Consider the following 111,361-nt stretch of genomic DNA (forward strand, 5'->3'; position numbering starts at 1 on the left):
ATGGCCAACCGCCAGGAGCAGCAGCTGATTGCGATAGGGAGTCGCATCGATCAGCTGGCGCAACAGCTCCAGCAGCCGTCGCCGGTGCAGCCGTCCTCCTCCGCATCCGCCCCGATGGCTGCTAGCCAGACGTCCTTCGCTCCTACGGTTCCGCTGGCTCGACCGGAGAGGTTCTCCGGTGCGTCGGGGGACTGTCGGGCGTTCATCACCCAGTGCGAGCTGCACTTCGAGCTGCAAGCGGCCGCCTATCCCACGGATCGCGCCAAGGTGGCGTTTATCGTTTCACATCTTACCGACAGAGCCGCCGCTTGGGCCACGGCGGAGTGGCAGCACGGGTCCGCCTCCTGCGCTTCGCTCCCGGCTTTCCTGGAGGCGTTCACCCAGGTGTTCCAACATACGAGGCCGGGTAGGGAGGCTGCCCGGGCATTGATGCGGCTGCGCCAGGGGAGGCGCCGAGTGGCGGATTACGCCATTGACTTCCGGACTCTCGCGGCCGAGAGCGCATGGAATCCCTCGGCGCTTATTGACGCTTTCCTGGAGGGCCTGTCGGGGGAGCTAAAGGACCAACTCGCTCCGCTGGATCTGCCCGCCACTTTAGAGGGACTCATCGCCCTGGCAATCCGGATCGATAACCGGCTGCAGGACCGTCGGCGGGAGCGCCGCTCCGATTCATCCTCTCCAGGGGGAGGCGGTGGCGATCCGGCTCCACATCTTTCTGACATTTTTTCTGTTCCCATAGAAAACCCCACACTTCCGTTGGAGGAGCCTATGTGTTTGGGCCGTGGTCTACTCTCTTCCTCCGAGCGGAAGCGGCGGATGACGGCTGGTGAGTGCCTTTACTGCGGCAAGCGGGGTCATTTCTGCAAGGACTGCCCAAAAGCCACCGCTCGTCATTAAGTGTGGGCACGTTGACGAGCGGAGGTTTGGCGCCCACCGGTTCTGATGCCAGAACCTGTTTGTTAGAAGGGCTTCTTCTGTTTCGGACTGGGGAGATTCCTATTCGGGCCTTGTTGGATTCTGGGTCTGAGCAGAACCTCCTGGACGCCGAGCTGGCAAAACAGGCCGGGTTCCTGACCGAGACGTTGCCCCGCTCCTTGCAGGTGGTCTCCCTGAATGGTGCTTCTGTTGCCACTATCACTCAGGTAACGAAGCCCGTTCACCTTATTATTTCCGGCAAGCACCATGAGTTCACTCGTTTCTTTATTTTTGACTCCCCCCATAACCCCGTTGTGTTGGGATTCCCCTGGTTATCTACTCACAATCCAGTAGTGGATTGGGCCACTAGTCGCGTTGTCGGTTGGAGTACTTACTGCCATAAGACCTGTTTGCGCTCTGCTCGACGCCCAGGGGCTGATCCCGCTGCCCCAGTTGGGCAGCCGCCCTCACCTGACCTCTCCGCTGTTCCGCCGGAGTACCATGACTTAGGGGGGGTGTTTTCTAAATGCCAGGCTCTCTCCTTGCCGCCACACAGGCCCTATGACTGCGCCATTGAACTGCGGGCCGGTGCCCCTCTGCCTAAGGGCCGACTGTTCAATCTATCGAGCCCTGAGAGGGAGACCATGGAACAGTACGTGGCGGAGTCGTTGAAGGCGGGTCTCATCAGACCCTCCTCTTCCCCCCTGGGAGTTGGGTTTTTCTTTGTGGGCAAGAAGGACCGTTCCTTGCGGCCATGTATTGACTATTGGGGGCTGAACGCTATTACGGTTAAAAATCATTATCCTCTTCCCCTGATGAACTCAGCGTTCGAATCCCTGCAGGAGGCTAGGATTTTTACCAAGTTGGACTTGCGGAACGCCTACCACCTGGTGCGTATCAGGCAGGGTGATGAGTGGAAGACCGCATTCAACACCCCGCTGGGTCATTACGAGTATTTGGTGATGCCTTTTGGTCTGTCTAACGCCCCGGCTGTGTTCCAGGGCATGATAAATGATGTGCTCCGCGATTTTCTTCATCATTTTGTCTTTGTTTATCTAGACGACATTCTTATTTTTTCACGGAACCCGGACGAACATCGGCGGCATGTTCGGCTGGTCCTCCAACGGTTGTTGGAGAATAAACTGTATGTCAAGGCCGAGAAGTGTGATTTCCACTCCTCTTGTGTTTCCTTTTTGGGGTTTGTCATTGCCGAGGGGGAGGTGCGACCTGATCCGGCCAAGGTGAGCGCAGTGGTGGAGTGGCCCGTTCCCACTAACCGGAAGCAGCTTCAACGTTTTTTGGGTTTTGCTAATTTCCTACGTAGATTCATTCGTAATTACAGTTCTGTCGCCTCACCTCTGACGGGTCTTACCTCCCTCTCCGTGCCTTTTCAGTGGACAGATGCTGCCGATGCTGCTTTTCAACGTTTGAAGTCCTTGTTTTCCACTGCACCGGTTTTGATCCAACCCGACCCCTCCGGTCAGTTCATAGTTGAAGTGGACGCCTCCGACACAGGGGTAGGGGCTGTGTTGTCCCAGCGCTCTGCTGCCGACGGTAAAATCCACCCCTGCGCCTTCTTTTCTCGGCGTCTTACCCCAACAGAGGCGAGGTATGACGTAGGGGACAAGGAGCTACTAGCTATTAAGCTGGCCCTGGAGGAATGGCGCCACTGGCTAGAGGGGGCGATTCAGCCGTTTGTGGTCTGGACGGATCACAAAAATCTTTCGTACATCCGGACCACAAAGCGGCTGAATCCTAGGCAGGCGCGGTGGTCCATGTTTTTCACCCGTTTTGATTTTCTGGTGTCATACCGCCCTGGTTCCAAGAACGTTAAGCCTGACGCCCTCTCTCGACAGCAGGAACCGGTTGTAGAGGACCGGGAGCCCACTACCGTGATCCCAGCTGACCGTGTTTTGGGTGCTGTCATCTGGCAACTAGAGAGGACTGTTAGGGAGGCTCACACCCGTGAGCCGGATCCTGGCGGAGGACCGCCCAATAGACTCTTTGTCCCCAGGTCTGTGCGGAGCCAGGTTCTCCATTGGGGCCATGCCACACGTCTTACCTGCCACCCTGGGGTCCGCAGAACCGTCGCTTTCCTTCGTCGCCGGTTTTGGTGGCCCAGTCTGGCACAAGACACACGTGAATATGTTGCTGCGTGTTTGGTCTGCGCCCAAAACAAGGTCAGCAACCAACCGCCGGCTGGCCTCCTGCATCCCCTGCCTGTCCCAAGTCGTCCATCGTCCCATATCGCCCTGGATTTCGTGACCGGTCTGCCCTCCTCGGCAGGCAGGACCGTGGTCATGACGGTGGTGGATCGGTTTTCCAAAGCAGCCCATTTCATAGCCCTAAAGAAGCTGCCCTCTGCCGTGGAGACCGCCGCACTGGTCGTGGACCACGTGTTCAGGCTGCATGGCATCCCGATGGAGATGGTCTCAGATCGGGGTCCGCAGTTCGTGTCGCAGGTGTGGAAGGCTTTTTGCTCCGCGTTTGGCACCAAAGTCAGTCTCTCCTCAGGCTTCCACCCCCAAACTAACGGACAGGCCGAACGGACCAATCAGGATCTGGAGGTGGCCCTTCGATGCATCTGCTCACACCACCAGACCTCCTGGAGCTCGTTGCTGCCGTGGGTTGAGTATGCCCATAACTCGTTGACTTCATCAGGCATGTCCCCGTTTGAATGTTCTCTGGGCTACCAACCCCCGCTATTCCCCGAGCAGGAGAAGGAGGTGGCCGTTCCCTCAGTCCAACACCTCTTCCGCCGATGCAGACGCATTTGGAGGGAGGCCCGTGCTGCCCTTCAACGCTCATCAGCAAACAACAAGCGGCTGGCTGACCGGCATCGGTTGCGAGCTCCCACCTACGTGCCGGGTCAGTCTGTCCTTTTGTCCACAGCCAATATCAAGTTGAGGACTGAGTCAAGGAAGCTGTCGCCTCGGTTCATCGGTCCGTTCGAGGTGGTGAAGGTGGTCAATCCTGTGGCGGTCCAGCTGCGTTTGCCACGGACGATGCGTGTCCACCCAGTTTTCCATGTGTCCCAGATCAAGCCCCTCTCCACGAGTAGCCTCCATCAGACCACTCCCCCGCCTCCCCCTCCTCGTGTCATCGACGGACACCCGACCTGGACGATCAGTCGCCTGATGGACGTCCGGCGTCGGGGACGGGGTCTTCAGTACCTCGTGGATTGGCGGGGTTACGGTCCTCAGGAGAGGTCCTGGGAGCCTGCCTCCTACGTCCTGGACCGGGACATGAAGCGGGATTTCCACCGCCGGCAGCCTGACAAGCCTGGTGGTGCGCCCAGGGGCGCTCCTTGAGGATGGGGTACTGTCAGGTTCTGGGCCAGGGCAGTTGTTGGGTTTTATTTTGACACTTCCGGTTTGTTTGTTTTTCCTCTGCTCGTTTGTTCTTTCTTTACCTTATTGGTCTCACCTGTTGCTGAATCACCTGGAGGGTATTTAGCCTGCACTGATCCTGTCCCTGTCACGGGATCGTTTTGGATTGTTGTTACGATCTTGAGTAATAAACCTACGATTTGACTACGAGTCCCTGCGTCTGCGCCTGTGTCCTCAACTACGAGTTTCCTGACACTTATATGGTACACTTCTTTAGTATAGGACTTTTGTACCATGCTTGAAGGCCGAAAGCACTTTACAGTCACACAGCCATTCACACACTGATGGCAGATCTGCTGCAAAACGCTGGTGCCAACTTGTGACCACCAGGACCTGTGTACGGATCAGTGTCTTGCCCAACGACACTTCCAAGCATGGGCGGATAGGGCGAAAATCCAGCATGTACCCTTTGGGTGTGGTTAACAAAAAAACTCTCTTGTCAGGGAATTCAAAAATGTGCTTTTGCTGATTCTACTAAAGGGCCAATAAAATGCAAAATCAACTGTTACACAGGGGCTGCATGGTGGTGCAGTGGTTAGCGCTCTTGCCTAGCCAAGAAGGCCTCTGGTTCAAGTCCCAGCTGGGGGACATGAAAAACACTTGAAAAAAGGGGACCTTTCTGTGTGGAGTTTGCATGTTCTCCCCGTGCATGCGTGGGTACTCCCCGGGGTCTCCAGCTTCCTCCCTCCATCCAAAAACATGCTTCATAGGTTGATTGGCAACTCTAACTTGTCTATAGGTGTGAGTGTGAGAATGAATGAGTGTGTGATTGTGGACATTCTACCCTGCGACAGACCTGGCGACCCTGCCTTCACCCACAAGTGGCCGGGATAGGCTCCGGCAGCCCCGTGACCCCAAAAGGGATCAAACGGAACAGAAAATGAATGAACGAATGAACTTTTACACAATGTTCCTTCCTCACTTTAAACAATCCCAAAGCGGTATTTTGATCATTTCACGCATTTCTGAGTATCCCCCTGAAAACCTGCTCTTTACGCACCAGCCTCTCCCAATCCATGAAAACTATCAGTTCCTCACATTGTGATGTCACGATGCCACTTCGAACAGTCCCTTCCAGGAAGAGGCTGCAAGAACCGCCCCCCAGTCTAACACACACACACTTAGGCTGTGTCCGAACTCCCTCTCTACTCCCTAACTACTAAGAAACGATATTGTCTGAAGGAGGACCGCAGAAGGCGGAAAAATGCTGGTACGAAGTCCAGAGAAGCTGTGTTCAATCCTCAGGAGTGCACAGCCGTCACAGAGCCCTCTCCTCTGCCGCTAACACAAAGCTACAAGCCTGGCTGCACTGCTCCTAGTCATGTCTGTGTCTCTTAGCAGTCTGAGACATGGAGGTAACACTGACGTCATCACCCCGCCTCCCTCCGGCGGATGTGAAAATGAAAATGCAATTCCCTCTTTGCATTTTCATTTTAATTATGGCAGAAAATAAGCTGTTTTTAAGTAGAAAATGAAAAGCATTTTGGAGAACTGATTTTTTATTTTATTTTTGAGTCATTTGATGCAGTTACTCTGTAAAATTGAAAAAGCATTTCTGTGAATCCATTTTAATTTTCAAATGAGATATTTCTAATTGAATTTTGCTACACATTAACCAGAGAACTTTTTGAAAATGAAATGTCAAATACAATTTTCTTTATTATTTTAATGAAGTGACAGTATAATCGGTGAAGAAAAAAAAGAAAAAGCAGTTTGGCGGATTATTTTTTTTTATTTTGATTCAACAAACGCAGTTTCTTTTTGAAAATGAAAAGCATTAGAGAATTGATTTTTAATTTTACTTTTGAGTCATTTGATGCAGTTACATTCTGAAAATTAAAAAGCATTTCTGGTAATCCATTTTAATTGTCAAATTAGACATTTTTAACTGAATATTGCTACACATATACGAAAACCCTTTTTGAAAATGAAGTGTAAAATACTATTTTCTTTATTATTTTAATTAAGTGACAGAATAAGCAGTGTTGAAGAAGAAAAAGCTGTTTGGTGGATTGCTCTTTTTTTTTATTTTGAGTCAACACATACTTTTTAAATAGTGAAAATGAAAAAGCATTTCTAATGTTGACTTTTATTTTTAATTATGATACAGAAATGCTTCCATAACTTGGAGACCAAGTGAGTCGGTTTTTTCATGCACTTTTTATTTGCGGTGTATCATATTTTGAAGGCATGTTTAAACATCATCCCGACCAGGGAGTATTACGGGCAGAGAGGACATTGCTGCTTCTTTTTGCCTACGGGTCCTTTCATCTGGCTGTTTTGTTGTTTCAACTTTGGTTATTTCTTCCTGTTGTGTTTACTTCTTTTTTGCACCATGAGTGTTGGAAGGGGAGAGGATGGAGAGGTCTGTGCGATGTACACTGCCATGCAAGTCCAAATAAAAGTTCTCTTTGGCTTGATTGTAGTGTGACTACAGTAAAATTTGTCTGTCTTTAATTACCGGTCCGTGATAAGTTACCTGGCAGCAAACCGGTCTGTGGCGCAAGATAGGTCGGGGACCCCTGAACAAACGGGAGAATTACAACAATTCCATCAAAATGTCCTGTTGGCTTTTTTCCCCCACAAAGCACGTGTCCCAGATGGCCTATTAGCGGCCACTAGAGGTCGCTGTTGTTGAAGGAAGAAAGCCGCGTGACGTCGCTTTTATTTTGAAAGTGAAATCAGGAAGTCCGCGTTTCATTGTTCGGGTCCGGGTCCGTTGACGGTGGTCCTGGTGCCGCTCAGCCTCCTCCACCCGTCGCCATGGTGCAGATGATGGAGTCTCAGTGCGAGTATTTCATGTACTTCCCGGCGGTGCCCATCACGGACCTGTCGGACCCGGCCCGGTACCGCTCGCTGCCGCGCCGCAGCCACCTCTACCTGGGGGAGACCGTCCGCTTCCTGCTGGTACTGCGCTGCAGGGACGCTGGGGGGACACCGACCGAGCAGGGCCCCGGTAAGAGGAGGGGGGGGGGGCGACCCCCACGTGTTTGTTTTTGTCGTTATGGACCGCGTAACGGTTTTGGAGTAACGGTTGACACTTCCAACGCGGTGGGACTCGGTCGGTTCCCGAACCGAGCCGCCATTTGTCCCGCTTATTAAAGATGCCGCAGGCCTTCAGAGCTGCGGCTCTGAAAGCTGATCAGCCTGATCGATCCTGGATGTTTATTCCACACAAGCGGATCAGTGTGGGAAACGGCTCCAAGTCTGCGTGCATCATCATCATCATCATCATCATCATGACGACGCTCTTCTGTGTGTTGGATGATCATTTCTATGTTTAAAAAAAAAAAGAGGCTATTCTTAAAACCACAAGGTCAGAGGATGGTCAGAAAAACACAACCTTTATGAAGAAAAACAGCAGCACAAAAGCTGACATTAAGAGATAAAAGTCAGGAAAATGGAGGCCCATAGATAAACCAACGAGGAGTCCCAGTGGATTTTGTTCAAACCTCACAGAACCTCAAATCTAACACAGGATTGTGGAGGATGACCCTCAACACCTCCTACATGTGTCAGTAGTTGTACATTTAAAGTTTCACTCCAATCCTCTTTTTTCAAAGGGTTCCTAGTGGTCTGTTAATTATTTGGCTGTTTTTAGCCTGAATCAATAATTTGTGTCGTTTTCTAGGACGTAGTTTCTGCAGAGCGGCAGGATTTAATTAGAAACTCACCTTTGGGGAGTTGTGGGCGGTACTGTTGATGTGGAACAACCCCACCCCCACTTCCCCTCCCCAGTACTGAAAGCTCTGAGTTCTGCTAGCTTACAGCCCCTCAAAACCCCCAAATTAGGGGTGCAACAAAAATGGTGAGCAATATCCCAGCTATTCAGATGTACAGTTCTGATCCAGATTCCAGCTCAGACGAGGAAAACATCAGAATGGAGCAGAGTAGGGAGCTTGTGACCCATATATTGACTGTAAAAGACAACTGGACTGAGTTGCTCTATTCCAAACAGGAAGTGACCGCTGGCTCCAAGAAGCCAAAATCCCATAGACTTCTATAGAGAAATAAACAGCTGTTACTCAGTCGTTCTATTAGTCAGAATAACCATTCTTGCCTAGTTTTCCTTTTTTTTTTGTACATGTTCCTGATAATCCTCATTTTTAATTTTTTTTCTGTAGTTAAATTATTCAAGTTAAAGATTGACCAAACAGATGCCTCAACAAAACAATTTGGTCGTGTGTCGAACGTTCATAACGTTTGATTGACAGATTTCATGTAGCCCACTTTTCAAATGGTAGGGATGTGGACTTCCAACTACCTCACACCGGAATGGAGAGTGGTTCCCATAGAAACAATGACCCAGAACTACTCGGACCAGTCACTGCTTACTGACATCATCTGGCTCCAACATGGCGACATTCATATTCATTCGTTCATTTTCGTAACCGTTTTTCCCTTTCGGGGTCGCGGGGCTGCTGGAGACTATCCCGGCCACTTGTAGGTGAAGGCAGGGGACAACCTGGACAGGCTGCCAGTCTGTCGCAGGGTAGAAAACACACATCCATTCACTCTCACACCTAGGGACAATTTAGAGTTGCCAATTAACCTATGAAGTATGTTTTTGGACGGTGGGAGGAAGCCAGAGACCCCGGAGAAAACCCACGCATACACGGGGAGAACATGCAAACTCCACACAGAAAGGTCCCCCATTGATGTTCTGTTTCAGATCCCCCAGCCGGGACTTGAACCAGAGGCCTTCTTGCTGTGAGACAAGAGCGCTAACCACTGCGCCACTGTGCAGCCCCGCGACATTCATACCAGGGAAAAAATAGCGACTGCATTGACTTCATTTGGATGGAGTTGGCAGTCCTTTTCTCTGGGTGATGTCCAGCTTCTTTTCTGCATCACAACACTACACTTTTTCAAACAGCATGTTTTTGGAATTGGAATAAAGAAATACTCAGAAAACTTAATTGTCTTTATATAATGCTACAACATGTTAAAAACAGCATTTTCATTAGAGTGGGTCTTGAACCTGGACTGAGCCCCTGTCATTTGCCTTCCAGCAGGGGGCAGTGTTGGCCTCACAGAAGGGTTTGGGACAGAATCGGCCAGCAGCCGTGCGTGGCGGGAGCTGGCTGGCTCTTTGTGTGCCGTGGCCAGCGTGAGTCCAGGAGAGAGCAGCCGGCATCGAGGCAACCACCATCAGCACCATGACTACGGCGACGAAGGCAACGAGGATGGCGAGGACGACTATATTGCGGCGGCGGAAGCAGCCATCGCGGCTCTCGGCAGCAGGGTGGACTCCCGCTGCTGCAGCTTCAGGGACTGCAAGCCGCTGCTCATCCACAACTCCTCTGGGACGGCACTGAGGGAGTTCCGCAGGGCGCCTGTTCAGGTACATGACTCCAGATGAGGCTTCTGTTTCTCACCTCCAACCAAAGTCTGTGTTCTGAACCTGACCTGGGTGGAAATCTGAAGGTTGAGGCATTGCTGAGCCAGTCTGCCCCACAGACATGCTAACATTTAGGACTACAGCTAGCTGTTGCTCTGTTCTCAGGGTTAAATACACATCAAGGATGAAAATGTTCTTTGAGAAAGGTCGCTCCTGTGACCCTTTAGCTTATTTGCTGCCCACACAGGGACTAATGTACGTGGACCCGTACGGGGGACTTAGCCAGGTTTCTAGGTTGTCCGGGTCCGTGGAAGGTCATAGAGAGGAGGGAGGTCAGGTTTGTCTTGCAGTTCCCTTCAGGCTCATGCGGCCAGCTTAAGGGATGTCATGAAAATGGAACGTACCATTGTCGGCGCGTGGTAATTGTATCATAAAGTATTTGTAAGGGTATTGTAAGTTACAAGCACTTATGACGGACAGGTGATGCTGACATACCCTGTCCTTAAACCACACTCTAACCATTAGGGAGGTGCGTGTACCGGCGGCACGCAAAAGGTGTCCACGAGCCGTAAGCTGTACCTGTAAGGTGTCCACACAAACGACTCTCTGCTTGTCTAATTTGTTCACTTCCAACAGTCCGGCTGAACAAAAGGAGCAGTCACAGTCCATGTGACCAGCACTAACGGGCTCCTTGAGCAATGTGTAGAGTTTGGGAGGTTGAAAAAATAAAAGCATGCCTGCGTCTCACCCACTTCATCCTTACTTGCCTTTGTGTTAGAAGTGTTCACTATGACCTATCACCTGCAGCAGGAAGTAATGTGCATGAACATGAGCCTTCCGGGCTCATATTTCCTGCTCACCTGCATGTCCTCTACAGGTTTGCCCATTTTTTGCCTGCAGACAGTCCGGGCAGTTGTGCTTGCAGCACTTTCCCCCTTAACTTTATTGTTTGTTTTACATTTTAATGACCGCAGAGCTGCTGAAAAAAAAAGCACAGATCCTCGTTTATGAAGCTGCCCTTTGGTAACCAAAGACGCTTTCCTGCTTCTAACATTTCTGTCATACAACATATTTTTCATTTCAAATTCCTTTTTTTCCTTTAGCAAACATGTCATGAGTCATGTTTATATTCCATTCAGCAGACACTCCAGGTGACGGACAAGTTTCTCACATTTAATGGGAGAATTCATTATTAATGTGAGGTCAAGTATTAAGCATAAGGACGCCTGGGAATGGGACCTACGGGTTATTAGCCCCGCCCAACTCTATTCTGTTGACCTTTGTTAGGCAAATGTAGCTTCTGCTGTGTACTTCAGCTTTTACAGTGCTCAGCATAAATGAGTACCCCGCACTACATTTGTCATAAAAACCTTTAACCTTAAACCTTTGGTTAATTCTAATTAACAGGCATTCAACCACAAGTGAGTCCAGCGCTAGGCCTGCACTATAAATCGCAAATTTATCGTTATTGCGATTTATTGTTCAGCTATGCAATATACATGTAGCAAAAGATGGCGAAAATGGCAATAAAAGGTGACCTTAAATGTTCTAAAACAATCTTATGGAAGCTTGAAGTATTTAACGAATCAAATAAACCCCTTTATGCATTTGACCAATCGGATGGAGCCCTTTTATTAATTAATTATTTTATTTTGGAGCTTTTTTTATGTTAGATGTTTGCCTCCCATGTGAACAAGGACATTGGAGTGTAATTTAAGTTATATTGGCTCTTATTCAAATTAAACAGCTGCAAATGATGTTTTTTGGTTGTTTGGTCATTTGTTCATATAACCCAAGTTATATCGTCACCACGAGTTCTCCTCATATCGTGCAGCCTTAGGTGAGACTAATGATTATTTAACAGGTGTCTGGCACATGGTTACTATAAAAGGGCATTTCTTAACAAAGAAAACTCCTTCCCATTTCATGCTGTCAGCAATGGCTCCCCATGGAAAAGAAATGTCACAAAATCTGAGAAAGGAAATCATTTCTTTGCACCAAAATGAGGGCTACAAGAAGATCCACAAAGCTTTACATATCAGTCAAAATACTATTGCAAAAGTGATCCAAAAATGTAAGAAAGATGGAAGTGCAACCATCTTACAGAGACGTCCACAGAAGCTTACATCTCGACAGGAGCGTCTTCTGATGAGAAGGGTTGAAGAAAATCCCCATGGAAGTTCACTGCAGTTAGCTAAAGCAGTAAAAGGCCAAACTGAACTGACCGTTTCCCGTGACGCCACACGGGGCTCACTGTAAAGGAACGGCATGCATGGTTATCGTCCACGAAGGAAGCCTCCCCTAAAGCCTGTGCACAAAAAACACGCCTAGAATTTGCTAGGGCCCATGTTGACGAAGAGGAGGACTACTGGGACTCAATACTCTGAAATGATGAGGCAAAGATCACCGTTTTTCATCACCCTAACGCTTTTAAAACTGTATGTGAGGATTTCAAAGACAAATGCATGGGGGCTACAGTGAAACACGGTGGAGGCAGTGTCCTGATGTGGGCTGCATGAGTGCTGCTGGTGTGTGGGGGGGGTTGCATGTCATTGATGGTACCATGAACTCAACAATGCACGGCTCTACAACGAAGGAGAAGTTTTTATTTTTGTTGTTTTATTTTATCATACTGTATTTATCCCACAAAGGGAATTCTTTTCTCCGCATTTGACCCATCCCCCTGGGGGAGCGGTGAGCTGCAGCCAAACCGCGTACGGGAGGCAGTAGTGTTAAGGGTCTTGCCCAAGGGCCCTCACTGGGTGGTGTTAATTGCTCGCTATTGATATGGTAATTGCCCAGTAATTGCACAGCCCAAGATGCTGCTATCACTTCATTCACTTGGTAGTGAAGCACAACGATGATCCAAAACACACGTCTAAAGCTAATGTTGCATTTCTAAAGAAGAACAGGCTGAAGGTGACTGAACGGCCAAGTATGTCCCCTGATCTGAACCCAATCCAACACCTGTGGGGAATTCTGAAGAACAAGTTGAGCATCACTCTCCATCCAGGCTCTAAAAGAGGTTCTGCTTGAAGAAAGGAAAAAGATAGATGTTGCAGTATGTCACCAACGTGTTCATTCCATACCTAGAAGACTTGGTGCTGTCCTTAAAAACCATGGAGCTCATACCAAATACTAGATGTAGTAGTTTTTGTTGCAGGGTGTATTCATTTTTGCTTCAACCAATTTAAGTAAAACTGAAGATTTTGTGATCTAAGTTAGATCATTAAACTTAATTTCATGTTATGGGGTGTTTAAAAAAACGTAACCTCGTGGAAAGTTTGGAACTTTTTCTTTTGTTCATTGAGCGACTGATTAAATGAGTGCTTTTTAAAGAGGGTGTACTCATTTATGCTGAGCACTGTAAATGTGCATTTCCAGGCATTTGTTTTGTTTATTTCGCCCTATCATTTGTTTCCCTATCAGCATTTTTCTTTTGGAAGTTTTCAGGACTCATTCTGCAATCTGCAACGTCTCTGCTGACTCAGCAAAGATGCTCTCTGCGTCTTTGAGGTTAACGCCAGCTCTTTCTTCTTGTCAGTCTCCTCTGGACGAGCCGGTGGTTCTGACGGATGAAGTGATCTTCCCGCTCACCGTGTCTCTGGACAAACTCCCCGTCAGCACGCTGAAAGTCAAGGTCAGGGCGGCGCTCTTCTCTGGTGACCTGCAGATGGTTCCGGTCAGCAGGTTTCGGTCTCTGGGCAGAGCGTGGGCTTTCAGGGCCTCTCTGTCCGTGTTCATATTCTGAAGCTGCACAGCAAAGAACCCAGGCAGTTCAGTCAAATCAACTGCAGAATGTGCCAAACCAATCTGTTAATCTGACCCTGCCACCGTTTTCTTTAGATTCTGATCCGACTCTCACAGCGGCCTCAGCAACGTACGCATCAGCAGCCACTTCCAGTGAAACATCTACGTAAACGCGCTGATTAAATGTGTGATTTCCGTGTTTAAAACTTGCGGTTACGCGCCGCCACACAGGTTTTTAAGTTTGTTTTCGGGATCTACCTACAAAGCGCGCATTGAAAGTTAAACCAGTTGAACTTTGACCAATCAGAGACCTGGATTTGTTTGTGACCTTTTAAATTCACTGATGTACAAACTGTTTGATCATGAAGGAGAAATGAATATTTGCGGTTTGTGCGCAGCTAGAATCCTATGACACAGAGTCTTTCATATATCGGAATAGAGCTATGAAAAGAAAAAGCCTGGAACAATTTCTTGAACATGTGACACTTGCCCCAGTGTGTACACAGCATGTACACACTGTTGACATTCTTTCTACCTTAACTCTTCCACCCTTTACCTAATGAATGTAATTCCATTGGTCTCTGAAACGGAGCAAAGCAGCCTTGCGCTGATATGCAACACTTTACATACGTGATCTACTTAAATCCGTCGTCCTGTTGCAGAGAAAAGCAGCTTTGCGTCGTATCTATTGGAATTACATTAACGTTTGTTTGACGGATTATCAAACGTGTCCCTGAACTAAAAACATTCATTTAGATCAGTTTGGGAAACGTTTGCATTTTGTGTCTGTAGGAGGAAAAACATTTCAGAGCATCGGGCTCCACAAACATCTGGGGGGGTTCAGCTGGCCACCGCCGCGGCGTCTGCACTCAGCTGTTGTGTCGTTCTGCAGGTGATGGTCACCGTGTGGAAGAAGGAGGCAGAGAAGGCGGAGGTGCAGGAGCTGGGATACCTGAGCGTCCTGCAGCAGCGAGAGCCCACACACACCTTCAGACATGACCTGAACACCTTTAAAGCTCAGGGTAGGAGCATCACCACCATGCATTCTGCTTTGCACTGCATCCAGTTCATAGATATAAAAATAAACATCGCATATAGAGTCTCCATCATCATCATCATTAAAGCAGGAATCTGTTGTCTTCATAGCATTACAGACCCAAACATATATTAGACTAACTTGTACGGCTGCGTAGCTCTGATACTGCTCACCATTTTTGTTGAACTGCCAGTGTGAGGTTGGGGGTGTGAGAGGCTGTAAGCTAGCGGGAGAGAATGTAAATAGATGAAAGATGAGTAGTGGGGCAGGCTTACTCCGTACCAACGGTCCTGCCCACAACTCAGAGATAAAAACTTCTGCCGCTCTGCAGAAAACGACAGATGTTTTTGATTTTGGGTAAAAACGGCATAATCATAAATAAAAAACCACTGGAAACACTTTTAGAATCCATCAAAAGATGATCAGACAGTGACTTTAAAATCTATGGTGATCCTTTTAAAATTCAGGACTTCATGAATTTGTCGCTCAAATGTTGTTTGTGTGGTTTTTGTGTTTGTTAAAACTTCACCAAGAATATTTATTTAAAATTATCCCATGGTCTGGGTGAATACTCAATTCTGATTGGCTGCTGGGTGTGGATTCAAAAAAGTAATAATCAACAGGGATAATGCACACCTAAAAAAGTAGTTCCGGTCACATAGCTCAAATGTTCTGTATCACTGCTCTGGCTTCTTTAAAACAAACATTAGCTTCATCAAGGAGCTGAACTTTCTCTCTGAACTTATGCTTTATTTGGCACATCATGACCATCAGCATTTCTATTACTTTCCTTTGCTGCTGAAGTTGAAGTCCGTCTCAGCTCACTTGGCTAAGCGGCGCGTTGTCACGGTAACGCCACACCTACGTAACAAATAGTCCTTTTTTTGTCCAAAAAGCGATCCAAACTGAAAAAAATAACAAGAATAAAGTACTAAAAACTGATTTTATATTTATTGATTTTGCAAGTGACCATGGTGTAAGCGGGTTAATGACCTTCAAAGTGTGCATCAATATTAACACACTTCGTGTCAGACTGTTCAGGGTTCCCCGGCCTACATTAATTTCTGATAATGAACACTTCCACGGCAGTATCCCTTACTTGTGAGTCTAAATATTAGCTCTTTTAATCCACTAATATCAGATAAGATGACCCAAAAGCGACTAAACGCAGCTCTGTAGCTCACTCTGTATTAAAGTCAACATGTTTTCTGTTCCGTATTTTAGTCTGTTTCAACCACTAGCCAAAGAGAACCTTCTCATAGCTTCAGCTCTCCACTGTTTTATTCTGCTTTCATTGTGTTCATTTCATCACAGCGAGATGAATTCTAGGAGGATCTATTGCACTAGTAAAGACTTGAATCATTTTAAACACAGCCTGTTTAGTCTTACTTGTACTTTCTGACAATTCCTCACATTTTGGTATCTGTCTTGGATACATCATGACATCACATACCCTCATCACTTTGATTTTGCTTTTACTTCTGATTCTGCCTGGAAATGTTCCTCTGAGATGAAAGAAGCTCGCTTTTACCACTTCTCTCCTCTGCAGTGAGCACCACGCTGACTGTGCTGCCGCCTCCCACTGTCCGCTGCAAGCAGATGACAGTTTCAGGGAAACACCTCCTCGTCCTCAAAGGTCAGTCTGGTCCTAAATTCTTCCTCCTCCAGTTCCTCCGTCCATCATAGGACCACAGCGGGACCAACAGTTTACCACTGAAGCATGTTTTTGGAGGAAGAACATGCAAACTCCACACAGAAAGAACCCAACGAGGATTTAAACCAGCCCCTCTTAAACAAGAGTGCATACCGCTACACCACCGTTCGTAAATGTATAAAAAATAAAGTGCATACTCTATGTATGGAACGGGCTTTCACATTGACTGTTAGGTGACTCCTAGAAGACCTCTTCTTCAGAGCTGAGGCTCCATCTGAACATGTAGAATGGTCCTCCTTCCAGCAGAGGGCGCACACACATCTGTTGTCTTTCTGCTTCGCAGTACTGAATGAGTCGTCTCAGGAGGAGGTAAACATCCGAGATGCTCGCATTTTACCCAACCTCAACGCCTCCTATCTTCCCATGATGCCTGACGGCTCCGTGCTTCTGGTGGACAACGTGTGGTACGTATTGGACCGACACTGTCGACGGTGATTGGTTCCCTGTGTGTGACATCATTCCGTTCTTTAAATCTTGACGCTCATGTTTGTATCGTTTTCTTTTTGGACATTAAACGTCGTTGTTGCTTTCTGTTGTGTAACATTTTTTACATTGTGTTGCTCTTTGGTCACATTGTGAGCTCTGCCTCTCATTTTTGTATCATCTGCAGTTTGATGTAGGATCTTTTAGTAAATTGCTTTTGTGTGTTTTGGACTGGTTTGTTGTGTTTTTGTTGTCATGTTGTTGTCCTGGGTCCTCAGCAGTCTGGTTGCTCATAAATCACCAACCCTTGACTTTCCACAGCCTTTCAAACGTGTGTCCTGCTGCTGTTTTCAGAACACTGGGATGGTTTGTTGAGCTGCAGGTCTGTGGCCTTTTGCTTTACCCAGCAACATTTATGCTGCTGAAACGTCCTCTGAGCCTCATTTCATGTCTTACAAAATTACCCTTCTTTCAAAAATGATGAACCAAAAAAGGATTGAGGTAATTTAAACCTACCCAGATTAGTTCCTCCTTCATCATCCTCAGTCAGTGTCCCAACAGTATCTCCATTATTTTGATCCCGAGGGAGAAAACAGAAAACGTGATGATAAACTCTGGAGTTTCATTTGGAACTGAATGACACATTTGTATGTTTCATTTTGAACAGATTTTTCATTCTTTTAGCAGCATCAATATCTTAGTGATCCCTGACAAAGATCATCTGCTGTTTGCGGATGCTGCCATAAATGAAGAAACAAGGAGGAACATTTAGAGGAAGGACTTCAGTGTTATTATGAACGGGGAACACAAAGCGTTTACTCCGCCTCCTTCAACAGTCAATCAAACAGACACGCCCCTAATAATCCACATCTTTGAGTACCAATAAAATCAGAACGGTCAATGCTTTGCAGCTTCACCAGCAACGAAAATTAAACAAGAAACAAAAAAATGAAGAGAAAAAAAACTATTCTTTAGCCTCTGGACACTTTTGTTTGGAACAAAACCACATTACTGTAAGGTGATGAGGTGACATCCCTGATTTCCATACCTGTACATTTAGACTAAACATGATGTGGCATTTAGCAGTAAGACACAAAACACGGGGATGTAAAAGAAACACATACAGTTACAGCAGTATCAGTTCAAAACCACAGATCAGCAAGATTATGTTGGTTAAAAGCTCTAAAATCAACCAGGAAGTAAAGAACTAGTTTCTGGTAAGCTTCTCAGTTCCTCTTCCTGTTTGGTTTCTACTCTTTACCTTTTGATGTACACTGAATGCAACAAATAGACGTCCAATCACATGCTTGCTTCTACCGAGTCAGGTCCATTCCAGTTGGCTTAAGGTGAACCACAGGGAGGGATGTGTGTACATTAAACATGTGATGACCCTTTTTTGTTCCACAGCACTGCAAACAAAGCTGAATAAATTAATGTGACCCATTTTTTGAAACCACAGAGTATAACGGTCTAAAATACCCAAAATTGGCCGTTTTTTATGTTCAAAGCTGCTACGTTCTTAAGACTTTTTGATTTTGTTGCTTAAAATAAAAAGATTGTAAGAAAAACACAAGACTTTCTCTGCTAAAACCATTTTCATGAACGCCAGATGAAAATGTATATATTTAGATTGTCTCCCTTTAAGTAAAAGAAGTGGACTGTTTTGTATCGCCACATCGTTGGTTGAATCTTGTATGAATGGATTTGGTGACCATGTATGAGGAACCGTATGGACTCATGTCAGAGAGAAAGATACACAACCCGAGGGAAAACACAAAATTCTAATTGTGAGCATTAAATTAAACCTCTCAGGGAATGAAAAAAAAACTTAAAGACAAGTAATGCATAAAAAACGTTGGTTTGCTTCAGAGCTGTTCACATTTTTAGCCAAACCCAGCTTTACGATATTTCTGAATGTTTTTCCACTCATTAATGCAAAATGATCAAAACCAAACACCCCCGAAATGCTTTGGTCTTTTGTGTCTGCGTCAATGAAACTGGGATTCTGAAATCCAATGCAGAAACCACCTGAGAAAATGGGCGGGGCAACAGCAGGTATGTAAAAAGGTGCCGTCATTGTGACACAATTGTTGTCTTGTCTTTAGATTGATTTTGTCGTGGAAATAATAGTTTTCAAGTTTTTTTTCTTTTTCAACAGTAAAATGTTAAATTTGAAACTTTTTATGCAATAAAAGAAATAAAAGCAGGAAAACGACATTCCCTGTGAAAATGCATGTGAATGCTGAAGACATAGTGGAGTATCTGTCATGTAACTTTAAGAATAAACAAAAACCAAAAAACTGGAAAGACAATTAAAGAACAATCTTTTATAAGTGAAATGTAGCAACTATGTAAACAATACTACAAAAAAACGTTAAAAAAACTGGAATGTCCTGCTGGAATTGAATGTTTTGACGCGCCCAAAGCCATGAGAGAGATGAAAGAAAACAGAAAAACCCAAAAGAACCAGAACCAACATTCTGATGAACGTGAAGTTTTTTTTTTACAGTTGTTTTTACATGTTTCTGAAATCTCTGATGTCGAGAGAAAAACCATGGGTCACAAGTATGATGATGCTTTTGAGTTATTTGTTAGCTTGCTGCATCAGCTACAGCTACAACAAGACAGACGTTCATGATTAACCACAAACATGGTTGTTGATGTTTCTCCCCACAGCCACCAATCAGGTGAGGTTGGCATGGCGTCTTTCTGCCACATGGACAGCCGGGCCTGCCGTCTTCCCAGCATGCTCAGTGCTTTGGAAGAGCATGACTTCCTGTTCCAGCTCCATCTGAATGATACACTTCAAGAGGAGTCGAACGAGGTTTGATGTTTTTGGATATTTTCATCCAACAAATTACTTTGCTTTACATAATAACCAACCATCTGTTCCTGCAGGTGTCAGGTTTTGCAATTATTTCCTTTTTTATCATGAAATCCAGGCATTGAGGGCCGGTGTCCTGCTGGTTTTTCCAGAAATCCTGCCTTATTTGCTGCTGATTACCTGGATCAGGTGTGTTTAGCCAATAAGGAGCCTCAATGGCAGGTTGGTTGGAAAACATGTAGGACACCGGCCATCGAGGCCTGGATTTAGGGACCTGCAATTGTTCATGTTTGTGGCCTAGGAAAAGTGCAAACTCTGTACAGAAAGATCACTTCTGTTATTTGAACCGGGTTATCTTGGTGTGAGGTGAGAGTGATAACCATTGTACCGCCATGCTGTTTTATTGAATCTTCATCCTCTGGAAAATATCGTCAGAATCTTTCAAACTGCCTTTTAAACGGGATTTCATGGAAGATCATTTAAATGTGAAGAATCTATTTTTCCTAAACTTTTCAAATGTTAACGGAAACCAGAAACTTTAAAACTTGAACACCATCTTCAGCCGAACAGTAACACTCCAGAACTGTAACAAACCTTTTTCAGACAGACGGACCTGCTCTGCTCTTGTTCACTGTGGCTGTGTTGGTTTCAGGGGCTGGAGGTTCCTCTGGTGGCTGTGCTGCAGTGGTCCACTCCCAAGATGCCTTTCACTAACTGCATCTACACGCACTACAGGTGAAAACTGCAGAACAAGTAGTCCCAAAGGTTACTTGTAAGAAGAAAGCAAACGCTGCAAACAGCGTTGCAGCACCAGCCTCAGCTGCAAGTTTCTCAGTTTCCTGCTGAAATGTTTAAAAAAGGTAACAAAGCTCCTCCCACCTCCCGTAGGCTGCCCAGCATCCGTTTGGACCAGCCGCGCTTCGTCATGACCGCCAGCTGTCCGAGCATGGTCAGAGTGAAGGAGCACTTCCGGGTCCGATATGTTCTCCTGAACAACCTGCAGGACTTCCTGGCCGTGCGGCTCGTCTGGACTCCGGAGGGTCGGTCTGCTTTCCCTCTAAAAGCTTTGCTCTGTACCGCTCTGCTCTTTAGAAACTTCAGATGCTTTGAGGGTTTGATGTTCAGTCTGAGAATTCTGAAAGGAAAAGTGAACTGAGAAAAGCCCAGAAATAAAAGTTCAGTAACCCTTGTGCTATTCTAGGCACTTTAATGTTGGGAGTTGGGTCATCTAGACCCACTAGACAGTGCACTGAACCTTTTTTCTTCAATGATTAGTGATCTTCACTGATGTCCATGGATTACATGAAATCTTTCCACCTTCATCCACCTTTGTCATGGTAGGCAGAACACGTCAATGTAAGGGTGTGGTCATAGGATAGCACAAGGGTTAAGGCAGCCGCAGAACGAGAAGAAAGTCCATTTTGATGCTCTGCAGCAGACTTCTGAAGTTCCACTTTGACTGCTGAGCACCCGCTCCATCCTCCCTGTGATGTTGTTTTTGCGCTCAGGGCGGGGTCAGGGGGAGGACACGGCGCTGGCGGCAGTGGTGTGCCACTCGCCGCTCAGTAACTTGGGTCACTGCCGTAAAGGAAGCACTCTGTCCTTCAGCGTGGCCTTCCAGATCCTCCGGCCCGGACTCTACGAGGTGCGTGGGCTCCGGTGGTACTGCTCCTCCCCTTCAGGAACGCCTCCTGACCTCTTCTGCTCTCTTTCAGCTGAGTCAGCACATGAAGTTGAAGCTGCAGTTCACCGCTTCCGTGTCTAACCCGCCACCCGATGCTCGGCCCCTGTCACGTAAGAATTGTACCTCAACATGTATCCAGCAGGGGGGAGGGGCCTATTTGAAACTGCATTAGCTCAGAATCCTCCAGGAGTTACATAACTGCAATGCTGTGACTTGATTGGTCAATCAACACGAATTGACCATGAAAAGAGGTTTGAGAGAAATGTTGTATTTTCTTTTCTAAATATAAAACACTTTAATTGTTCATTTTAGCATCTGTATATCAAGTCTTTCTGTAGTTGACAGGGTTGAACCTGCGATAGTGCAGCAGCTTCCTGTCTGTTCCATGTTTGAACTTTCTAAAACATTCATGAGATCATGGATAAAATAAAATCTCACTCATGTCCTCTCCTCTCGTCTCAGGTAAAAACAGTCCGTCCAGCCCGGCGGTTCGAGACCTTTTGGACCGACACCAGGCCAGCTTGGGTCGATCTCAGTCCTTCTCCCACCAGCAGCCGTCCCGTTCGCACATCATGAGGTGACGCGGAATGCCGTGCAGCGTCGCATCTATTGACCTTATTGACACGTTTAACATGCCTGTTTGTGTGTACGCACATGTGTGTTTGTGTGCACATGCATGCACCTGTGTGTGTAAATACATGCATGTGTGTGTGCGTGTTTGCACGGCAGGACGGGCAGTGCCATGGAGCGGCGGGCCATAACCCCTCCCGTCGGGTCTCCGGTGGGCCGGCCGCTGTACCTCCCGCCGCAGGACAAAAGCCTTCTGTCGTTGGACAAGATCGCCAAGAGGGAATGTAAAGTTCTAGTGGTCGACCCGGTCAGCTAGAAGATGAGGGAAGAGTTCAGACGGAGGAGCTGCAAGATTCAGCAAACGGAGCAGGAAAACTGCTGCTGCACACCAGGAGTGGGACATTTACAGGGTTATCTTGTTTAGAAAGTACTTGACGCGCCGTATTTTAGCTGTGAATTCCAGTATTTTCCCAACAGTTTGCTGCTGATTCTGATGGGAATTCTGTTTTTATTTGGAATGCTGAGCTTCATTCACAGAATTTGTTTCCAAGCCTTAAAACAGCAAAGAACAATGTTCATAGGATGAACTCAGGCCGGGCAGAACGTTCCCTCCTGATCAGCAGGAAGTAGTTCTTTATTTATTCTGAAGTGTTACCTTGTTTGTGTTATTTAAAGGAGAGCTGTTACACTGCATCTGTGTGACTTCAGTGTTTTTGTTTACACTCAGTATGTCATCGTTTTTACATTTCAGCGGAGGACTCCGAAAAGATGACCAGCCGGAAATAAAAGAAACAATCCCCGCTCACATCATCCTTGGTTTTTCTTCTGCATGTCATCATAGCTTGATAGAAACTGCTGGGTCAATTTGACCCGTGTGGATAAAATGTCTTCAGGTCTCTGGGTCTAATTCATTTTTGCTTCTTTAAAGCTCTTCAGACCTGAACCGGTTCTAAAATCCACCCGAACGTTTTTTTTTTTTAAACGTTTGTCATCGTTCAAAAAACCTTATTTTTCCCCATTCTGAAAAGGAGGCGAAAAATACTTGTTTTCCTGATCTAAGACCAGGAGGTCATTGGGTCAAACTGGTGACTGTATCAGAGAAGTCGGTGTGACGTCACACATAGGAAACGCTTCACTTCCAGCTCCAACCAGATGAGGTCAGTTAGGTCGCCATTAGTTTGCGATACAGACGCTGCCATATTGGAGCCAGGTGACCAATCAGCAGTGATCGGTTTGTATCAGTCTGAGTCATCTTGCTGGAAGTCCACACGCCTACTGCTTGAAAGTGGGCTCCACGAAATCTGTCAACCAAACCTTTCAAACATTTGATGGGAGACCGCCTACTTTCACTGAGGCATCTGATTGGTCAGTTTATGACTTGATTAACTTAAAATACAGAAAAAAAATGTTAAAATCCTATTATATAAAATATTTTTATTTTTAGCACAAAGAGTCTGAAATCTGAGTGTAATTGCTCCTGAAACTATGACATGTTCAACTCTGTCTATAATGAATTGAATGTAACATTACAGAGCAAAATGAACAAGATTTGACAAGATGGTGTCAAACCTTTAAAGATAAAGCTGCTCAAAGTGACAGATCATTAACCAGAACTTCAGTGTTTAAACTCACATTAGAGGAAATAAAATTGAACTGAATTTATGATTAAAAAAATAATGTGACGCCAATTTGATATTGAAAACAAACAAAAAAATGTAAAGGAAGGAACATTTACCTAACTACCCAAGGTGTCTGCCTTTAAAGACCCACTACGATGAAAATTGTGTTATTGGTGTTTTTAAAATGTTCTCATGGCATTTCTTCTGATGATTGAGGACATATAAAAAGAAAATGAAGCATTTCTGAATATTTGTTTATTCAAATCCTTGTGAATCAGGAGCAGATGAAAAAAAAGCTGTTTAAAAAGGTCTTTTTTACGATATTCCAAGCTGGAAAGTTCTGATATTGACATTGATTGATTTTTGTTGCAGTGGTAATATTAGTTTGGGGGTGTGAGGGGCTGTAAGCTAGTGGGAGAGAGTGTAAACAGAGAACAGAAAAGAAGGAATGGTGGGTTGCTCCAGGCCAATGGTCCTGCCAACAACTCGGAGGTTAATTTCTGATGAACTCCTGCCACTCTGCAGAGTATGTCCCAGAAAACAACACAGGTATTTCTGATATAGGCTAAAAACTGCTTAATCAACCCTAAAAGACCACTGGAAACACGCTTACAACAGATAAAAAAATAGTCGGCGTGGGACTTGGAACCAATTTTAATGGTGACTGTTGTTTAGATGTTCAGAAACGGGCTCCTCATCATAAAATAAGTAAATTAAAAGGAGTAAAAAAAAATTGTAGTATCTCAGATGTATTCACATGTTGTTTGTTCAATTTTAAAGATTTTTTACAAAAAGGTTCGTGTTGACAGCTAAAAACCTCATTGTTGATGGCTTAAGATTTAAATGGCGACACTGTTCTCGATGAGGGACGGACTCAGGTATGGATACGGCAGCACTTGCTGACTGTTGCGCTCTTTGATGGCGTCAGAAATGGCTCTGAGTTCTGCCTGCACTTCCTCAGACAGCCTGCGTTGGATGCCCACCTTGAAGATGGCCTCCCTGTACTGACACAAGGGAACCTGGAGAGGGAGACAAACCCAAACGTTTAGACTTTGGGACTGCAAAAGTAAATCCCTGTCTACGTTCGTGTGCGAGTGAGTACCAGACCACAGAGTCATTCCGAAGAAGCAACTTGTCACTGTCTGCTCTGTAAATATGGTGTAGAGAAGCTGCAGGTTCTTAGAATATTATAAGATGATATGGAGAGGACTAGCAGAAATATCTCCTTTTCCACTTATTGCTTTGTTTCTGTCTTGGTTATGGCTCAGCTGTTGAAACTGTGATATATCCAGGTCGTTCTCTTGAGAGTGCTGTGTGTGAATTCAAACTAAACCCAATAAAGGGACTCGTTCATGCCGTCACAAAACTGTCCCAGTCTGAAGCATCGCATCAAAATCCTGTAAAATAATGGAAAAAAAGCTCATCTGGACTCTTGCACCGGAGCGGTGCTGTCCTTGTCCTTCTAAAATCATGTTGCTTTGTGTGCAGAGTGACCCAATGCAGCATAAAAGCCAACTGCTGACATTGTAAACATTTATCAATACTGGATGCCCCCCTCCACTCTGCTTTCCACTGTTCATTTCACACTGGCAGCATTTAGTGGGTTTTTTGGAGGGTAGGTAGGCAGAAGGTCAATACTCTGATGGCTCGCTCTGAGTGCTGATGGTAATAAATTCAGGTCAAACGGACTTTTCTTAACGAGCAGATTTCAATTCTCTGGTTAGCTTGTTATTCATGTTGGTCAGGGAAAAAAAAAAACGTCTGAAGCCCCTAACATCCATTTGGTCAGGAGGTTGCTGGAGCCTATCCCAGCTACTTTGGGGTGACGGTTTTGGATGGTTTGTCAGTTGATTGCATTGCCGCACACAAAAAACACAACTACTCATACTTGAAGGGCAATTTAGAATTGTCAATGAGCAGGTTTTGGACTGTGGGAGGAAATCGGACTTCCTGCAGAAAACCCACACACGTAGTGGGGGGGGGGCTTCACACAAACAGGACCCCGCTGGGATTTGAATCAGGACCTTGAGGCTGTGAGACAAGAGTGCTAACCTCTACACCACCGTGCAGCCCTATAAAGTGAAAGCGGCAAAGTGCCGTTGGCAGCCTGGTTTTTCTGTGGCAAGAGCTATGTGGGGGGGCTGGAATTGCCCCCCCCCCCCCCCCCCCCCAACAACACAACACCCCACCGCTACATACCAAATTTTGGACAGGATATTGTCGTCATATTATATACATTTGGTTTAAGAACAGAAGTGTTGTTTTGCACTTTGTTTTATACTTACATTTTATTGTTTTTGCTTTCTGCACTATGAAAAGGGGATTGTTTTATAATTTAGTTGTACAAGTGTGCAATGACAAATAAAGACTATTCTATTCTAATAATAAAAAAAATGTTATTGTTTCCCTGCAGAAAATGAGAGATATTTATTGTTTGGAGCCTCACAAAGTCGATGCTTGGCTGTGACAGCAGGTTCAGCACCATCAAGACACGACAGGTGATGTTAACATCTGGAAGGAAACTCAAGATGTCGTCCTCTGTGATGACACCTTTGGCCTGTGGGGGGGGGCGCAGCATGGAGGTGGGACAGTTTGGCACCCAGAGAGCAAAGTCCAGCTGCAGGAAACCAAAGAGAAGAAACCTGTAAGTAACCTCATATTACAGGAAGCAAAGGAGACTAAGTGGACTGCCAGTTACCAAGTATACTGTTGCTTAACACGTCTGTTGTTCCACCTATCAAACTAATAACACCTTAAATACTCGGCAGCTCCAGCCAGGATGAAAGTTTGAGCCCTTTACAACTCTTATGGATCACGGTGCAGATGGACTTTGTGTGGCTCTGTGGTGCAAATCTACATTTGTATCCGTCTGTCTTTGGGTGAGAAGATGTCCAGGGACTATTCCGTCTGAATACTGGGGGTTTCTGTTCATCCATAGATGAAAGGCTCTCATTCTTTTTATCCTGTAACCCTTGTGCTATCCTAGGCACTTTACCATTGGGAGTTGGGTTATCTTGACCCACGAGACAGTGCGCTGAATCTTTTTTCTTCAATGATTTGGGATCTTCACTGGTGTCCATGGATTACATGAAATCTTTCCACCTTTATCCACCTTTGTCATGGTAGGGAGAACACATCAATGTAAGGGTGGGGTCATCTAAGATAGCACAATGGTTAAGATACTTTTAAACCACAGGATGGTTTCAAAGGTTTACACATGGAGGATCAAAACCATCAAAGCCATATGATCTACAGGAACAAAGGTGTTATGTTTCTGTTTCTATAGATTGAAATAAAATACAGTTGAGAATGGAAGTATGAGAATATGTTTGGGTTTCTGTGAATAGTAGCCAACTTTACAGAAGACATGTAGCTATTAGTGTATGCCTTTCACAGTTATAAACCGACACCTAAAAACTAAGATAGCTGAATGGAACTAAATATGTCCATTCCAACCATATTGTTTTTTGCTTATCTAGAGTTGATGACCGTGTGGATTTTTGTCTCTTCACATGAAACCAAATTAGTCTATGGCGTCTTTTCTATCACATCACTTTGAGGGAAGATGCTCGCTTTTAGGTCATTTGTGATTCTGAGGACAGGCTGTTTGGAAAAGATTGCTTCATGGAGGTTGAATTTCATTTTTGTTTGGAAGTTTGTGTCCCTGGCATGATGTCACTGTTTGATGTGCTGAGTCAAAAATATCCATCCATCCATCCATCCATCCATCTTCAAAATCTGCTGTATCCCTGTCGGGGCCACAGGGTTACTGGAGCCGACCCAGCTAATGTTGGGAAAAGGTAGGGCACACCCTGAACAAGTCGCCAGTTTATTGCAGGGCCACACACACTCTCACATACACACCTAGGGACAATTTAATCTATGAAGCATGTTTTTGGAATGTGGGAGGAAACCAGAGTGCCCAAAGAAAACCCACAAATGCCGGGGGAGAACATGCAAACTCCACACAGAAAAGACCCAGCCAGTCTTGAAACTTAAAAGTCAAAGTCAAAAATGTCTGTTCTCTTTTTCCATCAACATTCACTGAAAATGTTTTTGTCTGTATGGTGTCAAATTGATGATTACGTCAAAAATTAAAGACATTGATGTAAGATAAACAGCTTACAGCAGTGTTTTTTTCAACCACTGTGGCACTTTGACTGCATGAGCTTTTATGTTCTGTACAGAAACTTTTCTTGTAGGAATAAATTTAAGGTTTTTGTGCACGTGAAGCTCTATGCGTGGGGGGACTCACCTGGGAGAAGTTGACACCAGCGTGCAGAGCTGAGCAGGAGAAGATGATCATGGTGACAAACTTGCACAGCTCAGCTTTGGAGCAGAAGGACTGAGGGAAACCTGAGATGTTGAAGAGAAGTCATGACCACACATTGGACTTACTATAGGTCTGTTTGTCTGCAAACACTTACTAACAGAAGATCTGAGAACATCATCTCATGACGTTTTCATAATCGTAACCATTCTTTCACAAACCACAGCTCATCTCCACAGAGTAGAGACCAATAAATGTCTACTCATTTGTGAGCATCGTAGAGTCAATGCTGTTTGACTTGTTTGTACGTTTGCTGGTAAAACGATCAGAGAAAGAAGCAGGAAATGAGTGAATAAGTATAAACAAACAAAAGTTTAAATTCTTTTATAGGCAAAGATAATAAAAGTAGCTTCTGTGTTTTAAAAGGAAGCTCAGACCGCACATGAAAGTCATCTTCAGAGAGGTAATGCTGAACTTCAGTTTGATCCAATGAAACAGAGCGAGGAAGAGTCATCATGTTTGCAGATGATTGGGTCATGTTTCATCATGTTTCAAGAAAATCTTTATCTCAGTGTAGATCAAAGAATTCAGGACGTTTACTTCAAATGATGTAAAACAGTCGGAACATTTCTGGGTCCTGAACTTTCCATGTTTAAGGAGGAAACTGTAAACTTGGCCTCTAAGGCAGAGCTGAGGATGACAAACCTGACCGATGAAGAATTTTTCATCAATATAGTGCTGTCTTGATCATACCTTTGTGTCTGAACATCGTCTATAGACTGCAAAGCAATTGTTTGTTAATGCACCTGAGTGTTGTGAGTATCCGTGTGTGTTGATCTCTGTGATCCACTGATTAAGCTCCAGGTCATTTTTCACGTCATCGTCTTTGCTGTAGTACACATCCAGCCAGCCGGCCACAAACCTGCACACGCAAACACACAAGTAACATTTACAAGTACACACACAAACCCAAAGACAAAACAAACAAAAACATAAGCAAAAAAAACCTGAACAATCCAAAAAAAAAACAACCAACAAAAGACAAAAATATACAAAAACATAATTAAACTAAAACAAGCACACACATAAATATAAACCAGCACACAAACAACCACAACTGTACACAAAACCTAGACAAAATACACAAAGACTTAGGCAAACATAAATAGGAACATTTAAAGAAATAGCAAAAAAAACAAGCAGCCACACAAAACGCAAACAGAAAAGAAAATCAACAGAAACTCACACACAAAAATATTAAAACACACACTAACACAGAAATATTACACAAAACGGTCAGAAAACACAAACTTCACACCTTCAGGAAAAAGGTAGCAGAGCCTCTGAGCTTACACCCCCAGACCTCTAAACAGCTGTTGTCATCCAGCTGTCAGCATCTGAACTCTGTCCTTTATCTAACCGAGTCTGTCCTCGTTAGATGGTTACTCATCCATAAACATACAAAGAATCGCCCTCAGACATCAGCTGTGACCTTGGTGCCTTTGTCTACCTGTGCAGGGCGTCCCACACTCTGAGTGCGTCCTCAGCGTAGTAGCTGTGGGGCAGTTTGTGCACGCCGCGGTCCAGCAGGTCATCAGGGACACAGAGGGAGCGGTAGCAGATCCTGGCTGAGGCCCGGCTGAGGAGGACCTTTATTGCCGGCAGACCGCACGCCACGGCCTGCAGGGAGCCAGAACCACAGCATGCAGACCTTCTCAGAGTTCACCTCTACCTTTTTAAAGGACTTTCAGCAAGAGAACTTGCTCCTACATGATCAAACACCCCCCCAGGAGCCAGCAGGCCTCCTCTGGCCTGCAGGTTTATCTTCAGGGACGTCCGCACATGTGGCATCAACAGCTGCACACAAAAACAGCCAGTCAGAAAGGAGACAAGGTAAAGCTCTTATTGAAAAAGATAAACCTGCTGCATGTGTGAAACTTTGTTTTCTTTTGACAAAAGCAAAGTGACATAGATTTAAAATATTTTGTAACATGATAAATGATTACAGGATCCAGATGAGGTTTTTTTTACATGGTCTCTACCATTTTATCTTTTCATGGTTTGAAGCAGAAACAATGGTTCTTTGCTTTATAAATCCTCTGAGGGAGGTTTCTGTCTCTACAAATCTCTGATTGATCAAAGATTAATTTTATTAAATATGAAAAAATTCTCCACAGGAGCACCGGTGGACCTGGTACCTGGTGCAGCGGGTGCGACTCTGCCAGTTGTCTCAGTGTGGCTATGCAGCACAGCTCAGACATCATGTGAGTCCGCAGGTAATGGGAGATCAGCTGGTGATACTGGAAGTCTGCGTTGTGGACCCACATCTTGGCCAACAACCAATCACAGGTGGAGTCAGAGGGCAGGAAGATGGGGTTCTGAGGATCTGGTTTCTGCTGCAGCTGAAGGACAGGAGCAGATAAGTTAACTGACAAAAAGTCCACAGACAGCTTTCCCACCTGGGTGAGAAGCTCACCTGGATGGCGATGGGGACCAGCTGTCCCTGCGGGTTCAGGTGGAGCAGGCACAGTGGGGCGGACAGGTACGTCTGCTTCCCGTTGATTACGTTGGCCGGGACTTTGTCCAAAACCTCGTAATCCAGCAGGTAAATGGTTCCTTTCTGTCAGGAAACATGAAGATTCCACTCTACTCTGCAAATGGGCAGATGTAGACCAACTTGGAGGATCGCTCACCTGCAGTTCCAGCTCAAGGGAGGAGTCTCCAGGCAGGAAGGGGCGGAGCATGTCAGAGGTGACAGCCAAGTTTGGAGGTAGGAGACGGGTCTGACGCACCAGCAGAGGGTTGCAGCCATTCAGACACTGGTAGCCAAAGTACCAGTCCTCCTTCCAGTGAGCTTTAACAAAACCTGAGAAATGCATCAAACCGTCTGTCATCAGCCTGCAAGAACATCTGAAAAACTCAGGCATGCGGTGGGATGGGGGCAGAAAATGATTCTGTTGCCCCTCATCACCTTACAAAAATCGCTGGTGTAAAATAAACATAGAAGAAATAGTAAATGAGTAAATGGAAGAACTCAGAGAACTTTTTCTCCGTACTAAAATGAATCCGCAGAGGCTGGGTTGGTCATTCACTATCATTGCCTCCTCCTACTGAGGGAGGGACTCGCTCTTTCTTTCTGACCTGTAGGGAGCATTCTACTTTTTTCTGTATGACAACCATGGCATCTAACTTGGAGGAGCTGATCTCCTTCCAGCTGCTTCATATTTGGCTGCAGATCGCTCCACAGAGAGCTGCAGGTCATGCTCTTATGAGGAGAACGTCCTCTGCAACAGCAGAGACGGGTTCTGATTCTGAATCCTCTGCATCATCAAAAATTCTGTCCATGAAAGTTATAAACAGAATCTGTGACAAAGACAAACTCTGGCCAGAATCAGGCAGGCCAGAACTACGGTCCCGCAAGAGTTGATGATGCTTCTGTGCCTGTGTGGTTTGCATCACTTTTATAAGACGTCTCTGATCTAACCCCAAAGTTTGTTCTAGCAGGACAGATTGGTCTTGGCATGTTGGGTTGCGGCTTCTGTCAGCGCTTTGGGTCTTACTGGCGATCTGGTTGTGCCTTCCACTGTGTGCAAAAACCATCTCCAGCTCAGAAAAGCTTTTCCACGGCTCCTCGCGGCGGGAGAGTCCTCTGAGGTAGTGCTGGTCCAGGACCGAGCTGAGGAGAAAAAACAGGGATGACTTTGGTTTGCAGGCTTCCCATCATGCTTGTGTGTCACTGTGATTTGTGGCCAAGTCCTCACTTCTGGCTGGTGAAATTGAGGTTCGGTCCCAGCTCAGACAGACTTTTCAGGTCGGCACAAGCAGGAGCTCCTTCAATGAACGTACGCCACCTGTAACACCCACAGGGCCACACACACAGGTCAGGGGTCACATATCTGCAGAGGGGTTTGCTTTGTGATGGACTTTAAACAAAAATGAACCCCTAGTTATATTGCTGATCCCATGGTTCTTTCAGTCCGTTTATACGGTAGTAGGTTTGGTAAAAAGTTTCAGGGGAAATAACAAATGAACCTGTAAGGTTACAGTTCACTTTAGTTTATTTAAAAATATTAACACTGAGGTTTTCTTAAAAATCCTCTCAAAGTACTTAGCAAAGAATTTAGGTTAAAGCTGGAAAAAGCACTGTTTCAAGATCCAGATAGGTTCAGATCTTTTAGGTAGAAAATGATCTGATCTAGTCTGAAGGGTCACAAGAAACGACTGAGTCTCATGAAGATCATTCCTTCACGATGGAAAATATTGTGCTGTAAAAAATGAAAACCCCACCACTTTACCAGCTGGTCATTTGGGTAGCTGTTGTCTAAAATCAGTTCTGACTAGGATTTTAACCATTGTGCTATCTCATGGGGTCCAGATGACCCGATCCTTACAGTGACGTGCTATCCCTACCATGACACAGATGGATAAAGGTGGGGAGGATTTCACGTGGTGGACACCAGGGAAGATGACAAACTATTGAAGAAAAAAGGTTCAGCGCACTGTCTTGTGGGGTCCAGATGACCCCACTCCCAATGTTAAAGCGCCTTGGATAGCACAAGGGTTTACAAAGCAGGAAGAATAAATCCTGCTGTCCTCTGATGGTCAAGAAGTGCCTGCAGCTTCTCACTAAACCACGTTTATCCATTCTTTTGAAGGATTACTGTAGTCTGGCCCTACGGGTAACGATAATTATCAATTAGAAACTGATTTGTTAAGACAAAGTTACATTAATAATTTATGCACAACTTTGCAGAAGGATACGAATATAACGCTTAGATTTAGGTTTGACATACGTTTTTGTCATACGATTTGTCTTTTTTCTGAATACGAAATTAGTCCTGGTAACAAACTGTCAAGAATACGTCACTGGGTCACAGACATATATATCGAGTCCCGAAACATCGATTCAACTGAGTGAGCGTGCTCATCGAGGCCTATTTATTAATCTCTTTAGAATTAAACTTTCTAGAAGGTGAACCCCTGGCAGGGAAATTATCTTGATCCCATTGCTTTGCTGAATAAAAAACTGATTATTACAGCGATGTCCTGTCCCATTTTTTGTTGTCAGGCAAGAACAGCTGATCGGATAAACAATGCACCGGACCCGGAAATGTTGGGGAAAAAGTGTCCCTAAAACTACGTCCATATATGACGAGTTGGGAGTGAGAATGTGTTGGTTGCAACGACAAGAGCTGCATCATTTAAAATGAAGGCCCCCATCACATTAGTTTTGAATCAAGTTCGGATCTGGGTCGGGTCTGCTTGACCCAGCGTCTGGGTCCAGATCCAGACCACTGTCCGCCAGTTAGTGACCCCTGATTTACACAATCAGCTGCTGCCGTCCGGCACTGACAAAATGCATCCAGAGATCGCTGTATTTGTTTTATTCAGTTTTCAACAGAGCTTTAGTAACTAGAACATTTACCCGGTATGGGAACAATAACATTCTAATACGTTCTATTTTATTTTAGTTTAATAAAAAAACTTAAACACACATGAAAATTCCTGTGACCATGTGAAGTGTTTTTGACAGTTAGTAATGGGAAATTTCATATTCAAGACAAAGAAAAGTCAAAACAAACATGTTAAAACCAAATGTTGTGTTTAGATATTGACAGATTCCTTACCCCATTTGCCGCCCTCTGAGTTACACACATCTAAGCTTTAAAGCTGACTTTAGCTTTAAAGAGCAGCTGAAACATCAAGTTCCACTTTTTTGGTTTACCTGATGAGCTCCTGATGACGTTGCAGTTGTTTGAGACGCTGCAGCTTCAGCTTCTCTTCTGTCTCGTCTGCCAGCAAACACACTGCAAGTAAAGCAGCAGCTGAACATCAGCGGGCGGCCGTCTGTGCATCAGAGGTCGACCTCTTCAAAGGCACAGAGAGCTGGTCCATCTGTTACTGTGAGCGCCTAATTCAGGGCTGCCCGATCCTAGTTCTAAAGATCTAACACTCTGCCTGTTTTCCAGTTCTCTCTTCACTGCTGACTCTGGAATCTCCTTATCCAGATTGACTGAACACACTTGATCCAGGTAATCAGCAGGGAGAAGTGTAGGGGGACCTGGGCCCCCCCCCACCTGGGGTTTAACCCATCTATCCCAGAGTGAACTCTAAATAAATGATCGGTCAAGTGTAATGACACTGAGACAAACAGACAACTACACACACACACTCCTATGGGGCCGCTTTAGAGTCCTTCCTGCTGTGAGGACACAGTTGACCACTGCACCCCTGTATAGCCCTGGTCCCAAAATTTAACAAGAATTCAATGTCTGCCCGCCCCCGTGGAGAAAAAGAGCCAATTGCAGTTTAAGCCAGGGGTCAAAGGTGTCATAGTTCTTGGGGTAACGGCAGATTGGTACAAATATTCTCCACCGAATTTGGTGATGAGCAGGTGTTGTGTTTCTATTACTGAAGCTGTCCACAGTCACAGGGCTTTAGACAGCTCTCTGAATGGAACAGATAGGATATCCCCGCATCATCCTCAAGGCCCAAGTCTCCTGCTGCTTTACAGATGTCCCACCCTACCTGCTGCCGATACCTGTTATATCAACAACGAGCTAAGAGGTCAGACTCAGTTAGAAAAGGAGCAGGACGGGAACCCGCAGTTTGTTTTTTGGAAAAGCAAAGGCAGGTTAGAGGAGTTAATGAGTTGACGTGTGTTGACCGTCAGCCTGCAGTCTTCCTCTCCTGTCAACTATGTGCTGATAACAGTGGAAGACTGTAGATCTTAGAGGTTAAAAAGCTTTTTGGTGAAGCGTCTTGAACAAAACAAGAGGCTTGTGTACTCTTGTCATCACCTGATGTTGATATTGAATGAAGCTGTTCCTGTGGAGACATTTAGGCAGGAGTAACTACTATTTATTGTAGCTACTTTCATACGCAGATGTTTAGGCTGTGTGGTCAAACATTGTTTGAAGATCAGATTGAAGCAGATTACAGGCTTGTTCAAACATGAGTTATGTCAGAATAATTGTAATAATTGTATCTGTGTTTTTTTTCAAAAACCATGTTGTGACATTCTCCTGATCATGGAAGACACATGTGAATGACAATTAAGCTTAAAGTTATGTTTCTGAGTATTTCTTTATTCAAATCGAATCAGGAGTAGACAAAAAAAATGCTGTTTGAAAAAAAGATCTAATTTGTGATGTAGAAAATACAATCATCAGGTCACAAGCTCCCGGCTCTGAGCTCTCTGCAAAGGGGAGTGGAAAGAGAGTGGGGTTGCTCCAAGCCAACAATCCCCCCCACAACTCAAAAATAAATTTAACTCCTGCCGCTCTGCTGAAACTATGTCGTAGAAAACGACACCGGTTGTTCGATTTCGATTAAAAAAAGGATAATCCTGATTAAAAGACCACTGAAAACAGATGAAAAGATGATCAGAGTGGGGGTCGTTCCTGAAAAAGGAGTTTCAACTTTTAAAAGGACTACATAAATAATCTGATTTGTGTAACAAAGTCCATGAAAGTTATGATGGGTAGGTTAAAATCAAAGATGCCAGTATTCTAACTTTTTTTTGTCACTCTTCATGGAATATGAGTATTTATCTTTTTTTTTTTTTTTTTTTTTTTCTTAACTTGTTCTGTCCAACAGCTGAGCAAACAGATTAGAGCTGAAGGCTTTTTGTGTTGGACAGGTTTTACTATCACAAAAAGAGGTTATATAGCTTCAAGAAACTAGAGTGTAGATTTGTATAAACCCCTTTTTGTCGTATTATTTTTTATTTATTTGTTACATTTAGTGTGTGTGGGGAGGGAGAGGGGAAGAATGTGAGGGGAGGGTGGAAGAGAGTAAAAGGAAGAAAGGTGAAAAGGTGGGGGATACAAGCACTGATTTGACTAAGTTATTAATTTAAGCTGTAACAATTATACCAGATCTGTTGGAAAGACGAATGTTACATCAAAGGTGAAAATCTGACACTAAGATGAGCGAAAAAAAATCTGTCCATCAATACACTGTAGGTAAGGAGGAGGGATGAAGCAGACAGGGAGTGTGGCAGTGTGCACGTGCACGTGGGGGTGGAGATACATGCATGCTGCCGACGTGAACCGTGTGTTCATAAAGGGAGCCAGAACCTACCCAGCCAGACCAGCCAGACCAGGAAAGGGGAGGAGAGCCCCCCAGGCCAGAAGCCCCCCCAGCATCCGGACCCAGGCAGCCCAGGAGGGGAGGAGGAGGGGGCCGCCCACCCCACCAGCCAGGCACAGAGAGGGCCCCCCTACAGGGGCCCCCCCAATGCCCAGAGGCACAAGCGAACCCAGTGTCCGGCCCCCAGGCCACAAGACAGGAGCGCTTAGCCGTACCAGGCGGCAGCCATGGGGGCCACCGGGCGCCGGACACCGAGACAAAGGCCAGGGACGAAGCCAGGGCCCCCGGAACCCATGAGCCAGCCACCACCCGACCGGCGCCCCGTCCCCGCAAGCCAGCCCAGGCACGCGACCTTAGCAACCCAGGGATCGCCACGCACCCACAGCCACAGCCACCCCCCTAAAACCCTACGCACTACAACCCCCCCCCCCCCCCCCCGCCATAATATCTGACCCCCCTCCCCAACCCTCTCAGTGCCCTCCCCTCTCTGTGATGGGGAGGGAAAGCCCCAGAGGGTCCCAGCGAGCCAGCCCCCAGGTCGGTCCTACCCATGCACTCACACACACATACTCACAATCATCTGGTTACCCTCCCTACCCCCGCCGCCACGCAGTAACCCCCCCCCCAGCCGGCCGACCCCCAGCGCCGCATGCCCGACCCCTCCCGCAGCCGACAGGATACCCATAAGCCCGGCCGCCCTGAGAGGACCAGGCGGGTGAAGACCGGCCGCCCCCCCCCGACCCCACCCATGTATGGAGGTGTGGGAGTGCTGTGTGTGTGCTGCAGGTAAAATAGGAGGTCACCAGTGTGGGGGGCTCCACCGCTTACAAGCCGCAAAGCCCCCCACTCCGGAGTCCCTCTGTGAGTGGTGTGTATTTGCTGTGTGTGTGCTGCTAGCATGCAGTGTGTGTGTCTACAGAGGAAGTTAAAATTGTGGGGGGGGCCAGCGAAAGGTGAGCACGGATGTTTCACCGTGCCCCCCTCCACCAGACCCTCTCCACAAGGCCCTAGCTGAATCAGAGTGTCTAATATGCAAGTAAAAAGCGGGGAGGAGGGCGGGTGCCAACGAGAACCCAGAGAGGGCCATCCCCAGTGAGCCCCGCCAGCATACCCCTCCCATCCAGATCCCGGGGCCCTATGTGCCTGTGTGCAATATTTGTTTGGGTGAGAGCGGGGAGGAGCGGGCGGATGGGCACAACCGGGGGAGAAGGCTCCCCCGAGCGACCGGCCCCCCAGCCGGCCGCGGTAGGCGCCCCCCCTCCCAGAGCGGCCAGGCAGCCAGAAACGGCAAGCCAGCGGCAGTTGGGGGCCAGAGCCTCGCGGCGCCGAGAGACAGCCAGCGAGGAAGGGTCCCGGTGCCAGAACGGGGGGGCAGGGGGTCCAGCCCCACCATTCATACCCTGGCCCCCCTAAGGACTAGCACACTGCCCCCCCAGGCCCCCCCCCCCAAAATAAATAAATAATAAAATAATAATAATAATATTAATAATAAAATAATTAATATAATAATAATGATAATAAAATAATTAATATAATGATAATAATAATAATAATAATAATAATAATAATAATAATAATAATAATAATAATAATAATAATAATGAAATAAACCCACCCAAGTGAACCCATTAACCCCTGCTGTGACTGCGGCGTCGACCCCCGGGGGGCCAGGCCACGCGCCAACCACCGGCCACGGGCGAAACACCGGCCACGGGCAGACGACCCCAGGCCCCAAAGCCCCAAGCCCCCCCCCAGCCCCCGCCACGGCGACCAGCCACCCAGCACGGCACCCGGCCGCCGTTCCCGGTCAGCCGCACTGCCTACCCTGCGCCCAGAAGGCACCCGCCCAGGAACCCCTGCCAAGTTGCCGGCAGAGTGTGCGCCCCCACCACCACCCCAACCAGGCAACCAGAGCCCCGAGCCGGGAGAACGACAGGCCCGGCAGAGCCCACCCCCCCAAACCCACCCCGGCCCACCCAACCAGCCAGGACCCGGCTCAACCTATCACCATCCCACCCCCACTAGGTGATGTGACTAACCAGCTGGAGCCAGGGAGAGTCTGAAGCCGACAGGTTTTTTGTGGAGGACATTATCTCTGAACTAATATGCTCTGACATGAGGTTTCTGTAGTGGTTGATGCTAAGATTATTTTTAGATTTCCAGTTTAGGAGGATAGTTTTCTTTGCGATACATACAGCGGTGAGAACCATATAAGCCTTGTTAGATTCCATGTTGATGTTATTCAGGTCACCTAATAAGCAGAATTTGGGGCAAGCAGGAATCTTATGATTAAACCAGATTGATAAATCCTCACAAACCTTACGCCAGAATGATTGGACAGGTGGACAGACCCACAGGGCATGCAAATAGTCGTCTATGTTGTTACCTATGCACTGTGTGCATATAGCAGACTGATTGAGACCCATTTTAAATAACCTCTGTCCGGTGTAGTGAGTTCTGTGGAGAATCTTGTATTGAATAAGTTGCAGATTAGGGCTTTTGGTCATATTAAAGGCATTCAAACAGATCAGTAGCCAAAATTGATCACTAAAATTCAATGATAGCTCAGACTCCCATTTTGTCATGGGTAAGTAAATGGTTTCAACTATGTCTGATAACATCTTATAAATTTTGGAGGTGAGTTTGGGATTTTTAAGGTCCATGAAATGTGTTACTGTAAGGGGAGGGTCTAGGTCTATTTGGGTCAGGCAGTATTTAGTGCTTATAGCTGATTTAAGCTGCTGATATTCTAGAAATTTGTTTATATTAATTCCATAGGTTGAGGATAACGTTGAGAGGGACATAAATTTTCTATTCTGAATTATATGCTGGAACTGCTGGATTCCTTTGTTCTTCCATGAAGCAAAATGAATCATGTTTTTGTTAATCAAAATGTCAGGGTTATTCCAAATGGGGGTAAGTTTACATGGAAATAATGTGAGGTTGTTTTTTTTAAGAAAATCCCACCAGGCTGTTAAGGATGAGCTGATGTTTAAACTTCTGAAGCATTTGTGTTGTTTAATTTTAGAACTGAAGAAAGGTAAATTAGAAATATCTAGGTTATCACAGAGATTTTGTTCAATGTCTAGCCAGGATTCATCCAGCACACCAGGATTCAGCCATTTTTGTACATAACACAATCTGTTCGCGGAGTAGTAGTCCTGGAAGTCTGGAAGGCCTAGTCCTCCTCTATCTTTAGGTTTTTTAATAGTTTTTAAACTAATCCGTGGGGGTTTACCTTCCCAGAGGTATTGGGAAATGAATGAGTCTAATGATTTGAACCAAGTAGTTGGAGGTTTGGAAGGAATCATTGAAAATAGGTAGTTAATTTTTGGGAGAATCATCATTTTTATGGCTGCAACTCTCCCGATTAGAGAAATGGGTAGAGTTTTCCATCTAGTGAGATCAGCCTCGGTTGTTTTAAGTAGTTGGGTGTGGTTTAGCTTGAGTAGATCAGAAAGCCTAGAGGAGATATTTATACCTAAGTACTTTATGTTGCCTGTTTGTATTTTAATAGATGACGGATTTAGATAATTGCAATTAATTGGTAGAATTGTGCTTTTAGACCAGTTTATGGAGTATTCTGAGACTGAGGAAAATCTATTAATTAGGGAGATGATTTGGCAGATGGAAGATTGTGAATTAGGAGTAAATAGTAAAACATCATCTGCATAAAGACTTATTTTGTGTTCTAAATTTTTGGTTTGAATGCCTTCAATGTCTCGACTTTGCCTAATAGCAGCAGCTAGAGGTTCAATAAATAGTGCAAATAAAGACGGAGATAGTGGACAGCCTTGTCTGGTTCCTCTTTGTAAATTAAAGCTTGGAGATGTTTGATCATTTGTTCTGATACGAGCATTAGGAGAGGCATATAGTATTTTAATCCAGTTAATAAATGATTTTCCAAAGCCAAATTTGTTCAGGGTGGCTATTAAAAATTTCCAGTTGACCCGATCAAATGCCTTTTCTGCGTCCAGTGACAAAATGGTTGCTTCTCGGTTGTTGATGGTTGTATAATCTATGAGGTTGATTAATCTGCGCATGTTGGTAGATGAATGTCTACCCTTTATAAAACCTGTTTGGTCAGGATGTATTAGAGAGGGAACTACCTTCTCCAGCCTTCCTGCCAAGGCTTTGCAGATTATTTTAAGATCTGCATTAATCAGCGATATGGGTCGATAGCTGGATGGTGATGTGGGATCTTTAACAGGTTTCAGAAGTAAGATTACATTAGCAGAATTCATATTTGGAGGTAGATAATTGTTGTCCTTAATTTCTATTGTCATTCTGAGAAAAATGGGAGCTAAGATTTGCCAAAACTCTTTATAAAATTCTGCTGGGAAGCCGTCTGGTCCTGGGGCTTTTTTACTAGGCATGTTGGTTAATGCTTTATGTAGCTCTTCTTTAGTAAAAGGGGACTCCAGGGCTGTGATTTGTTCCTCTGTTGGTCTAGGCAAATCTATGCTATTGAGAAAACTGTTGATGTCATTGTCAGAGGGATTAATTTGGGATGAGTAGAGAGATTGGTAAAAGTTTTTAAAAACTGAATTTATTGCAGCTGGATCATGTGTTGCATTTCCTGTTAGGTCTATGACTGATGAAATAGTTGTCTTCTCTTTGTTTATTTTGAGTTGATTTGCCAAATATTTCCCAGATTTATTACTGTGATCAAACCTCTCCAAGCGTAGTCTCTGTAATAAAAACTGTGTTCTTTGATTAGTTATTTCATTTAATTCGATTCTTACTTTCCTTATTTGTTGTAGAGTTTGTTCATCCGGAGAGTTGCTGTAGGTTTCCTCTAACAGTCTGATTTTTTGCTCTAAATCCACTAGTTTAGAGTTTTCTTTTCTTTTTTTGTGGGATGAGAAGGCGATTATTTTTCCTCTCATGACTGCTTTCCCGGCCTCCCATAAAAGGCACGAGGAAATACCTGGGTGGTCATTATTTTGAAGATATGAGGACCATTCTTTAGCAAAGAAATCTATAAAGTTAGGGTCTCTGAGCAACGATGTATTGAACCTCCAGCTCCTTAATGAAGGTGGTGATGTTTTGTTTTTAAGAGTCAGGGAAACTGGTGCGTGGTCGCTGATAGTAATGGGGTGGATCTGTGCTTCCGTAGCTATGCTCAACAAGGAGCTGTTAACCAAGAAATAATCTAGCCTGGAGTATGATTGATGAACTGTGGAGAAAAAGGTATAAGTTCTTTTCGTGGGGTGGAATAAACGCCAAACATCACAAAGACCAAAATCCTCCATGTACTGTTTAACAGTGTTTGTAGATTGCCAGATTCTAAGATTGAGTATGTATATGAGTATTTATCAACACTTAAAGGCCCGTTCACACCGGGACGAATTTTAACGCCTCGTGACTAAACAAAGGGGCACCAATGTGAGTGTGCACAGCGACGCGAAAAAACGCCACGCGTCAAAGCGTCAAAAAAAAAAAACGCCTCGGGTTCGTTTTTTTTTTTCGACGCGTCGCATCGAAATCTATTCGACCAATGAGAATGGCGCTTTTGCACACGTGTCTGGAGCTTCTGAAGTTACAGTAAAACACAACTTGGGGGCGCTCAAACACAAAACTGCCTTGCTGAGCACACATACCAGCGAAGAAGATAGACGCCAAGTAGCGTCTACACTGCCGCGAAGAAATAATGACGGACATTCTAAAATATCCTCAACCAAGCACCAGTTGCTTGAAATATTCATGTTTTCTTTGTGTGATTCTGACTAGCGCGTAAATACTTGCTCTCTTCTTCTGAGTGAAAAGCGACTTTAAGAAGCATAAAGTTGCGCAGCGCCACCTTGTGTACAGGAGTATTTCTGTTTACATTAAGCGCCATCTAATGTCAGGGAATGAAATTGCATGTTCGCTCGGTTCATCGTCAGCGAAAATCGCCTGGGTGTGAACACAAAAGACGTGGCGAAAAACGCTGGCAAATTACGCCTGGCGAATATTCGTCCCGGTGTGTACGGGCCTTAAGGCATAAGAAGTGCTTCTAACATAATCACTGCAGACGAGTGAGTGGCTGAAGGATAAACTTCAACTATGAGGCCGTAAAGAAAGTTTTCTCACAGTTTCCACTGCGCAGATCCACTTCTCCTTCTGCTGCCTGCAGCCACTTGTCACAGTGAAACACTTGAGCCTCTGCGTCCTTCTGACCTGAAGACCTCCTGCACACCTCCACCTTGCTGCAGTGCCAGTCCAGGTTGGGAAACCCAGTCAGAACCTCCAACCTGAGCCGAACCAGAAGCAGCTGACCCAGTGGACCATCGGCTCGAACATGGACCAGACATTTCTAAAGCCAGAAGAGGAAATGTTAAAACTCTATAGATATAGATAACTGCTATGGCTGACCTGTCTTTACGAAGAAAAAAAATTACTATAAATTTCTAAGCTCACAAACTCTGAAACAGCTTGGGGTCAAAAGTCAGAGAAAACATAAAAGTCAGTCATTTATGAAAATAATGGTTCAGTTCTTGAAGTTAAACTCACCGATCCAGACAGGAGATGATCATTTACCCTGATGGGTGGAGTCTCACCCTGTGAGCCAATCAGGCTGAGCCATAAGCGACTGAAGGTTCCACAGGTGGGACCAGGTGACGTGTAAACCGCCACTTCAAACTCCTGACAGGCAGTTGTTGAGTCAAGCATGATGGTGACAGATATTGGAAGGAGATGGACGGACGGACGGATGGATGGAGGGATGGACAGATGGATGGACGGATGGACCTGCTCTGCAACTCCAAAACCATAAAATAGGGCTGTAACAATTATTCCATAAATCGATTTTTATTTCTGCGACCCAACTAGATTGATGTGTTTGAGACAATTTTGTTGATCGATTTGATCTCTACCGTTATAAAAAAGTTTCAAAATGAAATAAATCGATCAATCAACTTTGGAAAATACCATTTGGACGGTAGATTTATTTTACTTTAAGGTAAAACAACCATGTGCTGTCACACACAGTGTGCTAGAATGTTCTAATAATGTTCCTTTTAGATTATTTGGATGTAGACAACATCGGGCTGAACTTTAGGAAACTAAAATGTGAATGGATTTGACATTTATTCTTGTTTGTTTGGACACATATTTAATTTACGACTGATTATCTGAAGAAATACAAGGAATGTGGAAAACTTCACCTGCACTGTTCAGTACCAGGTATTTCTCTCCGAGTCACACTTTTTGGCTGCAAACGTCCTGGATATATATTTAAGGTCAATGAATCGGATTGTTCAATATTGACTACGAATCGGATCAGCCAACACAAATTATGATATGAATAGAATCATTGTTAAAATGCATCGTTACACCCCCAATAAAAGAGTTGGGGTTGTAAGCATTTTATTTTAATTGGTGTACAGTATTTGTCATTTGTCGTTTAACTGTAAACAGCCACCTTTTCTCTATGAACTGCCATTAACTTAACTTATAGGAGTTAAGGCGGTTTGAGATCTTGAATGATGCTTAGGGCTGTCCTAATCAAGGCCCTGTTAATCAAGGGTTGGTATCTGCCGTCCAACCAGAAGCAAAAAGTCTGTGAGACGTTTAAGGACTATTGGCTGGGCTCAGAGAAATTCTGACAAAAATTCAGTGCTTCAGTAGTGGAAAGTTCTCTCCACATTCTGTCTACATTATCAAGGATGATCTGTTGACCTTGACTAAGGACATTATTAATGGGTGGAAGGAATATTCTGATCCTGGCAAATTGGGGTAGCGATCAGAATTTTCAGGAAGTGGGACCAGAGGGTGTACTCCAACTACAGGGTATCACACTACTCAATTTTCCTGATAAAGTCTGGGATGATGTAATAATAATAATAATGGATTTGATTTATCCGCGCTTTTTCTTGGTGCTTAAAGCGCTTGCAGTGTGTCCATTATTCAAGATGCAAGATTTGGTTTATTGTCATTCCACACATAGTATTTGCAGAGAAATACACAGGTGAGACGAGAAGTTGTTTCTCGCTAGCATGACAGTGCAAAGAAGCAAGCAATAAAAAAACAATCAAAGAATAAAAATGGCAGTAAAATAAGATAAATACAGATGAAATAGAATAAAATATAAATAAAAATAAAATAGTGTGACTAAAGTGACTTATGTGCGTTTAGCAGCAGTCCTGTTTATGGAGGGGGTAGAGTTTGGGGGGTTGGGGGTAATCCTTTGGGTCTTATTGCAGAGTGGAGTTTGTGAGAGCATGTATGCATGAGGAGGACAGTCTCACAGCTGTCTCACAACTTGTGGGAAGAAGCTTTTTAGAATAATTATTTAGCAGTTAATCCGCTTCTCCAATAGATTTTTGTCAGCAAACAACTTTTTTCTGATCTAGATCAGGATGTTTTTGGGCAACGGCTGCAATATTGTTGTCTTAAAGTTTGTCTCGTGTCAATCTTGTCATAATAAAATGACACATTTATCTAACTGTCTCTAATTGTCTTCAGACAAAGTTTGGAAGTTGCCGGTTCATCTGATTCCTTCCTGACACCAAAAATCTCTTTTTTGACCAAATTCTTTTGCTCAGATAGTCTGATTGTGACAAATGTAATTCTTGTGAATATGGTAATAACTGACTTTGCATTTTCCACCTTGTTGCACACAGTAATAATGAGTTTTAACTATCCAGGTGTGAAGATAGAGACTGGTCTCCCTCCCACTCAGTGTTATTGCATGACTCCAACCATAAAGACTTTTCTTTGTTCTGTTTGACAGACGCCGACGGCCTCCTTCCTGTTGTGTGGCTCAGTGTTTGTCTCTTTGAGTTTACCAATGATCTGCTCCGCCTATAAAAGCTTCTCATTTGTTTTTTCCATTTTGACTTGGAAATGATCAACAGTTAGGAAGGTCATCAACAAAGCAGCCCCCAAAAAAACAAGAAAACACAGCACTCTTTTATGTTAAAGGTCACTTCCTCATCTCACCTGCTGTACTCTTTTTTTGTCTACATCTGTTTCATGGACAACGGAACATTATATTTTTCTTGTTATAAATATTTATGCTATACATTAAAAAAAAAAGTAAAGGGCTTATAAGACTTTAAATAATCATTGCAATAATGATTTTTAGCCATAGTCTTTCAATTTAAAAGGCTGCACAAAATAAAGTAAAAAAAACAAAACTTGTTTTAAAATATTACTGTGATGGTTGGTCAACAAAAACAAACATGGTACACCAAACCCTGGCTAAATGTATGCAATGCGTCAGAAAAGGGGATTGGCTGAACTTACCAGCAGAGCGCCGCGTGCTGTTGTCCGCGTGGTGCCCAGGTGTGTTTACGTCCTCCACGTCAGATAATGACAGTTTTATACTTGGGGAAGATCCCCGCGGAGCGGAAATACGGGATGTCTTAGGAAGGAGGGCCTGCCATGTTAGTTAGTTAGTTAGTTAGTTAGTTAGTTAGTTAGTTAGTTAGTTAGTTAGTTAGTTAGTTAGTTAGTTAGTTAGTTAGTTAGTTAGTAAAAAAAAGTTAGTTAGTAGTTAGTTTTGTGTTTTTAGTAAAAAAATATATATAATCTGAAAAAAAAATTGTACTTTTTTCAATTGCATTCATAATTGTACTGCAAGGCGGGAGACATTTCGCTGTTGAAGTTATAGGTGGAAATACTTTGTTCGTTTGTGTCTATGTGATCATAAACGCCCTCCTCGCGAATCTTACATAGTTTCTCTGACCTGGACATGTTATTATCTCAAAAACATCATCGTTTAGATAAGCGTAGGTTCCATAGTGTAGCGGTTATCACGTCTGCTTTACACGCAGAAGGTCCTGGGTTCGAGCCCCAGTGGAACCAGTTACATTTTGCTCTCTCCATACGGAGGATATGCTGCTGCCACATCGGTCAGGGAATATATGTACATATTTATATATTTATCATTTTTTTGTCACAGCGGCAAAGCATGGATTCTATCAAAGTGTAAAATGGAGATGCCGGGGATTGAACCCGGGACCTCATACATGCGAAGCATGCGCTCTACCACTGAGCTACATCCCCTTGACTGTATAAGCGGTAACATTTCATCATATGGATCACACATCTGTAGTGGAATGGACTTTTTTTCATTTTTTGTGAATAATTGTTAATTTTTAACAAATTTTGTTTTGATACAAAATCTATTCATGCAAGAGATAGACCAGGGTGCTAATTTCACAAGCCTTATGCACGTGAAATGGTTAAGCTAACTTTTCCCATTCATTCTCTATGGTAGTTCTTAACACTACGGATGTAATATACTTTTTTTTTTTTACCACTAGCGTGATTGTGGGGGCGCTGTTTCCACATCGTTTTGGTAAGGATTTTACAGGAAGAGAAAACAACAACAATCTTGCGGCCAGATTAGATCCCGGGGGGATTCCAGAAAGCAGGTTATGTGAGTTACCACGGTAAATTTGAGGCTAAGGAAGCGGATAACCTCAGCTTTCGGTTCCAAAAACAGAGGTATGTTTAAGGGTATGCTCTGAACATAACCTGGTCTGGAGCAGGTTTAGAAGTTGGAGGTTAGTTTGTTTTCAGAGAGGTGAAGGAGCATGGCGTGTCCATTTGAAGATGATTTAGTGGATGAAGAAGCTCAGATAATATTTTGTCCAATATGAGAGGGTGATAAGACCATGTATGGATGTTGTAGAGATACACTGGCTCCGTGTGCAGACACGTGACAGCTACATTGAACTGGATGGGTTCACCTGCGTGAGAGCGGACATCTGCTCGATCCCCTCCCAACATCCCTGGTTAAATCCTGCCTTCCTTCTCTTCTTGCACTCATTTCTGCTATTATCCACTCCTCATTGACATCCGGAATTGTTCCCTCACTCCTCAAGACCGCTGCTGTTAAACCCATCCTTAAAAAACCAGGATCACACCCCAATTCCTTTCATAATCTCCGTCCTATTTCTAACCTCCCCTTCATCTCCAAAATTCTCGAAAAAATAGTCGCCTCCCAACTTCACCATCATCTCAAGCAAAATGATCTCTTTGAACCCTTTCAATCTGGTTTTCGTCCCCTTCATTGCACTGAAACGGCCCTAATAAAAATCACAAATGACCTTCTCCTAGCAGCTGATTCTGGACTCATCACCATCCTCATCCTTCTTGACTTGAGCACGGCATTTGATACCATATCCCACTCCATCCTCCTCCACAGACTTTCAGCTCTCGGTATCAAGTCCACCCCCCTTCGCTGGTTTCATTCAGATTTCACAAGCCGCACTCAGTTTATCCAACTGAATTCTTTTAAATCTCAACCCTCACTCATTTTCTCTGGTGTTCCTCAAGGTTCTGTTCTCGGTCCCTTCCTTTTCATTTCCTACCTACCCCTTGGGAATATGTTCCGTAAGTTCAGCATTGATTTTCACTGTTTTGTGGATGACACTCAGCTCTATCTGTAGAGTAAACCGAACTCTTCTCTTCCACCTGCCTCCCTATCCTCCTGCCTGTCTGAAATAAAAACCTGGTTCACCTCAAACTTCCTCAAACTTAACAGCGATAAAACCAAATTACTCCTCGTAGGTTCAAAATCCACCCTTTCCAAAGCTCCAAATTTTACACTTTCCATCGATTCCTCTCCAGTTTTCCCCTCCCCTCTGGTAAAGAGTCTTGGTGTCATCCTTGACAGTACATTATCATTTCAGTCTCACATCAATAACATTACTCGGTCTGCATACTTTCATCTTCGCAATATTAACCGTCTCTGCCCCTCTCTCACCGTCCACTCCGCCTCCATCTTAGTTCATAATCTGGTCACTTCTTGCATTGACCATTGCAATGCATTTTTCTTTGGTCTCCCCAAGAAAACTCTGAATTGTTGTTTTGTTTGTGGAGAGGGTTGAGCAGGTGAACACGCTTTATCTCCATCAGTGGCGTGTTTGATGGTGGTCAGGCTTCCACTACTGTTTGTGTGGATGAGGGGGGGCGGAGCCCTCAGAGTATTGGGATTCGGGTGTGTCTGGGGGTTTGGTGGGTGACGGTGATGCATGTCTGGCAGGAGGGGTTGATGACGTTGAAGCGTGTGGATCAGGGCAGGTGGGGGTCTCTGAAACGGAGAAGGCGGGGCTCCACGTCTGCAGATGTGAGCGTTAAAGCCAGCAGACTGGTGGTCTTTCAGAGGGGGGGGCGGCTGTGTGTGACGTCAGAGACAGTGAGGGATGCTGGTCTGACTGCAGTGAACGGTCTCAGGGCAGCTCTTTGCTGTCTGCTAGTCAGGACATGAAGCTGGATCCTGCTCACATGTTCCAACTTTTGCTGCAACAAACTAAATGTTTGAAGAAGCTGAACATTCCCTCATATTTCTCTGACTTGAAATCGTCGACCCCAGCAAACATTGTTGCAGCTCCAGAGGACAGGTACACTCTGCTGCTGTTCTCTTTTCATTGATAGGAAATGATATTATGAGGACGTTTGTGTTTTTCATTGTCACTGTCATGATGTGTGTTTCTGCCTCTAAGAATCTTCCACCATCTGCCAGGTGCTGCAGTTTGGACTGGATCCATTCCTCTTCCAACAAGGTCCATGAAGACATGGAGGACAGAGTCTGGTGTGGCTGAACTGGACTGACCTGCACAGAATCCTGACCTGAACCAAATAGAACACGTTTGGGGTGAATTAGAGAGGAGACTGAGAGCCAGGCCTTCTCCACCAACATCAGTGTGTGACCTCACCAATGACCTTTTGGAAGAATGGTCAGGAATTCCTAGAAACACTCGTCAACCTTGTGGACATCATTCCCACGAGAGTTGAAGCTGTAATAGCTGCAGAAGGTGGAGCCACATCGTATTGAACTCTAAGGGTTAAGGATGGGACGGCACTTCAGTTCATGTGAGTCAAGGCAGGTGAGCGAATACTTTTGGTACTATAGTGTACATGTGAGTACATCACAGAGATGGTCAGCAAAGTTCCTGAGCAGCTGGGGGCAGATGACATCTGATCCTGCAGCTTTCCTGCTCTTCCCTTCTCACCTGATGGGATTTATTGTTGCATGAATGTCTTTGTGGATGTTTTCTTTTCTAAAGTTTTGTCCTTGTTCTGAGGAGAACAAAGTGGCAGGGTCTTACTAAAAGAAATCTTCCTCTTTTACTTTGACATTCTTTGGTGATGGTATTGAATGGTTTGTCTGGAGGAAATAGATATTTCAACTATCTGATTGTCCAACTTATAAGCTAAGAACTATGTGGCTTTTCCATCTCCCTCATAATATGATTTTTTGAGACTTGTTTTTTTGTCTGAAAATGTTGCAGAAATAAAGCTGCTGAACATCATGATGCTGGAGCAGAAGATGTGGCCTGCAACGTCTGCACTGGAAAAAACGACACGCCCTGAAGTCCTGTCTGACCTGCCTTACTCTTTCCTGGGAGGAACACCTTCAGCCTCATTTGGATGTTGCTGCACTTAAGAAACATAAGCTGGTGGAACCTTCCAAGAACCCCCAGGAGAACATCTGCTCCAGTCATGACGAGGTGATGAAGATGTTCTGTCGCACTGATCAGAATCTGTTCTCTCTGATCTGTGGAAGAACATAACACCGTCTCCTCTGCAGCAGAAAGCCCTGAGAAGCAGGAAGAGGTGAAGTGAAGAACAAGATAAGATTCCAACAGCTAACTGAAGTGAGGCGAGTCAAAGGTCTTCAGGAAGAGCTGGAGCAGGAGATGACTGAGCTGATGAGGAGATGCTGTGAGGATCAGCAGAGACGGGATAGGAAAGCAATTATCTGTCACTGAAACCTGTGTTCTTTGTGATATTAATAAATCAAGTCAACGTGGTATTTTGTCATTTTCTCACTGAGTTAAGATGCTTGAATGCTTCCCATAACCTACAATAATAAATATGAAACACTCACAAAAGCTCATGTAGCTTACAAACTTATGTGGTAACAATTTACACTTTTTTTTAAGAATTCAAAAAACGTTCTGTGTGTGAACGTGTTAAAAACATAATGTAGGGCCAGAATTGAAGAAAACCATCAGTTTTTGAAGGATAACTAAATGAGTAGTCCATCCTCATTGAATTTGAACAAGTGGGTATTTATTTTTTAAGATGAGATAAAAAATACTTGTTACTTAAAAATAGTCATCCAAATTTTAGGGAAACAAATTTAACCAATAAAAAAAATCTATAATTATCGTTTTTAAATACACAGGTGGTTATTTCTTTAACTTGAAAATAGTAATCAGGATTTTAGGTGGGAAAACATAGATGCAGTTTTTTGAACTTAAGTTTTTTGTCCCCTTTAAAATGTAAATAAATGGTAAAATGGTTTCGCCCGTTTTCCAAGATATGGCCAATCAGGTCCAAACTTCTTGGTGAGGCTGTCTGTGATTGGTCCATAATCATTGAACTATCTGGAACTAGGTAGATTACTTTGTTCCCTTTTCACACAGAGCGAACGGATGGTTTTGTCAGACTTCTATGAGAAAGGTTTTTCCTCTGAATCCAAAGGAGCGACTGGTTTTCCCTTGAAGAAAGATTTCTACTGCCTGCTACTCGGACCAAAACAGGATTTAACTTTATCTCTGGTTTTCTTCCGTTTTTTGTCACTCTTCCCCCTTTTTTTTTCTTCTCGTCTTCTCTTCAGGACGTACGCCTTTTGCTCCGGTTCCAATTTTTTTAGGACGATAAGGTAAGCGTTTTATTAAAAGCTCAGACGTATTTGAAATGAAAATGCGTGTGCTTTATATTTTTTCTGATGTTGTGTAGCATTTGTGTAATTTTAGTAGTCGTTTGTTTCTTGTTGTTGGGGTTAGCTTAACATCAAAGGATGGCCGTTTTTTTTCTGAAGCTAGCTAGCGAACGTTAGCTAGTCCGTATGGAAGGACCTGAACATAGTAGTATCTGAGAGGAGAATGCTTGTACTTTTATATTTCTGCTGTTGTGAAAATTGAGTTTTGCTTTATTGCACATGGTATTGTCTCTTTGATTGTGTTGTTGCTCAGTGATTTTATATATATCTAACTGTTGTTCAATGCTTATTGTTATTGCTTTCATTCAGTTGGAGCTAAAAATTTCTTAATTGCATAAAAACGTACTTTCAGTCTAAAAAACAAAAGTTTATAAGTTGCACATGAAAAGTCGAAGGTAAAGCATTTATTTTATAAAATGTTTTTTTTTAAGACATTAAAAGAGTTCATTAAAATTTAAGACATTTTTAAATTGCATATTTAAAACACATTATTTTATTCTGTACTAGTGTTTTGGAATAGATTACCAGAAGTAAGAATAAAATAATTTTAGTTCACAAAAATAGACTTCTACGTTTTTAACAGAAGAAGGAATTTCTAATGAATTAATTTTAATTTTCAAAGGGTGTCTTATTTTTATGAACATGTTTGCTTTTCTCCAAAGTAAAAAAATAAAATACCTCTGGAAAAAATGCTATTCTCTAATATTTCAGCATATATTCTTGAAAGTGAAACATTAGTTCAGATAAAAATCTTAATTGTAATAAAATGTAACTAGCAGCTGCACAGTAAGAGGTCAGACGTTTTTCTTCTGCTGCAGACATTTTGAACACGCTGGTTGCTGCACTAAATCAGTTTTTCTGACATGAGAGAGGCCTGGCTGTTAATGCTCCTGGCTGATTTTTAATTTTCTTATCTTTTTTGCTTGGCTAGATTTTTCTTATTTCTGAGATGACTGTCCATGTGAGTTTTTGCATGTCCTGCTTCTGCTGCAGCAGTGGTCAGCAGCCCCTCCTGTGGCCTAACTGTCATCAGCATTAAGCAGTGTGCTGGAGATATTTTCACAACCTGTTGGATCTCTGGTGCCAACCACTTTTTGTGAACGGGTTTCTTAAAAATAAGCGTTGGTCTCCCTGTAGGGGCATGTGCAGAAGAATATAATGTGTGCTTTTAAGGTAATTTTTTCAAATAAAAAAATATTTTTTTTTCTATGACAACTTGAAGATCTGAAATTAAATGATAACTTGACAAATGAACCAAAACTAGTTTATCAAATAGTTATCCTTTTCCCTCCAAGCCAAGTAGCCTCAATGGAGGGTTAGAAAAGGCACATGTGGCTCTGTTCTGTGTCCTGATTGGCTGGAGACCTTGCAGCGTTCGAAATAAGCAGTTATCCTGTTGTCCGAGACAACTAGATTTCACGGAGGACAACCAAAAATGAACCTGATGGTTGTCCGTCTGACAACCTGGTCTTTTATTCAACATTTTGGTATTTTTCGACTATTTTTCATGTTTCTAGGGTTAGTTTTTGGCAACCTCTGAATTGAGACATGTGCAGCAAATTCTTTGTACTTACAAACGAAGTGCGTGCATGCTAGCGAATCCTTTCTGTTTCTACATGTGCACTTCAATAAAGATTATTCAAATAAATGTGTTGAAAACACGTTCAAAATTATTAGCCCATAAACAGAAGATTTAAAACAATAAAACAAAAAAATCTTCTTCCATGGGATTGACATTCTAATTTTTAGTTAGTCTTTGTATTTTATATTCTTTAAGCAACCATTATAGAAACAAAAGAACCAATTTATTTAAATCTGTGTAAAGATACTAGTTATAAAGATATTAATTTCAAATTATTGGCAATACTTTGTGTAACCTGATGCTTTAATATTTAGTAAAATGTTTGTTTTTAATATTTAAAGAGTTTTTTTTAATGTCCATCATAAAAGGCTTTTGATATTAGATGTATAGAAGAAATAAAGATGTAAGTACTGACATCTAGGTTTCATTGCTGTTGAATATTGGTATCGAAGGACAACCAAAATTTGGGGAGGACAACCAAATATTATTTGCCAGACAACCATTTTAATTTTTCCTTATTTCTATTGCTCTCTTGTCAATCAATCTCCTCTGTGCATTGTCTCCTCTACAGAAACACAGAGCTATTCAGATCTACAGAAATCATTGATCGCAATTAGGGCTGGACGATATGAGGAAAATTTGCGATATGCGATATTAGAGATTAATATTGCGATAACAATATCATTTGCGGTAAATAAAAAAATGGCAAAATAACCAAAAACATCATTCCCATTTCACTGTAACAGTTTAAAAATTATACTCTCAGATAATTGTTTTCTCATTCTCAGATCTAAGACTTAATTTCAGTGAAGTTTGGAGAATTTAAACAAGAGAAAAGTGTGAAAATATTGATGTCTGAAACATCTTCTTTTTCCTAGGGGGGGCCCTGGCAAAAAGTAATTGAGAAGCACTGATTTAGGGCCATCTCTTAAGGCCCGTACACACCGGGACGAATATTCGCCAGGCGTTATTCGCCAGCGTTTTTCGCCACGTTTTTTGTGTTCACACCCAGGCGATTTCCGCTGACGATGAGCCGAGCGAACATGAAATTTCGTTCCCTGACATTAGTTGGCGCTTAATGTAAAACCGAAATACTACTGTACACAAGGTGGTGCTGTGCAACTTTACGTTTCTTAAAGTCGCTTTTCACTCAGAAGAAGAGAGCAAGTATTTACGCGCTTGTCAGAATCATACAAAGAAAACATGAATATTTCAAGCACCAGTTGCTCCAACTGGTGCTTGGTTCGGGGATATTTGAGAATATCCGTCATTATTTCTTCGCGGCAGTGTAGATGCTACTTGGCGTCTATCTTCTTCGCTGGTATGTGCTCAGAAAGGCAGTTTTATGTTTGAGCGCCCCCAAGTTGTGTTTTACTGTAACTTCAGAAGCTCCAGACATGTGTGCAAAAGCGCCGTTCTCATTGGTCGTATAGTTTTTGACGCAGCGCGTCAAACCTAAAAAACGAACCTGAGGCGGTTTTTAAAAAGTGACGCTTTGACGGGTGGCGTTTTTTCGCGTCGGTGTGCACACTCACATTGGCGCCCTTTGTTTAGTCACAAGGCGTTAAACGTCGGCGAATATCGCGGGCGAAATTCGTCCCGGTGTGTACCGGCCTTTGGGCTATGAGCAGATCTCAAAACAGCCACATAAAAATTCGGTTAGCTGTCGTAAAACAATTGGGAAGAGGGGGTGGGGTTGCTGCCTGTTAATGTGCTCTACCGCTATCTTTGACCAGCTGTCCCCAACCGGGTCATTTGGTACCGGGCCGCACAGAAAGAATAAATATCTTGCATGGCTTCCGTTTTATTTATTATGGAATCTGAAAGATGTTTTATTTTTAAAAATTGACCAATTCTCTCTTACATATATGTCACTCTTGACGCAGGCCAAGGCGCTCTTCTCGGTCATGTGATAGATTACCACAAGCATCATTTCTATGGAGTATTTTAAACATTAATTGCAGATTGATTTAAAAAAAAATCTGTGTTATCTGTGAGATTTGTAGTTCGATGATAACTTTTGTAAAACTGATCGTGTGTATTAAATACAAACCATAAAACTTTATTGAAGGAAATTTATCAAACAAGACAAACAAAATTGGGTGAAACATGTTTCTTTGTTTTTTTAATTTCATGAACTACTTTCATCTATAAACGCCTCTACTCAAGGCGTTTTTAGATCCATTAAAAGTGAAGTTGTTGATCTAGTCGTATTTTTTAAACCATGTTCAATGAAAATATTAATAGACTGTTTCTGCCCGCAGGGCTCCAGACTAACTTTTTTCACTAGGAGCACTGTGGCCCCCAACTGAAAATTTTAGGGGCACAACCAGAAAATTTAGGGGCGCATACCTTAAATCAGCATTCTAACCAGATCTACTAATTCTCAATGTATTACGAATAAATACTTTAATAATAGATGCAGACATTACAATGTGCTGTTTCTAATTCAGTGTCACATTTTATTCTGCACTTTTGAAGATGAAACGAGGTAAACTGACGGCACCATTGCTGTCATGACAGTACAAATAAGTAAACAAAATACCATAAATTTAGAATAAAAAAAGCTTTTAGTAACAAGTGATTACCGTAGTAACCTTTCGGTCATTTCACAGTTTCAAACAATACTTAAATGTATGTAAATATTAGGGGATGGAAATTCATGTTGGCGACACCAAATAGGTGCAGCCAAGATGCACAATAATTTGAGATGACACAGATGGACGCAACGCTGCACAGATCACCCAGTGTGAGACATATTTTTGTTTTTACTCTAACATCACCTGTCAATCAAAACAAAAATATCACCAGAAAGGGGCGGAAGCAAGACCCCAACCTGAGTGATTGCAGCTGGAAATTTAGCACTGAACTGACTGAAAGCTGCCCTACAGACTACAAAACAATGTATTATGGGACATGTGTCCTGATGGGTTTATTGTAGTTCACTGATCAATTAAAATAATTTAAAATACCAACTGATTAAAAAAATTCTACATACATTACAAAACAGTAAAATAATTATAAAAGATATAATATCACAACATTAAACAGTGTCGCTCACACGTGTTTAATGTTAGAGCCCCGTTAGCTGTCACGCATGAACGTGTGGGACATTTATACTCCTCAGCTGACCATCTCCCGCGGGAGTGTTGTGCTGCCGTAACAGCCGTGCGTGATGAGAGCTGTGGTTTGCTTCGCGAGTTTGAGACCCCTGCTGTACACTCTGGCACTAGTACACTAGCCGCAGGTCAGAAGAACAAATCAACAGTTCGCTTACTCATAGCTCAGACGCACATCAGGTTGTGATGATATTTGTCACCGTTTCCTTCCCACCGATGTTTACGCACACTCGATTATCTCTGGGCCCCGCCCCTCCACATATTTTAGCCACTTGCAGTGACCTTCCCTATTCTTCTCACACGCATTGGCCGCCTCAGGCATCACTCAATGACACGCGAGTGTGCGCTCTCATGAGTATTTGCGCGAGTGTGTGTGTCTGTCTGTCTGCGTGCGTGTGCGCTCGCGTCTCATTGATGATTTTATTGCTCATTTCATTGATCATTGAGGTGCCCCTTCCACGTTTAATGTCTAAAAAATACGGAGGGTGGGGGAGGCAAATTTACTGGTAGCACATGTGCGACTGGATGTAAAATTCAGTCGTACACTCTCAAATTTTGGTCGCAAAATGCGACCAAATGGTCGCAGTCTGGAGCCCTGGCCCGGTTGCTAACCAGGGACCTTTTGCGTCCGCGCGGAGAAAGTAAAGTCCAACAGGGTGACTCGGACTGGAGATTGACTTGAGGACGTGTTCAGGCTGGCTGCCTATGTGTTTCCGTAGTGTAGTGGTTATCACGTTCGCCTAACACGCGAAAGGTCCCCGGTTCGAAACCGGGCGGAAACAACTGTTTTTTCTTTTTTAATGACAATAGAAATCACGACTGGATGAATAAACTTTTGATTAACTTAAAACGACCCTTTTGTTGATTGAAACAATCAAAGAAAAAAGACAAATATGAATACTCCAAGCTAAAACATGTTAGTCTTTTTTGTTTTACAATATTCATCTTAACCCTTGTGCTATTCTAGGCTATTTAACATTGGGAGTGGGGTCATCCAGACCCACAAGACGGTGCGCTGAACGTTTTTTATTTTTTCAATGATTTGTGATCTTCACTGGTTTCCAGTGATTACATGAAATCCTCTCCACCGTAATCCACCTTTGTCATGGTAGGGATAACACGTCAATGGTCATCTTGACCCTATAGGATAGCACAAGGGTTAAGGGAGAATTCAACCAAAACGTTATTGATCAAGGCCCTTTTTTCTTATGTTAATAAGAAAAGAAAAAAAGTTGTTTCCGCCCGGTTTCGAACCGGGGACCTTTCGCGTGTGAGGCGAACGTGATAACCACTACACTACGGAAACACATAGGCAGGTATCATAAAAACGTTAACTAGTCACTCCTCGTAGTAGTTCTTGATACAATGACTCCGATGGCCATATGGTGAAGCTTAACTCTTAACTTTTCCCATTCATTCTCTATGGTAGTTCTTAACACTACGGATGTAATACACTTATTGACCACTAGCGAATTCTGGGGGCGCTGTTTCCACATCGTGTTAATGGTAAGGATTTTACAGGAAGAAAAAACAACAATCTTGGGCCAGATTAGATCCAATCGTTATTAGAACTGAAGTTAAAGTCTCATGTAAGCAAAAATAAAATTAACAGGACAAAGTCTCTAATTTGAAGACATTTCTATTCCCGTCATTGTTGAACATGAGGACTGAAACTCCAGCAGTGAGGATAACAGCTGGGATGAGAGGAACGTCTTCAAACTAGAAACTCACTTTGTCCAGTTAAGTGTGTGTGTTTTCATAATGAAACTAATGATTCATTTATTGATTTTCATACCACACCTGTTCTATTGAGCATGTTTTCTTTCATGGTTTTGAGTGTTTTGCACAATTACTAACAAAGAACTGTCAATGATTTGGGCATTAGTGATGGATATTTCTGTTGATCTGAATCCAGACTATCCTGAGAGGTCCAGCTGTCCTGCTGCTACACATGCAGGTGAGTGTTGAGGATCCTTTGTCAGCTTTACTCTGCTGCAGCGTCCTGTCTGTTTCTGACTGTCTTTTTTCACCAGTTTCTTCTGCTCCAGTGAAGACTCCTCTGCCAGAACCACCAAAGTTGCTCGTTTTGGAACTGTCTCAAAGTAGAACGGTGCCTCTTTAAGAAGAGTGCAGGATAAAACCTACAGTCAGTGCAATAAGTCTTGACAAAAAAAAGCTAAGTACTGTATTCATTTGGACTTTGTGATAATATTGTTTATTTAACAACTCATGTCATTTTTGCAGCAGTCGTTGGAAGAACCTTAGCTCAGTCTGCAGCTCCTCCTCCTGCTCACTTTCAGCCAACGCCTGCTACTCCACCACTTCCATGCTATGACCAAGATGTTAGCAGCTGGAACTGCTCTCCACAGCAGAGGATCTGGATGAAAACACAGATGGAAGCCTTAGGACTGTGGCCTGGGTCTCCACCTGTGAGACCTGCAATGAATATGATCTCCTTGTGGCGTAACCCACCTCAGAACATCATTTACTGTAAAACTTTTGGAGACCCAGCAGCTGTGGCATAAACTCACTCAAGGAAGTGAAACTGTCACTGTACCTGTTGTGACTCTCCCTCCTGCTCCAGTGAACCCCCCCCCCAGCATTAAACCAGATGAAGCTCCTCTAACTAAGACTGATGTTGAAAAAATGATGGTGAAGGAGATTGTAAGTATGCAGTAACAACAGCAGAAACCTGGAAAAAGATGACACAACTGTCTTCCTTGTGGGCAGCCAAAGTCTCGTTACCTTGGGGATGAATCTTCTGTTCCTTTTTTTATCAGTCTGGGGATGTGAAATACTTCTACTGGTCCTAAAAGTACACCCGATCTATGCAACAGAACGCCTTACCGACCCCAGGATGTCATTTGCAGACTTTGCTGTCAGGCCATTTTTTGACAGAGTTAAAGGCTGCATTCATGGTCACACACACTGATTATGATAAGACTCCTGATGTTATCCTTCAATGTGAAAATATTTGTAATATAGTTTGTGAAATGTATTTTGTGAATACAGTTTTCTTACATATTTATTCTTGAATTGTTTAGTTTTGATAGAAAAAGCAAATATATTTACTACTTCCTCAATTCACTTTACACATTTAAAGTACTTGTATTAATGTTTTGCTTGGTTAAATCTGTCTGCCCTTTAATTGTAAATACATGGTTGAACTTTTTGATACATTTTGTGGTAAATACTGTTTTATTTATTTATTACATGTTAATATGTTAATGAAGCATGGTTGTAATTGAAATGAGCAACAGATAATGACTGTTATTTGGCACAAGCAAAGACAGGATAGAAGTGGAAAATTATAATCCTGAAATGTCATTTTCAGCTTAACATAAATAACATTTATTAAACCAGATCTTCTGACTGACTTCACTCTAACTGGGGTTCGAACTCGGGACCAAAGGATTTGTCTTCTTGGACAGCGCTACACAAGCTACAATCTGATTGGCTGTTCCATGTTACAGGTATTTGTCAGGCCCGAACCTTAACTTTTCCCATTTATTCTCTGTGGTAGTTCTTAACACTACTGATGTAATACACTTATTGACCACTAGCGAATTCTGGGGGCGCTGTTTCCACATCGTGTTAATGGTAAGGATTTTACAGGAAGAAAAAACAACAATCTTGGGCCAGATTAGATCCAATCGTTATTAGAACTGAAGTTAAAGTCTCATGTAAGCAAAAATAAAATTAACAGGACAAAGTCTCTAATTTGAAGACATTTCAAGTCCCGTCATTGTTGAACATGAGGACTGAAACTCCAGCAGTGAGGATAACAGCTGGGATGAGAGGAACGTCTTCAAACTAGAAACTCACTTTGTCCAGTTAAGTGTGTGTGTTTTCATAATGAAACTAATGATTCATTTATTGATTTTCATACCACACCTGTTCTATTGAGCATGTTTTCTTTCATGGTTTTGAGTGTTTTGCACAATTACTAACAAAGAACTGTCAATGATTTGGGCATTAGTGATGGATATTTCTGTTGATCTGAATCCAGACTATCCTGAGAGGTCCAGCTGTCCTGCTGCTACACATGCAGGTGAGTGTTGAGGATCCTTTGTCAGCTTTACTCTGCTGCAGCGTCCTGTCTGTTTCTGACTGTCTTTTTTCACCAGTTTCTTCTGCTCCAGTGAAGACTCCTCTGCCAGAACCACCAGAGCTGCTCGCTTTGGGACTGAACGATTTTTTACGAGTGTCAGGATCGGTCATGTCAAACCTGGGAATAATTGCCCTTGAATTGTCACTAGGATTAATCAAAAAAAAAAAATAACAAGTACATTAATGTATAACCTATAAGGTTTCTCAACATTAGGGATTACAGACTGAGGGAATTGAACAACATAGCAACATTACATATTGCTGTGCCAAAAATTAGTATTTGTAAATTTACAGTCAATGCCCTTGAACATGATTCATACAGTAAAAATAGTGACGCCTATTTTTATGTTTTTTTATTTGAGGTACCAGAACTTTCTTCCAAAACCATTTTATTCTCAACCTTAAATATTGCAGATTCACAGAAAGTTAACTGTCACAAAATGCAGCTACTGAGTTTCATCTAAGGTGTATATATATGCAGGATGCTGTGGACATTCGACGACAGTCTAACTTAAACCAGGCAGAGCAGGAAACTGTTGGAGTTGTTCCCTCTGTGGCTTGTCCTCTCTCTGACACAGACCTGTCTCCACTGTCCCTACTGTTCAACCCTTGTGGGACATGGGAAAATGATGGCCAAGACATTTACATGTCCGTACTGATCTATGCTTGTCATCACAGTAGGATGCAACAAAAACTAACAATATGAACAGATCTCATCTGCCTTACAAAATACTGCCCCCCCCTCCCCCAAGAAAATAAATGGCTAATAATCACCACTGGTATTTTATAAAACTTCACTTTTTAATGTTTGACCATTAAATATGTTTTGTACCAAAGACTGTTTGAGGGTTTTGCAAAGATCTTTGAAACACAGAATCAAGTCCATTAGATTCTGTGAAATTCTGCACCACGCTTTAGAGAAATTAAAACAACTGTTTTTAAAACTCCTCAAAAGACTTGAGGTGAGCTGATGGAAAAGTCACTGTTTTTGTGCAGGCACTGAGAAATGGGAATCAGACAGTGTGCCCGGGGCATGTTGTCAATGCAGTCGTGGTCAAAATGGACAACTATTTTAAAGACTTCTCTTTCAGTTAACAGATGTCTGTGAGCCTGCCCAGAAAGCCTTTGCATCACACCGGGTACGTCACAGTCTTTGGGGCCTGCATCTTGACAGAAACCAAAAACAGCAAAGTCAATTAACCGAAAAAACTGAGCAAAAAAATTAAGATTAAAATTGTTTCAATGACCTTTAAGAAGTTGTAGACATCCACGCCTTGTCGTAGCATGCTCAGTATTTCTGCCTTTTATGTTATGGCATCCGAAACAGTGGCCCTTATAGAAAACAACACAGACATACAGGATTAGTCAATTTTAAAACGACCACCTAATTTTAAAATAACTAATATTTCTATGGATGTTTATTTGTGGAATAATGTGGGCAATAAAATCATACTAAGCATGTTTTTGCTGGTCTGCTACAATTTTCTCTGCTCTGATTCTGTAATCCTTAAGGAAATGTTGAGAAACCTTATAGGTTATACATTAATGTACTTCTTAAAAAAATTAATTTGATTAATACTAGTGACAATTTAAACGCAATTATTCCCAGGTTTGACATGACCGAACCTGACACACTGTCGTAAAAAATCGACTTTGTTTAACCCTTGTGCTATCCTAGGCACTTCTGGGAGTTGGGTCATCTAGACCCACTAGACAGTGCTCTGAACCTTTTTTCTTCAGTGATTTGTGATCCTCACTGGTGTCCATGGATTACATGAAATCTTTCCACCTTTATCATGGTAGGAATAACACGTTAATGTAAGGATGGGGTCATATAAGACAGTGGTCCCCAACCTTTTTGTCACCGCGGACCGGTACAACGCAAGACACGTTTACCGCGGACCGGGGGGGGGGGGGGGGGGGTTTGAGGTGCAGCTCAAAGCACGTTTACCGCTGCCTGTTACAGGCCGATTTCCGGATTGTCCAGGTTTTCTAGCGGGTGCAGGTTGCTCTTCTGTCCCTTCATTGGACCGTTTCCCCTTGTTTTTTGCTCATTTTGGTTGTTTGGGTTTAATTTTAGTGGTGTGTATCACATGATGTTTGGTGTATCGCGACTTTGACGTGCGTTAAGTGTGACGGATGTAACAGAGAGAATCCGGTCACTTTTCAAAATAAAACGTTTTTTTTTTTCGAGAAAAACACTAAAATGGAAATTATTTTTTCTTTCTGTTCGTCCCGGTGCCAAAATTTCCCGCGGCCCGGTGCCAAGTGTCCCGCGGCCCGGTACCGGTCCGCGGCCCGGTGGTTGGGGACCACTGATCTAAGATAGCACAAGGGTTGATCCGTAAAGTCATGAAAAAGCTGGAAACACCGCTAGCATTGAGCTAGCTAGCATAGCTAGAACAGGAGAACATTGTTTACAATGAATGACAATAGTTTTTCATGCAACGTCTTACTTTCTAGCATTTTTGTTTCACTAGCAGCTACTAGTGGAGCTCATCTGACTGTGCTGGTGTCCTCCGGTTACATAAAGTATACGTTTAACTGTTTAACAATATAGTGAAAGATTTGAAAAACTCACCTTTGAAACTGGTATGTTGACATAAGAATTGGGATTAGTCGGTAGCCAATGAGCTACCTAATGTACTACAATACATCAGGCAATGAATTGACACCATAGTTTCGCGAGCGAAGCGTGTGTTTTGCATACTACACTGCATACCTCAAACGTCCGTACCAACGGGTGTTGCTCAGCTATTAATACCCTGTGTGGCTGTAGTATCTCTGTCAGCTGCGATGGCCGAGTGGTTAAGGCGTTGGACTTGAAATCCAATGGGGTCTCCCCGCGCAGGTTCGAACCCTGCTCGCAGCGTTCACAATCAATCTTTTGTGAAACTGCTTCTTTTCTAGCATTTCCTAGCCAGGTCATTACAAACCGAACACAAGATGGGCAAACCTCACACAATCAACGCACCTTGAACAACTCTACGTGGACTAGGTTAGCTTGGCCCACAGAATGCCCAACTCCTTTTACTGTTATAACAAGTTTCCATGTGCAAAATTACCCCCTACCACATTAGGGAGTTTATTAAATAAAGGCTAAACATGCACTTTTTTATATTTTATTTGGGACGTTTGGGAAGTTAGATCTAAATTGACTATTCACACTTAATTTTCTAAATAAATATATAGTACTTTTTGCCTGGCCACACGGACCCATAGGAAGTATCTGTGGCCGACAACATTTAGCCCTGGAGACACTTAAAATACAGGCGGGCAATGGAGCAATGTGCATCTTGGCTGCATGTATTACGAGCGGCCAGCGTGAATTTCTATCGGTTCTTGTGTTTTATCGCATGTAAATAAATGCAACCAACCACCTTTAGGATATGTATAATCGTGTTTTAAGAGTTTTTTTTCCTGGATACAGGAAAATAAAAGACAGACTGAACTAAGCTGCTGACTGTGACATCAGTTGTCTCTTGGAAATAAAGCTTAACTTGTGAAATGTACGTGTCATTTATTGATCAATGGTTTACTGTTATGTGTAACATTATATCACAATATAAAATATATAATGTATTACACCCAGGTTCCACCAAGATATTATGTAATAACTGTTGTGTATTTCAGCTCATTTCACACATAACTTAAGGAGTGCATTGTCTCTAAATGTGGAAAGTAAAACCCCTGACCCCATGCTAGACATCAAACCATGGTCCCACAGGCACAATGTGAAGGCATTGTGATGCTACAGTCATGTAGCATCACAAATATAGACAAAAAAACATTTCAACATTTCAAGTGGATGGAGCCGAGGGCGGTGTATTCTTCAGCGCAGATATATAGTCCCGTTTAGATTATCGGTCTTTACAACAAATAGAAAAGAAAATCCTATTGGAATAAAAGGCTGTAATTTAAAACAATTTACTTCCCCATACAAACTTTCCTTTACCTTGCTTCCTGTCTTTCTTCCTAATCACTCCAATAAAACTGTAATGTGTCACTTTATACAAAGACAGAAATAAAACAGGTGGGAAAAAAAAGTTTTATCGACATTGGAAGACACAAAATAACTAAACGTTACAAAAGTCCCAGGGAGAGCCACAAGCTAACATTTAGATTTTGTTTACATGTGTGTCAGTATAACCCAAAGTGTTTGTGTTCTTTCTCTAATGGTTGGCCAACTGGCCTTCTGCAGAAGCCTTGGTCAGACCAACTGTGTTCAAACCGCTTCAACTGGATCCGGATCAGCGGATTCAGACAGACGGACTCAAGAGTCAGGACTCATTGTCAGTGTGCGAAAGCGACAGTAGCCGTTGTAAATCCGGTTTCTTTTATCTTGGCTGTGCTAATGTGATGGAAATGTATTCACACACTGCATTCTCACAGACTCACACTCCTGCAGTCACTAAAGCACGATCCTTCCAATCGTGTTGAACAATCAGTGAACTTTTCATTTTCCACTGAATCTGACTGAGCTCATCCTTTGGATCAGGTTGTGTCTTGTTAACAGCAATGTTCCATCTAAAGTCACACATTAACCTGACCCTTCAGCTGGATTCAGGTGCAGCTTATACTTTAGCAGAAACTTAGTGAGAGATGCATGAAGATCAGCTAAGTACTGGTCATCTGGAAAGCCTTTTTTTTAAACACACTTTTACTTTGCGGACCCGTTTACGTGAGTCATGAAGGCCCAAACTAAAGTCCCACTCCAGTCATCTTCTGATCTGTTCTAACAACTTTCTCAGCGGACGTTTAATTTTTTTTGTGACATTTTTAGCCAAAATGTAAAAAAAAAAAAAAAAAAAAATCGTTTTCTAGGACATAGTTTCTGCAGAGCAACAATAGTTCATTAGAAATTCACCTCGGTTCTGGGCAGGGTTCTTGGCACAGAACAACCCCACCCCCATTTGCTGTCACCCATCTATTTACCGCTGGCTTACAGCCCCTCAATCTAACATCCAGCAGTACAGACGAGAGGACATCTTCATCACCTTCAAGCTGTGGAACACTCAGCAGCACCCAGAGGATGTGGAGCCCACCCTCCTGAAGACGCTAGAGGATCTCCAGCTGGAGTCTCTGGACCTCCACCTCATCCATTGGACTCACGCGCTCCTACAGGGAGACGCTCTGTTTCCTGAAAAGAAGGATGGAAGCTTAATTTCTGACCACATTGGAGAGAGTTTAGATCCAGATTCCAGCTCAGACGAGGAAAACAAAGACGTTCATGAATCCATTTGTCTGTAAGTGGAGGAATCAGAATGGAGCAGACCAGGGAGGTCGTGACCCCCCACCCCCTTTGTAGCTTCTACATCACTACTATAAGTTTTTTACAAATTGTATTTTTTTCTTCTCCTCCTGATTCACAAAGATTTCAATAAAGAAATTCTCAGAAAAGCTATCTTTAGGCATAATTTCCTTTTTGTATGTCCACCATCTAAAAATACCACATGAACACGGGTGTTCAAAGATCCTGATTCTGGCTTTATAAGAAGCAGATCCCAATGTGAACTCGGCAGCAGCGTCATTGAGGAAATTGCAGTTTAGCTCAGGGGTTTACATACCCTGGTAGAAATGACGATTTCTTAGTCATTTCTCAGAGAAAATGGATGTTAACACACAATCTTTGTTTGTGGTTGGGTGAAGCCATTTAGTGTCAAAAAACTCTCTCTATCCTTTTAAAATCCTAATGATAACAGAAACTTCTCAAATGACCCCGTTCAAAAGGTGACAAGCCGTGGCGACTTTGCTCTGAAAACATGCACACAAGCTGATCCAGCGGCTAAAGGAATCGGTGTGTGTGAACAAAGGTCTCGGAGTTTCAAAAGGACCAAACAGCAGAAGGTTTTTCCATCCAAGGAAGTGTGAGGCTGACATTTCCTCAACTATCAAAATGCCTGTTTGGTGTTCGGAGCCCTTCAAGTCTGTTAAACACAACTCCGGCGTCTGTGACTGAAGCTTCTGTTGCGTAACTCTCTTTCCATTCATCTCCATTCATTATGGATGCTTCCTCCTCCACTGTGCGCTTGAGTCTCTCGCCCTCTCTCTCTCCCTGCGTGCAGTGAAGTGAGGGGGGAGATGGAGAGAAGAGAGAAACATTAACGCCGGAGGAGATGGAGGGAGGAGACGGAGGGCTGGGAGTATTTATAGGTGGAGGATGAGGAGGTAGAGTGACTGCGAGGAAGAGCGGGAGGGAGGCAGAAGTACAAAGAGAAGGAGGATCCCCACACAAGGAGAAGAAAAGGAGACAAAGAAGAGGAGCACGTGAGGAGGAGGAGGAAAGCATGCTGAGGAGGAAGAGGAGCGTGTCGTTTGGGGGCTTCGGCTGGTGAGTGCATTTGTTTCCTGCTCCTCGTCTCCTCCTCACACTTTGGAGTTCGTTTCCATCCGGAGATGACCCCGAGTGACATCACAGTGACATCACAGCTGCAGACCCCCCCCCCCCCCCCCCCCCCCCCCCCCCCCTCTCGGTGTATCTAAGCTGGACCCACAAAGACCCTTTGGGAGGAAGGGTTTCGTTGATGAGCAGCTCATGAGTGAACAGGTTTCAGCTGCTGCAGTTAATGAACAACTTTCAGGAGCACAGACGGTTCCTCTGCAGGTTCTGCTTCTTCATCCCTTTGCATGCGTCACCTTCAGAACATCCTCCTCCAGTGGAACATCAGGGCGTATTCAGACTGGACACATTTGGTCCGCTTAGAGTGAACCAGAGTTGGTTTCCCTCTATAGTCCAGAACAAACTTTCAGTCTGAATCCACCCAAGCTGACTCTGGTCCGGGACCAGGAACCCCCTGTGACCCATCTTTGGAGTCGGTCTCAGTTCGTTTCCAATCAGACTGAGCTTCGGTTCGCTCTGAGATTCCTCAGTCTGAATAGACTTTGTGCTCGGAGCAGAACAACTGAACCAAACGGCCACCGTAGCCGGGCATTATGGGATGTCAACAGAGTAGGAGGGAAGCATGGGAAACATTTATCAGCTCCTCCTGCCTCTGCTTTACCACGGCAAAAAGTGGGCCTGATGTTGATGGAGGCGTTCAAAATTGGTCAGCGAAATATAAAGTTTGAATAAGTGAACTATCCCGACAAGAATGCAAAGTGCAGGACTTCCATCATTCTATCTCTTATTGTTTTGCCCCACCCTGATTATTCCTGATCAATGAGTGAAGAGATCTCTAGTCACATGGTTTTGTTTACAAGCTTTGGTTTGACAGAAATGTCCGCTTGACGGCAGTCTGAAAACAAGCGCAAGGTTCATGACTCGATCTGGACCGACAGTTTGAATTCACCCTTAGAAACCTGCAGAACCTCCTCCCCCCCTTCCCCTAAACCCCGTCATGCTTTCAGCCGTTTCCACCAATCTGCTCTGAAAAGCTTCAGCCGGAGGAACCACTTTGTTGCTTTGGATTTTGGATTGTAAAGCTCTTTTATGCTTGTTTTTTTTTCTTCTTTTTATTTGGCTTCTCCCCCGAGGAATCAACAAGTCATGCAATTTGTACTGGTGGTGGAGCTTGACCCCCCTGCATTTGCCCAAGCTTGAGACCTGGGCCCCCATGTTGTTGCATTATGTCACAGCAGTGCTCTCCTCTCCAACCAGACCAAACTCGGCTTGGCTCTTCAGATCAGGAGTAAATGGTAAATGGCGTATACTTATATAGTGCTTTTCTACCTACAAGGCCCAAAGCGCTTTACAGTCACAGACCCATTCACACACACATTCACACACTGGTGGCAGCTCCGCTGCCGAACACTGGCGCCCGCCTCCCACCAGAGGCAAGGTGGGGAGGAGTGTCCAGAGCAGCACGGCCAAACCCCAGCAGGCCCTTGATTTTTACTGAAGACCAACCATAAAAACACTGTCTGATCATTTTCAAAACTTCAGTGATCATTTACTGGTAAACTTGAAATACTCCAGCAGAAATCCAGCTCTTTTACTCACTACAGCTGTCGTTTACCACCTCCTGGTGTTTGTTTACACCAGCTAAACAAATGAAGTTTATGTTCCTTCATTTTTAAGCATTTTAAATAACGTGTCCTATATGTTTAAAACAGCATATTTAGCTTTAATCTAGTCTTATCCCTTATTGTAAAATCCTTGTTTACAATGATTCAGCGCAATCAGAGGATGTTCTATAACTGTTAAGCATTTACTGCATGACAGCTTTTACAGTTTAGCCGCCAAACCTCTTGTGGTGCTTCAAGACTCAGCCGGCTGAACTAAATGCACATTCTCAGGAAATGCTGTTCTCCTGAGCAGAAGAGGAAACAGTGACAAAGGAGTCCAGTTCTGAGGAGATGTGAGGCTAAGAGGGAAGAAGCTGAAGACGGCTGAAAGAGTGCGCTGAACCTCTCGGCTTTCTGAATTTCCAGGCTGTTAGAACTCTGTCCTCTAGACACTTCCTGTCTGCTTCCTCTCATGAATGCAGGTGATTCAGCAGAAAGAATCCGGATTTGTCTTTGGCGTTTTTAACCTTCAATCAGGGGAGGAACTTCCTCCTCCATCACAAACTTTTACACTGGTACCACCAGGAGGACTATTCTAACCGCACAGCAATAATTTCAGGACCCGCTCTGATGAAAATGGTGTTTTGAACATGTCCTTGTAGTATTTTTCTCACGATGGAGGATATTTATGAAGAAAAAAACTGCATACGCAGATGAAAAAAGGCGATTTGAAGGAGTTTGTAGTTGTGACGTACAAACTACAATCAGCGGGCTACAGTCTTCCTGCTCCTCTCCATTCTGATTCATCCACTGTCAGACAAATAGATCCATGAACGTCTTTGTTTTCCTTGTCTGAGCTGGAATCTGGATCTAAACTGTACGACTGGATGGGTCCAATATTGCTCACTAGTGTTGTTGCATCGGTAAAGTTAGCAAGTGGATGTAAGGGGCTGTAAGCTATCAGTAGAGTGTAGACAGATGGATGATGGGAATGGGAGGGAGGCTTGTTCTGAGCCAACAGTCCCGCTTACAAACTCAGAGGTGAATTTCTAATGAACTCCCGCCGCTCTGCAGAAGCTATGTTCTGGAAAACCACACTTTTTTGTTTTTATTTTACATTTTGGCAAAAAGTGTCAGAATCCTCATTAACCTTTGTGCTATCCTAGGCACTTTAACATTGGGAGTTGGGTCATCTAGACCCACTAGACAGTGCTCTGAACCTTTGTTCTTTAATGATTTGTGATCTTCACTGGTGTCCATGGATTACATGAAATCTTTCCACCTTTATCCACCTTTGTCATGGTAGGGAGAACACGTCAAAGTAAGGGTGGGGTCATCTAAGACAGCACAAGGGTTAAAGGACGACCAGGACCACTTTGAAAATAGATCAAAAGATGATCGGAGTGGAAGTTAAAGTGATGAATCATTTCTGTGGTTCTACTTTGTTTATTGATCCCAGGTTTTGGAGAGGTGGACCTGGTTCACGAGGTTCTGTCTGGATCCCTTTGATCACTACTTTCTGCTGGATGTCAAATGGAGAAACCTTGGGGGTTGGGGTGTAGGGCCTTCAGTCAGCCTGGCTTTTCTGGTCTACTGTATCCTCAAGTGACCTCCCTTTCTCCTCCCCTGAATGAACTCCTTCTTCCTCCCTGTTTCTTCCTTCCTTCTGCTCCCATTGTTGTTCCAGGCTCTTTCGATTATTTTGTCGTTTTGTCCTCACATCCCATTTTCACTGCCTGTTTCTCGCATTTTCTTACACTAAACCTGTAAATCCATATTGGCTGCCTGTTTCCTTCCTGTCTTCTGCTTCAGGTTGAATCCGAGTTTTTCTTGTCGTTGACATGAGCCTGGAGGAGAAAGAGCTTCAGCTCCTCCTCATCTCCTCCCTCGTGCTGCTTCCCGGCGTTTCCTCCACGCTCAGACAGAGTCGACTGATAGAGCTGCAGATTTAAAAATGCAGGAGCAACTCGGGTGTGTGTGGGGGGGGGGGGGCAGTTTGGATTAATCCCTCCACTTGTTAAATCTCAGTCCTCCTTTAGCTGCTCCTTTGAAAGGAAAACATAAATAAGATCTTCAGTCAGCTGATGTGAAGCTCCATTTTCCATTGGATCCGGGGGGCCGTGCTGCTGAAGCAATGACTTATTAACCCCCACCCCACCACATCTTATTAGCAGTTTCCATTCACGGGCCGTGCACTGACCCAGAGGGCACGGCGAGATGGCGGCTGGAGCGGCACTTTCTGCCACGGAAGCAGTTTCAGTCCCATCTTAAAGTGATCCATTTCCAGAACGGCTCCAGCCTCTTCAGAGCTGGACCTCAGAAGCCCCCAACCTGACATCGTCCACAACGATAAAGCACAGAAAATATTTCTGATCAGAGTGATCAACAACGATGTCATCTTTCCTCTGTAAACAGAAACTTTTATTGCACACTAACTAAAATAACCCATAAAGTTACACTCCGATCATCTTATGATCTATTTTCAAAGTGTTCCCAGTGGTGTTTTTTTTATTGTAATTATGCTGTTTTTAGCCCAAATCTAAAAACCTGTGTCGTTTTCCAGGACATGGTTTCTGCAGAGCAGCAGGAGTTCATTAGAAATTCACCTCTAAATTGTGGGCAGGACTATTGTAGCGAAGCAATCCTGTCCCCCTCTTCCTGTCCCCGTTGCTGAGAGCTCTCTGTTTATCAGCTTTCCTACTAGCTTACAGCCTCTCACACCCCCGACCTAACGTTAGCATCGCAACAAAAATGGCGAGCAATATTCGAGCCATCCAGCCGTACAGTTCTGATCCAGATTCCCGCTCAGACGAGGAAAAAAAAGAGGAACGCGGATCTATTTGTCTGCAGGTGGTTGCATCAGAATGGAGCGGAGCTTGTGGCTTGACATTGTAGCTTCTACATCAACTCCTACAAGCTTCTACCACCTGCATTTTTTCATCTGGTCCTAAGTCACAACAATTTTAATATAAAAAAATGCGCAGAAATGCTATTTAAATCTGACATTTCTTTTTTAAATGTCCTTCATTATCAGAAAAATTCAACAGGAACGTGTTAAACACACCAGAGACACCATTTTCATTAGAGAGTCTGCATGTGAACACAAATTCTTCTTGCAGGATTGTGATAGTCTTGGTTGTTATTGACTCACTTATTGATAATAATAATGGACTGGATATTTCTGTGATTTTCCAGACGTGTGCATTATTCACTCTCCACTCATACTTGGTGATGGTAAGCTGGTGATGTAGCCACAGCTGCCCCCATGGTTTAAAAAAAAAAAAAAAGACTCAAATATAACAAAATCATGTTTTCAACGGTGAGATAAGCCTGACAGCCTGTTTACAGCTGATTAAATCTAGGTGGTGTTTTGACACTGCTAAAGTCTGAGATGATGTCATTACAACTGTCAGAAAACATCAGAATTCAAACTTCATGTGCTCCATGGGTGCATTCAAAACCACAACTATCAGCAAAATCTCTGTTAATGTAGTCTGCATGATGGTCCAATGAGATCAACCGATCTTTGGATATGCTGTCAAAACCCCATCATCGGATCACACCGAGGATTCTTGGGTGTGATCTCCAACAGACCATGAAGATGGAGGAAAACTGTCAAACAACATTAAAAAGAAAAAAGTCAGGACAGAACAGAGAGCTGGACTCAGATGCAGAGTTTAAGAGGTTTTAATCCCTGAAAGACACTATAGCTGTAGTACATGAATCACCCAAACTAACTGGCACAGGACAAAGGGAGACTCAGACTATTTAAGGCATGAGGAAGGGAAACGCAGGTGGAAACAATCAGCGAAGATTAAACAGTCACACCTGTAGAGAACAGACAAGGGCAGGAAGTAACAAGGCCTGAAACGAGAGGAGAGTTAGTGTTTCAAATCAGAACAGGAAGTGCAACATGAGACAACAAGGGTGACAGACATGGACCAAAAGTGCACAACTCAGGATATGAGATGAGACTGACGAGACTTGACAAGAAGAGTTTTCTGGAAGGATTGGACCGACGGTGTTGCTGCTGACAGACGTTTAGTTGCGGCTGCTGCAGGTGGATCTGCTGTAAAGACACACAAACCTGTGAGAGCTGAGAGCCTTTCTGCTGAAGCTGAAAACATGACGCTGTGTTTTCAGGCCGGCGGCCATTTCTGCTGTCATGTGATCTCTTTGAGTGTGTTATTTATGACCTGGGGGGTTGGATTTTCTCAGCGTCATCGTCCATCAGGGCTTTTATGGTGAATGTCGATGTTTCCTCCTTTCCTCTCTTCTCTTCTGCTGCATGTTTTCCCCTCGCTGCATTTTCTCTTTAGCATCAGACCGACCTGTTTACAAATGCGTCCCTGGATCTAAATGTCATCATTTGCTTCAAGTTGAATTTTCATCTATTGATGCGTTAAAAAACAGTCTGTTTCCTCCTCATTAAAACAATATGATGCTTGATCCAAAACCCACTACTCACAAAAAATTATGGATATTATTAAAAACTCAGTGGATGTCGTGATATTAGTGTTAGTTTTGCTTCACAGATTTAGAAGTTGTATTGGCAACTGTATAGGGTTAACAGACACACCTCACTTAGCCCTTGTGCTGTGTTGTGGGGTCCAGATGACCCCACTCCCAACATTAACGTGCCTCCGGACCCCACAAGATAGCACAAGGGTCAGTATTTTCCACATAGTGGTCTGTTTCTAATGCCCCCCCCCAAATGGGCAGGTGTTGGAACTGCATAATTGTTCCTGCTGGTCTGGTCTTCTGTTCTCTCCTGAGCGCATGAAAACAACCAAACCTGATGGGGGGGGGGGTCTAAAGAACCGTGGGACCTCTGTGGGGTGGGGGCCCTCAGCGTCTGAGGGTTTGTGGAAAGCAGTCATGCCAGTTTGGACGTTTGTAGGATTTGTTGTTCGTCACTCCTAACGATCCCTGTCTTTCCTGAGTTTGGGTTTATTCAGATCATTCTGTTTATTTTGATCATACTTTGCTTTTGTGTTCATCGATTGTGAGGATGTCCAGGTAAAAGACAGTGAGTCAGCTGCTTTGTGTGGCTTTCTGAGGTTTCTGTCTTCCTGCAGAAGCGAGCATGAGCGCTTTGGTGCTGCAGCTCTTGAATAAAAAGGTGTTTTATTACCCTCCCTCAGTCACACCTACTGTGTCGCCCGGGTTAATGGAGAATGCAGCTGTAAATCTGCAGTGATGTTCTTGCATTTATCAACGCCGCGCCCTCTCTCTGTCTCTGCAGGATTGATAAGTCTACGGTCAGCCTTCTCAGAGCTCGGTGAGTAACCAACATCAGACTCCAACACGCTGATAAACGAGAGCTGCTTTTGTCCTTGAGGGGGCGATAAAGGCAAACATTTTCTCTTTTGACTCATGTTTTTTGCATGGATAGGACTTTGACAGTTTCCTTTATTGAACCGCAGTTAGAAGGCAGGCACACTTTGCATCCGATTTCAGCTCTCTGGCCTCATTTTCAACTGTAAGCCCTTTGACAAAAATTTACATTTAAAAGGAATAAACGAAAAATAGAAGTTACTGTAGGGCTTTGTACAGTTGTGCAGGAAATTATGTTCTTGGGAAAGTACATTTGCAATTGATGGCACTAAATGGTAATATTGCAAAGTTTTAAACATATCCATGTTTGATCAGAATGATGAAATACTGTAGGAAGTTTTTGTTCCTTCACCATTTTAGACCTGATCACTTTTCTTTTAAGGAAATATATGGGTTCTGCTCCTTTGTTCTAAATATGCTTCTGAGGTGATGAAGGGGGGGGGGGGGGGTTCATCATTTATCTTGAAAGAAGAAATTGAAAAGTTCATTGAATTTGCTAATCTGTAATTGCCTCAAACCAGACTTGACTGGATCCAAGACAAGGACAATGGATGCATGGATGGATGGATGGATGGCATCAGTAGAAGCATATCTTGCAGTGCAGCTCATCCACCTGCCATTATGGTCCTTTTTATCTACTTGAAGGCGGTGCATCTCATGATGTGGGTGTGGCTAACATTTTAACACTTATTTGATGGGCGTGGTCATATTTGCATATTTTCCAAACAGTTAAATTTAACATTTAGACTTAGATCAAATATTAAGACTTAACATTTATGTGTATTTTATGTGTTCGGCGTTTATATATAACATTTATGTTTGCTTTCATACGTCTGCATGCCTTCAAATCACTCATTTTTCTTGTGGTAAATTCTGACAAAAAGATAATAAAAATGTTGCAAAAGTTGTCTAAACCTGACTGTCTTTCTATTTGGTGATCTTTTTCACATGCTGCTCTAAAGGTATGTAAAGAAAAAAAATTAAATATCACTAATAATTGGGATGTTTGAATAAGAATAAATGAAAAACATTATTTAGCTGTTCATTGATATGAAATATCAAAAGAAAATTCTTTAGGAAGCATGGTGCGCAGCCTCACCTGAGGACTTTTCTAGTTTCCTTAGTTCTTTTCCTCTTCTGTCCTCCAAAGTGTTGACATTCAGTGAAGGAAACTCTCCTGTTAGAGTACCAGGGTTCATGGGTTTGGTGGAGTCTTGATCCACAGCAGCGCTGGGATCCATGCTGGTGTCTCTGGGGAAGGTCACAGCCGTCTTCAGCTCAGGCCCTTCCAGCGTTTTTCCTCTGATTCACACTCTGTCATCCATCCGTCAGAAAAGGCCCAGCTTGACGTGAGCTGCTCTGCTGCCCAAACACTGTTTTACTTTTGAACAGAAATCTCTGATCTGTTGTTTCTTGGTCGTGGGGCTGCATGGAGGGGCCGCTGCGGGCCCCTGCGTTTGGGAAGGTGGTGGCTTCAGGTCACGGGGAGAAGGAATGGAGGAAGATGAAATGTCAGGCCAGCTCAGGAGCAGCTGATCTTCATGCAGGTTTGTCCCTTTACCACCTGCTCAGCATCAGGGGTTGTATAAGGGGGGGGGGGGTCATCAGAAGGGGGCTATGAGTGCGGCCCACCACCTCCTCTGGGGGGGGGGACAGAATTTACAGAATCACATCTGTGGAAACGGATGCATGCCTGTTTCCAGCGACTGAAGGCCGGCTGGCAGTGAGACAAGGATGAACGCATTTATTGAGATGCGCTGTTGGGGTTCTGGGTTCGGTCCTCCTCACAGTGAACTCTTGGACCGGATCAACTGCAGGTGCAATCTGGTCCTTCTCCCTCCTGTCCTGCGTCAGCCTCCCGTTTTTCCCTCCATCTGCCGCGCTCTCTGAGCGATTACGGCGCTTTAATCCTGATGGTCTCTGACGCTGCAGCAGGGAGGGGCATGGGTGGGGGGTGGAGGCAGCAGCTCAGTCAGATTTCAGTGAGATGCTCAGAAAGCGGGAGCAGCGTGGAGATGCCACACGAGCAGTGGTGAGTGTCTTCATCCCACTTCTGTGGTGTTTTTCATCGTTTGATGTCTCAGACGATGCGTTTGGGTGACATCTAATCTCAGATATGATGCATTTAGGGGATCAGTGAAAGCAGGAAACATTCAATGATGTGATGCTGAGATTTCAGTCCTCACAGTTTGGATATCTGTTAGCTCTGGACTGTAAAGTTTGATGCTTGAGAGTCCTTTTGCAGGCAGGATTCTAAAAAATGGACGCATTTCTGCACAGAACTGCTCAGATCCTGTTAGAAGGACAGGCGATCAGCTGAATCAGATTTTCTCTCTATCTAATGAGACCAGTGTGTGCTTGTGAGTGTGCACGTGGGTTCAGCGTGTTTGGGTCATTGTGGTAGGAAATGCAGCATGAACTCACTGTGCATTGTGAACTCATGAAGGGGGACGTGTGCATGGTGAGCATGTGCACAATAGGTCTGTGCACGGAGAATGTGTGCATGGTGAGTGCGTGCACGGGAAGATGAATCTGTGCAGGACGAGCTTGAGCACGGGGAACGTGTGCGCTGTAGGTCTGTATAAATGTATGTGAGCGGGGGGGGAGCATGAGCGAGAAAAGTTTGTGCATTGTGTTAGCAATAGGTCTGTGCACGGTGAGCACGTGTGCACGCTGCATGTGTTTGTGGTGAGAATGTTCACGGTAAGTCTGTGTATGATGGACATGAGCACAGTGAGCGTGTGCATGTTAAATGTGTGTGGGGAGAGTGTGCACAGTGAGCGCGTGCATGTTAAATGTATGTGTGGGGAGAGTGTGCACAGTGAGCGTGTGCATGTTAAATGTGTGTGTGTAGCGAGAGTGTGCACAGTGAGCATGTGCATGTTAAATGTGTGTGTGGGGAGAGTGTGCACAGTGAGCGTGTGCATGTTAAATGTGTGTGTGGAGAGCGCATGCACAGTGAGCGTGTGCATGTTAAATGTGTGTGTAGCGAGAGTGTGCACAGTGAGCGTGTGCATGTTAAATGTGTGTGTTTGTGGCGTGCACAGTGAGCGTGTGCATGTTAAATGTGTGTGTGGTGAGCGCGTGCACAGTGAGCGTGTGCATGCTAAATGTGTGTGTGGTGAGCGCGTGCACAGTGAGCGTGTGCATGTTAAATGTGTGTGTGGAGAGCGCGTGCACAGTGAGCGTGTGCATGTTAAATGTGTGTGTAGCGAGAGTGTGCACAGTGAGGGTGTGCATGTTAAATGTATGTGTGGCGAGCGCGTGCACAGTGAGCGTGTGCATGCTAAATGTGTGTGTGTGGCGTGCACAGTGAGCGTGTGCATGTTAAATGTGTGTGTGGCGAGCGCATAAGTGGCTAAAGGGCAGAAGAGAAGCTGCCGGTGGCTCCTTCGCTTGTGTTCATGCTGTTGTTGTCTTGGATCTTCCTGTCTCACAACGATGTTTACAGCAGTGACTCATTCTCCACTCAACAAATACAATGCCCCCCACCCCAGAATGGCATGGATGACTGCATGTGTGTGGAGGATGATCGGGGGGGTTATTTCACAGAACTCATGAGCCTGGAGCTGTCAGCGGGAAACCAGCCTGAGCAGAAGTTGCCACAGGGGTCCCGGCAGCGCCCCTGCAGGTAGACGGTTTTATTACAGCTACAACTGAATTCAGGGACTAAAGCTCTCAAAGCCGCATGACAATTGGACATTTTTATCCTCCAAACGAGCTCCCTCCTCGTGAGATGCTGCTGCAGCCTCCAGATTGGCTGCACGGGGGAACAAATGACAGAGCAGCAAGACGATGTTCCACTGAGTCAAACTGGCCCGTTATCTTATTAGAGACCAATAACGGGGAACCAGACAACCTGAAGGAATCTCTGTGTGTCGGGACACGTCTGTATTCTTCTGGTCCTATAAGAGGACTCGGTTTCACTCACAGACATGATCACATCAGTGAGATCGCTGAATGATCCAGGAAACATCCAAAACCCTCTGTGGGTCCGGGCCATGCAGAAGGGACTATCTGCCCCGGCCGGGTCCCCCCTTTTTATCTACCCTCACTGCTTCAAGCCCTTTTCCTCCCCCCTTTGCCTCTGCCTCAGAGCTGCACAGGACAAATGCATGAAAAACTCGGTTTTTTGTTTCAAAATGGCAGCTTTTCTGTTGGTTTTATCTCCTAGCAACCATTTTCTTTTTTGGTCCCCTGGGGCGGGGGGGGTTGAACAGATGGATGCAGTAATTTGTCATTTTTAGAAGAATTGGCAAAAGCACACTTTCTGGATTTCCTTGGCAATAAAGGGTACTTTAAACCACGCCCACATTCCTAATACGTTCATATCGTATGTTATATTATTTCATTCAGCTTGAGCCAAAGATTCACGTATGACATTTTCACAATCTTCCAATAAAAAATGTACGAGCAACAAGGAAACCCCACTTTTGCGAGCTCGCCACGCCAACGCCATTTTCCCCAACTACCTTCCTACTGATACTCCATGAGGCAGCAGGTGATAGATCGATTACGAGGAGTCTACATTTATTGAATGTACTAAAGAGGACATTTTGGGAAAATTCAAGATGATCACTCTTTCTGAGGTCAAAGGTCAACAGAACTGCAGTTCTGGTTGTGGGCTTAAGCTGGCAGCCTGTGTGTGACATTTAGTGACGATCGCTTGAAGAGAAGTTTTCCTTTTTCTATATTGTATCCATAAGAGATTTTGGCTCCATATAGGTTTTTTTGACGGTTCTCCCCGCTGTGATGTCATCCTTTATTTTATTTATTATTTTGGAGGGAGTGTCCTTCTTTTTCAACAGGTACTAGGTGTGTTCACATTTCTGGAGTTTCTGAGTTTTTGAGTGAGGTTGGGTGGGGCGAACGCACAAATGCAAAGAGAGTGCCGTGGATATTTGACTGTAACTCAGCAACAGCACCCACTACCACCAGAAGAACACAACAGCGCCCCCACATGGCCACCAACCTCAAACTTTTAAAGATATATTTTATATTTAGAGGCTAAAACCAACAATTTTATTGAAGATCAGAAGTCTAAAACCCAAAGTGGGTTCAGAATTGGTGTCATTGTTTCTCACCACAAACTTGTGGTCGTTTTCTTCAGTGTCGGGGTACAGCGCCACCTTGAGGAGCCTTCGGAGCAACAACACTGAGCACAGAGGCGTGTTTAGAACATTTTTAGTTGGTGCCTGAAATCCTGATTTTGGTAAATGTTCATGAATTTTGTTTTGTGTAATTATCTTGGAATGATGGCACTGCAGTGTGAGAGAAAAGTCTTTCTGACACTCAAAGCGGTGGAAGGATGAGGCCTGCACCGGTTCTCCATGTCTCTGACAGCTGTTCCAGCTCACCCCCCCCCCGCCTTCGTCATGTCAGGTAATTTCAAAGGAAGGTGCAGCAGCACGTCAGGCCACCACGCTGCAGCGGAGCAGCTGCTCGGAAGCTGGTTGAAGGAAACCAGAGAGAATTTGAATGAGATTTGGTTTCTGCTTTTACTGTTTCTGGCCTTCTGTCAAACTCACAGAAAAGTGACTTCATTTCCTCCGAGCTGCCATGACATGTTTGAGGTTTATTCTGGTGTCGTGTAGCGCCGGCGCCGCTCCACCGCAGGCAGCTGTCGGTTCACATCCGTGCTGCTGTCACTCCGACATTTAAAACCCCAAAGATTTGACATTATTTCATCTTTTTCTTGCCTTTTGCCTTCCTCCCATGATGACCTGAGGGACGGTTTGTGTCTTCATGGGGCTGGACCACATAAAGCCTGAAATCTGAAAGCTCCAGATTGTTCAGATAAAATTGGATTTATTTAACCTCCTGACGACCAGAGGAAAAAAAGTCCAGTCAAAAATGTTTTTTTTATCCACTAAAACGTACAATTCCCACATAAGCCCGAAATGTCTGTAGACACCAATTGATGTCATTCAGTAGTATAAGTTTGTTTGGAGATGTTCAGCTTTAGAAAAGTCCTACAGGGGACAGATTTGCTGGTACTGCCACAAAACAGAAATTCATTTTTCTGCTGCAGAAATTTTTGTTTTTTTTATAAGTTAAAAGACTGAAAAAGTTTGAAAAGAAAGCCTGAAAATGCATAGAAGGGCAAAACATGAATAAAGCTGAACCATGGAAGTGGATGTAAAAGCTTTAAAAGGCTTTAAAAAGCCATCAGTGGTCCAGTTGCCGGGCAGAATCTGTGTGAAGGCATCAGCCATGCGCTCCTCAGCATTTCATGAGTAAAAATGAAAACATTATTAATTAGGCAAACAGGTTTTGATCAGACCTTTTTAACAGCAGTGCTCATCTGTTGAATTGATCAGTTCCTTCTTCGAAACAGCCTTGAAGAGGACGATCGATTTGGACTGTGAATTCCTAAAAACAGCCTCATCTTTTGCAAACAGCGGTGGGAACAGGAATCTGCTGAACGATTGGCTGCAACAGCATGAAGGAGATTAAAGGAGCAGAAGATCCAGAGGAGGATATGTTGGAGTGAATGTTCTCAGCGTGAGTCGGGCCCTCAGAGAGTTTGCTTCCATCTGTCTTTGTTCTCGTTTCCTCAAGCTTCTACCTGTAAAGCACCCCCCCCCCCCCCCCCCGCTCAGTCCTAAGGGTTACACTTTAATGAAGTCTTTTGAACTTCTCTCTCAGCCCTGCAGGCCCTGTGGCTGTGGAAACATTACAAGACATTTTCATGACTTCACTATCAAAGGTCAGGGACCACGCCACCTCTGAGCTGCAGGCACAAGCCTCTGTGTTTCTGCAGATTCAGCTACTACGGTGGCCGAGAGGTGCAGAACACGTTCACATTTAAGACACAACAACAACAAATCCCAGTACAAATGCTGAAACACTACAGCCAATCATGAAACACAACACCAAAACCTTAAAACAAATTTTCCTGAAACACAAAAGCAAATCCAGGTGCAAATGAACGAATACCGAATCCCAAACAGCAATACCGTTACAAATGACCAAATCCAGAAACAAGACAACGAAAGTGGAGACACGGCTTCTAACAGAAAGGGACGTAGTGTAAAACCAATCGTGTTTGATTTTTTAAAAGTTATTTATTACTGTTTTCTTTATGTGGACATTTTAAATACATGAAACAGTCCAAAAGCATTTTTTCAATTGTGTTACTACAATAAAAATTACAACAATGTTTAGGTTCTTGTGTCACATCGAGTAGCATTCCTTTTCCTTTAGCAGCTGCTCGCTCATTCAAGTCTCAAGTCAAGTCTTCTGCTGTCGTGTTTTGCCGACCAGCTGCTTACCTTAACTTTACTTTGCTGTTGTGTTTCGTGATTTGCTGTTGTGTTTGTATTTTGTATTTGTTCATTTGTACTGGGATTTGTTGTTGTTGTATCGTACATGTAAAGGTGTCTTGCACCTCTCGGACCCCGTAAGCCACACCTGATGTTCCCACCAGTCAGGGTTTTTAAACTGTTCCTCCCAACTCGGAGCATTTGGTTGTGTGCTGTGAAAAAGCTTCAATAGCCTAAACTGAAAACCAAAGAAGTTCCTACTTTTTCTTTGGAAATGGTTTTAAAGTTGGAGTTTTGCCAAACAGAAACTTGTTTTAAGGAAGAACATGTGTCCAGCCCCTCCGATTTTTCTGTTTCAGTGTTTCTGGAGTCAGCCTGGAAAATTACAATTAATCCCTTTTTGTGAGGACAACCTTCTTTAAAAAGTTGAGAAAAATCATTGTAAAGATAACAGACATGCATATTAATGAGATTTAGAATCATGATTCAAAGGCTCCTACTTCTAAGCATTACATTTTTTCATTAAACCTTTATTTAAACAGGCATGAACAAATTAAAAACAGGTTCTCATCACAACTTTGGCTTAAAGAAATTTGAAAACAAAAGCAGATTTGTTAGCTTTTAAGGATAACGTTTAACTTATCCAGGTATGGATCACTGTATTAGTCTAAATGACTCAGGTTTAAGTGTTACTTTACTTTGTTACTTTAGTTACAAACAGTACAAATCCAAAATAAACCATGCAAACTAAAGCCCAGATGAGCAGAACCAAGCAGCTAACCAGCATCCATCTGGTTAAAATGAATAGGATTGTTTAAGTTGAACAGCTTCATCTAAAGTCTCGTATTTTAAGGCTGCTTGGTTGCATCTCTAACTCTGCAGACAATCCTCGTCAAACATCAACACTGATCAGGAAAAAGAGCAAGAAAAGATGCAGATTTGATCCATAAGAAGCTCCACAGGACAACTTCCTTTTTGAACGTTGAACTCTCCTCCACAATCAGGTGGAAAAGAAAGAAATGTGTGTCTTTGTGATGACAGACTGGAGGCCAGTTACATAGTGGGAATAGCCTGCAGGTGGGTCAGTGTGGTGTGAATCCGATGATGTGACAGTCAGCTGTCAGGGAGGATAACAAGCCAGCTGAGAGTCAGGTTTCCAAGCAAAACTCTATTTAAGTGCAGACACAAAACAACATGAATGTGTGTGTGAGTCCTTTCTAACAATGAAACAGAACATTCTCCTTCATGAGTCACTATAATCCTAATGGAATCAATTTGATTTCTATCTTCATAAAAAATACAGAATACGTCTAACTGAACCACAAACACCATAGAAATTCACTTAGACTGATAAATTAATGTTGATGTTTACATTGCTCTGCTTGACTTATGTGTCCCAGAAGACCAGATGCTGTAGTTTTTTTTTTTTTGGAGCAGTTGGAGAACTATGGGGTGAAAAAATGAAGCAAATGCTTACAGACAAAGTTATTCACACTTTGGATAAAAAAAGAAACACTGCCGAGCTGCCTTGATTTTGGCCTCAAACCGTTTCCACGCGCTTCCACGGTGGGCATTGCTTTCTTCTGTGGTTGCTCCTGTAGCCAAGCATATCAAGGATCACTGCTGCAGTTCATTGGTTTCTGTGATTGTTGTGGTAGGCTTTGCCGTCAATGCTTCATTCACAGCTTCCAGTAGATTTTCAGCCGGTACATCACTTAACCGTTGTAGCTGGTGTCTGGGTTCCCTGGTGTTCATTCTAGACATGATCTTGTCTTTCAGGTCAGTTGCTTCCTCGCTCAGCGTATCTGTAGTTGTTGGGACTGTGGACCCAAGCTCAGGGTGGGAGAGCCTCCTCTCTGACCTGCTCTGCTGGCTCTCCCGTGTTGCAATTGTGTTGCACCGCTTCAATCTCAAGTTGTGATAGGAGTTATCGTTTGTTGATGTTAGAACATTGAGCTACAAGTTGCTTGGCATTTAGCCTTGATTGTGGGTTTCGAAGCATGTAACCTTTCTAGTAGCATTCCAGCAGAACCTTGTTCTCACATCTAGTCCATTTCCGTCGTGTTCCAGTGGCCCACTTTCCATCAGGGTGCTCTGACGTGGTGAAGATGATCAGCATCAGAATGGGGAATACATGTGATTGAAGTGACTTTAACTGCTTGTTCTCTGATGAGTAACGTTGCCAAAAAATCATGATTCGTTATTGCAGTACCTGTCAACACTAGAGCAAAAAGTTTCTGTACGAAAAATAAGTTAAATATAAAGTCAATTATGAGGCCGTTATCCCGCTTATACCATGGTCACTTACAAAAGAAATAAAAATTCAATCTGTTTTTAGTACTTTATTCTTGTCATTTTTTCGGTTTAGATTGCTTTTTCACAAAAAGCGGACTACTTGTTACGCTAACGTGACAACGCCCCGCCTAGCCGACAGAGCCGACCTCGACGGCAGCAGCAAAAGAAAGCGAAATATTTGCTGATCGTCCCGATGGGTTGAATTAAGCATCAGTTCAGTGAGAAAGTTCACCTCTTACTGCTTGTTTTTGTCCAGATGATGAAGCTAAAGTTTCTTGATGGTTCAGGCTGGTTCAGGCTGGTTCAGGCTGGTTCAAGCTGGTTCAGGCTGGTTCAGGCTGGTTCAGGCTGTTTCAGGATGTTTCAGGCTGGTTCAGGCTGGTTCAGGCTGGTTCAGGCTGGTTCAGGCTGGTTCAGGCTGGTTCAGGATGTTCCAGGATGCGGTTCAGGCTGGTTCAGGTTCGTTCAGGCTGGTTCAGGCTGGTTCAGGTTGGTTCAGGCTGGTTCAGGATGTTCCAGGATGTTCCAGGATGCGGTTCAGGCTGGTTCAGGTTCGTTCAGGCTGGTTCAGGTTGGTTCAAGCTGGTTCAGGATGTTTCAGGATGTTTCAGGCTGGTTCAGGATGTTTCAGGATGCGGTTCAGGCTGATTCAAGCTGGTTCAGGCTGGTTCAGGCTGGTTCAGGCTGGTTCAGGATGTTCCAGGATGCGGTTCAGGCTGGTTCAGGTTCGTTCAGGCTGGTTCAGGCTGGTTCAGGTTGGTTCAGGCTGGTTCAGGATGTTTCAGGATGTTTCAGGATGTGGTTCAGGCTGGCTCAGGCTGGTTCAGGTTGGTTCAGGCAGGTTCAGGCTGGTTCAGGCTGGTTCAGGATGTTCCAGGATGCGGTTCAGGCTGATTCAAGCTGGTTCAGGCTGGTTCAGGCTGGTTCAGGCTGGTTCAGGATGTTCCAGGATGCGGTTCAGGCTGATTCAAGCTGGTTCAGGCTGGTTCAGGCTGGTTCAGGATGTTTCAGGATGGTTCAGGCTGGTTCAGGATGTTCCAGGATGCGGTTCAGGCTGATTCAAGCTGGTTCAGGCTGGTTCAGGCTGGTTCAGGCTGGTTCAGGATGTTTCAGGATGGTTCAGGATGGTTCAGGCTGGTTCAGGCTGGTTCAGGCTGGTTCAGGCTGGTTCAGGATGTTCCAGGATGCGGTTCAGGCTGATTCAAGCTGGTTCAGGCTGGTTCAGGCTGGTTCAGGCTGGTTCAGGATGTTTCAGGATGGTTCAGGCTGGTTCAGGATGTTCCAGGATGCGGTTCAGGCTGATTCAAGCTGGTTCAGGCTGGTTCAGGCTGGTTCAGGCTGGTTCAGGATGTTTCAGGATGGTTCAGGATGGTTCAGGCTGGTTCAGGCTGGTTCAGGCTGATTCAAGCTGGTTCAGGCTGGTTCACGATATTTCGCTTTGGTTCTTTGTTTACAACGGAACTCGCTATTTCTTCTTCCACGGCCGTTTCCGGTATTTTAGAGAGGTCTGCCAGTCAGAATGATTTATTCCGACCAAAAGTGTGGCATGTGTAACGGTTTGCCATAAACTGATAACGTTTTTCTGGGCCCACGTGCACAGTTCAATTCTAATCCGATCTTTGATCCAATCAAACACATTTTGCACACGGAACCGCAGCTATTGTTTCTCCTCTCAACATGTCCAAACCATCTTCATCTGCTTCTCTGCATTTCTTTCTTCCTTTTTTTTTTTTTTGGAATAGGAGGGCATTATGGATCATTGTGAATATATTTTTTATTTTTGTGTGGTTTGTGTTTGGAGATTACCACGATTCTCTAATAGAACAGTTCCATTTCAAACAAGATGAGCTAAGACTTTGTGGCTCAGGTTTTTTGTTTTTACAATTTTGGGAGTCATCAAAAGTGCTTCTGGACTCACATTTAACACTTTAAGTATTACCTCTGAGCATTTAGTTTAAGTTTATGTTAGACTAATGTTCAGGAAGGACTGAGAGAGTGTACATGATTATGGATGACTAACTTCACTTCTTTGTGGTAAAGGAGAACCAAAGCATATTTAGGCTGAGGCTGTGCTTCAAAAAGCTGCAGCTACAACCACCAGGCTAAGTGGACCTTTGCATTGTCACATTACACGAATGGAGTTTCACACACAAACACACACAGACACACACAGTGACCTTTTCCCTCTCAGTAGGTTTTGTGTCTCCTCTATGATCTCGTCTCCTCCTTGTCTCTTTGTGACCTTTCCATTCATTCCTGTTTGCTCCAATCATTCCCTCAGGTTTCCTGATGAACTTTGCCTTCTTGTTCAGAGTTAAATGGAATTAATCTTTGGAGACAGAGAGACCATGTCCCGCAGTCAGCTCAGATCTCTGAAACACAGACCTGATGGGGGTGTTTGTGTTTGTACAATTTCTGCATTTTAGCCACAAGAGGCCACGGCACAGATGGCATTTTGCCTGTTGATAGACATGAGCTTCAGAGCTGCAGTTTAAGAGTGGTGCAGTGTTTCTCCAACCAGGGTCACCTGTACCCTTAGTGGGAGACTTTGACGCACTGTAGCAGTATTGCCCACATTACAACTTGTCTATCTATCATCAGCAAAATGTGATGTTTTTGAGACCATAGTCCCAGTTTAGCCTAAAACCACTAAAGAGGGACGAACAATAAACCTTCAACCCCTTCAACTCCAATCACTCTGGACTCGGTGCCGGTTTAACAAACGGTCAAAAGACTGAGGCCAGAACCAACAAGTGGGCGTTCAATGAAAACTATGTTTAGGAGTTTGACAGTTATCAGAGCCCGAAAGCGGTCGTAGAAACTTGCATAAGAACGCGTAAATGTGAGAGTTTTGAACACAGAAGCCCAAAACACACGTTTACGTGAACTTTTTTATTGAAAGTGGTCACTTGAGGGCAGTGAGAACGTACCTTTAGACGGACACTGCGGAACAATCTGATCTTTTCAGTCTCTCTTAATTATTTAATCTGTTTATGTTTTGGATCATTCTGCTGTTGAAGATCTATGAAGCCTGAGACTGAAATTTGGCTCCAGAAGGACTGCTGATAGCAGAATAAAGCACAGAATAAAGACACTGTGTTTTAGATGCAGCAAAGCAGCCCAGACCATAACGGAGCCTTCTCTGTGTTTCACGGAAAGGACCGTTTTTTTTTTAATCTTGGCATGGTTCATTTCTGAAAAAAGAGCTGATGTCAGTAAACAGTCTTCACTTTTGTCTCATTTGTCTGAAGGGTGTTCTCCCTGACTTGTAACGATGCTCAGCAGTGGGGTCCTCCTTGTTTGTTTTTCAAACGTGGTACCACTGCCAGTTTGAAGTCCTCCCAACCTGTGTGACTTTCACAGGTGCAGGGTAATCTCATGGAATCTAGGGACTGGTCCAAAGAGGGCTGGGACCCGAAAGGATGGGTTAAATCTAAAGAGTGCTTTAAAAACGGGAACTAATCGTCCAGACTGTGGTTTATGGTGGTCTTCATTCTTGGAATCGGACTTTCTTGTTGTCATGTTTTCTGACCTGCTCTCACACAGCTGATGCTCATGTCCTCTCAGGACAGACGGAGTCAATGCAGGCTATAAATATGGAACAGGTGCGCAGAAAGCGCCGCCCAGACACAGCGGCACACTGACCATATGCCTGATACAAACGCAGCGGGTTGGTTTGAGGCCAGAAGACGGTTGTTTTTCTGCAGGGATAAATGGGAGACACTGTCCTTAAACCCAAACACGCGCAGATTCTGTGTTTTAGAGAAAATGTTGAGAGACTGCAGACAGACTCTGTGAAGTTTATTATTACATAATATGAACTTTGTGTATGAGAGGAAAGGAAGAAGAAAAGCCACTCAGCTGCAACGTTTCTTTGTCTCATTTTTTCACGACACAAAATTATGCAACTTGCCTCCCGTCGTTCACACAGTCGCACGAGGTCATCCGTCCCGCTGCAGGAACAGTGTCTGCGTTTGCTGACAAAATGCTACTTTGCTGGAAACTATTTGGTCTCATGAAAGGCAAGAGGAGGTATAGATGTCTGTAACAGAGATCATGGAAAAACCAAGGGTTTGCTTTAATTTCTCTTCTAGGAACTCTGTGAAGGCTGGATGGTAATGAGGGGTTTTGTTACCTGGATGCTGACCTGGAAATGTAAAGAATTTCAGTGTTCCTATTATTGTTTCTGCAAAGATTAAATTTCATCCTTTAGCAACATCTGTAGTGTTTCTGTGAGATTTTGTGTCGATTCAAAACCCACTTTATCGTCTGTGCTCCAAAGATAGACATATAGATTTACCTGGGCAATGGGTGATGTGTGACATCACCTATAGAAAATGTTTTACCTCTGGCTCCAGTGAAATGAGGCCAAGTAAGTCGCCAATTTCCCGGGCGCTGCCATTTGGAGCCATTCTTTAAAGGCTCATTGAAGTTTGTTTATCCAATCTCTCTGGAAAAGTCACAGGTATTAAAACCAACAAGACGCACCGATGACAGGTGAATGTGAGGCTCAGGCACAGTTTTCAAAGCATGCTGCTTCAAAGTTTAGAGGATGTTTCAAGGATGAGTCACGCTATGACTAAGAAAAACATACATGAAAACAGATCCAAAAATGGGACTAGTCCAAGAGGATTTGTCATTTTCTCTGTTGGCACAACAAAATCCTGCGGTGCAAGTATGAGGACATTTAAAGAAGAAGAAATGGACAACTCAAATGCGGAAGAAACAGAAATAATCTACACAAATATTCCCTTCTATATGTAAATCCTTACTGAAGCACATGAATTCCAAAAACAGAAATACAGGACACGATGTGTATTTTCAACACCTGACGAAACCATGGCAACCGCAGAGGAAGCAAGGACGACTCGCCCGAGGGCGAAGAGAACACTCTTCTGGATGGATGTCACAGTTGATCAGTGAGCATGCATGTGTGTGTGCATGTATGCGTGTGTACAGGAGCGTGTGCAGGCGTATGAGTGTGGCAAGGGGACGGAGTCATGTAAGAATGACCCGTCATCGCTGCAGGAGTGTGACTCCGAAGACACTAGAGTGCACATAACGTGCAGCGGTTTTTACTGGTTGATCAAAGGTCAACGGATAAAATGCTTCTGTGCATTTTTGGTTGTTGCATTCTGAGCGTGTTGTTTGTTTGTTGTCGTGTTTGTGTTATTGATGACTAACACCAATGACCTCTTGCTTGGCTGCAGCAAACAGGACCACCTGACCATCCCCAATGCTCCTGTGGCAGAGTGCCCCCCCTCTCCTCCCCGGACTGCGCCCCCCACCATGAAGGTAGGAGCATCTCTGACATAAAGAAAGTCTACGTCAGAATTATACTCTGCTTATGTGCCCTCATCCCACTTCTGTCTTTTAAGAGCAAATTCACAGCCAAGCTCGTTTTCAGGAACTGCACTAAGAAATCGTTTTTTATTGTTAAGGTCCAGTCCAATCCCCATCCCCCCATGAGACCACAGGATTCCTAATTGTGTTTCTAATGAGTCTGAAGACAAAGCTTTGGTCAATCTGCGTTCCTAGTGACCATGAGCTGTTTAGATCAGACACAAGCAGCAGAAATGAGCTTGGGCCAGAGATTTCTGGGTGGTAAGGCACATTATCTCACTTTCAACACGATCAAGTGTAGCCTTGGGTCACGAAGTGAGAAAACAGGCAGTGTTACGAGAAACCCTACATGAAAACAGGAAAAGGCCTCATGTCAGTCAATGATTAGCCATAGAGTGGTGCCAAAAACCATGAACACACTTGACACCGCTGAATCATTTTGAGTAACCCCCCATGCACAGTAGTGTCTGATGAAAATGGAAGTCATAAAGAACTGTTAGAGCCCACAGGAAGCACAATTCGAACACAGCGACCCCCGAAAGCTCTGAACTCCAAACTCACAAGACCTGTCCTCAGGACCCGGCTCAGAGCAAATGTCCCCAGCTTGGTGCCTGTAGGTTTGAAAAAAGTGTCATTTCCTGAGACGGATGAGGGGCAGGCTTCTCAGCCTCCCAGACCCATGGGTGCACTTGTTGCTGTTGCTTGTTAAAGGTTTTCTGTCGGTGGACATCCACAGATCACCAGTGTTTTCCAGCTCCAATTAAAACAGAGGAAACACAAGTAGAATAAAAACAGTGTTGATGTTTACAGTTGGTCGATCTCATTAAAACAGAAAGATAACTTGAACACATCTCTGTCTGCAGTCGGCCCATTTCTTCGACACGATGGACATGATGGAGGTAAGACCGTCTTCGCCGCAGTTTTGAATGCATGTTTGCGTGAAACTCAACAAGCTGGAGACTTTACCCCATGATATGGAAACTGTGTTTGGAGAGTGAAAGCGTCTTTCTTCCTCTGACAAACAGAATTCTTCTGTAAGAACTAACACCAGAAACCTGCTGCTGAACACACCTGTGATTCTCAGAGTGTCTAATGTTGACGCGTTCTGCTTTTTTGTGCTTCAAAAATGTCTCCAGAGGAATGTTAATTCCTGTTTAACTGTTTCCTGTATGATTGGAAGTGACTGAAGCCCCCAAAGCTTCCTGGAAAAACCCACGTGGGCCTCAAAGGCCTGATGAGGCTCAGTTAAATGTGGCAGATGTGTCGTCTGCATAGAAAGCATTTAGGAGTTATTGAAATAACAAAATAAAGTTCAAATTTTCATTTGATCATCGACTAAATCAGTGGTCCCCAACTTTTTTGTCACCGCAGACCGGTACAACGCAAGACACGTTTACCGCGGACCGGTGGGGGGGGGGTTGAGGTGCAGTGCAAGGCACGTTTACCGCTTCTGTCCCTTCATTGGACCGTTTCCCCTTGTTTTTTGCTCATTTTGGTTGTTTGGGTTTAATTTTAGCGGGGTGTATCACATGATGTTTGGTGTGTTGCAACTTTGACGTGCGTTAAGTGTGACGGATGTAACAGAGAGAATCCGGTCACTTTTCAAAATAAAACGTCTTTTTTTCGAGAAAAACAATAAAATGGAAATTATTTTTTCTTTCTGTTGCCAAAATTTCCCGCGGACCGGTACCGGGCCGCGGGAAATTTTGCCCGGTGGTTGGGGACCACTGGACTAAATGATTTCTGATCCTATACGCTGCTTCTAGTTATATTTGTGTTATTTAAGTAGGCCTGCTTTTAATCAAATACAGTAAAATGTATACATATTTCAGAACAACAATAATTTAATATTATAGTAAACAATTTTAGTATTTCTTCAAATCTATTATTTTAAGCCAAATAAACAGTTTTAAGAGGAATTGTAGCATTGTTTGCACATTAATTTGCAGTGTTGGGATTGGCAATATTTTTGTTCCATTTTATGATTTAAAAAAAATAGGTTTCAGAGGGGGGGGGTCAGCTATATTTAGCACAATTTTCCTTTTTTGAATGTTCTACAATTTTCAATTTAAATTTGAATGACACTTGGTTCTTTTTTATGCTGTCTTCTGTTCTTTGAGCATTTACCTTCTTTGTTATTTGACGGTTTTTACGCATGCAGAGTCACATTTTGAGCATTTGTCCTTTGTAGATGTAATGTCGATGATAAAGAGAACACAAGTAAACACCAAGCGTGGTTTTAAACAAGGCTTGCATTGTTTTGGTCATAAAATCCAGAGCTTGTTTTCTGACCTTGATGACTGATGTCCCTCTCTGGCAGCAGCGACTGCGATCTTGCGTTGCGCTGAGTGAATGGGAGGAGCTGTGAAAGGTTCAGGGGTGGGTTCAGACTCAACTGTGTCTTCTCTTCCTGACGGGGGTGCAGCAGGTGCCAGAAGCTGCAGAGATGAAGAGCGCTCTCCAGAGGCAGAAGGCACGTCTGTCCTGTGTCTGTCCATCTGTTGTGTTTCAGCTGCACTTCATCCTGTGTTTGTGTGAACTCTGGCCCAGAGGCTTGATCAGAAAAAGCTGCTTGAACCGGCTGAGGAGCACGCTCCCTGCCCGGGATCACCCAGGCTCAGCCAGCAGGGAGCTGGAATTAGGAGCAGAACTTCCACTCTTCCTGTTGGGTACCACATCTGGCTTGACTTTTCTCCAGTTCCTCATAAAAGATCTTCGCAAACCTACGTTTGTCTGTGTGCTTCATCGTCCTCATCGCTATCAGTGTCTGTCTTTAAACAGTGTTTGCCTGGTCAGTTTTGTCTGGAATAAATATTGATGGTAAAGTTGAACAGAGGTTTGTGTCTTCTCACCTGACAGTAGTCCTTGTGACACCATGAACTTGTCGTCTTTCAGACATCAAACTGAGACTAAGCTCAGTTTTTCAGGAAGTGGTACAAATCTACATTTGGGTCTTAATGTAGATAGTTGGGAGCATTTGAGAATGATAGAAAACCCCAAAACATTCATTTTTAATTTAATTATTAGATATTTATTTTTCTCTTAGTAACTAAATATTAGGACACGGGTGCAAGCTTTTGTCATTCTGGTGACTTCTGCGTCTCTTCTAGGACGACTACATTCCTTATCCGAGGATCGAGGAGGTGAGAGTTCTTCAACCAACCACAGGAGGGCGGTACATTACATGCTGTGACTGCGCAGAAATATTCAGTCGGCCATCTTTGAAGCTACGTACACACCAGGCATACGATGCTCATTCAACAATGCACTTATACACATTCCTGAATGTGCTTTTAGCAAACGGTATTCACACAGGTGTGTCGCTACACCAACGTACTCACAGTTGGAAGAGGCTTGGTGCCAAATGTCAAGGTGGCACAGAATCTTGTGAATCTTGCTCCAGGGAATTTTCTTCCAAAGCTCTATTCCGATATTAGAAAACGTCATCTACATTAGCACATAGCAGCCACCGCATGAAAAATACCTGACAACATGGGTTTTATCACCTTTAAAAGTCAAGCTAAAACAATAAGTCATGGCTCACATTTAAATGTAAACGTCTGTGCTTGAGAGAGAGAGCACACACACGTAAAGAAATGTGTTTCTCCTCCACGTCGAAACACCCTCCCGGCGGAAGGATACCCAGCTTCCACGGCTCCTCCTTAAAAAAACAATTTCCAACACCACTGAACCTCCAAATGCCCCAGACGTCTGCCAGACACCTGCTGCTCTACAGATGGAGCAGAGGTGGAGGTGGTCACCACCTACAATATAACCTGTAGCGCTTTGAGATTTTATCTAAAATGTAAAGCGCATTCTAAATAAAATTTATTATTATTATTATTATTATAACCTCGGAGTCCTGCTAGACAATAAACGGAGCAAATATGGACGCCATCTTCAGACCAGGATGTGCTTTTTAAAAAGACTCTCCTCCATTCTGGAAGGCTGTCGTCTGCAGTGCCCTGGACCGGAGGTGTGTCTTACCCGGTGCAGTGAGACTGTATGACACTGCTGGGAAAAGGGGGCAAGGGGGGGGGGCTTTACACCATGAATGTGCAGCTGCGCTTTACTGTTTATTTTGGGTTATTTCTTATATTTCAACACTTTTTACTTATTTATTTATGTATTTACTTATTTTAATTTTAAAGTCTGTTTAAATCCGTGTGAATGATCTAGAGCTGCAGACTGCAACATGCAGTTATTTCCCTTGTGATCAATAAACGGTTGGCACTTCAGTGAAATAAAAAGGACGCTATCCATATGTCAATACCAATTCCGAGTCCCTGATTGGTCGAAATTCAACTGAAGGTTTATGGCTTGTTCAATGGCAGCACGTTTTGTGTGTAGAGTGCAGAAACAGACTTTCAAAATTGTGTAGCAATAAACATTCATTGTAATTGGTCGCTTGAACATGCGTTTCTGAGCCGCAGTCAACGTAGCATACAAATGATTTTCATAAAAAAACACAGAGAATTCTGTATTTCACTATTTCTTCTTCTACAGCCTTTTCCGGTATTTTGGAGAGTTCTTCACACAGAATGATTTATTCCGACTGAAAGTTGTAAACGTTTGTTATAATCGGAAAAGGTTTTTCTGGTCCCACGTGCACAGTTCAGTTCTGATCCGATCAAAGACATTTCGGTTATGTAACTGCAGCTACTGACAGTTATCTGCTGATGACGACAGAAACCAAAAACACTTTGAAGATAAAGTGCAAACAGAAAGACACAAGCTTATGGAGAAGAAAAAAACATTACAGAGCAAACTGTCCTAACCTTTGACCCCTGACCTTGTGCTTCAGGTGCTGGAGAGGGGGGGGCCTTACCCTCAGGTCATTCTGCCTCAGTTCGGCGGTTACTGGATCGAGGATCCTGGGGGCCCACCTCCTACTGCACCTCCACCTATTTATCTTAACAGCAGGGGAGATGCAGAGGAGGAGGTGGGACAGTTGGAACGAAGAGAGCTTGAGGACCGCCCCCCAGAGGATTATGGGTACCAGCTGGAGGAGACTAATGAGGCTGCACGGGCGTACAGGAAGCACTTCTTGGGCAGGGTGAGTTTGGAGGCTGTCAGATGTTTGGGATGTGGTCCCTTTCTGCAGATTAAATACCCCCCCCAACACGTCTACCCACACAGGAACATCTGAACTTCTCCTGCGCCTCCAGTTGTCTTGGAAACCTGCTTCTGTCTGTGAGACACCAAGACCAGGATGGCCAGGAGTTCCTTCACGTGATCATCAGGTAATCTGCCCGGAGACTACACACTGGGACCTGAGTTAAGCCAACGCCATCTGAGGCGCGGCCAGCAGAGAGCGACACAAAGAAAACAGCTGATAAAAATAAAATCTTTGACCAGGTTTCAGAGAAAAATGCTTTTTAAAACGTTTTCTTGACAAAGAAATGACATGCATCATGATTCTAGAAAGAGATCAGTCAGCTGATAATGATTATGAAGCTCCTTTGTCTTTGCGGCACGTTGCCCCAATCATCAGAAAAGAACATGCTGATCAATGGGAAACCTGCAGGGAGGCATCCGATTCCAGCTGTAGGTGTAGAATTCTGCTGCGTCACATTAGAGGCTAGCTTTATTGTGCAACAAGCCATCTAGTGGTTACACAATGAACTGGCCCGGCTTCATTTAATTTTGAACTGCCTTCAAACAGGAAGTTAAATTGTTTTGCCCCCCATGATTGATCTGTTTTTAGATTCTAATGTTTGCTTTGTTAGTCTCTACAAGAACTGCAGCTAACCTTAAAAAATACCACAACTGACTGATGACCTATTTGTTATTCTTTATTCAGTGGTTCACAAATTAATAAAAGTAGTTTACATTTTTATTTTATGAACTGATTAATGAAGATGCTTACAGGTCATCTTTATCTCAGTATAGCATTAAAGTTTTCAAAGCCTTCCCAGCAGTCTATTAATTATAATTCTTTTAGCCAAAGTAAAAAAAACTGTCATTTTCTAAGCCATAGTTTCTGCAGAGCAGCAGGAATTCATTAAAAACTTTGTTTTTGATTAGAAAAACCAAAAGGTTTCAGATGAAAAAAATTCCTTCCTTTGGTTGTCATCTGTAGTTTTGCCACCAGAGGTCCCTAAACGCAGCAAAATGCTTCTTCATTGGCAGGAATTACACTTTTCTTTGGCAAAAGGCAGTCGGGTGTTCGATGAGGATCAGGTCCCCCAGAAAGTCCAGACAAACGTCTGATTGAGCTGCAGGTTCATCCTGATTTCTGTAGTTTTCCCTCATGTTTCGAGGCGTCTGAGCCGGATCAGGACTCTGGTTCGTCTGGTTTGTCTCTTGTGTCCCGTCAGGTGTCGAGAGAAAAGCACCTACCACAGATTATCTTTGGCAGAGCTTCCAGACATCCCCAGTGTCCCTGAGCTGGCCAGGGTGAGTCTGTCAGACTCCTGAGAGGAAATGATGTCACATCCCTTCCTGTTGGATGCTGCTATCTGTCCGTGTCAGCACCCGAACACATCCTCAGATCAGAGAGTTGGGACACCTTCTCCAGAGGTCATGATCTTTGGGAAGTTCAAAGATGCATCCAACCATGAAACTGTCTGATTGAGAAATCTTTTTTAACAGAATGATTTGATGTTTTCTAAAACTTTTAGAAGCAAAACTTTGTCTGCTGAAGTATTTATTCTCATTTGATGCTCAACAGTATTTAAGCCGTGATGTGTGTGTTGTGTGCCCTGCAGCTGCTGTGCGATGAAGCTGCAGGACTGCGGTTCAGTCCAATCCTCTATCCAAAGGTGAGTTCATGAGCCTCCGATTCTGGCTGAACAGAGCGGGCCGCTCTGACTCCACGTGTCTCCAGGCGTCTCATCTGATCGTGAGCTACGACGAGCACGAGGTGAACAACACCTTCAAGTTTGGAATCATTTACCAGAGATTTGGACAGGTACTGACCCACCACGCCACTCCTTGCAGCTCTGGGAGGGGGGTAGAGAGGGAGGGGGCAATTATCGCCAAGGTGTCATTGAGGGATGATGCCACAATTTTTGTCAATTTCGGAACAACAGCAAAGCCAAAACATCGATTTTTATAGACGTTTATCTCCATAGCAACCATTAAATGTTTTGGTCACTTATGGAGTAAATTTTTGGATTTCCTTAGCAACTGAGGTTTTCTTTTAACCGCTGCCACTTCCCAATATGTTTACACCGTATGTTGTATCGTTTCTTCCAGCTTGAGCCAGCTACACTTTTAAATCGTCACAATGCTTTGGTAAAAAATCTACGACTAACAGGTGAATGCACCTTTTGCAATGTTCCCACACTAACGCCGCTCTAAATCTATAACTTCTAATTCCAACATTTTTCTCCAAATGGCTTCCCAGTGAAGCTTAAGTTAAGTTCTTAGCCACAGCTGCGCTTAAAGATGGATACCATTTGTTTGCTGGCATCATGCCAGCGTAAAGGTCACCGTGCGACAGCACCACTCATGCGTTGTAAGTGCGTGTAACTTCCATTATCCTTACACACACTTAACACACACGACAATGACACATTCCATTTCCTTGACATTCCTTGAGGTGGCTGTACGAGCGTCAAAGCACCTGCAAAAAAGGCGACTAAGCCGTAAGACCATCCCATCATTATTTTAAAACTTCCTTTGGATATACCTGACACTTGTGTTTTGGTTTTGCTATGATTTATTGAGCCCCATAAAAGATTTTGGGTCCAATTATTTTTCTGGATGGTTTCTCTGCCCCCTACCCCCAAAATGACATTCGCCATGCCTTAATTCATTATCAGCCCATATGAAGCGTCTGCTAAGTTTGGTGAGACTTTCAGTATGTGACGGCCGTCACATTATGCTCAAAGTTGCAGTAAAAAAAACAAATCTGGTCCTTCAGTCCAACATGAATGCACGGCATGAAAATAGAAAAGCATCATATCTAGTAACAAAATCAACACAACAAATGGAAGATTACAAAGGACAATTAAAGACAAATTAAAGTCTGTGAAAGATTAATACAAAGAACCAAGGGGATGAGATGTGTTCACCTGTGCACAGGTGTCTGAGGAGGAGCTGTTCAACAACAACGAGGAGACGCCGGCCTTCATAGACTTCCTGCAGCTGCTGGGGGACACTGTGGAGCTGCAGGACTTTAAGGGGTAAGCCTCACTGCAGCTGTGAGGCCGTCACAGAGATGATCTGCAGAGGGTCTCCTCAGTCTGCAGAGGTCTTTATGGACTCTTCTGTGATCAGAAGAACCCAAATAATGGAGGATTCAACTCTTGGATTAGGACCGAAGCGTTATAAACGCATTGGAAACAGCATTTTGATCGTCACTCATTCTTTGGCCTCTTTTCAGGTTTCGAGGGGGCCTGGACGTGTCCCACGGGCAGACGGGGTCCCAGTCTGTCTACACTGTCCACAGACAGCAGGAGATCATGTTCCATGTTTCCACCAAGCTGCCCTTCACAGAGGGAGACATGCAGCAGGTACAAGGCATGACCCAGCAGCACCAGACATGGCTCAGTTATACGTCCTGGGACATAACGTAGTTGGGGTGTTCCCTTATGACATAATATTGGTGGTAGGGCGAAACAAATACGTAGACAAAAAAGCTAAATATGTCCAAATTTGTATACATAAAAGGAATATTTCTATAAAACACAAACACATCTCTGAATAGACGCTTACTTGAAGAAAACATCCATGACTTGTTTAAATGAAAGTTAACTGTTTCCAGAATTGAAAAAGTAAATGCTCATAAAGCGCTTTTCTACCTTCCTTGAAGGTGCATGGCGCTTTACACACATTCACGCTTTGGCGGAGGATCAGCTGCCAAACACTGGCGCCAACCTATAACCAGCAGAGCCAATGCAGGGTTTGGTGTCTTGCCCACGGACACTTTGACGCTTGGGCAGACAGGGTGGGAACTGAACCTGCAACCCTCTGATCAGAGGTTGACCACTCCCCCACAGCCGCCCCCTTTAGTTCCCAGTAAATCAGAAAATGTGTTTGGAAACATTCAGAAGAGAGAAAACGGAATTGTACAAAATTCAGAATGACTCAACCAAATCCAGAGGCTGAGCTTGTTACTGTGTGGTTTTGTTTTGCTTCATGAAGGAGAGTGACTTCAAAGGTTTGAGTACACTAAAGCCTTGCTTCCACTGAGCGGTCCGGTCCGGTTTAGAAAGCTCCAAGAAATTAGGGTGTGCTCATTTTTTCCGCATGGCTTTTGGTACTTTATATATGCAAAACATTTCATGTTGTTTGAGAGAAAACTGTGGGCGGCGAAGAGACTGACAGCCGCTTTCTTTTGTCAACCTTCAGCCAATCAACGGATTTCAACAGTAGCTCTGACCTATCCGGCCAGGTCCATTGGCTTAAACCATCACTCTGGGAGCAAAATACATTTTTGGAACATAAAAAAATTGTCATTTTAAGCGAGCCACAAGAACCTTGATTGGTTTAAATTTTGGATGAAAACAGATCACAAAAAATGTCTCAACCTTATTTCCTGTTTCATAATAATGACCACCACTTTATTATGTTGCATGGCAGAAAAGTATGGCAAGCTAATAGAGTCAATAACCCTCAGGTTGACCATCAGATACTCCACTTTAATTAAAAGCAGTGTTTTATTTGTCAAAAATGTTGCAATTTGTGCTTTTTAGCAGTGGATTATTTGATGGATAATTAACCATATCTTGTGCAACCCTTTTGTCCTGTTCTTCCTTCACAAGACACATAAAAAACACAAATCAAAGAAAACTATATTCATCCCAAAAACAAATGTATATTAGACATTTTTCAATAAACATAAAATAAAATACAATTTTTAAGACTAAAATTAGCTTAGGACATTTCAAAATTAGCGTACAAAGATCTTTTAGAAGGAAATCAAGCTGTGGTCAATGCAGACCTCAACATCTTGGATCAAGACATGACTCAGCAAATTCTTTGGGCGGTGCAGAGAAAGGATTCTGTTTTGAAATTTACTATTGTAAACAATAATTTCTAGATAAAGTTTCAATAAATGTCTGGTTTTACATATGAATTTAGAAGCTGAAAAAGTGAAAAATTCAGAAAAATGTGAAATAATGCAAACTCGTGTCAAAGTACAGCACACTATGATAGATTTTCAGACACAGTTTATGAAAGCAGGATTCATAAGCAACAGCAGGTGTTTGTGTTTCGATCATCTCATTCTGTGTTTCAGCTGCAGAGGAAGCGTCACATTGGAAACGACATTGTGGCATTAGTGTTTCAGGAAGAGGCCACGCCCTTCGTCCCGGACATGATTGCCTCCAACTTCCTGCACGCCTTCATCGTGGTACAGGTGGAGGAGCCGTGCTCGGACAACACCGTCTACAAGGTACTGCAGCGGCAGCTGCTGTGGGCTGTTTGTCCTTGTTTTCTTTACTATTATTATTTGAATTTTATTTATTTTGACAGACTCCAAATTGTTCCTTCCTCACTCGTAGAACTGTCTCTGCATCCAAACAAAATGTATTCATAAGGTTTCTCACTGAATCAATGTAAGTTGCTCTATTTTTTTTTGTCCAGTCCAGCAAATGAACTCCCCCTCAGACAGACAGAGGTGGTGCTGGTGGTGGGGGGTGATGATACAAAGTCATGATATGAGATGAATCTCATAAGTAAATTGCACACACACACGCTATCACACAGTATTCATACAATTACTAACAAGTATTGGGTATGTCTGTACAAATTTACAGTATTTCTAAAGGACTTCTGTCTGCTTCCTGCACACAGACAGACATGCATAGGATTAAAAACACCAGAAACGTTAACACACCCATGTTTGTACGACGGTGAGTTGGGTGACTCTGTTTTTTCTGGATTTAAAGTGTTTACTGTATAGCAGAACTGGACTGAGTGACCCCTCCCCCTGGCGTTCCAAACAGGAAGTACTGCTGGCTCCAAGAAGCCAAAATCCCGTAGACTTCTATATAGAGAAATAAACAGCTGATAACTCATTACTCAATAACCATTGTTCTTGCCTCTTGTTCTGCTACCTTTTTTAATGTGTCCTTGATAAACTGATCAATTAGATGTCTCAATATAAGAAGGTGGTCTCACGTCGAATGTGAGACCGTTTGATTGACAGATTCTCCCAAGCCTGCTTTCATTCAAAGAGGTGTGGTTTTCTAAGAAAGCTCCCTCCTGATTAGAGAGAGTGGTTTCCATATAAATGTAGACTTAGACCAGCAAGGACCAATGATGGCTGACTGAGGACGTCTGGTTCCAACATGGCGATGAACATATCGTGAAAAAAATGGTGACTGAATTGATTTCGTTTGGTTGGAACTGGCAGCATTTTCTATGGATGACGCCAAACTCGCTCAGTCCAGTTCTGTTATACGTTCAATGGCTTACAGAACCACTCTAATGAAAATTGTGTTTTGGTGTTTTTAATGTGTTCTTATAGCATTTAAAATAATTGAGATCAAAATTACATTTCTGAGTATCAGCTCAATGAATCAGGAGCAGATGAAAAAATGCGGTTTGAAGAAGATCGTATTTGTGACGTAGAAAATACGCTGGCCGGGCCACAAGCTCCCTGCTCCGCCCCATTCCGAGGGATTTACTTGCAGACAAATAGATCCATGAATGTCTTTGTTTTCCTCGTCCGAGCTGGAATCTGGATCTAAACTGTACATATGGATAGATCCAATATTGCTTTACAATTTTCTGGGGCTGTAAGCTAGCGAGCTTTCAGTAACGGGAAAGGTATTGGGGGGAACGCTCAGCTTAGTCCCACCCACATACAGAGGTAAAGTTCTATTGAACTGCTGCCGCTCTGCAGAAAATATATTCTAGAAAACAATACAGTTTTTTGATTTTGTCCAAAACTGACATAGTCCACTGGGAACGCCTCTAGAATAGATCAAAAGATGATGGGACTGGGACTACTTGGGGCTGGGGACCACTGATACAAACTACTCCAGCAGACTCATTTCTCCAATCAAGGTTTCAATGAACAAAACACAATGAGGTTGAGGCTTCACTGACAGCAGCCTCTGTGATTGACAGGTGTCCGTCACAGCACGAGATGATGTACCTATGTTTGGCCCACCCCTTCCTACCCCAGCCATCTTCAGGAAGGTGAGACAGACATTTCCTGGTGAGACATGACATGAAAAGAGACTGCATCCCTTTTCCTGTTTTCAGGGTCCAGAGTTCAGAGAGTTTCTTCTCACTAAACTCATCAATGCAGAGCTGGCCTGCTACAAGAGCGACCGCTTCGCCCGCCTGGAGGTAAAAAAGCCTGCTGAGCCAAATGCTCCACATGCTTCATTTAAATACCAGTTATTGTTGGAGCTTTTTTCTCCACGTTGTTTCTAAAAGTGTTGGTGCGGGAGGTTTGGTGGTCAAATCAAGGGTCTTTGTTTCTTTAGATCATTTAGAGACTGGTTTGAGATCTCTCAGTATGGTCATTCTCAGGTTGGACCACAACAATGTATTATTTACGTTTTCCCTTAACTTTCCTCTTAATGCCCAATCGTTCATCCCAAAGCCAACTTCAGCGGCGTCTTTGCATTGTGTGTAAAGATCAGGCCTGGGTTGATAAAATCAATTAATCGATCTGAATCGATCCAAGCTTAATAAATCAATAATTGATCCATCAAAGTAGAGGTTGATCTTTCATGCCTTTTCTTTTCCAGTGAGCTAACACACAACAGTAAACCCAAAGTCAAGTAGCTGAATGCTAACGGATAAATGCTACAGCACGAGTTTCACCTAGTGGCCAAACTGTGATCACCGCCAGCTCCATGGAGAAAGTGGGTGTGTCTGATAGCCTGGGGGCGGAGCTGGCAGCACAGACTCTTTCTTGTTCTCACTTTTATATGTATGAACGTGGGGACCCAGTTGTTTTCATTGGTTGGGAGGTGCTGATGCTCAGAGAGCAGGTTTTTAGAGGAATACTTAGCAATGCGTGAATGAATGAAAGTACCGCTTTGGGGTCGTTTATAGTGAGGAATGAACATTATAATACACTTAAAAGCTCCAAAAAGTTGATTTTGGATGGTATGAACCCTGTAAGGGGTTATCTAGGTGAATGGGCAACACATTGTAATTTGCTGCACATTGAGCTCTCTCAGCCACCTTACAAAGCTACTCAGGTATGGATTGTCTGGTGTGAGAAAACCTCAAACAGTCCCCAATTAAGGCGTGGAACCTCCTTACATTTCATGTTGATTCCATGTTAAATCAGTTTTCTATTCAGGAGCGAACTCGGGCCGCCTTGTTGGACAGCCTCCACGAGGAGCTGCAGAGACGCTCACAAAGCATGCTGGGATTGACATCGGGGTTGGAGGAGGAAGGCCGAGCAGAGAATGGACAGACCCACGGAGGACTGCTGGAGTCCATCAAGGTGTTTTGAACTTTACTCGATATTCAAAGGGTTTCTGCTCCTGTGAAGATAAAAAATGTCAAGTTGGAAGTAATTCCCTCAAAACAGTTTGCATCTGGTTACTGAAAGTCTGCTGCTTTTGCTACAGCTGTTCGTAGACTGTTTCTTGTTTTCCATCAAACTAAAGAGCTGTTCTCACTGAGGTTCACTCAATACCTAATAGACCTGCATCTGTCCAGTCTGCAGCCTTATTGGCTATCAGACCTTCAAACCTACAGTACCTTCTCATTTATGGCCGTTCTCCCTTAACACAGATCTTGGCTTGCAGCTCCTCTGAGATTTTCTTTTAAACTTAGATCTGTTAGACTAGAGGACACGTCATTCGACACATATATAAGTCGATGGATGTCTTTCCTTCTCACATGATTGGATACGAATCTCCATACAAGGTCCACGAATTGACACCTCCAAAATGCTTTTTCCTTTTCTACTTCAACACCGCTCATTCTGTGACAGAATTAAAGCAAAAATGCAAAGAGGGAATTGCATTTCCAGGGGGAACAATCAGAAAGCACATTTAGAAGACATCTCTGTGCAACAGCTCTAACACAGATTTCGCCATGCTAAACTTTAGCCATTTGCTGGTAGGACCAACAACGTAGAAGAAGAGCAATGACATCATCGCCCCGCCTCCCCCCTGGAAATGCTGACTGGAAATAAATGATGTGTCACTTTTTGCACGGTGGATGTAAAAAAGGAAAATGTTATCCCCTCTGCATTTTCGCTTTAAAGATGTCACAGAATGTTTAAGAAGAAAATTTAAAAAAAGCATTTTGAAGGATTGATTTTTAATGTTATTTTTGGCCCAATAGATGAGGTTACATTGTGAAAAAGCATTTCTGTTAATCCTGTTTAATTGTCAAATTGACATTTCTAATTAAATTTTGCAACACTTACGATACCTTATTGAAAATAAAAAGTCAAATACCATTTTCTTTATCATGTTATTTAGGTGACAGAATTAGCTGTGTTGAAGAAGAAGAAAAAAAATTGATTGCTTTTTCATTTTATTTTTGAGTCAACGAATGCAGCTTCATTTTTTTTAATGAAAAAGCATTTCTGGTCTTGACTTTTATTTTTAATTATGCTACAGAAATGCTTCCATATTTTTGTTTGCATCACGTGAGCATGAAAAGGTAAAGACAGTAGAGACACTACAGGAAGAGAAACTGGCAGAGTTTACCAGAAGAGAATAATTTCCTTCCTGATCGATGTTTTATACCTTTTAACCCACATGATCATCTGTGGTTTTCAACCAATACTGCTGTTACTGTCAGTACTTGATTTTAATATGTATCTGTACTTCACAACCCACCATGTAAAAATTCCCACAGCCTCTCTGCATCTTTATGTCTTTAATTGTAATAGCGTTTTCTGTGTTACAGAGTTTAAGATGACAGAGTCACTCTGGGTTCAAAGTTCTTACATTTCTACATTTTGAATTATTTAGTATCTTCTACGCGTTATCTGTGACATTTTTACACATCCACCAGAATGAAGTAACAAACTCTCCTTTAGCCGCTCTGTTGGGGAGAAAGTTTTACGAAACAAATCTCACCACAGGGCAGCCATGGTGCAGAGGTAGAGCGGTCGACCTCTAATCTGAAGATGACAGGTTCAGTTCCAGCCTTGATGCCAAAGTCTAAACGTGTTTTTGGGCAAAATGCTTAACCCTACATAGCTCCTAGTGGTTAAACGTTGGTGCCAGTGTAAGACATCAGTGTGGGATGTGTGAATGGGTGAATGGGACTGTGACTGTAAAGACTTTAGGGCAGGGATGTCACTCATTTTCACCGAGGGCCACATTAGCGTAGTGGTTTTCCTCAAAGGGCAAGATATAATATACACATGAAACTAAATGTAATTAAAAAATAAATGTAATTACTCCTTAAGGTTAAATAACTCATTTGTTTATTTATTATAACTTTTTAACGTGACAATTCCAGTTGCATAAAAAAACGTATGTTTGCTTGTTACACTAACATAAATCCTTTTAAATTTGATTCTGTCAGGTTAGGTTATATGGACAGTGTTTAAGTCCTAATGTATAGTTGCCCGTATATTTTAAGTCCAATTCCCCCTAGATATGAATAAATACACACCAATTTTTATTTAAAGAAATTAAAAACTTTTATGCTCCCGCGGGCCACATAAAATGACATGGTGGGTCACATTTGGCCCCCGGGCCTTGAGTTTGACACATGTGCTTTAGGGTCTTCAAGGAAGGTAGAAAAGTGTTATTTGAGTTTACAGTGTTTCCTCGTTTATTGTGGGGCCTATACGTTCAAAAAATAACCAGCGATAGATGAAATCCACTAGGTAGGTTTCTAAATGTTTTAAGGCAGTGACTCTCCTACTAACAGACTTTCTCCACTTTTCTCAGAAAGAAATGAACATTTTCACACTTTTTATTCTTGTTTAAACTCTCAAAGTTTAAACCTTCATAGATAAAGTAAGTCCAGAATTACAGAATGAAAACAAAGATCTGATCACGATCGAAAACTTTGCAAAGATGGATGTATATATTGTGTATGTAATGTCTCCAACTGAAGACACGGCATGGAGGAGACTGATTGACATTGTCAACAGCCAATCAGGATGCAGGACACACAAAAGAGCGAGGGAACACTGTACCATTTAATATCTATTCTCCTCATTCTGTTTCATTTATCTTGCTTTGTATTTATCATCACCTTTAAAGTCATTCTTAACAGAATAAAACGTTCTCCTCACCGGTTTCTTACCGTTTGACAGAGTAGTTAGGTTGTTTTCTTTTTACGGTTGGACTTCCATCTGTTTGGTAACAACGGCGGCCGTGAGGAAGTTGTGGTTCCACAGGTTTTTAGTTGGATGACCTTCCCACCTTTAAAGGTCCTCACCTGCAGTTCCACTGTGGCGCAGTGAATATAGTGCTGATCTCTGATGTTTAATAATCATTTTCCTTCCTAAACTTTGATCATCTCTGCATGTGAATTCAATTTTTTTTAGCCACACAGCATCTTTGTCACTTAAACATCTTTCTTCAGTGAACGTCTCCCAATGACACACATTGACGTGGTGACATAACAAATGTGTCTGACCTCCAAACCTGCGCATCATCAACAAAACATGAAACACAAGTTCAGCTTGAGTGCATGACATGAAACCTGTCAAAGTTTTCAGGCTCATCTGCATCTGAACTTCTGCTTTGAATGAATCCTCAGAGGGCCATGCGAGGCCGGAGCATCTCCATGGAAACCATGTCGCGGGGCGGACCACTGCTGCCCACCAGCCTGAGTGGAGGGGGTCTGGCACACCTGAGCATTGAGGTGAGCAGAAAAAGCAGCACAGCTGTGATGTTCTGCGTCTGCATTGCTTTTTTTTTTCTTCTCTGACATCAGTGCGGTGCAAAGTCTCCGGTGAGGCGGCGCTCAGGACTCTTCCCTCGTCTGCTGAGCATGGACAGTCAGACAGAGAAACACAGCCAGAGGAGGTAACCCTCACCTCCACGCCCTTGGCCTGATCCACGGCGAGTGATCTCTGAACTCTCCGCTCTCTGTCTCCTCATGGCGGACAGCCTCCTCAGTGAGCAGCGCAGCTTTGACTGTTATCATCCCACCCTGGAAGTGCCATCGGAGCTGCCGTCCAATCCCAGCTCTCCGGAGGCAGGACAGCGGGACAGGTGGCTATTTTCCCATCTGCCTCGGCGGTGACCATGACACTAAGCGTCTCTGACACGGACACAACATGGGTTGTTTTCTTTCAGGATTCATGGGAAAAAGGAGAGCAGTAAGATTTCCAGATCCACATCAAGCACCTGCAGCTTCAGCCTCCCTGCAGACGACGCACACTTGGTGAGACAAACACATCAGTCTGCTGTTGTAATGAACCGTCTGACCCAAAGGGGGCAGCGCTGACCCTGAGAGCAGATTTGGTGGTACAACAGAGCGTCCTCTCTATGTGATAATGGAGGAGGAACAAAATCATTATTTACTCACAGTTCAAGCAAAAGTCAAGAGGGAGGAAGCAGGATCGAGTGATTCCAGCATCTTTCCTTTGTTGTGATACTTTAAATTATTCATCACTTCTGATCATTTAACTCCAAATGACTAAATAATGAAGCAAAATCATCTGAAAAGTCCTCTACCTTTTGACATGCCTTGCTCTGAAGCTATATTTGTCATCTAAATCATATGATACATGGCCTCTTTTCGTATATCTGCATCAAACATGTTAGTGTTTGTGAAGAAAAACGATGAAGCTATCAAGTCATTTACTGAAAAGGCATAAAAACTGCCATGCATGCAAACACAGCAAATGACCAAAGAACAGAGAAAAAAATCTGCAGCAGTTCTATGTATAAAACATGCAGGCGTGTTGAAAAATCCACAGCTTGAAGACCCACTGCGATGAAAATTGCCTATGGTGTCCTTAACGTGTACTTGTAGCATTTTTTCTGACAATGGAGGACACATAAAAAGAATTTAAGATTAAAATTGCATTTCTGAGTATTTCTTAATTTAAATGTATGTGAAAAACATTCTTGAAAAAGATTGTATTTGTGACAAAAAAGTACGCCGGGCGGGCTGAAGCCTCCCTGCTCCTCTCCGTTCCGATACACCCACTTGCAGACAAATAGCTCCATGAACGTCATTGTTTTCCTCGTCTGAGCTGGAATCTGGATCAGAACTGTACGGCTGGATAGCTCCAATATTGGTCGCCATTTTTGTTGCTCTGGTAATATTTTAGGTTGGGGGTGTTGGGGGCTGTAAGCCAGCAGGTCAGCATGTAAACGGATGGGTGACGTTCACATGCTGTCTTGTTCATGCTGTCCCCTACATGCTGTCCTGTACATGCTGTCCCGTGCATGCTGTCCCCTACATGCTGTCCAACACATGCTGTCCCCTACATGCTGTCCTGCACATGCTGTCCTGCACATGCTGTCCCGTGCATGCTGTCCCCTACATGCTGTCCAACACATGCTGTCCCCTACATGCTGTCCTGCACATGCTGTCCTGCACATGCTGTCCCGTGCATGCTGTCCCCTACATGCTGTCCAACACATGCTGTCCCCTACATGCTGTCCTGCACATGCTGTCTTGCACATGCTGTCCTGAACATGCTGTCCCGCACATGCTGTCCCCCACATGCTGTCCCCCACATGCTGTCCCCCACATGCTGTCCCCTACATGCTGTCCCCTACATGCTTTCCCACACATGCTGTCCCGTACATGCTGTCCTGGGTGACTGTTGGCTTACTTTGTGCCAACAGTCCCACCTACAACTCAGAGGTGAATTTCTCATAAACTCTAGCCGCTCTGCAGAAATTATGTCCCAAAAATGACACAGGTTTTTAGATTTTGGAAACAGCGTAATTATGACTAAAACTCCACTGGGAAGCCTTTTACAATAGGTAAAAAGATGATTGGAGTGGGTCTTTGAGAGGCTTTAAACTTCTTCAGGAAATTTTCTGTTTCAACAAAATTGAAGTACAAACCTAAGAAAACAGAGAATCTTCAACTGATGGCATTCCATGCACTAAACCGTCAGTCTGTCCTGTCCTCTTTACTGTAGGTGGCGCTAGACGCTCAGACTTCGTGTCCGCTCATCATGTGTCGCAGCCCCACAGGTTTGATTCTGTAAACCGTCCACAAAGGCAGCACAAGCTACAGCCGTCCAAACCGGCTTTGACTGACGGTTTCTGTGTTTCCCTCTCAGAGCTGAAAAACAAGAGCTCCCCCCGATCCAACCTGAAGTTCCGCTTCGACAAGCTGAGTCACGCGGCTGCAGTAAGTGTGAACCTGTCTGTAATAACAAACTGTTCCTCCTCTCACACACACCTGGACATGAGCAGGTATCCCTGCTTCTGGAGCAGTCCGTCTCACTTGTTCTCTGTCTCAGAATCAGTCATTCAAGCCTGTAAGCCTGTCTTAAACGTAACCTTCATCACACATAAGCTGCTGTCTTCTGACCGTCACTCTTCTGTCTGTCTTCAGCCAGGACACTAGACCTCCAGGCCTGCAGTGAGAGGTGTGTCCAAAAGTTTGTGTTCACATGCTGCTGTTATGCTTTATGCTTTCCTTCCAATCATCTGCATGAGTGTGCAGAAGACTCTGAATGAGTCAGAATGACACCTTGTTTGTTGATGATCCTGAGGTTCAAACGCTGCACCTGCAGGCGTCCAGCCGCTCCACTGACCCATTTAGGTTTCTGAATGGATACATTCATAGTTTTTTCTTACCCCAGGGGTTTAGCTTAGTCTGTTTAATTAGCATAGAATTTACCTATTGAATTCTATGACTTCATGATCCTTATGATTTTATGTTTACTATACAATTGCAGGTATGAAGCCCATTGAGACGACTATTGTTGTGATATTGGTCTGTATGAATAAAATTGAGTTTAAAATTCAATTGAATTTTAAAACTGGATGTTTAGTAACATAAACTTCACATAGCTTAGCAGGTATGCTAAACCTAAAGTCTAGGATTGGAGTTCCTTTCCTGTGTGAGACATTATTAGAGACATTAGTTATCTGACTCTTCATGTTGGATAGATTTAGCCTTTAACACTGGAGATGTCGCCGGCAAAAAAAACCTAAATGGCACACGGCTCTTTGACACACCCTAACTCTTCGACCGCTCACGGGTTCATTGTGAATCAGCTGATTCTGATGCAGAGAAAAGCTGCTGTCGGCTTTGAACCGTTATGCAACACATTGCTAATGTAAAGTGTTGGATAAGGACACAACAGAATCAACTGGTTTATGTTGATTGCATAAACACTTCACTGCTGTAAAGTGTCGCACATCAGCAGAAATCTGCTGGAATTACGTTCCTTGCGTTAATGCTTGAAAAGTTATGGTTGGCGAAAAGATATCAACAGTGGGGCTAAAGCTCTGGTTTAAAAAGGTGTTGGCTGTTAGCATTGTACTTGTCTGATTGCTAACTTACTTCTTGGCTACATGATGTATTATTTTCTCAAAAAATAGAATGGTTGTATGACTAAAACGTGTTTTGTTAATATGAACTCTGTTCAAACAGGATTTACGTTGGGTATTTATCTCTTGTAGCCTGAAAAACATTCATCTATCCATTTTCTAGACACACCAAATGTGATTCGTGCAACAAAAAACATGTTCCCTAAGCTTGACGCCGCATGTGGGAGGAGCTACCAACTAATACTTTTAGCCTGATCCCTCCATGGACCCGTGATCCCTGCATGGCTCTGTGATCCCTCCATGGACCCCTGATCCCTGCATTAACCTGTGATCCCTTCATGGACCCATGTTCCCTGCATGGCTCTGTGATCCCTCCATGGACCTGTGATCCCTTCATGGACCCCTGATCCCTGCATGGACCCGTGATCCCTGCATGGACCCGTGATCCCTGATCCCTGCATGGATCCATGTTCCCTGCGTGGCTCTGTGATCCCTCCATGGACCCGTGATCCCTGCAAGGATCCGTGATCCCTGCATGGACCCGTGATCCCTCCATGGACCTGTGATCCCTCCATGGCTCTGTGATCCCTCCATGGACCCGTGATCCTTCCATGGACCTGTGATCCCTGCATGGATCCATGTTCCCTGCGTGGCTCTGTGATCCCTCCATGGAACTGGGATCCCTGCATGGCTCTATGATCCCTCCATTGAACTGGGATCCCTGCATGGCTCTGTGATCCCTGCATGGACCTGTGATCCCTGCATGGACCCGTGATCCCTGCATGGACCTGTGTTCCTTGCATGGACCCATGTTCCCTGCATGGCTCTTTGATCCCTCCGTGGACCCGTGATCCCTACATGGACCCCTGATCCCTGCATGGACCTGTGATCCCTGCATGGACCCGTGATCCCTGATCCCTGCTTGGACCCGTGTTCACTGCATGGACACGTGTTCCCTGCATGGCTCTGTGATCCCTCCATGGACCCGTGATCCCTTCATGGACCTGTGTTCCTTGCATGGACCCATGTTCCCTGCATGGCTCTTTGATCCCTCCGTGGACCCGTGATCCCTGCATGGACCTGTGATCCCTGCATGGACCTGTGATCCCTGCATGGCCCCGTGTTCCCTGCATGGATCCGTGATCCCTCTGTGTACCCGTTATCCCTGCATGGACCTGTGATCGCTCCATGGACCCGTGATCCCTGCATGGACCTGTGATCGCTCCATGGACCCGTGATCCCTGCATGGACCTATGATCCCTGCATGGACCAGTGTTTGCTTATCATTTACAATGCATGGAAGACACGGATGATGGGATTCATAAAGTATCATTGATTGATTGATTGCTCGGGGCTTTATTTACTTTGAAGAGCTCTACAAAAGTATCAGTAATCACGTCTCCAGGTCCTGGTTCATGAGATCTTTAAGAGTGTCTGCTGGTACAGTGAGCTTCACTCTCCATGCTGTGTCTGAACAACAGCCGCTTCCACGGGTCTTTCTGTCTCTCTGAGTTTGAAGATTTGCTGTCCCGCGTTGACCAGAGGAAAAATATAAAAACAAGAGTAAAATTAGAGGACATTTTTTATTATTGTCTCGTTGATAATAAGAAAAACATTGTAAAGTTAACCCTTGTGCTATCCTAGGCACTTTAACGTTGGGAGTTGTGTCATCTAGACCCACTAGACAGTGCTTTGAACCTTTTTTTTCAATGATTTGTGATCTGCACTGGTGTCCATGGATTAAATGAAATCTTTCCACCTTTATCCACCTTTGTCTTGGTAGGGAGAACACGTCAATATAAGGAATGTAAGGATTAGGCTTTAGTTGCTGTGAACAGTGATGGAAAAATTGGGGAGCCCTGGTGTGCCTAGAAAAGGGGCCCAATCTGCTCCTCTGGGAATACAGTCCACCCAGCTCAGATGTTGGGGACTCCCACACCGCGTGGAAAAGAGCTGCAAGGTCAGAGGCACAGGAATCCCTGGGACACCACAAATGGCCTTGCAGTAGCCACCGATCTGCCCCACCTCATCTGTGGTACGGGGGATAGGGTACAACGTGACCATCCCCTTCTCGCTATGTGTGTATGCATGTGTGTACTAAAGAGGTGCAATTAAAAATTAAATCGTGTCTGTACTATTGACATACCAATGCCACGGGAATGGCGTTTGGTGTGACCGCAGCTTCATGGGGTTTTCTGGAGCCTATCCCAGAAAAACACCTGTGCTGCCCCCCAGAGTTAGTTGGTATTATGATATTCAAATCAAAGTGCACCTTATAGATGTCAACACTAGAGGGCGCTCTGCGCACAGTGTTTCACCAACGTTGAATTCAGTTTGAGGCAGTAGTATAATCATACTGAACTGACTAAACGTCTGCTAAAACGGCTTTCTGCTTTGATGGACTCTACCTACATGAAGGACAATCTTCATGGACACACAAGTGAATGATTTTCTGTCTGTTTTCCACAGGAACTGTCGCACACAGACAAGCTTCCCCACCTTTGTGAGGACCACTGATGGTGTATTTCACTGCAGCTCTTCTGTTTCACACTCAACAACCTGGTTTCTGAGGATCACAGCAAGATTTTTGGAGCTTTTAACTTGTACAGTTTGATGTATGAACTTCACAAAAGTCCTTTTAGTTTTTTTACACTAAACGAGTCAAAGTGTAATTTATTTCAATAATTGTCCTCTTTCGTCTGAGTGGTTTCTTTGGGATTTAAATTGTCTGTTTTTCACATTTATTGATTCCAGCACTTTTTGTAATCATGTGATCCGTGTAATGTGAGGTGTTTTCTGTTCATGTGGTGCACAAAGGAAATAAATTATTTCCTCACAAACATGGAAGACATTCTTTCTCCCCGACAAGTGTCGGATCTGTGGGACATTTTGAGAAGAACTCATTGAATTTCTATTCCGTTTTTCCCTTTCGGGGTCACGGGGCTGCCGGAGCCTATCCCGGCCACTTGTGGGCGAAGGCAGGGGACACCCTGGACAGTTCGCCAGTCTGTCGCAGGGTAGAATGTCCACAATCACACACCCATTCACACTCACACTCACACCTATGGACAATTTAGATTAACCAATTAACCTATGAAGCATGTTTTTGGACAGTGGGAGGCAGCCGGAGACCCCGGAGAAAACCCACGCATACACGGGGAGAACATGCAAACTCCACACAGAAATGTCCCCCATTGATGTTCTGTTTCAGGTCCCCCAGCCGGGACCTGAACCGGGGGCCTTCTTGCTGTGAGGCAACCACTGCGCCACTGTGCAGAGAAGAGAAGAACTGCGAAGCAAAAAAAAAAAAAAGGGAAATGTAAAAAACACACATATTTTACCCAGATATAGAAATCCAAAACTCACCATGAACTGATTTACATGTCATGTTAAAGCTAAAAGCTGAACGGAAGTCATTAGTTTGTAGCTAAAAAACTGATGTGGAACAACAGATGTGTCATTTGTTCCTAGTACATACATGTAAATGTCTCGACAGATTTTACGACATACATGGAGGAGAACGCTGAAGAGTCGATGAATAAAGAACATGTTAGTTTAGGAGAGGTGGCTGTCAGTTTATGACTGGACTGTTCATCAAGAGGAATAAAACGGATGAGTCACAGAGAAGTCATGAAACAGAGGAGAGCAAGCCAGACTGAAGTCAGAGCTGAACATTTGTGAACAACACCTTGGTTTCATGCAGAGAGAGACAACCACAGACGATTTGCTCTGGGAAGGAGGT

At 43.8% G+C, this 111,361-nt stretch overlaps 3 protein-coding genes, 3 long non-coding RNA genes and 5 other non-coding genes across 18 annotated transcripts; 7 read left to right on the forward strand and 4 right to left on the reverse strand.

The window, feature by feature from the left end:
* The first annotated feature begins 6,946 nt into the window (after window positions 1–6,946).
* On the forward strand, window positions 6,947–22,451 carry c14h7orf43 (chromosome 14 C7orf43 homolog). 2 transcript variants are annotated; one of them, XM_011483851.3, is made up of 13 exons: window positions 6,947–7,260; window positions 9,320–9,648; window positions 13,190–13,285; window positions 14,288–14,417; window positions 15,981–16,067; window positions 16,429–16,549; window positions 19,245–19,392; window positions 20,045–20,127; window positions 20,281–20,432; window positions 20,901–21,037; window positions 21,108–21,186; window positions 21,539–21,653; window positions 21,806–22,451. In XM_011483851.3, the coding sequence occupies exons 1-13, from the start codon at window positions 7,068–7,070 to the stop codon at window positions 21,960–21,962; spliced, it is 1,827 nt and encodes a 608-aa protein (XP_011482153.1). In that variant the 5' UTR covers window positions 6,947–7,067; the 3' UTR covers window positions 21,963–22,451. The 2 variants fall into 2 exon arrangements, with proteins under 2 accessions (XP_011482153.1, XP_004076807.1); XM_004076759.4 differs by having other exon boundaries at window positions 6,949–7,260; window positions 9,317–9,648.
* Window positions 22,452–23,505: 1,054 nt separating this feature from the next.
* On the reverse strand, window positions 23,506–44,949 carry LOC101163757 (arachidonate 15-lipoxygenase B). Its single transcript, XM_004076760.4, has 14 exons — window positions 42,125–44,949; window positions 41,705–41,927; window positions 33,261–33,342; window positions 31,297–31,386; window positions 31,096–31,211; window positions 30,229–30,401; window positions 30,012–30,155; window positions 29,734–29,937; window positions 29,306–29,392; window positions 29,046–29,215; window positions 28,342–28,457; window positions 27,521–27,621; window positions 25,712–25,882; window positions 23,506–24,284 (listed from the first exon to the last, which is right to left on the reverse strand). The coding sequence occupies exons 1-14, from the start codon at window positions 42,281–42,283 to the stop codon at window positions 24,105–24,107; spliced, it is 2,016 nt and encodes a 671-aa protein (XP_004076808.1). The 5' UTR covers window positions 42,284–44,949; the 3' UTR covers window positions 23,506–24,104.
* A 399-nt stretch (window positions 44,950–45,348) lies between these two features.
* Window positions 45,349–45,421, forward strand: trnav-uac. The gene has a single exon. It is a non-coding gene; the product is annotated as a tRNA-Val (tRNA).
* A 129-nt stretch (window positions 45,422–45,550) lies between these two features.
* Window positions 45,551–45,622, reverse strand: trnaa-cgc. The gene has a single exon. It is a non-coding gene; the product is annotated as a tRNA-Ala (tRNA).
* A 614-nt stretch (window positions 45,623–46,236) lies between these two features.
* LOC105355671 lies at window positions 46,237–49,382 on the forward strand. 3 transcript variants are annotated; one of them, XR_002874670.1, is made up of 3 exons: window positions 46,237–48,453; window positions 48,859–49,077; window positions 49,158–49,382. It is a non-coding gene; the product is annotated as an uncharacterized LOC105355671 (long non-coding RNA). The 3 variants fall into 3 exon arrangements; XR_002874671.1 differs by having other exon boundaries at window positions 49,161–49,382; XR_002874669.1 differs by having other exon boundaries at window positions 48,859–49,382.
* Window positions 49,383–49,964: 582 nt separating this feature from the next.
* On the forward strand, window positions 49,965–59,355 carry LOC111948669. The gene is made up of 4 exons (XR_002874641.1): window positions 49,965–50,237; window positions 56,914–56,955; window positions 57,032–59,049; window positions 59,126–59,355. It is a non-coding gene; the product is annotated as an uncharacterized LOC111948669 (long non-coding RNA).
* trnav-aac lies at window positions 55,708–55,780 on the forward strand. Its single transcript has one exon. It is a non-coding gene; the product is annotated as a tRNA-Val (tRNA).
* trnav-cac lies at window positions 56,232–56,304 on the reverse strand. The gene has a single exon. It is a non-coding gene; the product is annotated as a tRNA-Val (tRNA).
* A 91-nt stretch (window positions 59,356–59,446) lies between the features above and the next one.
* Window positions 59,447–62,522, reverse strand: LOC105355673. Its single transcript, XR_910025.3, has 3 exons — window positions 61,690–62,522; window positions 60,356–60,440; window positions 59,447–60,274 (listed from the first exon to the last, which is right to left on the reverse strand). It is a non-coding gene; the product is annotated as an uncharacterized LOC105355673 (long non-coding RNA).
* trnas-uga lies at window positions 61,899–61,980 on the forward strand. The gene has a single exon. It is a non-coding gene; the product is annotated as a tRNA-Ser (tRNA).
* Window positions 62,523–65,214: 2,692 nt separating the features above from the next.
* Window positions 65,215–110,459, forward strand: LOC101163992 (rap1 GTPase-activating protein 2). 5 transcript variants are annotated; one of them, XM_020709105.2, is made up of 24 exons: window positions 65,215–65,439; window positions 72,298–72,333; window positions 87,160–87,244; window positions 88,156–88,191; window positions 89,613–89,765; window positions 90,403–90,435; window positions 92,097–92,348; window positions 92,432–92,535; window positions 93,613–93,691; window positions 94,003–94,056; window positions 94,122–94,205; window positions 95,324–95,424; window positions 95,625–95,754; window positions 97,482–97,637; window positions 99,320–99,391; window positions 99,458–99,544; window positions 100,515–100,661; window positions 103,904–104,008; window positions 104,081–104,172; window positions 104,257–104,361; window positions 104,446–104,533; window positions 106,254–106,308; window positions 106,398–106,468; window positions 110,089–110,459. In XM_020709105.2, the coding sequence occupies exons 5-24, from the start codon at window positions 89,739–89,741 to the stop codon at window positions 110,134–110,136; spliced, it is 1,890 nt and encodes a 629-aa protein (XP_020564764.1). In that variant the 5' UTR covers window positions 65,215–65,439; window positions 72,298–72,333; window positions 87,160–87,244; window positions 88,156–88,191; window positions 89,613–89,738; the 3' UTR covers window positions 110,137–110,459. The 5 variants fall into 5 exon arrangements, with proteins under 5 accessions (XP_020564764.1, XP_020564763.1, XP_011482157.3 ...); XM_020709104.2 differs by lacking the exon at window positions 65,215–65,439 and adding an exon at window positions 71,011–71,141 and having other exon boundaries at window positions 89,718–89,765; XM_023962157.1 differs by lacking the exons at window positions 65,215–65,439; window positions 72,298–72,333 and adding exons at window positions 75,784–76,020; window positions 106,676–106,709 and having other exon boundaries at window positions 89,718–89,765.
* The last annotated feature ends 902 nt before the right edge of the window (window positions 110,460–111,361 follow it).

The sequence above is a fragment of the Oryzias latipes genome, chromosome 14 (genome assembly GCF_002234675.1).
Source record: "Oryzias latipes chromosome 14, ASM223467v1".
NCBI classification, from domain to species: domain Eukaryota; kingdom Metazoa; phylum Chordata; class Actinopteri; order Beloniformes; family Adrianichthyidae; genus Oryzias; species Oryzias latipes.

Coding starts and splice junctions, on each gene's coding strand:
- LOC101163992 (XM_023962156.1), top strand. CDS start 75,794: ATGCTGTTGTTGTCTTGGATCTTCCTGTCTCACAACGATGTTTACAGC. Junction 88,192..89,717: donor ACACGATGGACATGATGGAG/GTAAGACCGTCT, acceptor ACGGGGGTGCAG/CAGGTGCCAGAAGCTGCAGA. Junction 92,349..92,431: donor GGAAGCACTTCTTGGGCAGG/GTGAGTTTGGAG, acceptor CTACCCACACAG/GAACATCTGAACTTCTCCTG.
- c14h7orf43 (XM_004076759.4), top strand. CDS start 7,068: ATGGTGCAGATGATGGAGTCTCAGTGCGAGTATTTCATGTACTTCCCG. Junction 9,649..13,189: donor TCCGCAGGGCGCCTGTTCAG/GTACATGACTCC, acceptor TCTTCTTGTCAG/TCTCCTCTGGACGAGCCGGT. Junction 16,550..19,244: donor CTTCTGGTGGACAACGTGTG/GTACGTATTGGA, acceptor TTCTCCCCACAG/CCACCAATCAGGTGAGGTTG.
- LOC101163757 (XM_004076760.4), bottom strand. CDS start 42,283: ATGCTTGACTCAACAACTGCCTGTCAGGAGTTTGAAGTGGCGGTTTAC. Junction 31,212..31,296: donor CTCAATTTCACCAGCCAGAA/GTGAGGACTTGG, acceptor TTTTCTCCTCAG/CTCGGTCCTGGACCAGCACT. Junction 28,458..29,045: donor GTGTGGGACGCCCTGCACAG/GTAGACAAAGGC, acceptor TTGCGTGTGCAG/GTTTGTGGCCGGCTGGCTGG.